Here is a 144,179-nt window from a genome sequence, read left to right on the forward strand (position 1 = left end):
CTTTTATACTGTGACTATGGAGACTTGTCAGTGAGCTCCTTCAAGGCGTTTTTTTTTTTTTTTTTTTGAGAGAAAATGAACTGAGCTCTGCAGAACACATTAGCAAAGTATTGTCTTAACAGGGAGAGAGGAATAGAAACCTCTGGCAGTCTGTTGAATGAGTAGATTTATGGACAGAAAGGTCATTCCCCTGTGGCAGCGGTTAAAATAAGCCTTATGGAGAACATGAGGAGAGAAACAGCCTCTGTTACTCCACAGCTTCACACACAAACACAGTCTTCTCAGACCTGTATATTCATGTGTCTGTATTAAGCATGTAAGCATCAGAACACACTTTTACACCTGTACTAGTGTCCTCACACCGGTTCCTCAGATTTAAACTCTTTCCTACTGGATGAATCTGTGATTGGCATCGAAGCTAGTGAGATGCATCCTTATGAGGATCCTGTTGTAAAATGGGAGTGGACAGAGAAGGAAGTAATGCAGGATAGGTATGTGCAGGGTTTTTGACCATCACAGAACTGACCTGTAGACTGGTGACCTGTGCAGGTTGTACCCACCCCATGCCTAGTGACTGGGGAAGCTGGGATTGAATCCAGATGGACTCCTGTGACCCTTAAGAGGACAAGCAGTTAAGATAATGGCTTGATTGATGTAATAACCTGCTTTTTGTTTTTAATCTGATTTAAGTGACTGTGAGTGGCAGCCTCCTGTACGTAACCAGTGCTCACCTTACTACGATCAAGCATGTTCACATATGAACTCCAGACACTATCAGGAGAATTAGTCCCGGATATTTGTGTTTCACATGCAGCTCCCCAAAGTCAGGTTATAAGAGATACGGTGAATGTTTGGAAGCAGCTATAGAGGGACTGAGGGTCTGGCAGACTCAGCTCTATAACAGTCAGTATGGTTTGTGCTGCAGAGGGGGGTGGGGGAGAATGAGGTAATGGTAGAGGTAGGCTAGCTCAGCTCACAGGAAACAAAAGCAATTAATTTGAGAGTGGCAGCCTCCAGTCGGGCCTCACCTTATCTCACCCTTCTGAAGACATGAGAGCAGCCTGCTACTGTGAGCTCAACACAATAACCTGCTCCAATGGGTTTTCCAAACATTTCTATATACCTTACAGCTGCAGGGGTAAAGTCGGGACATGTTTTACTGTTGTCTGGCTGATACTGCAAAAAAAAACTCTCAATAACCTCAATAAAGGGAAATGATTGTTAAATGTTGATGATGGTTTTATCTGTTTATAAGTCAGATTTGAGACAGTCCTAAAAAGGTGGTGCAGTGACAAGACCAGCAAATCTGACTTGAACATGTTAACAACAATTGTAAAGTGACTTACCCACAAACAACACTGTCTCCTGCTTTGTGTAAAGTGTGGCTAAACTTTAATAAACCTTTTTTTTCTTGCCATCTTGCTCTTTAGTCCCTCACAGTATAGAAGAGGATGCTGTCAGAGAGCCAACCACACATTAAGGCTTCATCATTATCTAGAATCTATATCATGATATACTGGAGGCCTTTTACCACAACAGACATGAGGACTGGCACTTAACATAAACAGTTGCTGCGTTGTATTGAAGGTTCCCAGTAAATCATGACAGCATCGCAACCAACCGTCACACTGGAGCAACTAAAAGCAGCTGGATTTAGCCATCTTCTCATTTTTTTACACTGGAGTGAGACAGTTTACTTTTACAAAGAGTAAATTATTCCACAAATCAATAGGCTCTATTATTAATTGTGTATTAAATACAGAGCTGAAGTGTTGGCTGTAAACACAGCGAGGCTAGGTGATCCTCCTGCCTCAAGTCTTTATGATAAGCTAGGCTAAGCAAATCCTCACTGCCATTCTGTTCTTAACAAATGTGAGACTGGCATGGTGTACCTCAAAATGTGAATGTACATTTAACTGATCGTTCGGTTAAAGGAACAGTAATCAATGATCAGTAAAAGATAAAACATCTTGACTGAATCTCCTGCCGCCTGTGTGTGTGTGCGATGTAGGAGCCACCTTGGAAACCACACTCATGCAAACACACATATAAATAATACCCCTACCTAGGGGCATTTTCCTCTGTTTGACCTCTACCTGGCCCTTAGCCCCACCCTCCAGTGCAACACTTACCCAAAAACACCTGCACTAAACTGTGACACACAAGGCCTTTATGAATCAGCAACACACTTGTGTGTGTGTCACTTGTGCTCTCATGTTACACATTCATGCACATGTTGATACTGATCTTGATCTTTGCTTTCTTTACTCTGGGGGTAGGTGCATTAGGGCAAGAGAGGAAAGAAACAGACAAGAGAGCACAGGAAATGAAGAGAGAGCGTGTGCACCGATCAATAGCAGCCTCACAAACTCCCACTGTCCCGACTGAGAGGACAGATGGGAGAGACACAAACCTCCTTTTACTTAATGAGCTTCATATTATACTTTTTATTTACAAGTCATTATTGCACAGGTATGGAGGTTTGGAGGACATGGACAGTGAATTCAGTGTTTCTAGAGCTTGCACTTCTATATCTTGTCTTGTGTCCCCCTGGAGGATTTTAAAAGCTTACAATGTTCAGCCATAATCAAATCTGACACATACTGTATGTAATTAAGGACAGATTACCAAACGGGCCTATCAGGCCCAGTTCCAGGACCCCTGGAAATATAAAGCTCCAAGGCCAAGGGAGACAGAGAGCTATCCTGTTCTTATGTTCACAGGATAGATATACAAGGGTGGTGGCCTCACCCATCTCTATTAATATCCCATTGCATTATGGTGCATCGACTGCTGCGCATTATACAATGCAACTCCATGTACAGCAGTCGCTGTGTGCAGCAAAAAAGATGTTTCACCCAATGAGCTGAGTTTCAGAACTGTCACGTCTTCTATCCCAGCTTTAAGTGACTAAGTACCTCTTTAACGCTGACTAAAACATCTCCACCATGTTAGCAAGGAACAACGACTTGGTTAAAAATGATGCCGAAAAAAATCAATACTGACAACACAATACATGAGTTTAATGGTAACCAGTACGTTCATGGGGAGGGCCTTCAGGGCCTGCTGCTTCACAGAGTACAAAAAAGCAGGAGGTGAAAGGCATGGGGGTGTGGGCTGCTCTGAATTAAATTTGAGCCACTTGACTAAAGCAAAACTGCCATATTTTACTGGGGGGAAAAAACTCTTTAATTATGCATGACTGTAACTGACTCTGTGATGCAAGACAAACCCATCCTGTCTGTTGCATTAGCAGAGGTCTCACAGGAGGAACTCGTCAGCTATTAGCAGTCAGGGGACACATGGGGCTGGGGCTATCAATTGGCAGTCCCGGCCTGATGACAGGATAAGGCTACTTGCAGCCTTTGTGAGAGTGTGACACATCAACACATTAGATTGTGATGTTGAAGCGCACAGTAGTTATGAAAACCATTTCCCTCCCTGGGTGTGTCAGCACACATCCTGTTAATACAGTCTCAGTCCATAATATGGACTGTGGCACAGTGGTGTCACCTCACAGTAAAGAGGACCCAGGTTCAAATTCATGAGTCGTCCAGGTGCCTCTCTGTGTCTTTGTGGGTTCGCTCCAAGTTCTCCGGCTTTCTCCAAAGACATGCATGCATACTGGACCTTGTTTGAACCTGAAAGGTTCTGCAGGTATCTGGCTGGTGGCAGAATGAAGAAGGTTGGGGGGATGGAAGAGTTCCACATATAGAGTTGTTGAGTAATTAAAGTAACACTGGAGTTAAAACACAGTTTTTTATAAAATTACTTTATTTCTGTCACATCACAATTTCTTCCAACTTCACTCTGATATTTTGTTTGTATTGGAATGATGAGGCCAGCTCCTTTATTTCTTCTGTAGACTGAAAACATTTGAGTTTGACATCAAAGATTAAAGTGAATAATATTAAATCCTTTGCTGACCCACTGACATCACCCAAGCCATGACATTACCTCCACTGTGTTTCACAGATGAGCTTATATATCTGAGTTCATGAGCGGATCTCGTCTTTGTCTAATAATTACTCGATGGCTCTGATTGATTTTCCATCTTCTCTCAGCTTCACAATAGCTTGTTTTTCACCAGTAGACAGCTCTCTGGTTTTCATGTTGATTACACATCTTAACTATAAATGCAGTCTGAACGGGCAAAACCCGAATCTGAAACTGAGAATAGACATTCAGTGCTATTTATTGTTTGACTCATCAGTGTAATAGGACAGCAAAACACATCTATCAGTCACATGTTCCAATACATTTGCTCAAGTGGTTCAATCAAAAGGTGCTGTCTTCTAAGATTTGTATTGGATCCAGATGTAAACACCTCAAAGTAAAAGCTGAAGTGTTGATCTTTTATCTCAAACCTAAATGTTTTCAGTCTACAGAAAAAAAGGAGCTGGCCTCACGGTTCCAATACTTTTGGAGTCTGTAAAGCAATGAAAAATAATGGCTGTATCTGAATTCCAATACATTCATGTCTTTATCATTCACCATTGAATTGGCATTAAACATGCATTTGCCTTTTAATCCTAATAAATAAAGCTGATTAAAACATATAAGTCAGTCTCTCAATCGGTCTCATTTATAAGTCAATAATGTCACTTAAGAATCTCAAATATTGCTGCATTTATTTAAGTCAGAAGTGCCTGTCTGTAAAGAGACAGACAGGCACTTTGTAGCTACAGTACCAGTGATCCTGTGGTAAAGAGAGAAAAAGGGGAATTCATGTGTCTCTGCAGTCCTGGATGGATGGGTGTTGGAGGTATCTGTTGTGCGTTCTTGTCTCTATTTGTTCTTGCTGAGCGTTCTCTGCTTCTCCGCATGCTCTACAATCTTCTCCTCCACGTAGAGGCCTTTGCGGCGGCGGACAGCATTCATGTATTTGAGCGCCTGGTTGGCGGAGTCGGCTTTCTCGCCGAAGTGGAGGTATTCTTCTTCGGTGGTAGGAACCCAGTATGGATCACTGCTAATCACCTGGAACATAGAGATGGGGACATGGACAGAAATGTGATGAAAAGGTATAATAATAATAATAATAATAATAATAATAATAATAATAATAATAATAATAATAATAATAATAATAATAATAATAATAATAACAACATACTTTATTGATCTCCTTAGTGCAATTGTGGTTGGTCAGCATGATTTACCTGAGAATATTGGCCCCTTTAGATGTGCAAAGCTCTTGCACAACTAGCTCCAATTACACATATAATGCAAGGTGACGATAGTGAAAGATAGTTTAGTTTATTTTGATGATGTAATTTAAAGGAAAGTTGTGTCTTCATTTTCACTGTTGTCCCCCATTAATTAATCTTTTTTTATCCGGTGGGTGACTGACCTGGTGCAGGACAACCAAAACAAGACACTCACCAATCACAGAGGAACACAAAATGACCACAAAGATATAAATATCCACAAAGAGATGTCAAGTGTCATCAGAGAGAGTCCAATGATGCAAATCACCCAGAAAAAAGTGATACAAAATTACCACAAGGACACGAAACCATGCAAAACGAGGACAACAGGATACAAGATGTCACCAAGGGGGACATACAATGAGCATACAAACACATGGTTGCGTGGTCTATTTCTTTCAGTGTGCTGGGCATTTACACATCTGTGCCCAGCGGCCCGTTATGTTCTAATCCATCTATGCTGTGCCTGACCGTACAGCCTGACAGAGCTGCTAGTACAGCTACTGTTTGAGCAGTGATTGAACAATTGTTGGACCTTTTCCTCACTGCAGGCAACATGATTCCCAATTCAGCAAGTCACACACTAACATTGCTAGTACTTATTACTGTGGAAAAAGTAGCAAGCAAGATTTATGATGATTTTTTTTTTTTAAAACAAGTGAGGTTTCAGAGGTGGCAAGTAGTTACTTTATGCAGGATTGGATTCTTCGAAGGATCAATACAAATTAATAACATGCTGATGTACCATTTATGGAATAACCTCCTGTGACTACATAAAGTGGTTAAAATCAGCTCGACCTGTTTTTGTTCCATAGTCTGTAGTCTGTAACAACACATCTGTATCAGAATCTGGACTAAACTTAACATTTATGCTATCAAAAATAGTTTCTGGGTGCATTTACAACAATGTAAAACAGAGAGAAGCAGCAGGCTGATATTGGTGCAGCTGATGTTGGCTGTTTTGTCTGATTGGGAACATCAATAATGACTGATTCAAACACAATTAGCAGCTATTTTATTAACAGACTATTAACAGACCATTTATTAACAGACTTCAAGACCAGACTTCATCTGTATCCAAAGTGGATCAACTGAACAAATGGCTGTATGGACACACAGAGTTCAGATATGTCAGTTAGTGTGTGCATGGGGGAAGTCAAACACACACACACACACACACACACACACACACACACACACACACAAACACACTCCTTAACACATGAAGAACAATTACAGCAGTGGCACAGCCAGCAGAGTCCTGCACCTGGCTCTAGTTACACAAAGACAGATGGTACCGTGCGATCTACAACGGCGGGTGGACTGCAGGACAAAACACACACACCACACATGAGCAGCATATGCTGGAGAACAATAGGATTCTGTTGCCGGGGGACGGGGGGGGAGGCACTGTCCCGCAACAGTCAAGTGCTTGACTGTGTGGCTGACTGAATTAATGTTGGTGTGTAAGAGTAAGTAGTGTATGTAACAACAGAGCACACAGTGCATCAAGTCTTGCTGTGTAGCTGCAGACTAGTCAGAGTGACCATGGTGACTTGTGTCCACAACATTGATACCATGAGTACAGTTAAACTACAGAACACTACAGAATTACCCCTGGACTATGGTTTCTGTTACATAATGAGGATATGTTGTTAATGTCACGTGAGAATTACATTAATACTGAATATGTAAAATGTTAACATTTTTATTTTCTCTCAATATCTGATCTTGGAGTAGATCCAGTTTGTCTTAAAATAGTGTTAGAGAAACTTTTTATAGCTGTGTTTAGACTATCACAGGGCTTAGCTAATGTTAAAAAAAGATGTTGGCTAGGTTTATTGCAAAAAGATGAATAAAAAAATCAATTTACACAGAACATGTTCATTTTCCTCTAAACTAAACCATGATCTTTTTTAATGTGGTTTTGTTGCTTAACCTTAACCACTGAACTCAGTTGGTCTGTGGTGTGACATGCTCTGTACACCCACCATGCGCCCCAGCCTCTGTGTGACTCAGGTTCGACTAATAAATATGTTGCTTCTGAGGAACAGCCAACGTCAAAACACCACAACAACAGATCTACATCTGTTTTCTTTTTTATGTGTTAGCAGAACACAATTTTAAGGGTAGTGTCACTTAAGCACGATTTTTGGGAATTCATAGTCATTTACCTTAATGACTCACTGCACTGAGTGCTGTATGAAATTAGGATTAAAAATGTGTCCCACTTCACAGATGTCATATATATCTATATATCTATATCTATATTTATATATAGAGAGAGATTTACAGTTTTTTTTTTGCTAAAATAAAATAAATTCAATTAAACTGTCTCCACAAACTTATAAATGAATTTCCTGCTTTTTCTTGTTACTTTTCAGCTATATACAGATATACGTGTTGTAAGCTAAAATCAAGTGCTACAACACGCAGTAATACACAGTAGTACACACACAGTAGCACAGTAGTGTAGCGTAGTATAAGACAGATGATTTGGCTGATCAATACAAGACTTATTCACACAATCCTCTGGTCTGCTGCTGAACAAAAGCTCCATTCTGATGGAAATCGAATGTAAACGTCCCCACAGGAGCCACTAGCCCAACAGTTACACAACAATACAACGCTCAGGTTCTGTTCACTCCGCCTCTGCCATCATTCATATGGTAATCCAATATCCTGGCCATATCAAATCGCTGTCAAGAGGAATGCTGACATCAGCGCTAAGGAGCATGCGAGTCCTGAAGCTGAAGAGGCATGGGGACTGAGTGGGTGAGTGGGAGCGTGGGGGGCAGCAGGATAAACTTCTCTTTGTGAAGAAGCGACTGCACTTAAACAAAATGTGACAGACAACTTTTAATGAGGAAAAGACAATGGCTAAGAACCTGACAGAGGTGGAGGGTGGGGTTGTCTTGCGGAGTGTGTGCAAAGTTGCTCATACAAAGAGGCCTATAGGTGCTCTGCCGGCAGCTGTTTGTAGTTTTACAGACATAATCGGTTAAGACTAATGTCTGGATCTGATCCTGTTCATTGATTAAACTGTGTATACCGCACAAGAAGGAGGACAGACGAAAGAACTAGTTAACATGTTTAACTGTGGCGATGCGCCTTCTGTTACTGAATGTGTTCATTTAAACTAAAGAGTTCACACATACAGACAATCAATTTACCAGGTTTCATTCAGTAAACAGCAGCCTATCGTTCTCCATGCTTTTGAGTCCGTATGTGTGAACAGCCCTGTAGCCTTGTTGAAATGGACACGTTCAGCAACAGATACAGCATAACCACAGTTGGGTATGTTATTAAGGTAATTAGTCTCAAAATGGTTCTTGGTCCCTTACAAAACTGGACAGTCTGCCAGTGACCCTGAACAGTATCAGATCTAACAGCTGCCTGTAGAGCACCTATAGGACCCAATCTGTACTGAGCAAACAAACTGTACAAGAAAGTCAACTACTGTGTCCTGTAGCCAGTTAGAAAACAGCTAAATGCAGGCAGAGGATGTCGATTGCATGCTAAGCACAGACACACACATTGACCTACAGCTTTATGAGAGGCCAGAGGGAACATTTGACATTTATTTGGTCATAAACCAAAGTGTTTAAACCAATTTTGAAATTGACCTGATAATGCCACTAGAGGAGAGATCAGCACGATTACTAGAATTCCTCCTGATGGGAAATATGTATGCCAAACTTTGGTGTTCCATCAAAACAGCTGTCAAAACCACAAAAGTCAGCCTCTTTGTGGTGCAGGAGAAAAAGTTAGACTGACTGATGAAGCCTCCTCGATTTAGAATAAAAACTTCAGAATGTACCTTTGCATGGAATCGAGTCTGTGTCCCCATCACACCACACTAGAAATGCACTGGTAAGATATCTCTGAATGACACGTGTGGACAGGACCCTAGTCTATTAAGGACTTTGGATGATGTACCATAATGAATGGTATTGCAGCAAACAAGTCTTGATGTACTGAAATAACAGAAAATGAAAGGAACGAGCTGAGGCAAGTTTTTCAAGTGGAAAATGCTCTTTTGATAATGAGATTTACGTGGTGTTCGAATGATAGGTTGCTGTTAAAAATGACTCCAAGGCTGCAGATGTGTGAGGAGGGAGATGTCAATGGTGAAGAGGAACTTGTGTGTGTGTGGTTTTGGGGAGGGATTCGGCACCAGTGATTATCATATCAGACTGGTCACACTTTTAATAGAGGAAGCTGACGTGCTCCATGATTTTATTGCAGTGAGTCAGATTCAGTGACGAAGGATTGCAGAGTTGAGATGTGTCAGAAGCAGGGAACAGTGGATGATGTTACCAAGGGGGAGCATGTAGAGGATGAACAAGGGAGGCCCAAGCACTCAACCCTGGAGGAGACTTGGGACTGAGGAGTGGTCATGGACGTGCAGCTGACGGACTATTGTCCATCAAGCTATAACTTAATCTGGAAGACTTTAGTGAGAGAGGGCAGTGGGAGAATTTACAGAGCAAACAATGATGGTGTTGAACAGTAACAGTGTTTGATACCAGGTAGTACTTATTCATTAATGAGTACTATTGGTCTAGTTAAATCAAAACCTCTGGAAAAAGGCCCTAGTTATAATAAAGCACTGTTTTTATCAATGCATTGTTATACTGGTATATTGTGTAATGCATACAACATACAGTACCCTCTACGATATGTGTTTAGATTATACTACTACTTATTACTACTGTAATGTTGTGTGGCTGCGTATCAGAAGGTGGAGCGGTTATCTAACAGTCGTGGGATCGGTGGTTCGATGCCCAGCTCCTCTTGACACATATAAAGTGTCCTTAATCACGATACTGAACCCCAAGTCGCCCTCAGGGAGTCAGTTTAGCTGCATGTCAGCTCTGCCATTGGTGCAAATGAGATGTAGAAAAGTGCTAGCGAAGTGCAGACCATTTACCATTTGTGGTCACGTTTGAGATATATTAGACTAATGAAAGAACATATTAAATGTATAGAAAATCCTCAAACAAGATGAATGTGGCTTGAAAAAGTCTCATTCAAGCATATAGTTTAGTGACTATGACATTAACTCAGAATGTTAGGATACATGTGCACTAAATATTTAGGGTATTGATGGTATTATGTTTATTTGTTAATTTCCTGTGTGTAAGTGTAAGAGACTCCAAGGTGGCCGTCAGGTTCCATAACCCTGTCCATGACCACCCCAGTTAGCAATTTCTGAAATGATGAGATTAGCTCTCAGGTGTGTCTTTCTTTCCTGTTGCATTGTTGTTGCATCACCAATGGAACTGAGATTTACTGAGATTTAAGTCCCCTTTTGGGCCAGTGTTCACTTTGTGCTATTGTAGAAACATGGTGGTGCAACACAGTGGTCTGTGGTCTCATACACATTACCTGCGTTGAGGATGTATTTTACTGTGAAGTCCTTGATGAAAACACATCAGGATGCAAAGGAAAGTGGTTACACTAAAAAGATAGATCTGATCAAATACATCCAAGACCACCTTTGAGTGATCAGCTCTCAATCCATTTTGGTGGTTATTTACACTTTTATATAGTGCTGTCCACAAAGATGCATTTTAAAACCAACTAGTTCACAGTAGCACAACCAGGATTTAAAATGAACACTGGGGACAACAGTGGGGAGTCATGTGTCTTTCCTAACAGACAACTTGACCCATCACCCCAGCTGACAATGTCCATATGGCCTACAGGACAGTGTGTCTGCACGTGTGTGTACTGCGACTTGAGCCAGCCAAGCAGGAGATATAACGGTCTAATGCACATGTCATCTATTGTAGCTTTGATTTCCAACTCCCTTGAGAAAAGCGTCTCATTACCCAGACAGCCTCATTGACCTACAGCCCCACATAATGAGCTCAGTCACACTGCAACTGTGTGTGTGTGTGTGTGTGTGTGTGTGTGTGTTGGTGTTCACAAGTGTGTACATGTGCAACAACTTCAGAAAGTATTGGTTTTTGCATTGTTAACTGCCTTACAGACTTAAATTAAAATTAAACACACAGTGCCAACAAATGTCAATCTAATGTGACAAAAAAAGAAACCTTTCATGTGAAAGTTAAAAATGATCTGTAGAAAGTAAAACAAATTCATTAAAAATATAACACTCAAAATAAGTGATTTCATAAATATACAATCCCTTTATAGGAACCAACCTTAATAATCACTAGTGTAGCCAGCTGGCTTGAGAAGTTTCAGTCATTGTAGTATAAATACTGGCAAACCAGTATCCCCACGATCAACAAAAACAAAGATTTGTTGCAGAGAAGTGGGAAATAAAGTAGTTACTGTGCTCCTTGGTAACTTCGGTTATGCAGCGGTTATAAAGTGGACTTTAACCATGAAAGATCAGCATGTAGACTGCTATAGACATGGCTGTCTATAGCAGAACTACACCAAAAGAGACAGACAGAAGTGTCTCTAAGGAGACACAGGAGAGTTCGAGGGGAGACATGGAATGAGAGATGTGAGGGAGATTGTGTGTGGGGTAAAACTGAGTCATACCTCAGTCAAATCTTACTACACAAACATGAAATGGATATTGATTACAGTCAGTGTGACTTACACTACACAGATATCATTATCTACTGTCCTGCAGGAATAAACATCACTACATTGGCTTCCAAATTGTAGATAACTACTTATAACTGACAAGGGATGCTTCCAATGCAGTACAGGATTGCTAAAATATAAACATCTACAAACTGAATACAGCTCTCAAATGAGAAAACCAGCACAGCACATGTGGTTAGTTGTGCTCAGTTAACAGTTCCTATTTTATCCTTTTATGATACATCTGTCAGTGTCCTGTTTCAAACATTTCTTGTAAGAAAGTGGGCAAATATATCTACTGTATGTAGGACAACAACAAACCAGACACTGAGAATATGAAGCTCCTGAAGAGGAGGAATGCTGATGCAGCAAGAAGTATTGGAGTTGTTCTAAAAATTCTCCCCAGGAAATTGATTGTTCCATCTGGTAACATGCTGTCTGCATCTGGATATCTTATTTAGTCCTCTATAATTTACTCTAATAAAACAACGTGGAAAGTAAAGTCTGGACGTGGATTCTAAGCAGGTTTGTTTTTACGGACTACGAGTTGAAATGACAAACACTGCCGTACATACCCAGATACAAATCGCATGCCAAATACCATGTGTCTACATGTGTCAGACAGGACCCAGAATTTATGACAGTCGTGTACTATACTTCAGTAATAACACTCACCTCCCAGTGGCTGAAAACCAGCTGTGGACTCGCTAAGCCGCTGGTCCTCTTGCGGATCTCGTCTGCAAATCCAAAACTCTCAGCCACGGGCAGAACGGCCTTTATGATGAACATGTCTGTCCCTTCCTTCATCTCTTCATGGAGGACACGGCCCTCTCGCTTTCCTAGTACGCCATAAACTCGGCCTGATTAAGGATGAGACACGGGGTAAGGACACACCCACTGTGCAGTGTTCAGATTCCCTCTAAGAACATTTTTTCCTCTAAGAACTCCCCATTTTCAATGACATCAATACCTAAACACCACAAGTTTAGTCTGACCAACATGTGAGGGAAACATTTTGCATTTTGTTAGGGCTCCTAAAGGAGCAAGGACCAAGGTGGCTTAAAATATTCCACTGTCCATGTAATGAATCTAGAATATGTATTATTGTAATTATTTAAATTTTCAATTCAATTTTCTTTATATAATACCAAATCACAAATTAATTATTTCAAGGCAGGTGACATATTAAGGCCAAGACCTTTGAGAGGGAAAACTCCCTTTAACTGAAAAACCCTCAGGTCACTAAACCTGGCAACTTGTTCTGACTCAGATGACAAAGCTATTATTTGTGTAAAGTGCTGCTGTGGCTACTAACAGGTGTGGAAAGATTGTTTCCAATCAAAATGACTTTCAGAGGAAAACAGTTTAAGGAGTGTTGTGGAGCATTAATCATTACTGAGCTCTGCAGGTTCTGTTTATTACTGAAATTAAGTTAAATCTTTCTCCTGAAAAGCCATGTGGTGCGTGTGGGACTGTGTGCTGGTGATGATCACAGATCAATGTGCTAATTTTGAGAGAACGAGTGTGTGGCAGATGTTTGTCTTATTGCTTTCTTACCCAGCACCTCTGCAGTGGCCATGATCTCACAGGTATACATGGCCGCCATTAGTCTTTGAGGCTGGGCCTGGAAGGCTTGACGACAGGCCTCCTTCATGGCTGCGATCAGCTGGCCAGAGACTGGCCCGTAGCAGTCTGCAGAGGCAGTCTCTGGCCTGCGTCTGGCCTGACTCGGCTCTGCTGCTGTGCTCTCCACTTGTTCGCATGCCTTGCCACTTCCATCCGCTTTGCTTTCTGATAAGGTATCATGGGATGTAGAGTCCTGCTCCATTGTGTCCTGATTTTGTGACAAGGCTGAGGACTGGATGTCCCAACCCTCCACAGAGAAACAAACACCCATTAAAGGCTCCTCACACATGGGTCCTGACAGAGTGGCGAGCTGAAAGCCACTGACAACGCTGTTGTCAAAATCTCTTAAAACTGCAGCCTGAGCTCCAGCCTGGCCCCCCCTGCCCAGACACTGCCACACAGATGGACGCTGGTAGCCCTCTACGCTGTTCAGCAGAATGTTGGGTCCATACCTGAAAACAACATCAGTAACATGGTGAAAAACACTCTACAGATGTGTTCAGGTGTGTTCATCCACTTGTGGAACGCTAGACTACACCTAAGCTTAGGTTATAAATACTTTCTAAAGCTTTTCTAGTAAACAGTTTCTTATTGAGACTTCAAGCTGACAGAGAGCTTTTGAAGACACGTTTGTGTTCACTTGAAAGTCAAGTTCTGATTTTTTATTTAGCTCTTCAATATAAGTACTAAATGCTCAACAGCGTCTGTCTGCAGTCTGCTGCTGATCCTACAGTGGGTGTCAAGAGCCCTTTCACTGAAATCAGGCACCTGCTGATGCATTACAGTGAATTATTCTGTGGTTCAATGCTACTGTACGTAAAGTACATAACAATTAATCATTACACTAGCACCATGCTACTTATCATTTACTTGTTTAGGGTCAGATGTGATTAATCACAATGCCATTTTTAATAGTTTCTTTGATTTCAAAATTATTATTTTTGTGAGTATGTTATATATTATGTGTATGTTTTCAAAAGTTGGTCATTTCACTTCTGTGTTTCCCATGAGAGTAATTGTTTGGTCCACTGTAAAACCGGGCTAATAACTCATTATACAGTATTTATGTTCAATGCCACCTATTTCTGCTAAGGTTGTTATCGCACCTGCGAGGACCAAAGGCCCAGATACGCTCCACAGCATTCCTCCACTTTCTCCCCTGTAGCAGGCTCTCTAGCTGTGCTTTAAGCTCAGCAATGGCCTCCAGGGTCCTGATGCTGATGTCCAGACCCTTCCCTTCCCTCAGGGACAAGTTTACCTGTTCCAGACTTCGAATTAGCTCTGAACTACTCTCCAACAGAAGAGTCACCTCTGCCAAGAAAAAACAACATTAACTGACATGGCTTCAGAAAAAAAACCTCTAATACTCTAGACACTCTAATATTTTGTTGGGCCACCTTTAGCATTGATTACAGCACACATTCACCATGGCATCATTTAAAAATGGCAATATTTATTCCTGTCCAGAGTTGCATTCATTTATTTGTAAGATATATTGATGATGGGAGAGTTGGACGTCTGAGCAAAGTCTTTTCCAGCAAATCCCAAAGATGCTCAATGGGGATAAGGTCTGGACTCTGTGGAGGCCAATCCATGTTTGAATACTATGTGTCACGCTCCCTGAACCACTCTTTCACAATTTGAGCCCAATGAATCTTGGCATTGTCGTCTTGGAATATGCCAGTGTCATCAGGGCATCAAGGAAAAAAAATTCATTGATGGAATAACCTGGTCATTCAGTATATTCAGATAGTCGGTAGTTTCAGAAATCTCCCTAGATGTTTTCATTGCTTGATGCATGCCAATAATTTGACCCTTCAGCACAGGTTGTGTCTTTCTACATTGTTGTTTAAGAAACAAGAAGCTACTCATTGTATCAGTTAAATAATTTGTTACCAGCTGAAAGAAAATCATCCATGCAATAATTATCCAACACAAAATACAGCCTAGACTGTATAAAGTGTACTCAGTCCTTTTAGAGTCTTACCCTGTGGCAGAGGGATTGCCCGAATGCTAACAGTGGCTAATCTGTTGGGGGTGGTGAGGGTGACCAGTCCACTTGAATCCACATGGAGAGTGTCAGAAGAACGACTTTGAGAAGCCTCTTCTTTCACCTAGCAAAAGATAGATGCACACTGAAATGTCTGAATCCAATAACACAATACTTTCCACTCTAAGATAATTACTTAGTGTTTGTATGTAGGGGTTCTTTAGGACTAGGCTTGGGGACTCCTTAAGAGGAATACAGCTCAGTGGCTAGGAAGTTGACTCACCTGGTGAATAATCGCTACTTTCTGCTGCTTGCCCAGGTCTTCATTCACCATATCCACCTTTGGAGGACGGACCACTGTTTCTCTGAATGGAATGATCGGCTTGGATGCGCTGATCTCAATTTTTGCAAACCTTTAAAAAGACAAGAGGCTCTTCTGAAACTGAACTGAATTGAATTGAATTCTGTTCCTGATAGGAAGCATTTTGCACATTCTGCTTTATGCCAGTTTGAATTTTTTCCTACATTAATTTCATAAAAGGACATATATAAGTAAAGCTCAATGTTAAATCCAGTTAACATTTTACATCACATTTTAATAGATTGAACACAACCTTTATGATTCTTGAATGGAAAATATGATCATGATTGATTATCTCAATTACTGTCATTGTTATGAGTAAAACAGTAATCCAAATGTTTCATCTATATTATGAGCAACACCTACTGTAGCGAGGTCTAGAGACCTTGTAAATATTAATATAACATTAATAGTTTGTAGAAGAGGGTTTTAAATCTGACACAGTCACACACCTTTTCATCAGCTGCTAAGTTACTGTAAAGCAAAAAAATAAAATAAAACATATAAAGGCAAACATTTAATTGACAATAGGATCTCAAATGTAGGAATTTTTTCTATAGTACATTTAGTATTTTAGGGTTGGAACTGTTGCTCTTTCTCCACTCCATAGAAAAATAATTCAAGTCAAATTGGTTCATTTATACAGTGCAAATAATAACAAAAGTAATCTCAATGCACTCTACAGTGTAAGGTTTAAGACCTAACAAAACATGTATGTGGTATGTAGAATTATATAGAAAACCCAACAAAACAACAAGGAAAAACTCCCATTAGCATCACAGTCACAGAGTGGCAGTTTACAAGGCACTTGTACCAAGTACGTTTTAACACATTATAAAATGTAACAATACAACCATAGGGAATCATGTAGTAAATAGCACTAAATGATTGATTGCATTTGCGATAATAAGTTTGATAAAATTAGATTTTACAATTACAACGTGGTCATGTATATGTAAGCGAGAGTAGCACAGTCAGCAGAAGAAGCACCAACTTGGCACACGACACTATATGTTGTCGTGTTGTATAATGGTCTCTGGCTTTACACAACCTGACACCATGGAAGCTTTAGTGTTTAAGAAGAAAGGTGAGTCAGTAGTGTGGACAGTGCATTCAGAAAGTACTGAGAGGCAAACTCATATCACATCACTACTTCTGGTTTCATAGGGTTTGTTGACAAAATATATAAATATAGCACATCACCAGCTTCATCTTCTACATCACGGTGTATTTTTCCAGTAACAACTTTAATATTAACTTCTCCCAAAGAACTACACAACCATCAGTGTGACTTGGTTTCTGGTGTCAAACTAAAGAGCTTTGTTGGCCTTCCAACATGGGATGAACCCTCCATACTCATTATGCCGTCTAACTGCCGGACGTCTGCATTATAGGCTTTTTGCACAGATGCTTCTTGGCTTACCCAGGAGTCACTGGGTCACTTCTAAAATTATGTCTGTGCTTATATTTGTAGTCATGGCTGAGATAGCTTTACTAACACAGACAGGATGACACACACAGATGCACGACCATGTAATCCAGTTAGACACAGCAACAGAAAACAGATAATCCCAGTTGCTCACTGTCCTTCCTACTGATATATCCTCTTCCTCTTAGGCCCCATGGAGATGCACAGAGCATCCCTATGTCCTTCACTATAGGCAAATTAATATACAGACAGGTATCACAACAAATTATATTATGAAAAATCTAAGCAATACAACCAACATTTTCAACAATCTAACCCATATGAAACACCAGACAAACATAACTCCTGTTTTGTGCACTAGGTTAAAAACATACTTATTTGTTATTTACTAATGGGGCAGAAATACCCCTTCACATGGCTGTTTAAGTCCAGAAACAATATATACTGTATTCATTTTCTTTAAATCTGTTTCTGCATGTTAACCATGAGAACTGCAGAAAGCCTAAGCAGTATTCAGTTTATCATGTACATAGTGACAGTGAAAGTTAGGAAGTACTGTAGATCTTCTGTGGGATTAAAATAAATTGCCACAACTCTGAGCCACACCAAATAATGCTTAGTTTTAGCTTATCTCTTGAGTTTTTAGCTCACAAGGTTGTATATTCTTGGATGGAACCATCAATCAATTGCACTACTGAGCACATAACAGACTGTGAATGCTTGGCACCTTTTCCACTTCTGATTAGAGGTAAAGTAAGAGACAGAGACAATTCCCTCAGAGTGCCGAAGCTGTGATCTCACAGACCAGTGCTCGGTTAAGTGGCCAAACGGTGCTGACCTCATTCTTAGTATGACATACTGCAGGTCAGGCTGCTTGCCAGTGATGTCTCAAAGAGCTTAGACTGCCATCAGCCAGCTAAAGCGCCAACTAGGCCCTTACCCAGTCAATGAGCCATCCAACCATCCCAGTCGGTCAGGCAAGCTATTAGCGAGTCAGTCACCTAGTTAATAAAAGTTAATGGGCCATTACCACAAAAAGTCAACAAACTGAACAACAAGTCAATGATCACGTGATCCAACTAGTCATCAAGCCATGCATGCAGCCAATTAGGCAACCGTCACGTGAGCTAAGTAGCCAGTCTGCCTGACCAAGCCTTGTCCTCATTTGTCATCTCTGTCCCAGGCAGTCTGGCCTGGCTCTAAACATAGTAGCACGTCCTCCTTTCTTCAGCTGGAAACCCACAAATACAGTGCAACAGGCAAAACAATGGATTCCCCATCCAGTTTACTAATACTGACATGCCAGGGAGAAGCTTACTCTTAAATCATGCAACAGACAGAAAAAAGAACTGTTTAACTTTAGGAACAGAACTCAGAAGTGCACTGTCTGAATATCCTCTGAAGCCACTGTACAATTTCATAGACTGGCATTTAGTACATGAATGCAAATGTCTTTAGTGTACAGCAAAAACAAACTAATAACCCTTGCTGTTTCAATACCTTCAGAGGGGACTGTATGCAACAAATAATAAAAGTCATACATGAAGACTTTTAGTACCCAGGGAAAAAGATAACCCTGAAAATGGAATTCAATCACTGGAGCTCTTAACATCAGTCATTTTATTTATAGCAGTACTTAAATATCTATTGATATATAATTCACTACACACTTCATGTGACTAAAATACAAAAGGTTTGTCAACATGCACTTGGTGCAGGGCATGGCACACGTGACCGCTTTTACAGCCCTGTGCATTTCTTGGATATTTTCACCAGTTACAGGGCAAAAGTAGGTATTGTATGATTAAAATGATATGCGTGAACCAGTTCTGATTTACTGTAAGATGCCCCATTATCAGTGAGCTGACCAAAAAGGAACAGGAGAACCGGCCAGGAGAATGTGTGTATGGTTCAGCAATCACCCCTGTATGGTAACGTGGCTAGATGGAAGTCACTACTGACTAAAAGTCACCACCAGGAGTTTTTCCACACAGCTCTAAAAACAGTCTGACGGTAGGAGGAAAAGGAGTCTGAAGTGAGAAGACAAAAAAAAAAAGCTCTGTAACATTAATGCTGGGCACTAGGTCTGGTCAAAAGGCAGCACTCATCACTGTAGTAACGATGTCCCACTGAGAAAGCATGCTAACGAAGGACCTGGGAGACAGGCCAGAGTACAGTTAAATAGAAATAGATCCTTTAGAAAACAAGTAATTTGCTTTTACTTTTTTACTTTATTTTATTTTATTATTACGTATAAGATATTATATATGTTTAGTTGTAATAGTGTATATAATTGTAGATTCTTGTAAAATGTTTATTACTTTTGTATTTTTTGCACATTTTGAACACCCTTTCATTCTTTTTGCACATTACTGTTGTTTTTTTGCACTGACCTGCTAACAATCGAATTTCCCCAATGTGGGATCAATAAAGAATATCTTATCTTATCTTACTTTATCTGTCTATGTCTCTGTTCGCTTCAGACCTGTTCAGGTTGAATCGGTCTCCACTGTCCATTTCCTGCATTTACAGTGGATGTTTAGTTCAAATAGCAACCAATATCTGTACATTACAGAACAGTAACAGAACCCAAAATTGTTTCCGGTCAATTTACTTTCCTTTTATTAAATGGCTAATAGTATAGTTATCACATACCACATGCTATACACCATTTTCCACACAAGACAGACTACTGAGGTTGCTGCATTACTGTATACAATTTATGAGATTTGTTCAGTTATTATGGAATGGTTTTGTGTATCAGAGATTTAAAATAACTTTACTAATACTTTTCACTTGGGGACATTCTTGTGGACAGGTGGCTGCATTCAAGGCATCAAGGGTTCAGGGCTTAGCGCAGGGGTGGCCAACCCTGGTCCTCAAGAGCCTCAGTCCTGCTTGTTTTCCAACTATCTCTGCATTTCCTGCTTCTGATTGGCTGAACACACCTGATCCATGTAATCAGCAGAGGGTAGGGCAGAAATAGTTGGAAAACAAGCAGGGCTGAGGCTCTTGAGGACCAGGGTTGGCCACCCCTGGCTTAGCGTCTTGTCCAGGGACATCTTGACACTTGGTCAGCGGGAACCAGGAACTACCAACAACGGGGTTCGTGGATGATTACCCTACCACCTGAACCACAGTCATCACAGTCTGGTACCACATACTAGCCCCGTAAGCTAATCTCAATTGATTGGGTTAGTCTTGTTTATATTTTGTTGCTTCAGCATGCTTTAGATGATAGTAAGCGCAATGTTACCATGGTGTCACCAAGTTACTGTAACTTTACGCAACACTAGATCTACAGTCAGGTAAATTCTGGTAAATCTCTATCAGATCAATTCATCCTGATGTTCTCAGGTGATACTGTAGCAGTTACAATTTTCACAGGTAGTATGTATAAACACATACCGTATACAGAAAACTATCACTGGATACTAAAGAAAAACTGATGACAATAATGACAATGCTTCAGGTTGCTGGATAAACCTTAAAGTTAAAATTAAGTGCAGTATTTGTACTTTTCCAGATGTAAACAGGTACAAGAGGTAATAGCAACAGAAAAATATAACAAAGCATAAAATGTTTTCATGGTTGTTTCTTCATGCCTTATTTTGGCCTGGTGTTACAAATTGTGAGGATCGTGTCTTCAGTCTGAATAAAGAATTTCAACATTGGCAACATGATGTATGTGTTCAATTTGACTGGAGCAGAAGCCCTCACCGCTGCACTGTGCTCTACTACGCAACATCATGTTAAGTCAGACTGATTAGCTGGTCACATACTGTAGCCCATCAAGCTTAATTCCAATCTCCAACCCCAAATACAAAATACAGATTTTAAGTAATGATTTCATTTATGAAGGGCAAAAAAATCACAAAAGAACTGTGATTGACCACATTTTATGAAAAGTTGAAGTGCCCATATTATGCCCTTTATTATACCCCCACATCTATGAAGTCCCCAAAATGTGCCTGTACATTTTCATGCTCAAAAACACTATGAGTTCCAAAGACAGAGCAGTATGACCGCAGAGATTCTGTGGTAGCGAAAGACACAGCTGAGCTGCTGAATGGTGCCGTAACGTAAACTTTCTGCAGCAGCATTAGCTGATCACCTAGGTATTATGCTCTGGTTTGTCTCTACTTTTTGGCTTGTGTGTCTTCTTTGCCTTCGTCTGACCTTTTCTCCTATTCGTCCTTTCCCCAATCACCAGCTTTGTTCTTCACGGTTTGTAAAGTTTGTTGGTTAGCTTCCTACACTGTTCTTAAGTAATTTTTAGCTCCCCTGCTCGTTTATAGCATCCTACCTTAAAAGTGATTTTGTTCTCTCTTTTTTCCTTATGCCTAGTTAGATTTAGAATGATTAGTTTTACCCCTGCTTTGCAGTGATTTTTTGTTCTTCTTAGTTGTTTGGTAGTACCTATCCTCCTAGTGAGACCTTTTGTTTATTGAGATATTGTTGTAGTATTTTTGCCAGCTTGTGTTGTGATTTTGTGTTAAAGCATTCTTCTTTTGACATTATGTTTGTCTCCTCGTGTTTCCACACTTGGGTTGCCCTTGTTTGGAACAACCAAAGCACTGGGACTCCAGCAACTTGGAACAATAGTGAACCTTCCCAGGAGTGGCTAGCCTACCAAAATTACTCCAAGAGCACAACAACTCATTCATGAGGTCATAAAAGAACCCAGAACCCAGTTAAACATGGAAGTGGTTCAGTGATGGACTGGGGCAGTTTTGCAGCTTCAGGACCTGGACGACTTGCAATAAATGATCCAACTATGAATTATTTCAGAAAATACTGAAGAATGTCAGGCCATCAGTTTAAAAGAAATAAGGAAGTGGACAAATACAGTCGCTTTCACATACTTTCTTTTTAATGTTAAGGCCTGAACTATATTTTCCAAAATGGGGGGAAAATCCCACAGTAAATCCTTCACATAGAGCAATTGTGTATATTACACTGCTCACTTCTAACTTAGGGAATTCTCTTTTTTTACTCCTAGTGATCATCACTGCGAGCTAGATCTGTGTCTTACGTCATCTTTTGGTGGCTGTTTTTTTTTTTACTTGTCACCATGCTCCATTATTTACTTGTCCCATGTCAACTCAGCTTTTCACTTGATAACAACTCTACAAAAGTCAAACTGATCCTAATAAAGGCCAAACTCAGAATAAGGCTTCAATTTGGTGACGTTTCCATTACTCAGTGAATATATACATTTTGCTCCACTGCTGTTTGTGCTGCATCTGCGTTCACATCAATCACATACAATTTTTTCTAGCATTAACTGTTCCCTGAACTATATACACTGCTGTTACTTTTGTCTACTGTATTTCTATTGTGGTAATAGAAGTCATCATCATGTTCTTTGCAGAATCTGCCTCATGCTTTCTTTTCACAGCTGCTGTAGGATTGTATGGCTGTATCACGGTCCAAGTGGCAACGTAGAGTTCTGTACATCAGATTATCTGGTAACAGTCACAGCACCCTGGATTGAATTTTAAAAATCGAGCATTTCGCTGTTTTTAAATTAAAGGCAGTTAGCCTGAAACTTTTCTTTGGACTGTTGCATTCTTTTTGTAATGTTACTGTACCTGTCTGGGGACATTGTAACATTGTTACCGCTGACATCGCTCACATTTTTGTTTGCACTAGTCCTTTTGGGATGTTTTTTTATTTTATTTTATGGGTGACCTTGGTGGACGTACATTTACGTTTTAGTCATGGCCCATTTTTGCATGCTTTCACGTATTACTGAAATGCTTACATACTCCACTGCACAACTGGATTCTTGTAGGTGAAACCAACAACAAACATGCAAACAGCATGAACTTTTGAGGTAATTTCATGTATCATGTTTCTCAGTCATGCAACAGTATTAAGCCATTTACACAACCCTTACACACACACAGGCACACACAGCTATCTGATATAATGTATTATTATCACTTCAGCAGCAGTGCCTGCAGAGTGGCTGCTCTGACATTCCTGTGAATTGATTGATTTCTATTCCCCCACTGGGAAACAGATGAATACATGGTTTTCACTATGCCGACACCTACCTACAGTCTGCCCCATGCAATCACACACTGTATGGAATTTACAAAAGATGATGATACAACATACTGGCAATCAGTAAGTGAGAGTCTCGCTCGTTTCATGAAAGAGAAGTACATTAATGAATTACAATGGCAAATGCATTCTCCTTTAATTTATACTCTGGAGTTACAATGATAATGTTTATAGAAGGGGCTGGGAAAAAAGTTAGTTAGTGAGTAGACATTTGTTGTCTCACCATCTGTGATTTTTCGTGTCATAAGGCCTTTTCAAAGCCAAACTAACATCACGCGAGTGTGGATGATCTGCATCTTGTAAATGTAATGAAGACTGAAAAGCTGCTGTATTTTGTATCCTGGTGCTGTTTGTTCTTGCATTTTTAACTTCAATCATACATTTTAAGGCAGCTGCTCTAGCATAACATGAAGTGTACTGATGATTTACGACATGGTTGCACACTGCATGCACTCTCAGTGCACTCCTGCAGTAGTCTATTCTAGTAAGCTACATGACACATAGTTAATGTCGACATACTTGGTAATGTCAACTAATATATCTTCATGTTAAAACTATGAAGATATATTATGGATGATACATACATTTACACTGAACAGGTACACCTATTGGTGGTTTTAATTGTGAAAGAGACAGGAGAGAGCACAGTAAAAATGTTATACAAGTGTCAGAACATCTCAACATACTGTGTAGCTACAGACCTGACAGAGCTGCCAGGCTGAATCCCTGTCCCCCCCGATAATAAAACCCCAAGGGGATGTTGCAGCTGAATGGTGTGTAAGTGATGTGGATTATTAATTGCTACAGAACAGTCATTCTCAGGAATAGATAAGTAGAATTAAAAAAGAAAGAGTGCATATTGCTTAAATTGCAATTCAACAAAAACATGGTTTGTAGTCCAACAAAAGGCTCTCAAAAGTGGTTCCAGTGTTGTTTTGAAAACAGCATAAACCCTAATCTTAGTTTAATTTTTATGGTGATATGATAAAGCAGCAGTCACACCATGACAAAACCCACTCTTCCCCTGTGAAAATTCTCTGCCAATCTGTCTGCTTGTCAGTGCATTTGTGCTGCTCCTCTGAGGGGGCCAGCAGCGTCTAGACACTGAGAGGCAGCAGTCGATATGTAATGATAGCCAGATAACGATGGTGATGAAATTGGAAATAGATCAACTCTCCTTCAAATCTGAGTTACTCGATACATAGCACGTGTCATATTCATCCCGCACTACATAACCAAATACATGGACAAAGTCACTACACAGGAGCTCTAAAAAGAGACACGGCACATCAATCTGACATAGAAAACAGATGACACACCATATATAGAGTAAAATTATTAATACTGATGCACTATAGTGCTTTACTTCTTGTTGTCCACGGTGTAAAAGTAAAAACAGACAGGCAGAGAGATATTTTCAGATATTACATACTCACCGGTCTCGGAGGTCAGCCAGGCAGCGCTGGAGATGAACCTCACCAGCAGTGACCAGAACGTGCTCTCCCGTTTCCTGGATAAGAACCTCAGCACAGGGATCTGCCTGATTCAACAAACGCATCCCTCGCACCAGCTTTGGCATCTCACCTAACACACCAACAAATAAAGTAGAAGTCAGTTTATTGATTTTGCCTGTATTTTCAGTTTACTGGCCCCATAAAATCTACAGGGTACAGGAAAATAGTTCCAATGCACCCACAGTACAGTGGCGGAGAGTGTGGGAAACCATTAAACCTGACTGACCCCAATCACACACATACATAAATATTTATAATTAATTATTTTTTGTATTGAAACCAGAGTGGCAGCAAGTTACGTGATTACATTACTTGATGTGATCATCACCAAAGTCACAAACATACACAAACTACATATGATGTACAAAGGGAACCACGAGAAAACATAAACTGTGAGGTAAGGTGAAAAGAACATCAGGATTTGGGTCTGCTTTGTTGCATCTGGACCTGGACCTTGGCCTGCTCTACCTGTTTGTCCATACATCAAATCAGGTTTATTTTGTATAAGCTAATGCTAAAATAAAATGGAAACGTACCCTTTGTATCTTAAAGACCATCATCCACCATCAAATCATCACTGAACAGTGATTATAATAATAATAAAAATACCTAAAACCTTACCAACCTTTATGGATGTATGAAAATGTGGAAAAGTGCTAAAAATTGTGTGCCCTTGTGAAGACATACTTGGATGTTTGGGTTCTATGGCAACCCGTACAATGGGCGTGGCCTCAAAGTTGAGTGGTATGAAGGGCGGGCAGGCTGGGGAGGTTGACAAGGTGGCTGACTTCAGGACACAGTCCTCCAAACCTCTGACCCCTGGTAAAACATAGGGAAAACATAACAGTGGATGACCAATGCGGGGGAGAAATGAATTAAGACAAACAAACAGGAGAGCAAAACAAACTGAAGAGAACAAGAGTTCAGTGGTGGGATGATTGATTTGGTTATTGATTCCATGGCCTGCACAGCCGCTACACGTTAACTCTCTCAAGCGTCTCCGGATGAGGTGGTCTGTGTTTTTTTAAAACACACGGTCAGCATTATCTTAAAACAAAAGTAAATTCATACTTCTCTGTAGGCAGGTGTTTCTACAAATATTTTAAAATCAATTCAGAAAAATCAATTCATACACACATTAAATGTAGACACAATATAAAATTGTAAGACATAAAATTGAAATAATAAAGAGGTATTCAGTGGCTAAATGATACGTGTACAACAGTATCCAAAATAGACATATGTCAAAAATGACCTTCTTTAACACTAGGAATGCAGAAAGGGTACAACATATCCATTATTACGTGTGACAGTAGAGTTAAGGTTTTTAGCAAAGCTTTTGTGGGAGTTTGGGTAATTTAGAAATTGATTTGTCTGAAATTACACCAGACTACCACAGAGAATTTGTTAGTATGGAGAGCTTCCAAAAGTAGGCACATTTTCAAGAACAAAAAGAAAATGATTCGGCTTCTGTGCAGAGAAGAGAGTACACAGGATTTAAGCACAGACTGTGTTGACACAGTTAATAAATGAGACACACTAAGGTGAACCAAGATGATTTTCAGGCCCCATCTTGTTGTGAGTGTTATGTGGGCAAGGGTTGACACTCACATACAAAGAAAAAACAAACAACAACACAAAAAAAGCTAAGAAAATCTAAAATATAACAGCAAGAACACCCTCTGATGTACATGTACTAGGATGAGAGGAATCAGCAAGAAAGGGAGTGAGGCTTCTGTTCACAGATTCCTCTCCATCCTTTAACGCCATCCTGCTCCACACTAGTGCAGACAAGCTTCTCTCATGACTCATGCTGAAACCGAATGTTGCAGGCTGAGTACTACAAGAAGTTTATTTGGGGATTTCAGAGCATGTTCTGATTTTCTTTTCACAGTTCTGTACAGGAAAATCAATGCAAGTACACTGCTCAAAAAAATTAAAGGAACACTTTGAAAACACATATTTATAAACACATCAGATTTCAATGGGGAACACGAAATATGCTGGATATTTATACTGATATAGTCTGGGTGATGTATGTACAGTGTCAAGAAAAACTTCTGGAATTTTATGGTTTTCTGCATTAATTTGTCATAAAATGTGCTCCGATCTTCATCTAAGTCACAACAATAGAAAAACACAGTCTGCTTAAAATAATAGTACACAAACATATCTATTTGCAGGATTTGGTTGCCTGTAAAGATGACTGCAAGAGCACAGCACAGAATGCTGAATGAGGTAAAGAAGAATCCTAGAGTGTCAGCTAAAGACTTACAGAAATCTCTGGCACATGCTAACATTTTTGTTGACACATCTACAATAAGGAAAACATTAAACAAGAATAGAATAAATGGGAGGACACCACGGAGGAAGCCATTGCTGTCCAAAACAAATATTGCAGAACGTTTGAAGTTTGCTAAAGGGCACCTGGATGTTCCACAGTACTACTGGCAAAATATTCTGTGGACAGATGAAACCAAAATTGAGTTGTTTGGAAAAAACACACAACACTATGTGTGGAGAAAAAAAACAAAGGCACAGCACACCAACATCAAAACCTCATCCCCACTGTAAAACATGGCAGAGGGAGCATCATGGTTTGGGGCTGCTTTGCTGCCTCAGGGCCTGAACGGATTGTTGTCATTGATAGAAAAATGAATTCCAGAGTTTATCAAGACATTTTGCAGGTAAATGTAAGACCATCTGTCCGCCAACTGAAGCTCCACAGAGGATGGGTGATGCAACAGGACAATGACCCAAAGCATACAAGTAATTCAACAAAAGAATAGCTTCAACAAAACAAAATACACTTTCTGGAGTGGCCCAGTCAGAGTCCTGACCTCAACCCCATTGAAATGCTGTGACGTGACCTTAAGAGAGCCATTCATACCAGACATCCCAAGAATATTGCTACACTGAAACAGTTTTGTGAAGAGGAGTGGTCCAAAATTACTCCAGATCGTTGTGCAGGTCTGATCTGCAACTACAGGAAAAAAATGTTGCCTCCACTTATAAAACCATTCCTGTGCTGGGAACAGTGATAAAATCTCACCTTTAGTGAAATGTTAGCTAAGATTTATTAGAGTAGTGGCCGTGTTCCTAATAGTTTGAACTAAAGCTGTTAACTTAATGAGGAATTACACCCCAGGATTCCATCTGTCCATCCTATGTTATCTACACTTTTTTTTAAAAAACACAATTTATGTGGGGCAGCTGCTGAGGGAGAGAGAATGGGGGTGGTGTGGGGGGAGTGTCTGACACAATGACAGGATGGGAGATGTCCGGTAATGGTAAAAGGGTACTGTCTGCAATTCTACAAGATGATCCAGAGACATTAGCCACAAATGGCCTTTTTAGAATCAACTTATTACCAACAATATGCCATTTGATTCCTTGACTATAGCAGTTATCACTGTATGTAATAGTGATCTGGGAGGGGGCCAGATGATTCAGCCAACAAAACTTTTAAATCCTAATTGACTAAAAAGCTAAATTGTCTTAAGGGTGTTGAGAAATAAAACTTGCATTGATTGACATGAGATCAAAATGACTCGCGTTCAATGGCGCTATACAGTATGTCAACACACCAGTGAGTCAGTCTTCTATTTGCATCTAAATGTTCCCACGAATTGCACCATTTATTACAAAACTTATTGCTTCACAATACCAGTGCAGTTTTATACTTAAGTACACCGATACCATCAAAACAGAATCAATATAAGACAAACAAGCTTTTAGTTTGATTTGTTTTCAAGCCATCATCTGGATCCTAGATCTGGTCTCAGTGACAATAACCAAGAGTCTGAACATGGGTATAAAATGAGGCTTCAATGTATTTACATCATTTACAAAAATTATCAAAAGTATTTAAATCATTTAAAAAAACACGAGCCCATGGGACACACAGCATCTGAGTCTAACAGTAATGACATGACAGTAAAACTACAGAATTCAAGTTTTATAAAGTGAGAAGATGTTTATATTAAAAAAAAAAAAAACATCTATTTAGACAGTTGTAACTGTGCATATTAATAATGGTTTGTACAAATGTGTTTTTGGACAAATAAAAACTCCAACCCAACAATAGTAATTGGCAACTCTAAAGTTTGACTGACAGCTGAGTCCCCATCATGAACAGATGTGGCAGATGACGGTTTAGAGGAGAGGAAGTCTCATGTCTCTAATAACACATTTCTCAGTTCCTTTGCCTTGTATCTTTTCCTTGCATCTCTCAGTGCATCTTTAGTGGGAGAAACCAGTATGCAAGGAAAAGATGCAAGTAAGGGAAATGTGGATGCAATCAAGAGAATTGGGATCCACCCACAGAGAGGAGAGTGGGATGGAGATGGATGATCCACTGTGGCAACCCCTAAAGGGAGCAGCCAGAAGAAGATGACAGACAGTGGACTTAGGGATCTGTGTGGGAAATGCAGAATGGACCAAACACACAGGCATTTGCCCTTGAACCATTAGCAGAGCTTTTGTGTTCACCGTTGCTAATTAATATGACCTAAAGCGTGGTTGGATTTTTAAGTCCTAAAACTAGATAGAAGCCATTCTAAAGATTTGTTGGATAGCTTCCCTGGAACAGTTGCATATCCTTTCTCAACATTACTACAGAACTAAAATCAGGCCTTTCAAAAACATGATTACATTATTTGTGTGTTTTGGGTGTTTAGAGTTGTTGTCTTGCTGCACTATTCACTTTCTATTACTACTGTCACTATCGATCCAATCAGATACATTTCATTCATTTAGATCATTATTAGACCTACTTTAAGTTAACGTGTGCTGTGGATTTTTACTATTGTATTAGTAAAGCAGTAGAACACAACAAACATGGTGGAGTAAACTCACCTGTGGATTACTACGAAAAAAACCTTAGGCAACAGTGTGGAAGAGATACGGAAAACTTTTTTTATACAATGTGTTGTGCTGCTGTAAGGTACAACCTCATAACTCACTTGAAGGAGTGACACAGTGTCACCGTGGAGGCATCTGTCAGTGTCCCAGGACCATCCACCTAGGGTTCAGGTTCATCTCCAGCTGCTACCCCCAAGAGGATTGTATGTCTATCATGGTCTGCTGGTTAACAGCTCCACTAGTTTACGTGTTTTTTTTTGTTGCTAGACAGCTACAAAAGATCTCTTTGTGAAAGGTTGATTTATTTTTTATTGTTCATATATAACAATAAAACTGGTTCATACTGGTGAGTTAGCATAACGTTACCTGCTGCTTAAAAACTGTTAATAAGGTTTTTCATATTATACTAATTTGTTTTTATTAGTCATAAGCACCCTTAATTTTGCAGTTGTATTAAAAGTGTCTGTACTATAAATTTGAAACGGAAAACATTTTTTCAGAACGTGAAAAATTCTTATCCTGGAATGTAGCATTTGGTCCAAACATTGACATACATCAACAATAAATACCCAAATAAAAAGATGGAAAGTTAGACTTTTGAGTGTAACTTTAACTTGCTTTCATTTGCACAAGTCTCCCCTTTCTAATATATTTCTTCTTGGTTTTTACTAACCTTTCCTTCCTCTATCCCAGCTCCACTGATAATTCTGTTCCTTTGCGCTTCACTTCTTTCCCTGCTAAATTATTTCTGATGTGTTAAAAAACATAAAGTGAATTGATACACAAGGGCCTGAAGGGCTGATCGTTATTCATCACTCAGCCTCCAAATCTACTGTGTGATAGCCTTCAAAATTTGAGTTGGAAAACTTTATTACTGTCTTAGTTTCACAGACATTACACACATTCTCACGCAAGTGAACAGTCTTGGTTTATTTTACTAAATTTGTGGCTTTGTGCACAGAACATGTACACACACACACACACACACACACACACAGAGAGAGCTGGCTGACTGCTAGAGCAGATGCAGGACATTGTTGGCTGCCTCCTGTGTAACTTGACACCATAATTACTCTAAGGTGACTCGATCCCTAGAGGCCTTCAAATCCAACAAAGAACAATAAAACTGAAAGAGGAAAAAAATGAACTCACAGAACCCCTGCCAGCCCACAACTCACTCTCTCTCTCTCTCTCTCTCTCTCTCTCACACACGCACACATACACACTTGATTTGAAAGGAAGCACATAGCAGAAGAGCTGCAGCTTGGACCACATTCAGCAGGTCTTAACAAAGTATCCTTTGAGTGTGTTTCATTGGAAAACAAACACACACACACTTTAATTTATCTGACACAGAGAAAAGCAAAGACAGACATACAATAACCCAGCACTAAAATAACCTTTCAGTTTTTCGGGGATAATTTCACTATGTGACGATCGGCACCAACACTGTATATGTCATGTCATGTCCCATGTTTGTTCCCATGACTAGTCTTAAATCCTTGGTAAAGTGATTAGATCATGCCAAAAAGTAAAGAATCAATCTGCACTTCAGAAAGAGAAGATTGTGGATGCTCATATTACGCTGGAAACCTATACTGCCTTTTTCAAGTGATTCCACTGTACATTAAATAATTGCAAAGCAGAAGTAGACAAATTCTTAGAAACAAACCTGGGCATTGGCAAAAGTCCAACATTTCAGAAAACAAGAGAAAATGGAGATGTCAATAATAATCCTTATGTCTCTACCATCATGGCAACATGGCTGTTGCTGAAGTTGCCTTTTCTTGACTTGATGTTAACAGGATGTCATGGTCAGCTTTAAGGTCATAGTGCAACAAAAACTCAGCGCTCATACAGTGGCACATCAAAGGCAGACTGAAGTTTGCCCACGAAAATCTGAAAGATAAGGATAAGTTTGGAAGTCTGCCATTTGATCTTTGGGAACGGCTTTCAACCCTTTCCACAGTTAAATACGCAGGTGGAAGCATAATGCTGTGGGGCTGTTAAGCTGCTTCAGACATAAACCTTGTTCACGTGAATGGGACCATGAAGAAAGATTATGCTGGAAAGGATACTGTTAAGCACATTTGGTTCCAGAAAACCCTTATACTATACTGCATGTTATTATACTTCATATAATAGCAGTAACAACTAGGGCTGGCCAATATGGAAAAAATCTCTATCACGATAATGTTTTTCATATCAGTCGATATTAATATACATCTCGATATAAGGTAAATCACTAATTCTGTCAAGCCTAAAGCTTCCCTTTTACTCCCAAGTGATATGTGGAGATACCGTCTTTGTTTTTTTTTTTTAATGTAAGGCATGGCACTGAAAAGTGGACACTATCAGTTCTGTTACACTGGTATCCCATTGGTTGTTTTATAGGATGCACCAGCATTTGCTTGGGTTTGGGGCTGCTTCAGATTGTAAAAAGGTTTTATAGTATCACCTGTCTTAGTAGACTGAGCTGTTTCAAAGCACACTAACGTGTGCACGACCCCCCCTCCCGAGACCAAGTCTAGTTATTTCCGACTGCAGAGCTCAAGGTGACTCAAGCCTTAAGACATGTCCTTCAACCACAAGTACAGTTAGCTGTGACTATTATATAAAGATGATCTACCCTCCACCCCCCACCCCTTCATTCTTTTTATGACCACCACCATCAAAACCTATGAAGGGCCCATGCTTGGGCTTTAGAGTATAGCTAGGCTATGACCAGGACTCTGGAGGAAGTGAGAGGTGAAGGAGTTCACAGAGTGTGGATATATTGACTGTAAGTAAAAAACAAAAAAAAACCCAAAAAACAAAACAATGAAAAACAACATTTCATTTTCATCAGTTTCAACACACAAAATCACCACCCTGACATGAGCAGCAAAAGACAAAAATCTGCAATGTTGTTTTACAGGTTTGTCACATAAACAATTCCCAATACGCCATCTTTCTTTTTTATTTTGTTACACTGTTTAATATGCTTATTGTAATGTGATTAGCATTTTTCCCACTCATAATTCCAGCATGACTCGACACCCCGCTCAACTCAACCAAAAGTTGTGCATAGTACCTGGATCCTTGTGGTACTACATCTCTAAAATGGAGGTCAAATCTGGTCCACTTGCATTGTGAAAGTAAAACACCTACAGCTCCCCTAAACACTTCCATTTACCATACTGGTTTTATATGGCCCCGTAAACCACATCACAGCACATTTCTTCAAAGGCTGCTATATCGTGAACAAGCCCAGAAGTTCACTCTTACCTGAGAATGCTAGACAAACTAATCTTCCTTACATAACATAAAAAATGTAGAGGTTGAAGGTTTAGATGGGTAGCTTTCAAATTTATTGAATAAGACATAGAACCTTGATGATAGCTTGTTTATGAAAATATACGTGGTTGCATGCTGCCACTTTCTAATTACCCCCTTCAGCAACTACGTGGAGCTTTGGTCTGAATAGTTGCCAAATAACAGAAATGTTACAAATAATTTTTTAACAATTAAACCAAAAGATGATATTTGATCGGTACAGAATGTACACTCTCTTCAAAAAGTATTGGAACAGTGAGGTAATTCCCATTTTTTTGCAGTAGACAAAACATTTGGGTGTTTGTAGAACCCACCAATTTTTCATGTGAGCAAAAGTATTGGAACATGTAGACTTAAAATTAAAAAAAAAAAAAAAAAAGTTAATAAGACGTAGTTCCAAATCATTTGCTTGCAATAACTGAATCGAGCCTGTGGCCCACTGACCAAACTTTTGCGTTTTTCTTTTGTGATACTTTTTTCAGGCTTTCTCTGCAGCCCCTGTCTGTTTTCTTTGCATGGTTTGCATCTTTCTTTAAAATGACAAAATATTTACAGATGTTCAAGTTCATTTTTCATCAATGAAGATTATCGCGCCTGTCTCAGAAGAAGCCATGCAGCCCAAGCAGTGGAATCACAAGCTTGGGTGGAATCACAAGCACACTATAGCCTTTCCATCACTTTGGTAAAGATTCATCTTTGTCTAATAAGTCTATAAAAATTTCTGTCCCAGTATTTTGACTTATTTCTTTCCTATTCTTCTTGCTAATGAGTGGTTTGAATTCTATGGCGTAGCCTCTTTACTTTTGTTCATGAACTTTTCAGTGAACAGTAGATTGTGACACCTTCACTCTTGCCCTCTGGAGGTTGTTGCTGATGTCACTAACAGTTGTTTTAGGGTCTTTCTTTACAGCTCCCACTGTCTGTCATCAACTGCTGATGTTTTCCTTAGTCTATTTATTCAGTGTTACTTATGTTACATGTTACTTCTTCTAGTTGTACTGGCTATGGCCAATATTTGTGCTTTGGCTCTGATTGATTTTCCATCTTCTCTCAGCTTCACAATTACTTATTTTTCGCCCATAGATAGCTCTCTAGTTTTCATGTTAGTTACACCTCTTAACTATAAATCTAAACAGGCAGAACCCAAATCTGAAACTGAGAGTAGACATTCAGTGCTATTTATTGTTTGAATAATTAAAATAATAGGACACACATGGGCAACAAAACACACCTATCAGTCACATTTTCCAATACTTACGCTCCTATGAAAAACGGGTGGGTTCAAACAAAAGGTGCTGTCTCCTGAGTTGTGTATTGGATCCAGAGGTAAACACCTGGAAATGAAAGCTGAAATGTTGATCTTTTGTCTCATTTTCAGTTTGATGTTGAATCCAAATGTTTTCAGTCTATAGCAAAAATAAATGAACTGGCCTCACTTTTTCTATACTTTTGGAGGGGAGTGTACAACATTTCTTAATTTACATACTTCATAAGGGTTATTTTGTAGCTGCCTAACAAATGTTGCCAATGTGAATTAATATCGGATGAATGTTCATACTCTGAGTATGCATGTTCAATTATACTAGCAATAACACTGTAGGAAATGAATAGTGTTAATACCAAAGCCCTCCATATGAAAGTTAGTAATGGTTCTATTTTTATTATAATTGTATATAATTGTAGACTATAATTGTTCGATAAATAGAAATTGTTCTATTTATCAAAATGTTCTTCATGGACTTTGTGCCTTATACTAATATAAGAACAGAGAGTCATTCCCAGGAACATCACGGAGCCAGATAAATGGCATGAATGAAAATGAAAACAAAAACAAAAAAAAGTCCCACAAAAAAAAGTTGCACTGGAAAGTCCCACTTAAGCTTCAGAGAGCCAAGTGTGAGTGGGATTGTGCAAGCACATGTACATGAAGCATAGTGTGAATGTTTTGGCAGTACTGAGGCCAAATAACACATAGATTGATAAAGAGCAATCCCGCTGGTAAATGAAATGGAAATTATCAAAGAAATGTGTACACCTAACGTGTCTTTTTAATTTATCATAAATTGAATTGCTGTTATTTCTTCTAACACAATAAACAATAATAATTAAACAATAACAATTGCATTGTATTGCAGAGAAAAAGTAATATGTAAAAACTAGAATTCCTGTATTGTGGTTGTTTGCCTCCTCCAAAAAGTGATGCTGTAGTTTATACACATCTGTCCAGACTCATATTCTAATACATTTATGCATGAGTCCAAGCGGATGTTTGTTCCAGATGTAAATAAACTATTTGCAGGAGTTTGGGATATAGCTTTGAAGAGAATAGGACAAACATGAGGCCACAGTGGCCTTAAAAATCTTATTAGTTCATACTTGAACCCAACTGACAATTTGTGCCAAATTTGAGGAAATTCTTTCGAATGAGGTATTCCAGAGATATTACATTCACAACAAGAATTGGGTGAACATGAGGTGACTATGATCTGTAGCTAAATAGCTTATTATTGAGTCCAAGTTTGTGGCAAGTTTGAAGGAATTCCCTCCAATTGTTCCTGCAGAAGTATTGGGTAGCTGTATGAATGGACAGATGGACTGAGGGACAACTTTAAAACACAAACAGAAACATTATTTGATCAGAACACTGCACTGAATTGCACAGTTTTCTATTAGAATTAGAAACATGGCAATCCAAAAATCTAATTCAATAAAAAACTGAAATTCTCTTCAAACAATCTTTGCTATTTTAATGTGAAGACGATCAAAAAATGAAACAAGCTTAGACAATAATGTCTGTCATAGACCAGCACTTCACATTACTGTGTTTTCCTGTTTAGTGAGTGTGTGACTTTTGAATCGTGTGACCACAAGTGTTGCAGCTTAGGAAGAGACAGATTGAAGGCAAATCAAAGAAAGCAGCATAGCAGGTGTGAATCATAAACATAATATAATAATAACAACAAAAAGTTATATTTTGATACCTCCCTTTGAGGAAGTTCTTGTGGACAGGCATCAGCATTTGGTACAGTGTCAGCTTCACGAAACAGAGAGAGAGGACTTTTACATAGATCTGATCCACCAGACACTTTTTTAACTTCAGAGGTTAAATTTAGCTGCAAAATAACACAGAAATATCTGTAGTTCATCTTGCACCAAGCTTAAAAATGCTAATGTAGAATAACTCTTTTCAGGTTACAACTTTTCCTGTCACAGAAAGCAGGTTTAAGTAAAGTGCATCAAAAAAGGATAACAACAAAAAGATAAAGGATTTGATTTTACATTTACATTTAGTATTTCTGCAGGCACTTTTATCCAAAGCGACATACAAGTGAGATACAAGGTACAACGCAAAGGCAGGGTAAGTGTAAGGAGGTCCTTGGGCAAGGTAGGCCAGAGCTAGGAGTTGAACCCCGGTCTCCTGCAGAGAGAGCATTGATCTTACTTATGGCTAGATGTTCCAGAACTGGTGTGTAACAGCAAACATTTAAAATGTAGGACTTGGTCAATTTATACACTGCCCGTCCCAAAAAAAAGTCAGACACTAAATATTTCATTGGACCGCCTCTAGCTGTGATTATGGCATGCATTCACTGTGACATTGTTTCGATAAACTTCTGCAATGTCACAACATTTATTCACATCCAGAGTTGCATTAGTTTTTCGAATGCAATGAGAGTCGGACCGCTTCTCCTGGACATCCAAAAGATTCTCAATGGGGTTAAGGTCTGGACTCTTTGGTGGCCAGCCCATGATGTGAAAATGATGCGTCATGCTTCCGAATTACTCTTTCACAATTTGAGCCTAATGAATTCTGGCATTATCATCTTTGAATATGCCCATGCAATCAGAGAAGAAAAATTCCACTAATGAAATAACCTGGTCATTCAGTATATACAGGTAGTCAGCTGGTCTCATTCTTTTGCACATAAGGTTGCTGAACCTGGACCTGACCAACTGCAAGGCCAACAACCTGTCTCTGAACGTTGGGAAAACTAAAGAGATGGTTGTTGACTTTAGAAGAGCAAAGACTGAACACTCTCCACTGAACATCGATGGAGCGTCAGTGGAGATCGTCAAGAGCACCAAATTTCTTGGTGTCCATCTGGAGGAGAACCTCACCTGGTCACTCAACACCCGCTCCATCAGCAAAAAGGCCCAGCAGCGTCTCTACTTCCTGAGGAAGCTGAGGAAAGCCCATCTGCCGCCCCCCATCTTGACTACATTTTACAGGGGAACCATTGAGAGCATCCTGAGCGGCTGCATCACTGCCTGGATTGGGAACTGCACCATTTCGGATCGCAAGGCCCTACAGCGGAGTCTCTCCCCTCCATCACGGACATTTACACCACACGCTGCATCCCCAAGGCTACCTGCATTGTGGACGACCCCACCCACCCCTCACACCCAATCTTCACACTTCTGCCATCAGGGAAGAGGTTCCGGAGCATTCGGGCCCTCACAACCAGACTTTTGAACAGTTTCTTCCCCCAAGCCATCAGGCTCCTCAACACACACACACACACACACTCTCTAGATTTGTCATGTTTCCATCTTTCAGATGTAAATTGTATTCATTTCCGCTATTGGTCGCTGCTGTTTTGTGTCTTGTGTTCTGTTTTTGCACTGTCTTCAGACGTCTGTCTGCACTTTTTCTTTGTGTTCTTGCACTGTTTGCACTAGGTTGCACATGATGCACTTTATGTGTTTTGCTAAGACAACTGAGCAGTCCTCAGCTCCATGTTTGTCTTGTTGCGGTTTTATGTAGCACCATGGTTCTGAAGAAACGTTGTCTCATTTCACTATGTACTGCTTCAGCTATATGTGGTTGGAATGACAATAAAGCTTCTTGACTTGACTTGCAGCAACCCCAGATTATAGCACTACCCCCACAGGCCTGTACATTGTACAGCATGATGGGTGCATCACTTCATCTGCCTCTCTTCTTACCCTGATGCACCCATCACTCTGACACAGGGTAAATCTGGACTCATCAGACCACATGACCTTCTTCCATTGGACAGTTCTTAACCCAGTTTTAGTAGTTCCTCAATCTCCTCAGATGTTTTCTTGCTTGATGCACACCAATAATTTGACATTTTGAGATAACATATTTTCCACAACATGGTTGCTTAAGATATGAGAAGCTAATCACTGCATCAGTTTGGGTTAAATAACTTGTTGCTAGCTGAAAAATTATCTTCTGTTCTTCTGGGCACAATATAATCCTCTCAGATATTTAGCCTCAAAATAGTCTACACTTCACTATATTTTTCTCATCCCATCAGTTCTACTTAACCAGTTCATTGAAATTTCACTACCATTCTTCTCCTCTCATCTTTAATGCCATTTGATCAGGGGCCTACTCTTAAATGTGAGGCGCTTACCCTCTTTAAACTTGACACTGGCCATAAAAATTACATTGCATACCTTAATCCTTAGCCAGGATTAGTTTACGTAGTCACTACAAAGGGTATAGCTGCATATGAGCTCTGATCAGGGTCAGCAGCAATCTACACCTGGATCTGAATGGTACAATGGTAAAAGTAGTTCACCGTGTTAAAGTGTGTCATAAAGCCTGTTCATTCTATTGTTACAAAGCTATGGCAGTTTAATTCCAATGGATCCACTTTCACATTACCACAGTACCTAGGATCCCATAAAGAAACACCACAGTGGTTCAGCAACTCATACACTGTTGGTGAAAAACAAAAGTCTGTAAGAACGAGGTCAACTACAACTAGGTCAAGGATACATTGTGCTTTATACTGCTAAATGCTTTTTTTTTTTAAAGTGAAATGATATCATCATGACATCTACCATTGTTTCTGTTTTTTAAACCATTGTTTGGTGTCTGTAATGATTGACTGGGTTTGGATTAAATGGGTTTTGTGTGTCACCTTAAGCTTCATGGTTTTGTACACCTCAAGGGCTAGGCAATGGGCTCAAAAATCAAAACCTTTTCCAGCTTCTCCCCTCCGGCAGGCACTACAGAGCACTGTTTGCCAGAACTGCCAACCAAGAATGGTTTCTTTCCACAGGCCATTACACTCATAAAGAACTGAACTTGTACTTTTGCTACCCCTGCTACATTTTACTGTGCTGTACATGTTGGATATACTGTACATACACACTTCAGCTTAGACATTGTGTTGAGATGAAAACGATGAAATAAACGTTACATACCTTCAACGCATGAAACAAATGTGTGATTTACTTTCCTGGCACATGTGCAGCCCTGGCACTGCAGATGGCCAGATCAGACATAGATTTTTGACCTACATGTGGTCGTCTGTCCCAACCCTCACAGCCTGGGGTGGTGATAAAATGTATGTTATGGATACCACAGTGAACATGCGGATGTAGACAATTAAGCAGGATGTAAACAAACTATTTATTTAAATGAAACCACTATAAACACAAAAGAAAATTTGTTTAGAATGCCTAACTGAAAAACGAGTACGTGCACAACTAGAGACAGGACACATCTTCCACAGTGGGTTTTTTTTTTCTCACAAAAACCTGAATATTAATGTCATTTGTAGGAATTTGACAGCAACAGATTACTGAAGGTAATTTGCAAATTATTATTCAAACATTAATGAATGTGGTGAGCTGTCACCTATCTGACAAATATGTGCTGCCAATGAGTCCATTTACATAACAGGTTTAGAATTTTCCCAGTCTGTCTTAAAACAATAGGCAGGTGCCCAAGTGCACATCAAAACAAGCACTGCTTGCTATAATCACTCCTCTTGTTCATACTGGCCTTGAAAGACCCCTTTCCAATTCACTTACAAGATGAGTGACAGAGAACAAAAACCACATTGCTCATTTTCGTGCAATAATGTATTATAAAGTTTATCTGATTTTCAGTTTGAAGCTTCATCTGACTCCTTAAATGGATATCTTTCAAAGCTACACAGATTTCCACCTGTGTTTCCTTTAACAATATTTCTGTGTAGATCATTTATTCTTAAATTATCCCAAAATTGATTACATTCATTATTTTCTTCACAATTCTACACAAAATACCCCATTATGTCAAAACGAAAGAAATCTTTTTGATTTTTTTATTTGTAATAAACAGGCAAATATTTTATACAAATTTCCTTCACTTTGACATTATGGGATTTTTTTAAAGGAGATAATGCATTTAATCTATTTTGGAATAAGGCTGTGACATAAAATTTGGAAAAAGCACTGTGAATATCTTTTGGATGCACAAATGCTCAAAATAAAAAAACAAGTGCAAACAAAGTAGAGTTGAGTGCAAAACACATCTGTAAAACACTGCTCTCTGCTCAGCGTAACTTGTAACAGCGTAACAGTGTCTCTGTTACAGCCAGTCTCAGCCTTTGTTCCCCTGATCTCTTTGTCTCAAGTGTTACAACCATTCTACTTTCACTACTCACTCGCCCCATCTATTGGCCGGCTGTTTATGCTGCCAGCATGCCCATACAGCATGGCTCAAACAAAGAATGAGGGCAGGCAGCCAGCAGTACTCACACTAAACAATACACAAGACAGACTGAGAGGGAGCCATGAAGATGCTTATTATGGCTGATCGCTCTGACACGTCTGGGATTCCGTGGGATGGGGTCATTCGCATCTTGGATCAAAGCCTGAGACCAGGTCGCTGCTGCACGGATGTAAAACAATAGAGATGAACAGGAAAAAGGTTAGCAGCCAAATCCTACAGGGCTGTGCTGCCATGCTCTACAGCACCAGCCTGGAGTCAGCTGCCAGAGGAATACACCCTCCCCTCTGCCCTTTCTTACACACACACACACACACACACACACACACACACACACACTGCTGGATGTCTATATAGGCCAGTGACTTTCTAACTTTACACTGCTCAGAGCCGACCCACCTACAGCCTGCTTCTGGAGTTTTCTTCTACTGATGAGCTCTAGTACAATCAGACCAGCTTGTAGAGTTGCAGCAGGATAGATGTAAGATCAAGTGTAACCTGAATGCAAGTAATGACATTAACCTCACTGTTTACAAGTGAACACTATATTATTTAATACATTGACCTTATAAGAATGTTGATTGCAGATTCTTGTTTATTGAACTTCAATAATTATTGTTTACAGTGGCAAGAAAACAAATGAGTGATCACAGAAAAAGTTACAAACAGCTGAAAATCCCATTTCTGGTCAAGTCCCAAATGTGACTGAACAGGCCAGCACTCTACCAACAACAGACTGATTTTCATGAATAACACATCTCTTTATCTTTATCTTCTCAGATGCAAGTTTCGCATCTGTTTTTAATGACATGTGCTACCATAAAGAACCCTGCTCCTAACCTGTTGCTAATTTTGTATGAGGTTTAAAGCTCTGCAAGTGAAGAAAATAATGTGCCTCAACTGTAAAGCGTTTAAATGAAGGTGAATCCCTTTCCTTATTCTTTCCATCTCTTTCTTCCAGCTGCATATTTTGTCAAAAGACAACTTCAAAGACCTAGGACTAAATTTCAGGAGCGAAAGCACACTTCACAAGAAAAAACCTACATTAGCCATAATGAGACATAGGCTGTGGGACCTAGACATACAGACACAGTGATGACAAGAGTGTTGGAAAAAAGAAAAAAAAAAAAAAAGAGAAGGGGATGGTCAATGAATTTCCGCAGGGAGAGAGAAGGACTGATGAGGTGGAGAATGGTTCATGGCTGCGGGATTCCAGCAGTGCTCAACAGGGACTGGAAACTGTGTCAAGGACAACTGAGAAAGAGTTGAATGAATCAGGTCCATCACAAAAGTCGTAGAGCTGTAAACACACAGGGTGGCTCCATTTTGTAGCAATTACAGTTTAATTAAAATTTTGTTTATGTCATTCCAAATTTTTGAAAATATTAACAATAGATGTAACCATGACCTACCTAGGTGAGCTGTATTATATCATACGCGATCTCACCTGTATACACTTTTATGTAATAAAACGCTCATTTCATAATATGACATGGGACACATTTATGTTCCCCAGAGTGCACCAAGACACACCACCATGTCTGAGAGGGAGAACAGCGAGTCAGCCGCTGATGACGACTAGTGCCTGAAAAGGGAGCTACTTCAGCAGTGTCGAGTGGAGCAGTCTCCCCCTGCCACCAGTATCTAAGCTACATTAGGCTAAAACACAAACTCTCTGCTCTACATAAACAATGACAGAATTCATACTGATCTTCAAGTCTGATTGTGGGTTTGTCAAAACTGCTATAGTCCAATGGTTTCTAGCATAAGTGGAAAAGTAAACACATGCATGACAGCACTGTGAGGACACAGATATCAATCATCTGACCATAAGTCAGACAGCAAAGCAACCTCAAAATGCTGCATTATTATTTTAAGAAGAGAACCCTAGGAAGCCAATGCAGGCTAAAAATGATTTGAAAATAAAAACAAAATTTATCTTGAGATGTTTCCCAGACAGAAGTTTGCAAAATGCAAAAGTATACTTTGCAATGATGGAGTACAAGGGAGTGCTTTGCAGACAGTTCAACTGTCTGAACTGGAAGACTAAAAGAGACTCTCGTTATGCATGATCTGATCCGCACTGCTCTGAGAAGAACCCAGCTGGCCTCTGCCGTCACCCTGGTGTGGTTGACATCAGTAAAATCATTCAGTCGGTGTGCTCTGCTAAAGATCTGGGTCACTAGTCACTGCTGGCACACTGTGAGGGAGGACTAATGCAAAACAAATGTTTTCATAAAGTCGTCCAGTGTTGAATCAGCATCATTCATTTCACTCAGACTTCTTTTTTCAGCCCTTTTTCCTTAGATGACTTGGGTTGCGGCTGCATCTTTTGAGGCAGCTGCTTCACATTAGACCCTGACGATGAGAGTTTGATGTTGCCCACGTCTCAACCCCTGTGACAAACTGTTGCCCTTACTAAGCTCACCATCAAACATCACCGAACTGGCTGTGTACTCTCCCTCAGCTGTAATCACAGATAAATCCACCACTGGCTGGGCATATGGCACTAATCAAAAACACTGTCGAGAATTACACAAAGGGCCTTTTGTTAAGGTACTCGTCTTTCCATGGTTTGGAGTGTGTGAGCTCTAATACATTCTGCCTTCAATGGGGAAATAATAGACCAAACCTTTCAAACAAGATGGTTTTTTAAATGATAATTTAAAAAAAAATTTTTTGAGAACCCACACAAGCAAAACTTTAATCCAAACATTTTCAGTTATCTTGCCTACATCAAGATGGCATCTTGAGCTTTTAAACGTGATATGCGTCAATGTCTGTTTAGGGATGCAGTTGCATTTGCAGATGCATAAAATAATGTTTTTCCACAGCAAATACAGTACCCCCCCAACCTCTGCCCTGATAGAAAAACAACAAAGGCAAGTGAAGTTAAGTCGAGTCAATACTATGCTGTGTAAAAAACCTATTACATACTGTAGGAACGATCTTTTAGATCAAGATTAGTGAGTAACTCAAATAACTGTTTAAGTTACTAAAAATCATTGCAAATTTTTGTTGTCACAAAGCTTCATTAATTCATATATTCATACACCCTACAGTTTGTGTGGATGATTGTTACGGCTGTGCAACACACTACACTGTGCTGTGCATTATAAGACATGGTCAAAGAGATAAAACTACATACATACATACATACATACAGGTGCCCAAAGTCTGGGATCATATGAAGCTGGAAAGATTCTGAAAACTACTATTACTGTACAGGGTTTCTGTTGTAAAACCAAACCAGCGCATACCACAATAGGACAAGGTCAAAGCTTTAGCATCTCAGCAGAAAATGTTCAGTTCACAAAGTGGAACCTGCACAAAGTAATAATCTCTAAGTAAGAAAGGAGCATTCACATTAGTAATTTTCACTGATGGTTTGCTTTGTAAAAGAAAAAAAAAATCACATGTATTAATTATAACAATGATAATAGAGAACTTTGCTGACTGACAGCAACATCGTGTTTTCATATGTGGACAGATTATTAGCACATGAACCGTTTTGCTATGCAAGTATGTTGCACATCTGAGACAGTTTCTGTAGACCGTTCATTCTGCAAGTCCTGCTTAGAAATAGCCTGCAACCTCGATCAGTGACTAATACGTCTTCAACTAACATCAGCGTGCAGGTCAGGTCACAGGCTTTATATTAATGTGTAACTGGTCTAGCCAGAGCTTGCGTGTTTAGGTTTAAGTATTGGACCCTTGAACGACTCTGGTCTTTGTTGACTATTATTCCAACCTCCTTTTTGCATGTTTTTGCCTCCTATGTATGTCACAAAGTCTCCTAGTTGACAGTAAAGGCTGATGTTATGTTTGTAGTATGTCTGTTGTTAGGCTGACATGAGGTTGTAAATTTAAAAGTAAAGTTGCACAGCTTTGCATAAATAATATAGTTGACTTATTTATGTCTTATCATTACTATTATTGTTATTAGCACTTCAAAACCCAGAATGTAATATTGTTTTTTTTTTGTTTTTGTTTTGACAGTATATTGACAATACTTATTGTCTGCCAGTGAATCAATAAAACATAATTTTTTTTAAAAAGAGAGTCAATGAGTTGTTCATTTTAGGAGACTTATCTAATTTTTTCTTCTGCATATTTACTGCTGCTCTTTAGCAAAATCATTTCTCATCATTACTCAATCAATGGAATAATGAATAGAATATTCTATTACTGATGGATACGGACAATAAAGGCTGTTTCAGTCTTCATGTGGACTTCAGGGTGTTGTTTTAAAATGTATTTTGCAGTTATTACCACTTGCCTCTATACAGATGCAGCAGACACAGAACAACATCAGCATTTATTAGGAACTATGTTTCTGGCCTAATACCTGGGATGAAAAACGTCCATTTTGGTTTCCACTGCCTCCTTACTGCTAAATGTTCCACTACAGTATGTACACCAGTTAGCCTCATATTTTATCTGTTGTCTGCTGATTGATTCTGTACACTCCAGTTTATCTTTTGTTTTTTCACTTACTCTATCTGAATTCAGTGAAGGACTGAGGCTGAAATCTAAACAATAGAAGTGGTTACAATGCTGAGGAGAAATGTTGGGTAACAATTCTCTATACCTTTGACTCCTTTTATATCACTTCAAGTCTTTTGATCCATTAATCCCTAAAAAATGTATCAGTGCAGTTTTAAACATGCTGTGTGTAGTACTTTGGTGCCATCCGGTGGTAATTTCATCAACACTGTATCATCTGGTGGTAATTTAACACTAATATCAACACTGTGCTAGACAGCAATGTATGTCCTTATCACCAAGACTGAAATGTGCAGCATAATTTTTCATTTACAAGATATTTTGAAGGTACTGAAAAGTTTGCAGAGTCTGTTACGTACAAGAATATGAATTTAATGCAGCTTAAAAAGATCCCCACTAGATTAAAGAATCAATGAGCATCTCACGACAGGTCAAACCTAACCAACATTTGGCAGGAAACAGAGAGAGACTGTAGAGTGCAGCAGCCGACTTTCCTTTGTCTGACTGCATGTTTTCTGTTATTCATTTGAAGCGGCTACAGTAGAGGAGGTCTCTTTCCCAGATGCACTCTCATGACTCACTCACTTGCAGACAGACGCACATGCACGCGTACACACACACATACACACACACAAACACAAAAAGACAAACACTGAGCCCATGCAGTGTACTGTCAACTACAAAATGATATTTCCCACATCAAGTGCCGCTTTGTGTGTATATTTAAGAATGTTGTGTGTGTGGCTTTACTTTTTTTCCTCCAACTCTTTCTCCAATTACTTGCTCCAGCCGTCAGTTAATAAAGAGGCTCTGATCAAGGCCAAGCCTGGTGGGGTTTACACTTTGGTGCTCTGCTGGCAACTTTCTCCCTGCAAGCAGTCCACTAACAGGACAAGAATAATGGCTCCCATATGGCCCAGACACACAGAGAAAAGCAGAGTGTGATTTTGTGTATCTGAGCGGGGAAGAAATTGTTTCCACGATGCCTGCCACTAGTGCAACTTTCTGCTTTGTCATCAAGCTTCTTAGCAGGACGCGCTGAGGTCCCTAGGGAAAAAAGCTGACTGTGTCGTACTTCAGCATTTCTAACCATAACAGCTGAACAGAAACCCCACCCTCAGACAGTTTTATATGGTATCTTTCTGCAGCGAACACTCACCAGCCCTCACTCTGCTGCACTAGTATCTCATTACTATCTCAAATGTCAAGAGACAAGTACTGATACACGGGTACTTTCTATTTTCAACCACAATATAATACAGGGACTATTATACCCCTACTGTTACCTAGCAAATGAATGGAGCACAAAATTTGCAAATACTCTAAGCCATAGATTAAGTCCATCACCGTGCAAACAGTCAAAGTTAGAATTGTAGTTTAACAACATCTGCACTGTGCAAGCCATGCTCAAATCCTCTTAAAGTGCATCTATGATCTGACAGTCCAAACTAAATAAGGAGCAGAGGGATCTGTAATGCTCACTCAAGTGCAGATCATCTTATTGATATCCATTTGCATTATTCTATTCAAAGGTCCCAGCAACATTAATATGAGCTCACATCAAAACTGCACAAAGTACCAATCATCTGCCACATTATACTGATACTGAGAGCAGAACAATACTGTACAGTACCACTAAAGGTAGACCAGAAAAATATGTTTCTTTTGTTTTTGTTGAGTGTGTGTGTGTGTGTGTGTGTGTGTGTGTGTGTGTGTGTGTGTGTGTGTGTGTGTGTGTGTAATTATTGTAAACAGACACTCAACACTCAAACAAACGCCACTGACAAACAATAGCAGCAGTCAAAGAGATCCTTTAATCCACTCAGTTGCTGTGACAAAGTAATGACAGTTATATGTCAGCCGTCAAATTAAGGGTTAGCAAAATGTAAATATTTCTGCAGAATGTAAACTCAGCACCCCAACCTTCATTAACAACGTCTGTCCTTTGGGCTCTTTGGACAAAGGGTTATTCAAAAAAATAATTTAAGACCAGTATCTCTACCTCTATTTCTGGCATCTCACCCCCTCACACAAATTCTCCCATTACTGCTATACGGAACTACCTGTCTCTTCCTGTCCTAACCACACTTGTACTTTAAACCTCCCTTGTAAACACCTTTGGATAAAAGTGCCTGTCAAATGACTGAATGTAACATAAATGTAAAGATGGTGTGCGAACATTAAAATCTCTACACAGCTGCAAGCTACTGGGTCTGGACCTTGTGGGGAATATAAATACTGCACAATTAGCTGTAATGTGTATCTAAATGTTAAGACAAGTAAAGGCCATTCATAGCGATTGTTTTAAAGAAAAAAGAAGAGCACTGAAAATTAAAGTAAGCTTACAGAGCCACCTACAGCAACCACCACTAAGTCATAACTGGAATCAATAAGACAGGAAGAGAGATACAAGAATAGTAAGAATCTGGGGATGAGGCAACATTTTGGTTAAAAACTTAAAGGAAAGTAGAGAAACACATGTTGAACTGTGGTCCTCTGAATCAGTACTGACATCAGCAGCATATAACTAGGTCAAAATATCAGAAATGTATTTATCCACAAATAAATCCTGACTACAAAGACACAGAGGTCTAGACTTATAGTATACATCCTGGCTTATGCAGCTAGTATGAGTCAAGCTTCAACAATATTGGAGCCTATGCTTTTCCTGTCTGTTTCACAGGGTTTCACACATTTAGTCAAACATCTATTAAAAATGGTTGACACAAGTCACAGACATAGAAAACAGCATCCCTAATGTACCAGAAAGACAAACTTGCTCTGAACAGTCATTTTCAATGCAATGTGCCACATGGCTGCATGTATGCCATCCAAAACAAAACCATCATACATGAAGAAAAATGTAAAATTCAACTACATTAAATGAGTTTTAATGGTCTATTATGTCACTTCCAAGCAGCAACAATGAAAAAATGCCTACACAGCTATAAATGAACGAGTGATTCTTAACAGAACGTGTTGTCTGCTGGTGCCTTTAACTCTAATAAAAGCTGCTCTGGCAGAGCACAGTGCCATTACACTCAGCCCTCTGCTGTGTTTACCTTCACTAAAATGTACTACTCCCTTCTGAATTAATATTAAGTATTAGTATTAAGATCTCTGTTTTAACGATTTTCTCCATTAACCAACATTTCATGTTACATTCTTGTAATAAATGATAGTGGAAACTGCTGCATCACTCTCTGACAAACATTTGCACCATTTGAAATATGGGAAAGATTAGAAATTCTAAAAAATCATGGACTGTAACAATATGAACAACCTCACAGGAAATTTAGTTTGTTTTTCTGGTAAGAAGATCCTGGAGTTCTCATAAGGAATGTGTAACTTCCACTCTGCTCACCCTGGTCAGTTTATGTTAGATCACGACTTTGTACTGAACAAAGCTGGGCATTTGGACCAAGCCTATGTTACAAGTGATAAAAAAAAAGTGATAACTAGAAGTATTTTAAAATCTATTCAGTCATCAGCCCTTTTATCTATACATATATATATATGTGCATTTTGTTTTAATAGTGTGTGTAACATGACAGATCTTGTTTTTATGTACCGTGGTTCAACAGCTATTTTCATGTGTTGGTTTTAAAACCTATGATTAATTGTTGTGTGTGCACTAATTGTGGAGTACATTTTGTTCCAGCATTCAGTTCACCAGCATCTCTCATTTCTTCTGTGCATATACAGGTCTCTCTCATCTAGGGGTCCTAAACCAATTCAACATGTTGAATTCACTGAAAAGCTGTCATGGGGCTGACTGGTGCCAATGATGCAGGACAGACTACCCGATAGACGACCGGACACAGGCTGACGGCCAACCGTGGCCCTTATTGCACAAACGCTACTATCATTCAGCAAGAAACAGAAATCTGAAAACACAAATACCTCAAGACCTCAACTCTGCACTGCTGAAGATTTCATAATCACAAAGTCCTGACAAGATAAACATTAAATAAACAAAAGTCAAAGACCACTTCTGTAGTATCTGACTGCAGAAGACAAGTTCTAAGTGTTTGTCCTGGAGTCATCACGAGTTTATAGATCTCAGTTGTGAGAATAAAGGTTTAAAAGGTAACCTTCCAAACAGCAGCAGTTAACACAAGACAAAGCAGCTGCTGACTGGATGTTTCTTAACAAAAATCTCTTTGAAAGTCCTAACTTACTTCTCTTCTTTTAATTTATGTATATAGTCTGGTTTATTCTCAAACAACCAACACAGTCCACAAGAAAGGTCTGTTTTGACTTCAAAAACTTGAAGTAGGTTTGGTAACAAATCACCCGGACTCTGTAAAAACATAGCACGGCACAGTCACAGTAATGGACAGACCAGGAAGAAGAAAGTGACATTTACCTAGGACATTTCCTGCAGGCACTTCCTCCAGCTCTTCTAGCTCTCTGCCCATGAGCAGGTAGAGGCTTTCCATTGAACAACAGGACAAATGAGGTACCTCAGGCACAGAGTCTGAAGCGCTGCAACCATCTGGGAGCTGGCAGAGATGAGAGAGGAGGAATGAATATAAGAATAAAAAAGTTCACAAATGTTCACAAACATTTAAAGACTTTTATATTTTATGTTTGTGTGTGGTGATCACAATGCATGATTTCCAGATTTGATATTTTGTCTAATGTCACTATAGTAGCTCTGTATTAGAGTACACCACTGGGTCCTTTTACACTTTTACTTGATCTGGCACAATAATATTAATAAAAAGAGTGTGAGGGCATGTAGTTATGAATATCAACAGGTCTCTCCCAGGATCAGGATGTCCCAACGAATGTCCATGACTTTTCCATGGTTTCCAACATGTTTCGTGAACACCACTGGAACTCGACTGGAATTTTGGGCCTCTCTTCTCTTGCCCAAAGGTGTTTTATGGGATTCAGATCTCGACTCATTGCTGGCCACTTCAGAACTCTCCGGCGCTTTATTTGCAGCAAAGCAACCCAAAACATCTTTGAGACTCCATCGCGTTTGACTGTAGGGACTGTTCTTTTCTTTGAAGGCCCCATTTCTTTTTCTGTAAACAGTGCCATGATGTCCTTTACCAAAAAGCTATATTTTTGTCACATCTGTCCACAGTACGTTCTCCCAAAAGAAGAAGGATTGTGGTTTTGTTTGTGGTTCATCATCCCTTTTCGTTCAAATGACAAGCTGCGCTGTTGTACCCTGTGTCTGCAGATCAGTTTGAATTTGTTTAGAAGTTAATCAGAGTTCTTTATCCACCAGGTTAGCTAGAGTGCCATGGGCTGTAAACCTCTTGATGATATTGTGCACAGTAGACACAGGAACAATAAGATCTCTGGAGATGGACATGTAAGCATGTGAATACCAAAACATTTGTAACTGGAACAATTTTCTGAGATACAGTAAGTGTACCGCTGCTGAAATTCACCCACATTTAGCAGGTTGGCTAAATGTCAAGCCCTGATTGTAACCATGATACCGTATTATGGATACAGTCGTAATAGGCTTCATTGACAGGGATGTGTTGTTCCATATGTGGGGGAGAGAATGACAAATGGACCAGGTAGTAGGTATGGTTTTATGTCCAGCAGTAACTGTTACATCAGTAGTCATGAAAATGATCATGACATTTATGTCACAAAGTGATCTACCAGAAAGATGTGCTGACATGTATGTGATTAGGGAGCACAGTGTCTTGCTGGACGATGTCATGTTGCACTGAAAAACAGTTGCACTGAAAAAGTTCAACCATATCCAACAATTTTTCTACATCGGTGGTGGAGCTCTGAGTGATGCCAGTCCCTGGTGTGTAATACCTTTCTGTCATTCAAGTTAATGAGTAGGGCTGTGTTTTGTTCACATGGAGTGAAGCTCACAACCACATAGTGATTTGTGAACTGTTTGTGACACCAGTGAAGATAAATTGAAATAAATATGTATATGTTACTGTCAGTCACCAGAATTGGATCCCCCTACTGGGTTTAGGTAACATGGTCAGTTCAAGTACATGCAAGTGTAAGTGTACACTTGCAATAAGTAATTGTGAGCACAAAACAGAACCAAAAGACAACAATGGATGCTTTCCTAGGTCTGCACCAAAGGAGCCCAACTTTGAAACAGACCAAAATATTCTACATGTATTTTAACAGTCCTTAAAAATAAATTCCTAATATTTATTAATATTAGTAATATTTCTGTAGAAGAAAGATGCAAAATGAAAACAGATCAGTGCATTACATATACCGTGACAGATAGTGTGGAGGAGGTACTGTAAACTGATAACTTGGACCTTACCATGGACAGGCCCTGGGTGGGGTCATACTTTGGTCCCAGCACAAATACTTTCTGTCCTCTTCTGACCATGCCACTGTAGATCCGGGCAAATGCTATGAAGGTCTCGCTCTGCTCCTGTTCCTCATCTGGCTTTGAGTCTTTGATTGTCAGACTCTCCATTTTAGCTGTTAGAGAGCAAATATACACACCATCTATATTTTTCTATTATTAAGCAAACATTTTCTTTATTTTCACTTTTATTAGCTCTCGTTTCTGAAAATCTTCTTGCTTATGAACATTTTAAGAAAGCCCTGGCTCTGTGGTGTTCCAATTGTTTGGGTTAATTTTAGGGAGTTTCATGGACTAAATGATTATCCTTCCTTCACTCACAGTTCCCGGTCAAATTCAATATCATCAACTCAGTCCAAATATCAGCGCTATAGCTATTTATCAGGAAATTAAGACGGAGGTGGGTGACAGACGGTGTCAGCAAATGGAGATGAGCTTACCTGTGCTTAGTCCTTCATGTTGGTCTTCCTGCGGCATGCCCCCTAAGTGGGTGAGATCTTTGCTACTCTCTGCTGCTGCCAGATCAGCAGCTAACCTGTCAGCATGTCTCTGTCTAGCCAGCTCCCTGCGCTGGGCAATCTCCTCCTGGGTCAACGGCCTACACACATAAATACACACACGCAGGTTAGCTGTTTCATAGACATTAGAGACACGGTGTGAGAGTGAAGTTGTCAGCATGTTTTCCAACTCTTCAGAGGAAAAGTTGTAAAACCTGAATAGCAGGACAACAGCAGAAACAATTCCTGAACCATGGGCTCAGTAAACATTCTTAAAGTGGCAAACTTGTAACTTCCCAGACAGGTAACTCGGGGGCGAGCTGTAAAAACAGAACACAATTATATTATATGTGTAGGCAGTTTGGTCAGAGTGTGTGTTTGTGCATACCCTCTTCAAAAAGACCACAGTGACTATAGCAACACAGCTGCTCACAATAGGCCTGAGTGACAGCATCCAACACGGAGTTCAGATCTCTGATGACAAACCACTTAAAACAGCCCATAATTGCCCCTGACAACAGCAGCAGCAGCAGCCCTGCAGACTAACTGGGACTGATTGCACCTCTCTTCTGCATAAATAGAATATAAATGGGGCCACAGCCTGAATTCAGGATTCTAACAGGAAACCACAAAAGAGCAAACCCTACTGGATGATGGCCAAACCTTAAGAACAAATATCTAACTTACAGCTACAAACTGCACGTGTCATCATACTCAGTAAAGTTCACTTCTCTCACATTATTTATTAAACAAAAAGCAGATGTTTAAATGAAGGTTATCGGTTGAATTATCTGAGGCAAGAGCTGTTTAAACGTCTAAATAAACTATAGTGCGGCACAAAGAGGCTTTATGATTCTCATTAGACCACAGTCCCTGCTGTTGTCCTCAAGAGGTCAAATCAGTCACTCATTGGTAATAATGGGAAAGTCAGAACTTGGATTCTGGCCTAGCCCACTGTAACTACGAAGTAATGCCTTCTAAACACTGGAGGTGGATGATCAGAACCACAAAGAGATGTCTTTACATTGTGAAGGGGGGGAAGGCTGGAAAAATGAACAATACCTTGATATAAAAGCGGTTTGAAAAATGCACTTTATTGCTTTTTACTAAGAGCTGACTGACTGAAGACCATTCTCATTCTTAAGTGTATAATATTGTAAATCAACAGTGACTGAGATAATATTGTTTCTGACATTTGCAAGAAAGCCCCATGGTGAAATACAGTAAGTTGAAGGTTAAAGGTATAAAGCTATACTCAGCTGCCATGTTGGAAGGCACTACAGAGGAAGAAGAGAAAACAGAGAAACCATTAAACTGTACTGCCATGCAGGTCCATAAGAGTATGATGAACTAAACATCCTGTAGTGATCTGAAAGTGCTTCATATCTGTACAACATCCAGGAATGCTCTGTGTTCAAATTTAAAAGAACATTTGAATGTTTCTTTACTTTTACACACTGCTGATATTTATTATTGAGATTCCATTTTTCCTTCGATGCTTGTACGGCAGACAAATTCATATTCTGTTCAGCTGCTGTTTCCTTGAGGGATTTTGTTGTTCCTCAGCTATAAAATACTACAGGTGTTCCACAGTATTCAAATGAGGGAGCATATTTGGACAGGTCAAAGTTATTATTTTTATCTTGTTCAAAACTTGTGTATCATTTTTGCTATGTGTCTAGCATCACTGTCATTTTGGAAAAATTTCTCTCCTGCCAGGGTTCTCAACAGTGGGAATCATGTTTTCACACAGTACTTGGGATTATCAACTTGAATTCATAGTGTCATCCATAAACATCATCCACCTCTTTATGCCAGATCAGAAGCACTGGCCATCTGTTCATTGCAAAAATGTGTTAATAGCAAGTTGTGGATGAGGATCTTGTTCAAGGGCATCCATTGCACCTTCTGTTATTTGTAGTGTGGATGTTTGACACCCTGTAACCACTCCTGCACGTGTTTGAAACGTGGTATCATTTTCATAATGGCTCTGTAAAAATCTCGCTCTAGATATGAAATGAAACATTCAAGATGGGCTTAAAGTGTAGACTATCTGCTTTAATTTAATTGTGCGGTCAAATATGTAGTATAAATTGTGGAATTTTCATTATTATTCAAAGCCTCACAATTTTTGAGTCCCTAAAGTTACACACAAGGTTATCACAAGTGAGCATATGAAAGGTTCAAGCATGTAATTAGAATTAGGAATCCGTTGTTTTAACGGTCAACGGTCATTAACTGTCAATATGACATGCAAAGAGCTGTTACTCCAAATTAATAAGCCATCATCTAGCTGATAATGAGTAAAACCATTCCATGTGCTCAGTTCAACTGTCTGGTACATTTTGTACATTCTTAAAAAGAAAACAACCTTACTAGTGAGCTTAGGAACATCACATCATTGCCCAGAAAACCACAGAAAACAACTGTGACGGATGACAGGACGTTTCTTTCCCTGATGTAGGAAACCCTTGCAACTGTTAACAGCAAGAACAGCCTCCAGGAGGTGGATTTATCTGTGGCAAAGTCAACAATCAAGAGAAAAATTCAGCAAATAAATACAGAGGGTTTACCACAAGATATAAACCACTGGTAAAGAAAAATTACAATCATTCTTTCCCCATATTGCCCAGCCCTACTTTCACTTAATAAAAAAAAAAAAGCCAGGATGAAGGCATCCTTCCCATTTCTTTCCCTGTGCCTCATCCACCTGTCCAAATCCACCTCTCCCTCCTTAGTGTCCAACCTAGCATAGAAGTCCTCATATGCCCTTTGTTTTCCCGTCGCCACCTCTACCTTCACCTTACGCTGCATCCCCCTGTACTCCTGTCTACCCTCTTCAGTCCTCTCAGTGTTCCGCTTTTTCTTAGCTGACCTCTTTCTCTTTGTACACATCTGGACTTTCTCATTCCACCACCAAGTGTCCTTGTACACCTTCCACTTCCCTGATGAGACACCAATTACTCTCCTACCTGTCTCCCTGATCACCTCCTGACCACGCAGAGCCTGTCTAACCTCCTCCCTGAAAACTACACACCATTCTTCCTTTTTAAACTTCCACCGCTTCATCTTCTGCTCTGCCTTAGTTCTCTTCATCTTCCTCACAACCATCCTGTGTTGTCTTGCTACACTCTCCCCTACCATTACTTTGCAGTCCCTGATCTCTTTTAGATTACACCACTCTTACATGTCGCCCTATGTCCCTGCCTCTTTTGGAAGAAAGTATTCACTACAGCCATTTCTATCCTTTTGGCAAAGTCTACAGAAGGACAGGTGATCCTTCTGCATTCCTGTCCTGAACACCAAACCTGCCCATCACCATCTCATCACCTCTGTTTCCTTCACCAAAAATTAAATTGAAATCTGCACCAATCACCACTCTCTAACCTCTGGGGATGCTCTGCATGACAGTATCTAACTCACTCCAGAATTTGTCTTTTTCCTCTAACTCACATCCTAACAACATTGAACATCACACCTTCAATTTCCAGCTTCAGAGTCTTCCCACTATCTGATACTTTTTTCACCTCCAGAACATTTCTGACAAAGTCCTCATTCATAACGCCTACTTAATTTCTTTCCCATCCATGCCACGGTAAAACAACTTGAACTCTGATTATAGGTTTCTTGCCTTGCTACCTTTCCACCTGGCCTCCTGGACACACAGTATGCCCACCTTCCTTCTCTACATCATGTCAACCAACGTCCTACACAGTCCATCTACTGTACTTTAAACTAAAGCTTTTATGGTTTGTACAAAACAAACATTGTGAAGGTTCCACACTAAAGGTACTGTGTCACACACGGTGAACAAAGTGGCTTTGATTGGGTTATTACACAAGGAGCACTCTTGCCTGTCCTCAACAGAGGGGTGAAGAAAGAAGAGTGTAACACTAGTGTTCTGAAATTCACATTTCTGAACAGGCAAGAAACAGAGATGACCAAAAAAAGACCAGTTCCATCATTGCCAACCACAGCCTACACAGTGAACAACAAAAGTGGAGAACATACACTGAAAAAAAAAGTTGGAAGGCAAGACGAGAGACCTTTCTACAGACATTCAGCTACCGTACTAGTTTGCAAATGTAGTAAAAGCAACTGGTATAGCCACAGAATAGTGGAGTTTTGAGCTGCAGGGTCTCTAAATGTTACCATTAGCTCTCTAGGAGCAGCAGCAGGTGTATTTTATCATTATGAGTTTATCTGTTTTACAATTACAATATTACAATATACAGTACAATAGTAGTACAACCACAGAAGCCATTGCTGGCAGTAGATTGCAGTAACTGAAATAGAGGATCTAAGTATTTGCTCTATCACTGCTTTGAAAACCTTGTCTGCTAATTGTTTCTTTCACAATGTCTCTGTTGAGGTGGACTTTCAATCGTTCCAATGAGGAGATTATTTACGAACAGGTTGTAATAATGTGCTTGTCTTTAAGTTGTGATCTGAAACACCAACTGCTGCTGCTTTGGCCACGGGGCCTTGCTATTGTTGGAAAGTGGGGTGCTTGCACGGGGGATGGAGCATGAGAACTCTAATTGATTATCCAGCTGAGAACCAGCTGGGTCGGAGTTAGCAGTGATTTGCAAAGTAAAAATTATACATCAAAGATTAGGGTTTTTCATTAGTTGTCAGTTCTAATCATCAAAATAAAAAAATAAAAAAACACTTGAAGTATATGAGTCTGTGTGTAATGCATGAATATATTATACAAGTTTCACTTTTTGAACAGAATTAGTGAAATAAATCAACTTTTTGATGATATTCTAATTATATGACCAGCACCTGTATACAAACTTAATGCTGTACAAAGACAGGGATGGCAGCCATAGCAGAAAAACCCGAAGTGATAAAAAAACAAGAGATGAGAATGATCTGTCCAGCATGATTTGCCTGAACTCATTACCTGTAGAACATGCTTCATAGTACAACACTGTTGAGTGCTGAGTTTTGTTGAACAAAATTTACACAATAATTAGTACAGTAACATTTTCAATAACCCCTCTACCCTTCTCTGTCAATTTTGGACAGAAGGCATATAGAGGATAAACAATAAAAATTCAGTGTCATCGTCCAAACCTTTAGCCATTTGGGATTATGTTTTCATTACTTACACTGCAATACACGCACTGCATGCTGCATACATATTATGATTTCTCACCTCAGCATTAATGAGACCCGTCTACAACAGGCGCAAGCTCCATTAGAGCAGTCAGACTGTTTTATATCTATTATAGAGGATTAGACCACTGGCAGTTTTTTTTACTGATGGCAAGCCAAAAATCACCTGTAATTTGTAACCCAAGCAAATGACAATTCATTTTTAAAATGTATTTCTATAAGGTGAGTTTGGCCACACAGTATTTAAATTAGAGCTGATTATAAACATTTATATGCTTTTCTGAATGGTTTGTCTGGTTTATAAATAGCAATAATATCCTCTCTGTGTCCTAAACCCTGCTACCCAAAACTGATCTGCCAGCTATTAGTGATTAGATCAAACTGCTGGACTCAATGTGTCATCACAGTTAAACCAAGTGTTGACTCGAAACTGTCAGGCCATGGTGGCATACAGTAAGTTTTTAAACCACTCCTCTGTAGGCAGCTGTAGTCCTGAGCTGCCATCGAAATGTCAGCAGTGTGAAAGTGTGTCTCCTGCAGGTAGTGGTCAAAAGAGAATGGAAGCACTTGCATGCTCATTAGCCTGGTTTTGGACAGGCTTTTCCCGTTCTGGCTCACAGTATGAGATAACCTTTCCTTCCTCTTCCTACTCTGCCTTTCTTCTGTTTCAAGCATCTATATCTCCTTTTGACAGTCTGTCTATATCTCCTCTCCTCTGTTTGCCACTCTGTTTTCCTGGGACTGCACCAGCAGAGTCTGCAATTACGATCCAACACTGTGACAGGAGGAGGAGGGCGAGCAGAAACGATGCCAGACAGAGGCCTAAAGTAGGATCTCTTTCCCTCTCCAGCATATATAATGCAAGTAAAGGCATAACGAGAGAATGCATACAGTATATGATATGTGATCACTATACATTTCTATATTTGATTGGATCAAGAACACAAGTATCAGTTTTAATTCTGACTTGCAGTGTTCTCAATGAGGTTAGATGCTCAGAGTTTGTTTTGTTTCATGAAGAAATGTGGGAAAAACAGTCCCTGATTTGACAAATAAAACAACAATGCAATACCTAAACTCAGGATTTTCAGGTTGGGTCGCCCGGACCATAACGGATACACTGTTAACATTCTAGACACTCTACAAGTCTCACATTTTTAACTTCAACTATCACTGATGTTAAAAACAGATCTTGCATGTGAGTCCTTAGCCTCCATTGTAGTCTAAAACCATTTAAAACACACTGGGTGACATGTTCCTTCATTAAGTGTCCATTACTGCTGCAGACCTCTTTCAGTTTATTAATGCATTGGATAGTTCTTTATAAACTTTTAGTAGTTTCAGCAATCTCCTTAGATGCTTTCTTTACTAAATGCATGCCAATTATTTGACCCTTCTGAAACAGACATCTTTTCCACAATCAAAGGATGTGTCTTCCATCCTGGTTGTTTAAGAAATGACAAGCTACTCACTGCATCAGTTAGGGTTAAATGACTTGTTGCCAGTTCATGCAGTAACTATAAAATGGGAGGCTCTTGCCTATTTGCTTATTTAAATCCAGGTGGTGACTTTTTTTTGGCATGGGCAGTGTAGTGGTTTTCACTCATGCACTCATATCCTGAACTTCTAGACTTTATCTGGGTGAGTTGCATCTAAAGTTGCATCACATCATGACTTCTACACAGGGACCACCACTAACAGAAACCAACGTTTAAAGTTTTGGATGTGAGAATGTAAAGGGGAGCACAAAAAACCAATCACAAGGCCTTCACACACTTCCACTGACTGGGATAATCAGACATTTCTGAGTCAGGATATAAAATGTAAAGTTGATGAAGCTCAGATCAACTGATGATGATTGCCAAATGATTCAGAAAACTTTGCCAAGCCACTATGTATACAGGAAGACACACAGCTAGGAGAGACTAACGAGGATAGAGACAAAATGCATGTTTCTCAGTCATTTAGAAATTCATAGTAGTAATTTGACACTTAACAGCATAAAGAATTTTAGCACAAGAATGAGTAGTGGTGCTGCGAGTGGTTTTAGTGAGCTTGTTCTCTAAATGATCTGGGTAACTTAAGGCTAAGTGTGAACTGACTCTTCTTGTTGCCTGCTCCCAGTCCCAGAGCAGGCAGATTAAGCATGTCCACAGCCATGAGGCAGAGGGAAGAACAGGTCTGCAGCACCATCTACTGACTACTAGACTCCCACATACAACACACAAACACAAACCATTACCTCTGTCTGTTCTGAGGCAAGGCCTTGGTGTCCACTGCAAACATTTTGGACACAAAGACAATGACCGGAGTATCTTCCCCACTCGAACACTGGAGGAATGCTGAAAAAGGCCCAAAAAGACCACTTATAGGCAAACCACATTGGAAATCACAAAACAATAGCTAGATAAAACCCCAACAATGGGCAATAAAGCAAACACAATATTCACTGGTTGGTCATCAACACACATCTGACACATTTAAAGTGGATACCAGTATAATAAAGTGGACACTTTAGTATACTACAACCTCCTAAACTTCTCTTTCAAAATCTCCAAAACACTAAACAATGAATAGGAAACTTTTTCTAATGTAGGTCTTCACTTGTAAGTATTTTTTCATTAGTGAGACTAATTAACTCTTTAAACATTAACATTTTTGGAATATTTTTTCATCTTGGAAAAAAAAAACAGAGTTGTCATTTAGAGCTAGTAATTATTTGAACAATCAATCTCACACCTGGTTAACAATGTAAGTGTTTAGCCGTCACTAAAATAATATAGCTGTGTACCTGATTTAACCACATAAAAGCTGTGCAACTGTGTGTTTGTGTGTATGTGTGTATGTGGATATACCTTTTTTCAGTTCCTGTGTCTGTTCGGGTAATGAGTCAAATCGTCTTGTTCCAACACTCAGCAGTTTCTCCACCCGCTCTGCAGCAATATCTAATGGACTGGGAAGCTTCTCACACACCATCGCTATAATCTCTGTTAAAGAAAACTACAAACCCAATGCACAAACATGCCTAAACCAAAACTAAACAACGCCTAAACTAAATAAGTGAAAGGAGATACTCCAGTGTCTGTTCCAGAGGCCTTTAGCTGTTAACAGGTAACGATACAGGTGAAAGGATACCGAGGACAGCTTGGGACAAAGGTAACCACTGGCTGGAGATGGCAGAGAGGAGGACTTTAGGATCAGAATGACGAGAATCCCTGGCCATCACTTTTACACCAAGGGATGCCACAACCTTCTCCACCTTTTCCTTGTCTCTGGTTACAGAAACACAAAAGACCATTTTACAGCAAGACAACAGGTCGTGGATAGCAACAGGTGGTTGCAACAAGCTGTTTCTTTGGAAATATTATGATTGGCAGTATGATCACAGCATACGTGCCGGAAAATGTTACATGCATGTATTACATCTGTATGCAGTCTTTCTCTCAACATCCTTAAATGTTGTCAAAGTGAAGGGGTGTGAATACTTTCTGAAGTGACTTTATGTTCTTTTTCATCTTTGTAAGGTGGTTACGTGATTATCGTTGTGTTTTTTTGTCTTCTTTCTAACCACTACTGCAACTGTGTTTCAGCTTACATTCAGTACAATAAAGCATCTTTATCATGTCTCACAACACATTTTTCCATTGCATACCAGATGAAGACATCTTGCATTAGACACAACCAAGCCAAAAGCTGAAAAAGCTGTGGGGTTCACAGATTGTAATAAAACCTTGTTCATGTAATTAGCCTTGACTGGAAATCAAAGCTGCAGTCACTTCTGTTGCAGTGGACACAGGTAACAGCTCAGCTAACGCCTGCCTCCTTTCTTTTGAACACTCTCATTGTTAGCACTTTGAGATTGATGCTACTGGCAAACATGTTTGTCACAGTTCCTAAAAGCTGAACTTGACACATAATGTTTGTAAGGATTTATTGTACTTTTATCTTGCAAGCAAATCTGCAAATTATGGCACTGCAGTGAATTCAGATCCCAAAAAAGTTACACTTGTCTTAGTGCAAAGATATAGTGTAAACACCAGGTTTTATTATCACAGAACGATATTTGTTATAGCTTAATGTTCCTGGTTTCTCTTTCCTCTCTTTCCACCTTCCCTATGGGTTTTTGCGTCTTTCTGCTGACATCTGCAATTACCTGTCTTGGACTGATTTCATTGCTTTATGTTGCATTCAATTACCACTCCTAAGGTGTTTTAAATAAATGTTAGAAGGCGCGTTTCAGGGGAGTATTTCACCCACCTTTTATTGACAACTGCATCATATAAACTCCAAATGTTATCCAGCACAAACTGAACAAACAGTGGTTTCTTTCCTTTGGCCTGAAGCAAAGAGACAAAAAGAACACCTTAATGAATGTAAGAGATAAATAATAAAAAAAAAAAGTTACACATGCCACTCCAATGCAACACTTTTTATCCTAATAAGAATGAAAAGTCATTTATAATCAAAGTGTTTCGATGTGCAGTGCTCTGTCTCGACTGGACAATAGGATGTTTTCTATTTTGGTGCTCTATAGTCATTTGGATGCTGCTTAGTAAAATGCATGAATAATGAACAAGCATTAAAAATAAGGCAGTAGTGAGCTCCAATACAGAAACCATCTGAACACTGGCTGATCTGTCAGTCAGTGTTCTTTTATCATCCGAACACACAAAACACAATGACCGGATATACACAGGTGTACAGTAATGGTTTACACAGTTGTAACACTTATTTAGTGATTTAAATTTCCATTAAGTTTAAGTTCAAGGCCCAAAGTAATGTAAAAAATAGCTGAACAAAACAAGATCATGATTGATCATGATGACTGGTTATGGTTATTAGGTATTTTCATTCTAGAGGATCTCTTTGTGTCAGTTTCAGACAATGATGTCTTCCAGTTAGTAGTTTTATATTAATTTATATTTTTGAGGCAGAACATATTATTCTGCGTTTTGTATTAACTGGAGCTGGTCATCTACTCCTCTGAACAGTGTGGTAAGATTTGCTGGATATATTGCTGATGTTACTTTGACAATGTACTTTAAAATACAACAACAAAATAGGTACATTACCTGAGCTCCTTTCATGATCTTCTTTGCTTTTGAATTGAGGTAGAAATCTCCCCACAGGGTTTTGAGCAGCACCTGTTCTTTAATGCCCATTCTCTGGCTATAGATGTGAGCAAACTGCTGGATACTACAAAACAAGAAATCAAGCTCTCAGTCTTTCATTCATATTATTATGCAGGTCCTTTCATTAACATCGTTACTACACAGTAAACTATCCTACCGTGTGTAGCTTTTTTTTTTAAGTAAGGCTTTGTCTGCATCCCAGCTACCTCCTTTGCTACAGATGGTAAACATAAGTCTGGGCTCAGAGTCAAAGGCTCCTCTGTCCCCAATGGGGCTTCATTTGTTTATTTATAGCAGAGAGCAATCACAAGGACACAGCTACCCTAAAGTAGGTCCGTGTGTCCTCATCATTCATCAGTGAAGCATAGAGACTTTATGTCACTGTGTTAGAATGCAGAACATATGCTGCAAGTCTGATCTGTGATCTGTGAGTTACGTGCGAGAAAATGTTAGGGAGAAACATTTTACTGTGAAACTCCATCACTGGACAAAGGCACCAAACCTGTTAAAGTCTCAATCTAGTTGGGGTTTGCACTGGTCTGCAAATATCCTGAGGGTCATAGAGTGTAACAGATATTAAATGTAAGCTGATAACACCATCTGGTGGACATTCTGAGAACTGGCGTAGGGTAGTGATTCATTTACTATGTTGTGTCCCAATTCCAGGGCACTGTAATCTGTTAGGCACCTGGGGCAAAAATAAACACTGGGCTGCTGTTGACACCTCCAACAAGTAAACCTATTCTAGAAGAATCCTCCAACTCAGGTTCAAAAGGCATAGAGAACAGGTAAAAAAAGCGTGAACCACATCATTTCAATCTAACACTCATCAGTACTTCTGATTATCAAATAAATTAGAATTTGAACAAATTAACTGAGATCAAATAATAATAATAATAATAATAAATGTATTTATAGAGCACTTTTCTAAACATATGTTACAAAGTGCTTCACAAGACAGACAAGAAACACATGTAGCCCAACAAGATCAACTTGAGCAAGCACTAGGCAAACAGTGGAGAGGAAAAACTCCCCCTGGGGGAAGAAACCTCCAGCAGAACCAGGCTCAAGTTAAACGGCCATCTGCCTCGACCGGTTGGGGAGCAGGAAACAGCTATACAAACAAAACAATAATACAAACAACTACCACATCGGTCCTTGGGGAGACCAGTTCCAACGTAAAGACATTGTAATCTAATGGAGAGTCTTCCCAAGGACAGATTTGTTTTAGCTTACAGAAGATCGCAAAAGGCTCGCCGGTAGAGGTATGTTTTAAGGAGAGTTTTAAAAGATGTTACTGAGTCAGCTGATCTTATATCCTCGGGTAAGCTGTTCCAGAGTTTAGGGGCTCTAACTGAAAAGGCTCTGTCACCTCTAGTAGTCATTCTGACATTGGGGACATACAGAAGATTTCTACCAGAGGATCTCAGGCTACGTGCAGGCTCATAAGGCTTTAAAAGCTGGGATAAATAGCTGGGGGAAAGGCCATGCAGAGCTTTAAAAGTTATTAATAAAATCTTAAAATCAATCCTAAAAAATACTGGCAGCCAGTGTAAGGAAGCTAATACAGGAGTGATGTGATCATATTTTCTTTTTCTAGTTAAGAGTCTTGCAGCTGAATTCTGAACAATCTGGAGCCGATTAATAGATTTCTGGCTGAGACAGGTGAACAGACTGTTGCAATAGTCAAGGCGTGAGGAAATAAATGCGTGTAAGATTACTTCAGTGTCATGAAAAGAAAGAATTGAACGTATTTTGGAGATATTTCTAAGATGATAAAAACATGCCTGGACAAGCTTTTTGACATGATGCTCGAAGTTAAGTTTACTATCAAACCAAACACCAAGACTTTTTGCAGTGGGCTTAGAATTAGCTAAGAGAGAATCTGTGCAAGGCAGAATGTGTCTGGCTACACGCTGTGGACTGATGACAACTATTTCTGTTTTGTCAGAATTCAGCTGCAGGAAATTTTGAGCCATCCAGTTTTTTATCTCATTTATACACTCATGTAAGGAACTCAGTCCCCCGTGGTCTGATATCTTAAAGGGACAGTACAGCTGAGTGTCATCAGCATAGCAATGAAAAGAAACACCATGTTTGCGAATAATATGTCCCAAAGGGAGCATATACAAAGAGAACAAGATTGGCCCCAGCACTGAACCTTGTGGGACTCCGTACTTTACAGGAGAAAAAGATGACTTGTAGTTATTAACTGTAACACAAAACGATCTGTTGGACAGGTATGAGGAGAACCAGTCCAGTGCAGTGCCTTCTATTCCAGCCCAGTGCTTTAGCCGGTCTAACAAAATTTGGTGGTCTACTGTATCAAAAGCAGCACTAAGATCGAGGAGGACAAGAATAGAGCACAAACCAGCATCAGAAGCCAACAGAATGTCATTGGTTACCTTCAGTAGGGCGGTCTCTGTGCTGTGGTGTTTGCGAAAACCAGATTGCAATTCGTCAAAGATGTTATAGTTGTCTGCAGCTAGAAATAAGTGTTTAGACACGTACTTTTCTAAAATCTTTGATATGAAGGGTAGTTTGGAGATTGGTCTGTAGTTTTCGGGGGATGAGGGATCTAGACCAGGTTTTTTCAAAAGAGGTTGCACAGATGCAATTTTAAAATAATCTGGCACAATCCCAGTGGACAGAGAAGTATTGAAAATATTCAGGAGAGAGGGAGCAAGCGAATCAATGATCGAGATTAAGAACTTAGTTGGGATGACATCAACTGGGCTGGAAGATGGTTTCATTTTAGAGACAGTTTGTAGTAGCTCAAATACGGACATGGGAGGAAACTGGCTTAAAGTGCATTCTCTAAAAGGGTGTGCAACTATGACTGGTGAGGAGTTGGGGATGACAGAAGCTCTGATTGATTCTATTTTATCATTAAAATAGGTTAAGAACTTCTCACAATCTGCATCACTTTCAGCTGGGATGCTAGGAGGGGTTGGGTTTACTAACTTGTCAACAGTCTGAAATAAAAATTTAGGATTATGGCAGTGAGCAGTGATCAGGTCTGAGAAGTATTTAGATCTGGCATTCTTTACCATCGTATTGTAGTGGAGTAATGCTTCTTTCATAGCTTCATAATGCACTTGAAGTCCGGTTTTCTTCCATCTCCACTCAGCTTTCCTACACTCAGCTTTACAACTACGAATGCTGACATCTATCCAAGGCTGTTTGTTGGTGTCTTTACGAGACACATTTGAAGTTTTTAAGGGAGCAGCAGCCTCTAGCGCAGAGGCACAATTATTGTTGAAAAGGCGGACGATATCATCAACATGTGATGTGCAAGAAATACCCTGCTTCAACACAGAGAAGGTGCTAGTGAATTTAGCTGCTGACTGGCTGTTAAATAGATGGCGTTTAACAGTAGATTTCTGGGGTACAGTGATTGGATGAAGACAAGTATCAAATAGGACACATTTATGATCAGAGATGGAGTCCTTTAACTCAATAGAATTTAGAGTCAAACCTAAAGTGAATATCAAGTCAAGGGTGTGGCCCTGGTTATGGGTCGGACCTTTGACATGTTGGACCAGGTTGAAAGATTCAGTAAGATTGATAAAATCATTTGCTAGAGTATTAGTATTATTGTCAATATGAAGGTTAAAGTCTCCAGCGATAATGACCTTATCATACCTCACAACAATGTCAGCAACAAACTGGGAAAACTCTGACAAAAAGTTACCATTAGCTTTTGGTGGGCGGTAGATGACAGTACAACATACAGGAACAGAGCAGTGGATAAGAAACGACAGAGCTTCAAAGCTGTGAACCTGGTTAATTGATAGCATTGAGCATTTGAATTGATTTTTAAAGACCACAGCAACACCACCACCCCGACCACTTAATCTAGGGGAGGTGAAATAAATGAAATTAGGGGGACAGAGCTCCTGCAACTGGATAGATTCACCTATCCTCAGCCAGGTTTCATTTAAGAAAAAGAAGTCTAGATTCTGAGAGAGGATAAAGTCGTTTAAGAGAGATGTTTTGTTAGAGAGGGATCTAACATTTAGAAGACCAAGTCTTGTAGTAGGAGAACTAATATTAGTACTGGGGTTGGTCAGAGGCCTAACAAGATTAGAATAGTTTCTTTGTGCTGCTCTGTGACCTGTTTGCTGTCTGCCATTGATGATAACTGGAATAATATTGACACTGATTGGACCTTTGAGGGAGCTGGTGAAATGCCTCACTGATGAGGAGTAACACCTGCTCCCCCCTTGATGATAACCTGTGACAGGTGTGTTGTCCAGAGGTGGTACAGAGTGGACAATACAGCTAGAGGAGAGAGAACTTAGGTTAGTGGGGATCACAGAACAGAGAGGGGAAGTGAGGGGAGCAAATCCCTGAGGTGAAGGTAGGAGATGAGGATCTCCAGGTGGTAAAAGGAGGGACCGTCAGTCATGAGGAGTACACTGAATGGCGTGCTGTATATTAGCAGCGAGCATGCGGTTGCCATGACGGCTAGGATGCAAACCATCATTCCTGAAAAATGAGGGTCTATCCCAGAAGAGGTTAAAGTTGTCAATAAATCCAATATGCTGAGACATGCAGGCAGACTGGAGCCAGGTATGAAGACTAAGGATTCTGCTGAAACGTCCTATACCTCTGCCTAGAGTGGGAATGGGGCCAGAAATAAAGACAGACTTGCCACAGGACTTTAAGAAGCTAAAAAGGGCATTAAAGTCCTTCTTAGTCAGTTCAGAGTGCTGGCGAGTGGTGTCACATGATCCAACATGAACGATGACCCGGACAATGGAAGACGGAAGAGAGTCTAACAGACTCGGGAGTTTATCCAGAATTACCGGGACTGTGGCACCAGGGAAGCAGTGAGTAGCTGCATTGAAGAACCGGATGTGTCTGGTTATGGAGTCTCCAACAATTAAAGTGGTCGGAGAGAAGAGGGGCTGAGGAGAGCGTTCCGAGCTGGAGTCGTTGAAGTTGTGTCCATGTTCAGAGCGCACGCCGTGCACCTGAGACGAGCGCCGAAATGAACTAAGATTAGCCACCAGTGTGGAACCTCCGGAGCAGTTGCTTACTATGCCTGGTTGATAACTCAGATTTGCACAATTCCATCTTCTACTACAGAAATGTGTCTCTAATGTCTCCTTAAACCTGTTCATAGCCTGACCTGACAGATGTAGGGCAACAGGACCAAAACAATAACAGATTGTTGTAGCTCATAATCAACAAATTATCATGTTTTTTTTTACTTTTGTCCTCAAAAGGCCACCACAACAAAAATAACTAGGATTACCACATTGTGGTTGTATATCTTCTCTAACCAGTAACATGGTAGCTTACACACATCTGTTTAGATCATATTCTGATAAAATATGGATGACTCTAAACCAATGTTTGTGATGTAATGATGATGTAATTCCTTCGATGCATTTCTGATATATAACATTGACGAGAATGGGACACACATGAGGTCACAGTGACCTTGACCTTTGACCACCAAAAGCTAATCAGTTCACTCTTTGACCCTTTGTGCCAAATTTAAAGAAAGTCCCTCAAGGTATTCCTGAGACATCAAATTCTCAACAAGAACTGGTTGACCATGAGGTAACATTGGGTGAAGCTGAGATTACTATGATTTTGACCTTTTGCCACCAATAACTAATCAGTTAATCACTGACTCCAACTAGTAATTAGCATTAATGTCCTCTTAAGAATGGAGAATGCTTGCATAGATAAGCAAGCAGACATACAGACACATGCTGTATCAGGTTGATCTTGGCACCTTACAGTGTGTCGTATCTCTAAGCCAAGGCACAGAAGTAATTTCTTACTCTATAATCACCTCATTTTAAACAGTCACCACCTTATGATCAAACCTATAGCATTGCCGTTTACTGGACACCGTTACAAATGTACAACTTTAAGTGCTTACAATCACCTTGCTGATTCCTTCCTTGTTTTGTCTCTTTTAATTGGCAGAGTTTCAGTGAGATTGCAGATTCAGTGTTTATCTGCCAAACGAACAAGCTGTCCTACCTGCTAGACACATTTTTTTAATATTTATATTTAGACATTTTCACTTAATTAAAATTGTATTTACTTTGAATGGTTTGGAATATATTTTGTCTGTCCCCAGCATCCTCTAAATCATTAGAAAACTGATTAATCATAGTTCATGGATAAACTAGCTTCATTTAGCATTTAGCATTCTGTTTAGATCCATGGAAAGAACCCATATCGCAACTAAAATGAAACTATTCATTAAATTAGTATTTTCCAGAACCACCATCATTGAAGCTGACTTCCATAGTTTTGAATTGTTCCTTCAACTTAGACCCTCCACACTATGGATCATCCAGAAGTTTCTGAAACCGTTTAAGAAGGATGTAGCCCCACCTGAAGCCCCATCCATCTATGGCGCTGGCAAATACCACATTCCCTTGGTCAGGAGAAAAGTAGAGGTTAGAGTCATCAGCCTCGTCCAGCCCAGCGCTCCAGTTATACACCTGCTCTCCACTGGACGTCTCGCTATCTTTCTCCTCCTCCTTCTGTTTCTCTGCTCGTTCTTCCAGGACTTTTGAACTGAACAAAGTCCCAGTGACTGCATTCACCTACAGAGAAGAAAACACACACTAGTCTTTACTGAAACAGACTTTCTATGCATCTGCTATAAAATACATGTCAATTTAAGCATTCAGGTCATTTAATCAGAAAAAGTGTGACCGAGCTGTGGTATTAAAATATACTGGTGTGGACCCGCTTCAGATGAGAATTAGGGCTTTCACCTGTTCCAAGATCTTCTGCAGGTGGGTGTAAGCTTCTTGAGAGGTGAGCTTTAGCTCCATGATGAGCCTGTCGATTTTATTGATGACCAGAACCGGTCTGATGTTCTCCAGCCATGCCTGACGCAGCACAACCTGAGTCTACACACAACACACACGCAGAAAGAGAATAAAAGTGTATTCACTTCATTTAATATTTCAATATATTGCCACACAAATGTAAAACAAATGATAATAGATACATTATTATCTATGATTAAAGATACACACACACACACACACACACACACTCACAAAATTACTTACAGACTAACTATCTTTACAGGAAACAATGTGGCTCTACAGTGTGAAAAATAGCTTTCAAAATAAGACAGTAAGTCAACAGAGATATTTACCTGTGGACACACTCCCTCCACAGCATCAACAACTATAATGGCCCCATCACACAATCTGACAGCAGTGGAAACCTCTGACGAGAAGTCGACGTGACCAGGAGAGTCGATCAGATTTAGTAAGTACTCCTGTTCTTCTGAGGAGACAATGAGGCACAGCAACACTATTTAGAGGTCTCACCTTAAACATGCAGAATAGAATAGAATAGATTCTGTTTCAAAGCTGTAAAAATGAAAAATATTCCGTATTTAGCTACGTTAATTCATTAGAAACAATAGTATTAAAGCTATACGAGACAAAGCTTGTAGCTAAAGACCATAATGTGAATGAAGTTGTCATCCCTTACAATAGAGCACAACCCAATTAGTCCTGGAGTGTACTGAACATAACCAATTCATCACAACTAACATAGAGATATATTACAGTGAGCATTTTACTTCAAACAGGTGGCCTCACCTTGTCTGTAGTGCAGAGAGATGGCACTAGATTTCATGGTGATCCCTCTGATTTGTTCATCCTCCCTGCTGTCCAGATACCTCAGCTAGTACATTAACACATCACATCACATACAAACATAACTTAAATGCTGTATAACATGTTGTCAAGCTAAGGTTACAGAGTTGATGATCAAAAAGTGTCTTTACCAAGTGACGTCACCTACCTTCCCAGCCAGTCGACTTGATATGATGCCATTACTTGCCACTAAGCAGTCAGCCAGAGTAGTTTTGCCTTTAAAAAGATGCACATGGTTCCAAATAGTTTCACTAATACACAGCTCACAGCATGGACTTTTACCAAAATATGTTGACAGACACAGAAACAACTTTATTTTGCAACATGAAATAATCTGTGATTAATCTTTAAAGGAGAAGATCTGTTGCTTTATTTTTTTTTTGTAAAAAAAATATCTATTATATAAAAAGTTATATCTCGTCCACTGGTGCATCAGATACTAAGGGTCAGTTACTTTCCTCAAAATAAAATTCAGCTCCCAACCACCCAACCAATCAAGTGCATCTTACTTAATCCAATGCAAAAATCTATGTTAAAGCTAGCATCTGTACGATAAGGGTAAAATAAGACTCGGTACGTAAAAAACGTTGATCGACTCACCATGGTCAACATGTGCCAGAATGCACAGGTTTCTGATGTTGGCAGCGTTTCTCTGTAGTGCGATGATCTTTTCCAGGCTGGTCTGTCCCATGGTGATCACCTAAAGCAAATGACAACAATAAACCTAGCCTGCTTTAAACTGCTAAAGTATTAATACTAATCTAATCTACTGTACTGTGGATAGTACAGTATATTAGTGTAGAGCACAGTGCAGAACATAAAGTAACGTTGCTATCTATAAATTACTAGCTGTGACCGTTACCGGTCAGCTAGCGGCGGTCGTACTGTGCTTGTACAACAACTGGGATCATTGAGTGGTTTCAGAACATGGACTTGTTAGTTGACAAAGGCACAATGAACACGGTGGCTGAAATTAGACTGGACAAGAGGTGCTGACACCGAAATGTGTGTCAACTGTGTGCTAACACTGTGGCTAGCTTAACCTAACCTAAACTTCTCCCAGAGAGAAGAACAAGAGCCAACCTCGCTATTCAAGTCACCGCACAGCACCATTATAAGGTGCTACGTTAATATGTTAAGTAAAATACAACGGTATTGTGAGAAGAACACATATTATAAAGACACATGAACATTCCTAACTCACGTTGTTTTCCCGGAAATTGCTGAGGCACGTTCACGACGCCTATTTGCTGACATTGGTGCTGCATTCAAGAACATGCCCAAAAAATAGATTCGTGAGACAATTTTAAACATGTAGCTTGCTAGAGGCTAGAAAAGTGCATATTAATTCCAGCGGCGTATAATTCATGTTTTGTCTTTTAGATACTGCCGAAATAAAACGATAATTTTATTCAGCACACTACACTTTCTACCATTAACGACATGTGTATTTAAAATCCACTGACAACCAATCCTTTCCACAATGTTATTGAATGCAGCATCGAGTTACAACGACATCTCTGGTTGCTCGGTTACAAGATGATGCACGTACATGTGATTTAAACATGTCATCTACAGAATTTTTAAAGTAGTCATAAATTAATATAGATTATTATGAAATGATCATTAGTCTGATGGTGAACATCTAAAACAAATGACAACACTAAACGTAGAGCTGGTAGGTGTCCTAGCCTGCTTTAAACTGCTAAAGTATTACTCCTAATCTAAGCGTATAGTACTGTGAATTAGAATAAGACTTCCTTTTCGCTCATTAATGTTGCTTTTCTGTGTGTGCTGTGTTTGGATCCAGTGTAATTTAAAGTGAATGTTTTAAGAATTGAGATCTGGCTGTGAATTTGACAGTAAACAATCGTCATCAGTCACTGTCAGTGAGGTGTTTGTCCAAGTGTCCCTCAGAATGTCCTGTAGTTTGTCTCAAAGTGCCTCAGAGGATGGATGTTGATGCTGGATCAGTCTGTAGATTCACTGAGTGGTGACAGTGAGTTGTAGTTGTGTAGAAACTGGGCGTGATCTTCTAGCTCCCCATATTTCCTCTTCAGTTCAGTTTAGTGATTTTCTTCTCCAGAAGCTTCTCCTTAAGCTCTTTGACTTGACTCACCTCAGTTTCCAGCTGGGATCTTGCCTGCTGCCTCACATCAGAGCTTCTTTTCTCCATGAGACAGATCAGCTCAGTAAAGATGTTCACACTGTCCACTGCTTTATCAGCAGAGCGATGGATGAGTCCTTCTCCCAGTAAAGCACTTTCACTTCTTTTTCTCTGTCCTGGTTTCTCTGAGTTTTTGGTGTTTCACCTCGAACCCTCTCTGTATGGGAGTCCTTTCTACTGCAGCCGAGACTGTGTCATGACCTTTATGTTTATCCACTAAACAGACATAACAGATACACTCTCGATCCTCACCTCATCATGCTGAGAGCAGATGTTCTCCTGCAGCTTCTTGGAGGGCTCCACCATCTTGCATTTGTCAAATGCTGAGGACTCAAAGTGAGGCTGGAGGTGTTTCTCAACATGTTTTTTTGTTCCAGGACAGGTCTTAGCATGATAAATGATAGTATGGATATAAATGGTCAATGGTCTGCACTTATATAGCACTTTTCTACCTAGCTGGTACTCAAAGCACTTTACACACACACACCGGTGGCAGAGCTGCTATGCAGCTGAATGAACTCACCAGGGGCAACTTGGGGTTCAGTATCTTGCCCAAGGGCACTTTGGCATGTGGCACGGCAGCCGGGAATTGAACCACCTATCCTGTGATTGACAGTCAACAGCTCTACCTATTGAGTCACAGCCACCCCAGATATATAGATGATGGTGTGATATTCTTCTCACTCACTCACTCTCACTCTCCCAGTGGGTTTTAATACAGTTCATGCAGTAGCTGTGTCCAAAGGGAATTGTCACTGGACCTTGAAGTAGATGTAGACAGATGGGACAGGAGAAGGCTTCCTGGTCCAGCTGAACCGCTTTTTGCACCATTTCACATGTCGTTGGTATCAGTTTTACTTTCTTAGAACTAAAACTAGTTTGAACTCTGACCTCAGCAACAACTTTCTGCAGTGAAGAGATCTTGTCAGCTCTTACACTTCTGAAGGGGAGGGAACAAGTAAATACATGAACAGAGCCATGTCCCGCTCGTCACCTTGGTGGGAGTCACTCTGGGGCATGTTCGCACGCTCACACACACGCATCACAAGCATGAATCACCATTCTGGTGGCTGCTGTCATGTCGCTGCACGTGATAGTGGGATGTGGTTTATTTGGTAGTGCTTGAACTGGTTGGTATACGTTGTATGTTTGCACTGTGCTTTGCTTACTGTCATTATTTCTGGTATTGTTGTTGTTTATACGGTTAATATCATTACTGTCACTACTAACCTTATTACTGGTTGTTTTTGTTATGATTGTGTATTGAATTATTACTTCTTGTTGTTATTGCTGGTCATACTTTTTTTTAGCTAGGTGTCTCTTTGTCCCCCTCTATCTCTGCCTTCTCTCTCTCTGCCCCCTCTTTCACCTGTCCAATACTGAAGCTGGTCATATATTTTCAATAGAAATATTTGTATAGTGCTTTTTACAATTGTCAGTGTCACAAAGCAGCTTTACACAACCAAAGAAACTATGGAAGTTTACATGTACATAATAATCAGATTGTCCCTGATGAGCAAGCCGAGGGTGACAGCGGCAAGAAAAAACTCCCTGAGAAGGCAACAGGAAGAAACCGACTAACTATGACAGTCTAACTTAAAGGGTGAGCCAGAAGGAAACACAGACATGAGGGCTCCCTGGGATGTAGAGCAACCAATCACTTCACCGTCAACAAACCTGAGTGATCAGTGAGAGTGGGGAAGACAGCATCTAAACATATACGCATTCTAGACCATATTAGAATAAATGCAGGTCACCAATCAAGAGGAGTAAACTGCACCTTAATTACACTTAAATAAAAACACATATTCCATTTGAAAAAATAAAACTGTCCATCACAGAAAGGCATCCAGTACTCCATGTTGCATCCTATGATATTTATCTCCTATAGATTTCTTTCATTATCTCCCTTCTCTTTGGTTAATTAGATAGATTACCTTCCCCTGTGACTCTGGGTATATATTCCTCTGGTTCCCCTGTGTTCTTTACCAGGTTGTCTGGCCTTATTTTGTAGACAATGTTCCAGTATGCTTACCTGTTTAGCCTAAACCTAATCCTCTGGTTGCTGATCCTGCCTGTCTTACCTGTGTTCTGGCCTAAGTGCCCTGATTGAATATCTAAAAAAGTTTAACTCTGTGACTATAGTAAAGATGACTTGGACTGAATTTGACATGTTCTTCTGTTTGCCTTCTAGCTAACCGCTCCATTCAGAGACCATACAGTAAATGCAAATGCTGGACACCACCATCTCGTCTACCAGGTTGGCTCTGCTGTTTTGAATACCACTATCATGTGTCTGCTTGCCTGAGCATTGGCTTACTACCAACTCTGCTTACTACCTGCCAAGAGTTTTCCAAAGGGTGGCACTTACCTGTGAAGAAGCATCCATTCAAGTGCTACGTAGTGAGCAGGGGTATTATTTAAATGTTTGTATGTGCCATTCTACATGATAAATACACATTGGAGATCCCAGTTAGGAGGTGGATCCCAATTCCCTTAATTGCATTTACGTTTCCTTCACTTGCATCATTACATTAGACTTTAATATTTAGATGTGTCATCAACTCTTTTTGGTTATTATTTGCATTACAGTTTTGGTTATTTGTTTTTTTATGACTCATTAATCCAGATATTTATTAGCTCATATAATTTAAACAAATACAAAGAAATATTCATGGCTCTGTCACTAAGAACTAGAGATCCACAACCCAAATGGTGGATCTGAAAACAAAATAAAAAACTTTCTTATATGACATCTGTTTTAGTTAGTAGTTATAATTACTAACAGGTGTCCAGTAACTAGGCGTGATGGTTTGGCAAAGGATGATTGTGGTCTATCCTCGCTTATCTCTTCTAAATGATCATTCCTCACTCCTCAGTCATCAGAATGAAATAAGAGGCTTTGGGCTGCCCTTTAAGATTGGAGGAGAAGAAAAACTTGTGGGGTTGAGTGACGATCAAGCAGTGATCAATTAAAGGAAATGGGGTGTACCCATAGACTGTCATCCGGTTTTCTCTTAAAGAAAAAAAAAAACATATTTGTATTTAATAACCCTAAATTTAAATAAATGTTTACATATAGTTTAAAGCTAATTCTATGTAACATTTCTAGTTTGTATTTCCAGAACTTATGAACATTAGTTGTTCTGAGTTGAAGTGTTTTCAGTTGAATATGTTTCTACTTTTTAAATTAAGTTAATAAAATACAAAACAAACCAGCATATAAGTAGACTTCCCAACATGCACTGTTTCAGTTATTTCTCTCAAATTATAGTACTTTTAAGTACTTTCTATAAGTACTTTTTGATAATTCCAAGGAAGTAGTGGTGGAAATGCATGTTGTTCTGGTTGTTTATTTTCACACTAGTAAATACTATGTAAACCATGATAAATGTTGGTGTTGAATTCATGTTTTTTTGCAAGGAAATGGCTTTTTTTGCAAGGAAATAAAACTAATAAAGAAGGTTCGGTCCATAGGTTATTTCTCACATCAGTTCATTCTTAACTGTCATTTTTTTCCTATAACAGCAGTAAGTTATCACCAACCTACTCTGATGCAGACGCACCACAAATCAAATTGGTTTCATTCATTTTTGTATATCCATACAAGCCTGGGGGAGGAATGGTTGAAGCATTTAAGCAATGTTGTGTGATTTTCTGTACGTGGGCTGGGGATGGGTTCTCTGCAGAGTCAGTTTTCAGTCTGAATACTGTTGATTCAATTTCCATTGTCGCACTATTCTGCCTCCGGGTGAAAATAGATCCACTGCTATAACTTTTTTTTCCTTGTTATTTTCACAACATGTGCTATAATGTAGTGCTGTTTATTGTTTTATTTTTAGAGAAGATTAGATCAACTAAGCTGTTTACACCTCCCAAGCAGTTTGCTTACTTCACATTAATAAGCTCTGCTAGCGATTGGTTACATATTGAGTAGTGACTGTCCTAATACCACTTGCTTTGACAGCTATAAGTGAAATGATGGAACTGTAAATACAAAAATTGTGTGTCTGGGGTTGGATGTTTATGAAATAAAAAACAGACAATTAAATGTATTATTTCCTTTTTTTATTTTATTTTTTATTCAGTTGTAATTGTTTTGATGATTATTATGATTATTATGCCAATTATAAGTATGTAGTGTGTAGTATGTAGTATGTAACTGACCACCGGTTTTGAATTAAATGTGTCTTAATTAATGATGTCATACCTCGAGTGGGCAAGAAAAAACTCCCTGAATAAACTGGAAGAAATCTTGGGAAGGACCACACAAGAGGAATCCCCCTTCCTGGGTGACATCCACCAGATTCAGGCAAATTTTTATTATTAAGCCAATTTTATCTGAAAGTTGAGTTATGGCAACTGGACTTCCTTTAGTTAGTTGAAACGTTTCGCTACTCATCCAAGTAACTTCTTCAGTCTGAAGATGGTTGGAGGCCACAAATTTATGCTCCAAGACTGGTTTCACTCCACCCCTTGCCCTGAATAGGCTCGTTAGGTGAAACAAAAGATGGGGGAGATGTGAAGGATGTAATGGTCACACCTCTGCCCACCCCCTCTTAACACCTAAATGGGTCGTTAAGTGTGTCCAACCTGGTGCAGATGTGAACTGGTTCTGGCCATTTTCAGGATAGATGAAGGGGCAGCATGATAAATAGAAGACAGGTTGTGTCTCAGTCCTCCACCTTTGTTAAGAGAGGGAGTGTTGATTTGCACATGCAAGGCTTCCCTCACCCCTCTCTCAAACCACTTGTCCTCTTTATCCAATATTTGAAGGTCACAGTCCTTAAATGAGTGTCCTTTGTCCTTAAGATGAAGGATACACAGCTGATTCAGGATCTGAGGTGTTACTCCTCCTGTGTAGTGGCTGTTTAGTTTCTCCAATGTACAGTTCAGAACATTCTTCACTGCACCGGACTCCAAAACACAAGATGAACAATATAGTGTATGCGGTCCAATGCAGTGAGAAATGTTCTGAATTGTACATTGAAGAAACCAAACAGCCGCTACGCAGGAGGATGGCACAGCACAGGAGGAGTAACACTTCAGGACCTGAATCAGCTGTGTATCCTTAATCTTAAGGACAAAGGACACTCATTTAAGGACTGTGACCTTCAAATATTGGATAAAGAGGACAAGTGGTTTGAGAGAGGGGTGAGGGAAGCCTTGCATGTGCAAATCAACACTCCCTCTCTTAACAAAGGTGGAGGACTGAGACACAACCTGTCTTCTATTTATCATGCTGCCCCTTCATCTATCCTGAAAATGGCCAGAACCAGTTCACATCTGCACCAGGTTGGACACACTTAATGACCCATTTAGGTGTTAAGAGTGGGTGGGCAGAGGTGTGACCATTACATCCTTCACATCTTCCCCATCTTTTGTTTCACCTAATGAGCCTATTCAGGGCAAGGGGTGGAGTGAAACCAGTCTTGGAGCATAAATTTGTGGCCTCCAACCATCTTCAGACTAAAGAAGCTACTTGGATGAGTAGCGAAACGTTTCAACTAACTAAAGAAAGTCCAGTTGCCATGACTCAACTTTCAGATAACTTTACCTGGATGACAGTGAATCTTAACCGACATAAGCAAATTGTAGTTTCTAATTGCCAATTGTCTTATCAAAGAAAATTGGAAAATTAAATCTTGCCTGATTTTTTTGGTGTGGTCTTAGTCTTGGTGGAGATGTTTGGGAAAATAATGTCACCTGTCTTACCTTTTGACTTACTGTGGATGTTTTTGATTGTAGTGGTTTGATCTGATTTCTCCTCTGACAAATACACGATCTTTTTGGGCCGGGTGGGAACTGATTCAGCTTCTGGCTTATACTGTTTCCTTTTATTTGCCTGGGTTTGATTCGATTTCTCTGCTGACAAAAACGCAAGCTTTTTGGACCAGGTGGGAACAGTTTTAGCCTCAGACTGCAGTTGGAAAGTATTGCAAATGGGTGGGAGACGGACGGTGTTTGTTATTTTGGTCGGATCCTGTTTTTTTAACGGTGTATCATCGCAGGACAGAGGGACATCTGTTTTGTCCTCTCTGGGCTGCTTGAGTCCACTCTTTTTCCGGCCCTTCCTTAAATCCTCGCTCTTAATTTCCTCATTTAGGTACAACTTTTTAATGGATTGTGCCTTGTAACCCAGGTTCTCATTCTCGGTCTTGTACTCTTTAGCTTTGGTTTGGTACATGTTCATTGCACCAGACAACGCCCGGATCTTTTTACGCTGATCTCTGATTGTCCACTTGCACTCGAAGATGTCCTTGACTTTCTCTGGAGGCGGCAGATGTGACGTGCTTTGCTTCAGCTCCTCATACTCCTTCTCCTTTTCTTCTATTATATGATCTTTCTTCTCCAAATCCTGTTTCCCTTTGACCAGCTGTTGCTTTGAGGTGGTCAAGTCATTACTCAGATGCATGTTCCTTTTAATCGCCTTGTCTGCTTGACCTTTACTCACCTTGCGCACTTTGATGACAACCTTTGGCAGCTGGCTGGATTCTTTCTCTTCAGACATCTGTTCTATTTGTTTTTCAAGGTCACAGAATCTCTTTTTCTCGTTAAGGAGTTCTTTATCTTTTTGGGCAAGCTCCTCCCTGTGGTATCTTGAAGTTAGTGCATTATTTTTAAGCACGCTCGTCTCCTTCTGAAGTTTCTCCACCTCCATTTCAAGGACATGGATTTTCTCCTGCAGGTCCTTCTCCGTCCTCTTGAGGGTCAGTTCCAGGTCCTTGCTTTTTTTTCTCAGCACCAAACATTCTTGTTTGTAGTGCAGCAGCTCCTTACACACAATCTCCATTTCTTTAGCCACCTGCTGCTCTTCCCTCTTAAGTTCAAAGTAATCGTCCTGCTGCTGCTTCCAGGTCTCACAAAGTGCTGTTTTTACTTTAAGCTCCTTCTTCAGTTCAGTCAGTTCCTTCTTTAAGTATCTGTTTTCTTCCTCATCGGAGGAATAGGTTTTTTCCTGCAGACCATTAAATGCCTGCATAATGCCTTACCTAAATTTCAGTTCTTTTTTAAGATGTTAAGTCAAGTGTTGCACTTTCCTACAAGCCTACAAATTTAGCTGTGTAAAACAAACTAACTTGTCAGGAGTGTTGTCCTGATTAAATCAAGGCACATTAAACAAGAGAATGTTAGTTTGCTTTAGAGGGCTAACATTCAGTGATGATGTCACTTCCTGTTGCCTTTGTTGCATCATCAGTTGTGCTTTGATATTTTAGTTGCTGAGTCATGTGACAGGAAACTGTCAGATTTGACTCTGCCCACATAAAAAAAAAAAGGCGCTACATGTTGCATGAAATGGTAGAGAGGGGACAGATGACCTTTTATGACTGAACATTAATTTATGTTATAATACTCCAGTAGTTTCTATATATTTATTGGGAAATAATAATACTAATACTACTACTACTACTATTACTACTACTACTACTACTACTAATAATAATAATAATAATAATAATGTGGCACTGGATACTGTGTGCTTCTAATAGACAAGTGTTTAAGTCCTTGTTCTCTACAAAGTAAAATATTCCAAATGTATTTGAACGTATGTGAGGCAAAGATCATCACGCCAGTTTCCTCTTTGTTTACTCAGCTGTTTTTCTTTTGAGCTGAAATGAAAGCTTAGTAGCAAAGAGATAGAATTTCATACTAAAACAGTTTGGATTTGATAAACTCAGACCGGTGACGTCTCATTGTAACTTTGGAACATTCTGCATGATGAGAACGGTGCATTTTATGAACCACTTCCACTGGAACTTGTGGTTGCTACCAGCAACAAAACGCACTTGTGTTAAATTACTCATTAACAGTCATGCTGCCACACAGGACATGGTTAAGAAAAAGGAAAAAGAAAAAAAAGGAAAAGCGCAGTTGCTTTTGCCAGTGCTGCACCTGGTCACAAGGTAGATCTGCAGGTTTTGGTTCACAGTAATTACAGTGAATTGTGTTATGTCTCCTCAGTGCCCATTTTTGGCCTGCTTGTTTTTTCAACTATCCCTGCTCTATCCACTGAAGCGTACCAGCAGAGGGGGGCATGAACTACAGGATCAGTGGCCCCTTACGAGAAGATGTTCATGTTATTTTTCTGGCTAAATCTGCAAGAATTACAACCGGAATGACTGGAAAATGCTGTCTGAAAAGCTGTCTGTTAGCTCAGAGGAGTATGGTCAGAGCTGTGGATTTGTACATTGATACTGCAGGAATAAATGTTAATTTAAAGCTCACAGTGTCACAGTGTTACACACTGTATGTTTAAGGCTGTTTAATGAATACATTACTGCTACGTTCTGTGTTTGACAGGTGTGTGACGTTAGAGTTTTGTTTTGGGAAACAGCGGAAGGGAGCAGAGGGTTAGAGAGAAAATCTATATCAGTATAAGTTTATAATATTCCAAAAAGAAAAGAAATGGTGTATTATATATTTTTGGGATCCTGTATCAGATCAATGATAATGATTGAGTTTATCAGGAGTGAAGCTAAAGACAGCAAACAGTGCAGTAAACTGTTTAATTAAACAAATTAAACTAGATTAATGCTAACATTACACGTGTGAGGAGGATTTCCATGCTTTTAAGCCTAACTACTGCATTTAGTTATGATTTTGGACACTACATGGCATTGGTTTATCTCTGTCTACACGTGGTGCTTACTTATTTCTACACTTAGTTGTTTCACAAGGATTAACTCAGGTCAGCTGCCAGAGATGTATCTCAACACTGCGTTTCCCAACACTAACTGTACAGTTGTTAACTTTGTGTGGTAAAAACACTACTAGCACTAAATAGATTGGTTTGCGCAAACTTAATGGAAACGATCGTTATTCTGAGAGTTTTGTGTTTTCAATGTAGAAAAATCACTTGCTGCCCTCTGTTCTCATCATAGCAAATCAATGGCATGAGGTCATGTGCAAATCACCTATTTAGAGTGACCAATCAACCCTCTAACCCAGCTGCACGTCTTTGGATTGTGGGAGGAAGCCAGAGCATCTGGAGAACCCCCCCCCCCACACACACACACACAAGGAGAACATTCAGACTCCACACAGAAGTGCATCCATGTCCCAGCTGAACTATGGAATCCAACCCGGGTGCTTGGTGACCAGAATAATAAATATAAATAAATAAACATCCAAATTACAGTACATACTGTATACTGCATGAACTCGCTTCAGACTAGCTTAGGATGCATTTAGAAGACATGAAAAAGAGAGAAAATGCTACTGAAACAAAACTGAAGCCATAAGTCATGAAGAACTGCAAACGCTTGTGTGATCTGTCCATGGCTGCAGTTGTCAGAACAGCGGCCAAAGGTTTGGTCTTTTTCGAATTTTAGTTAGCGTTTTCTAAGCAAAATAAATGGCTTTGTTCAATTGTAATTTTCCGTTCTTTCCTTTTGTTAAATGTTTCTATATGGTTGAATTAGGAAATACATTATAAGGACTTTTTCTAATTAACTCTTAACCATCATTTTAGATCAGGGGTCTCAAATGGCCCGCGGGCCGCGAGTTTGAGACGATAATTTGTGGCCCCCGCCTTAATATGAAAGTTTAATGTTAGTGCGGCCCCTGAGTTGCTATGTATTACAGTGTTGGTGCGGAGCTGAACGAACCAACCAATCACGGTGGAGTATATGGGTCTCGGGGGCTGGGCATCGGCCGGGCTTTTATCCAATCAGAGAAACATTTCTCAATGAGTGACAGCAGCGTTGCCATGGAGAGTTTTCAGCCTGGCTAGCGGCCTCGTTTCTATGAAGCTCACGCGGACATTCGTCCCAGCGCTGCGTTCACAACACTTCAAAAAAGCGTTTTTTTAAGTTGCTGCCCAGCTGGACATTATAAGTCAAAGTGATGCGTTCGCGGCAGGTTAAGAGAAAAGTAAAGAACTCAATGCAGCCTACTGTAGTCTGCAGACACAGAGCGATGTTCAGAAGAAGGTTAAAGGTTAAAGAACTGTTAATACAGACATTTGAATCCGAATACAGCAGATATAGAAACCACATTTAGTCGCTGACTAGAGGAATCTAATTATTATTATTTTCATTATTATTATTATTTTATTTATTTATTTACCGATTTATTTTCTTATTATTTTTTTATGTTTTTATTTATTTTGTATTAAAAAATAAAAATAAAGAGATTTAAGAAGGTAGGAATTTTTTTTCCAACAAAGCTTTTCTTGATGCAGCCTAGCCTTACCCAGACTCTGCTTCCCGCGGCCCCCAGGTAAATTGAGTTTGAGACCCCTGTTTTAGATGGTTACCATGACGAAAAGTAAGGGATGGGTTTCTAGGGTTCTAACTTGATGCTGAACAGATACAATAAACTGTAATTAATCTTCAGCTGTTTCCGTTACTGAACAACCTTACCATGGAGCTTTAGAACTGGAGCAATCTTTTCATATTTTCTAAAAGTAAAAAAAAAAGCCACATTTCTGAAGTAATCAAACGGTCTTTATTCATTTTCATTATCTAAAGGACTGTGATTAATTCCCTCAGTCAAACTGCAAGAAATGTAATGTCACCCAACAGATACTGTGTAGCCATCGATAGCCAGGGAGAAACACTCAAGAATGCTTGTTATCGTGTGGCATTTCACAATGGTGCGGTAAAACATCAGAGACTGAGCACATGCAAATAAAACCAAGTGAGCAGTAGCAAAGATACCATCCAACCGACATGTACAAGTTCTTTACATTGCAAGACCTTAAAGAGGAGTTAAAAAGACACCATAACCATGAATAAGTAAGAAAATAATGTCTCACACAATCTACATACTCTCAATGTATGATATTGCACTTAGAATAAAGTATATACAAGACATTTTACAATGCAGTACAGCAATCAGTGTGATAACCAACAGGAAGTCTACATGAATACGCCCATCAGTCGAAAGTCAGCGCTGTGCTGGTGCCTCTCCATCCAGACCCAGCTTTGCTTCGACGCGTCGATGTAAAGTTTCCGTACTTTCATGCTTGAAAATCATAGAGTGGTCCTGATGAACACGTGGGTATGAATTCATGCTCTCATTGCTGGCGTTCCACTAACACATCAGTACAGTCACAATCTAGTACTTTCACAACATTAAATGGTCGCCATGGATTTTGATCTAAACTCTGTTTTATATACATGCAACTTGACATCGCCACTGTAAATTCAACACAGGACTTCCACTGCTTGATTTGATGTACACTATGTTTGTGCCCCAGAGTTAGAGTCAACTCAAGATGCATTCTGTTCTTCAATCTTGTAAAGTACTAGAGGGCGGTGGAGATTGGGTTGGTAGATTAACTTGTGGCTGAAGTTAGTGATCCTAACCCCTAAACCTAACCAACAGGATGCTTTCTTGCCATGGCTGATCCCAAACTCCAACACAGTTGAGTCAGTCCCAGTGGTCCTGAAATACCTTTGCACCCTTTGACCTTCAGCTCCTGCTCTGACTCCATCTCAATTTGGATGGTAAATACCAACCCCGTTTGACTTGTATATGCCCACTCCTCGACTCTCATCTCTGCTCCTATGACACTTTGGGGTTGAGGGCTCCTCCTGAAGTTGCAGTTTGGACTCTTGACCAACATTTACCAGCGTTCCTTTAGCTCCTTATTCTAAACTGCGTACTCAGAAGTGTTTGAGACTCGTAGAGAGGCCCATTGAGAATTAGCCTAACCCTGACACAATATGACTGTGGCTTTTGTCGAACCTTTACAGAATTATTAACTAGCCGGTAACCTAACCACAGCCACTGCGTGGCCACACAGATTCAGTGGAAAATGGTGGCACTGAATAAAACTCTGGGTTTTGCAGAATCGTTCAACATCAACATTCCAACACGATACAGTATTTCAGAGTTAGTCACAATAGTGGGTTTTGTAGTGATGTTTTTGTCAATGTCTTTATTAACACAAAATATTTTCATGCCAAAGAAGAACAAGAATTCAGTGTGTCTACCAAACTGGAACCCACACTAAAGAAATTCTCTTAGAGTTACAGTAGCAGCCAAAGTGCAAAGTCAAAGATCATACCTATTTAATGGTATGGAAAGTTAAGGACAGAGTAAATAATGGTTTCAGGTTATTACAATGTGGTGTTTATTTTTGCCGTCTGGACCAATATTGTCAATCTTAGTCATTTTGGACATTATGGTTAACTGTCCAATTGTCTGAAGTTCCCTGTCAGACGTTGTTGTAGCAATATTATATTCCTATTTTTCAGTAACTGTTTCAGGGGGTAGAAATGATGGTAGAAATGTGCAATGAGCAATTTCTTCCTTTAATCATTTATTTATCATTTAAAAAAAGTAAAAGTGAGTAAAAAAAGCACAAATAAATAAAGAATGTTTCAATGTCACTGCTGATTTAACCTTCACATATCAGCAGGGAATGAGCAACTGACTGATACTGTGTCTCATAGCTAATAAAGGGGAATATTAGCAAACCAATACATCAGGCTAGGTCTGAGAGCAGTGGTACATGTTCTACAATAAACACCATTGTTAAATTCCATTTTGGCTAAACCGCCTTTATTGGATTTCACTCGTAATGAAATGTTCTGTATTAGCAGGAAAGTCGGAGGAGGTTGGATCCAAATCAGAAAATAAAGCCCTCTCATCTTTCCTGCTTTTTGAGGCTCCATTCAGTTTCCTATCAGGAAGTGAACGTGTCGGGCTGAAGCTTGTCCAGGAAATACATGTGCAGTTCTTGAAGCATCCATTCAAAGACGATGTCTTCTAGTCTTTGTTCAGTTGTTCATCTCAATGTAGTCCATCTGTCTCACGATGTATGGTGTGGTGTGTAACCGCTTACTGTTACTAGGTGTCTGTGTTCTGTGAACACGAGCCACAGCATCTCTGTTTGTACATATCCATGTGGCACAGCTTCAGCCTCTTTACCACGCTGCAGTACTGGGTGCTGTCCTTGCAGTCACCTGCATGGGAATAAAACAGCCCCATGTAGTCACTACAGAATAAGTAATACATACAGTACATGTTCCTTTGTTTCTCACTTAGTTAAGTGAGGGAAAAAGGTTGGTAATGAGGGGGATTTTATGGTTCTTCCTTTACTTAATTGATATCAAAGAGGTTACTAACTGCCCTGGAGTTAGTAACTTGACTAACTCATTTACTAAGTTAGATAGTGAATAAGTAAGTCATTTACTTTGGTTTTCCCTCTGCTCTTCTGACATGAACTGCTAATTGGAACAGCCATTGGTTATACAATACAGTGTAGTCCTGTACTTATAGGACTACACTGTATTGTATATGGACTTACATGGACTTACTTACTTGTAGATAATTGTAGAATTCAATATACCAAAATTAAATTTTGTATTTAAACCTTTTATAGATAAAGATTAAAAATACAAAACATAATGATAATTATTAGGAAACAATACAACCTTTAAGTATATAACACATTTACAGTTAGTATCACCTTAACCAGCTTACGGCATTAAAGAGGCACTGTACACATAATTACATTAAATGTTGTTAGTATATGATTCCTTCATCAGGTGATTTCTTCAACAAAACTAATTTTGGGTATAAAAAGACATTTTTTGGTCAAGTTTATCAACCTTTGTCAGTTGGATTTTAAAAAATGATGACATAATACAGTTGATTTTGAGGACAGATGGGGTGACCACAATAACAATTAATTTTAAATCCTCCAGATATACACAAACTACGCAGAGCTGCTGTTATCTTTGCATACACATTGGCAAACAGCTAGTATACCTCTGACGTCATTCAACCTATATCAGTTTTTGTTCTAGGCACATCTGTTGAAATTTGTTAGGATTAGACACAGCAGCATCTGTTTTTGTGTAGGTTTAGGCACGAAATAAGCTACTTCAGCTCAAATGACTGTTTCCCAACTTCACATGACTTTTGTCACATACAGTAACTGGTTACAATAACAGCAACAGACAGCTGTTTTTTCTACTGGACTCAAACATTTCTTGTTGTCCATACATCCACCCCAACACAGGGCATTGAGAAACCATTATCTAAGGACTGAGCTGATGCTACACAAAAACACTGGTAAACCAATATATATATATATATATATATATATATAAAATCACTTCCTTCAGGTGTTTTGCATCTATCCATACATTATCTCCACCACATAAACAAAGATATTAAATATGTGCTTTTATATTGTAAATTACAAACTATATACACTACCATAAAATCAAAACAAAGTTTCCATCAATAAATTATTATGTATTTGGGTTTGAAAAGATTTGTTTTAAAGACACCATTTTATTTTATTTTTAGATGTACCTTCACTGTTGTCATGATAAGTATGCATATTAAGGTAAAAGTTTTAAAATGTAAACTAAACGTATGAAGAAAAAATCACACAAAAACAAAATCCCATCTCTGTCCACTCTCATACAGTATATTTTACTAAACTTTGCAGACTTTTTCTGGACCTTGCCAGAAGCATTTCCAACAGTCATATGATCACTGTCACTCCATAAACAGACCACACCAACCAGCTCAGGTTAGTAGTGAAGATGGATATGTTGGATATTATAGATAAGTGCTGCCACCTGCTGGTATAGCGTTATTATCTAGTAAAGATTTTCAGGGCACAGGAAGACAACGCAAGATGATTACCTCGAGTTCACCCTGGTAGCAAAGAATCTGAACACAGTTCCAAAGAACCCCACCGCTAACTGGTCTCAGAGTGGTACAGACACAGCAGCGCAACATAATTCATTCTCACAATGGCCTAGGCTCTGTCTAGATTCAACACAGATGCATAAGTCACGTTTTACTTCAGTGTTTTCATTTGTTCATAGCAATTGACAGACAAAGTGAAGTTTTCACAACCTGCCCAGTACTGTAAGTCTTCTCTCAAAAATGTTTTATGTGGAAATCCATTTGTAAATACATGATTTGTTTATCATCATATCATTAAAGTAATGGTAGAAGAACAGAGGGGTGCTCAGTCACTGTGTACATTGGCCATAGCCCTGCCCACCAGCCCCCAGGGGGGCAGGAACTAAAACCAACAGTTTCAGAAAGAGTACCAGAAGAAGTTCTTCATAAAAGCTGATTATAAGAAATATAATCTTTTTGGAACTGTAAATCACCTGAAACTATGTCAGTAGAAGTCCTCTGGCAGACAAATACTTCTTAGAAACAGTTCTTTAAAACAGCTATTTGGCTACTATAAATTATCTTCACAAGACAAAAAGCTTCTTGCTTATGAAAAGCCAGCGTTCAGAACCTCAACAAAATGGAAAACAGGTACAGGTACAAGGAAAAAGGGCACAAGTACACACACACACACACACACACACACACACACACACACACACACACACACACACACACACACTTACTCCCACAGGTGGTGGAGTTGCAGTGCTGCCAGGTTGAGGGCCGCTGGAGCCAGGCACAGTGTTGGTCAGCCAGCGTCCTGCCACTCCTGCGGTGAACACAGTCTACTCTACGGGACTGAAAACCGCTCCCACAGACTACTGTGCACGTCCTCCATGCAGCAGGACGCCAGTGGACGTCACACAGGTCCGAGGAACAGTTGCGTACTGACACAGGCCTGACAGAGAGATACATACATCCAAGAGCTGTATTCTATAACATAGTAAATCAGATACATACTTTCTGTACTCTTAGCATAATGTTGCTCTGTTTACTACTATTTCTCTTGATTCTCGTGATCTATTCCTGTTACAGCATGTTTCTTTTTTAGTTCTTAATATTATCTATGATATATATGAACTCACAGACTGGATGGTACACTTAGAGTAAGAACCAAGAGCAATCTGTGACAAAGTACACCTTATGCTTTTTACATATTTTCATTGGGTTAGAGTGCGTGCAAACCTGTTTCTGAGGTCACAGTCTGAGTACAAGGAGCCATTGGCATGTTGGCAAATGACAGATCTCTTCTGAACCGTAGTAGTGGGGTCTAAACACCTTCCTGAACACTGAAAGCGGGATACAGAGTTTAGACAGTTCATTTTCAACATTTTCTAGTGTGCAACATGCACACATGGCTGATATTGTGCTTGCGTGTACCTTTCCCCATGGACTGGTTACCCAGGTGGGACAGTTATTGGCAGTGCACTGCTCTGTGTCTGTGGGCCGGTTCATCCTCTCACAGGCAAATGCTGTCAGAGTTTTGATTTCACCTCTGGCATCCAGCTGCCGACAGGAGACCCATCTCTGTTTCCAGCCACTGCCGCATGAGGCCGAGCACTTTGACCACTCTGACACCATCCAACTGAATAGATGACATGAAGAAAGAAACATGGACAGGTGTGTGTCAAAATAGAAGATGGCTCTGCAAATGAATTGCTTCATAAGGAATAAGCATCCATCCAGGTTTGAGACTATCATGCCTCGATCAAGTTAAATGATCATGTTGTATTCCACCATAACTGGCTACACTGACACTTTCTGGTTCAACCTCTATGTGATGGGTAATTATTTAAAAAAACCATTTCAGGTTTATATACTTTCACTTGAAGTTTAGAGAATCAGACAGTACTGGTCATCTGATCAGCATCACCTTTAAAGTATATAGTAATTGAGTAACAGTAAAACACTGTACAGTATATATTGTATATGTGAAACAGTGTTTTAATATCTGGTTGAACCATTTTTGGCAGAAATAACCTTAAGCAAGACTTTTGGCCCTCTTCTTTACAGATTTGCATCAGCTCAGTCATGTTCTTATGATGTCTGGTGTGAACGATCGTTCCACAGCATCTCTGTTGGGTTGAGTTCTGGGCTCTGAGCGGTCCACTCCAAAAGGCAGGTTTTTTGTCTCTGAAGTCATTCTCTAGTATACTTACTTTGATGTTTAGGGTCATTATCCTGCTGCTGCTTCAACCAACTTCTTCTGAGCTCCAGCTTGCAGACAGACACCCTGACATTATCCATTGTTATGGAGTGAAGGGCTGACTGCTGGGCTGTATGATGAGTGAGGGTAGGCTGGCAGAGCTGGAAACAGCAGGAGGCTCATGGTCAGCAGAGTCTGCTGAGAGATACCCTCCTGTTGTGATATGGCTACTTCTCATGAATTCATTAGCAGCCTACCAGCCTTTCTGTCATTCTCCCTCAGCCAGCGTGTGAAATAGTCTACCCTTGGTATGTAGGCTTACAGGAGAAAGGTAAATATCAATCACCATATTTCACTCATTATCTCATAACTAATGTCAAGACTCCTATATATCCTTATGTCTTTAGGTAAGTGTACTGTACCTGGGAGGGCAGTCCTGTCTGTTGCAGGGAACTGGGGAGACGATAGGCTTTGAAATGTGCTGACACATGGTGGGCTGAACATCCTTTCCATCCAGAGTGACACAGCGAACCCTTCGCAGCCAAGTCCCTCTGTTTCCACAAGAAGCACTGCATGTGGTCCATTCTCCGAAACGCCAGCCGAACTCTGTGGACAGAAAGACGTAAAACAATAAATAAAAAAGAAAGATTTTCGATTAGGTAGGAAGCAAGCAGCTTTGAGCATCATCCAAGGATTTCCTAAACTAAATGTATATGAGAGTTCGGAACACATTCTCAGTTTTCAATTTCAGATTTTGAAATGGAGAATGTAGAGGTGAGAAAGTACCAGAGGCGAAATGGAGACAGCTGACGGAAGAACTGTATAATTCATAAAAGCAAGCCTGAATACAAACAGGAGCAGTTCTGTGAAGGATCTCACACAAAATACATATGAAAACCCTCTATCCATCCATTCTTCTAGCAATTCTGGAACATCCACCAACAAAATTGTTTTATTAGTGTCTGGGAAGGATGTGTGTGCGTGTGTGTGTGTGGGTGTGTGTGTATGTGTGTGTGTGTGTGTGTGTGTGTGTGTGTGTGTGCAGTGCAGCCTCTCTAATATAAACTGTTCATAACACAGTTTAAAATAATGCACCAATAAAGAAAGAATAAAGTGATGTTGCACATCTAATCAAAAAGCAGAACCTGCCATGTTAACTTCCTCTTCAATAGTAACACATACAGTGGCAAGAAGATGTGAACCTTTTGGAATTTTGTGTTTTATTGCATTCATTTGTCATAAAATGTGATTTGATCCTTACGTAAGTCAAGAGTATTAATAAATATGATGTGCCAAAAAATTATAACACAGAGAATTCTAATCTTTCACTTCTTTATTGAAGTGATGGTCTTTTTTTTTTTTTTTTTTTTTTTATAAATAATTAAGTTTTAGAGTTAAGTGTAGGAGTTGGCACACTGGTTTGAGTGGCCATAATGATCCCTGTCCAGCCCAGCATTAAAACCAGCAGGCAGTTTAAATGTTTTGGTCAGTACTCAGATATCAGATTTTTTAATAAATGAATGTGGTACATATAAAAATATCTGCATGGTATCCCCAGAGGTTTATGAAGTGCACAGTATAGAGTAGGTGCAGATAAAGGTAAAGCTCACCTTCAGTGTGAACGTTTATCCAGGCAGACAGTATTTGTCTGGTAGTGTTGATGAGAGTTTGGCATCGATACTGGCCAGAGAACTTCACATGGAGTGTGTTGACCTCAAGGACATGACCCCCTACCAGCATCCTGTAATGGGATCCACCTGAAGCTTCCTCCAGAGTGTGGTTGTTGTAGTCCCAGTAGACTGGCATTTTGTGGGCAGAAACTACTGGACAACCTATATAAAGACACAAGCAGAGGGATGTACAGGTGGAAATTATTATAGGGCCTGATTTTAGCTTATTTATCTGTACTGGTTCTGTTAAATGGAGCTTTACTGGGAAGTTACTGGGTTTTCTTGTATGTTTTCCAAATCATTCTGACTGAAGTGTAAAGTTCCTTCAGACAATTTTTGTGAAATAAGAGCTGCTTCCACAGTGCTCTTGTTTCTGGAATATTCCAGTTTTTCTACTAAATGCCTCAGTAAAGTGTTTTCACATTGAAGAGACAATGCACCTAAAGCCTCAAACCATATTTCCTCTGCCCTCTAGGGGTATCTCTTTTTGTGAATAGGTCTGTTTTCTGTGTCCAGAGTTGTGAGATACAGTAAGTGTTGACTCCACAGCAGAGAGCAGCGAAGATGAATGGGGTTTAGTTGTTTGCTTCTTGATAAATGTGAGGAGCTACAGACTGGGGACGTTTTTATGTTTGCAGGTACCTATACGCAGAATGTCTCCAGGTTTGATATAGACACTCGTTCCATGGCGTGACGCCATGAGGACCCGTCTTCTGTTCAGCTCTTGTGACACTGGAACAGCCCGGCTTCCTCCAGCTGAGTATGGAGTTGTACACACACACACACACACACACACACACACACACACACACACACACACACACACACACACACACACACACACACACACACACACACAACACACACACACACACATATTCAAACAAAACAAATGCACACTTGTAAATGTCATTTCTGGTTTTCTTTTCTATTTATGTCTGTGTCTAATTTAAAAGAGGTTATATGAATAAAAGCTACTGTATGTGTAATTAGTGTGTGAACCCACCGTAGACCTGCAGGACAGTAGAAGCAGTAGACTTTCCTATGGTGTTAGTAGCAGTGCAGGAGTAGGTGCCTTGGTTGTGTAAGGAAACATTTCTGATCCAAAGTGAGCCAGAAGGAAGCAAAACAACGCTCGCTGCTAGTTGTCCATTTTTCTTGTGCCACTTCACAGTGGGCTGAGGAAAACCTGAAAGACAGAGAACAAAGGGAATAATGAAGGCAAGCAGGTAGGGAGAAAGAGCTTTGACTTACAAACAGGAACATACAAAGTACAAAGTAATAATTACAGTCTATTATTACTTTGTAAGAAACAAATATATTACAATGAAATTATTGTTGATATTATGGCTTATTAAAAGTTGCCTCATACATTAAAAAAAACATACCCAGGGTTCACATACTTTTTACACTATCACCATGATATTTTTAATGGCTTAAATTAATATCAGATCACATTTTATGACAAATTAATTTGTCTGGTACATGTATGTTGTACAGAGCTGGCCCGTGGCAAAAGCAAACTAGGCAGTTCCTTAAGTGGGCCTAAGAGATAGGCCACCTAATGGTTTTGTGTGACTGGTGGATGGTGCAAGATATCCAGTGTTAGGAAATAAAAAAGAAAAAACAATTCAACAGCTAACTGTTAGATGCAGTCAGCACACTGTATTTCCAAGTTTCAAACAAATCTATCAGGGGATGAGAAAAGCAAAGCAAACACTGAATGAATGTATGTATTTACTTAACATACAGCCTTCTATTTGTTACAGACAGGTAACAATTGACTGCACAGCTAATCTCGCTGCTCAGGAATTCCATAAAAACAGACATTTACAGTTAGCCCTTACGTTTGTTGGTAGGAGTTGCAGCCTATATAAATTGGGCCAAAGCCCAGCTTATTGTGCAGCTTTGTTTCACATCCACAAGAAATAGTTCCTATGAGAACTGCCAGTCTGATCTGTGTACAAACCACCTCACCCATGTCCAACCCCCAGCCTGACTGGATGATATGATAATGAAATATTTATTCACAATACAGATACCATCCCTCAACCTTTGGGCATGAGACCTGCCTATGGCCTTAGAAAGGATAGCCCTGCTTGGTAATCAAAAATAATATTTTAATTAATAAAATGAATTTCTAAGTCCCCTAAACACAATTTCGCTAACACTTTATTCTCTTAATATCCTGGTTTGCACATGTTTAATAATAATATGTATTATATCAGTAAAAATCACATATTCTTTATTATCCTAACCTCTTGTACTCTTAAGGGTTGCAGGAGAGCCCCAAAAAATCGTTGAAGATTATATATTATATTACTTATTAGAATACGTTAATACTTAGAAATAGCAGTTAATAAATATAGAGAAATTATGCTAGAGATACAAAGAAAACACAAGGCAGATAATAGCACTATAGGATAAATATTAGAAGAAGAAAATCAATGATTGATGCACAGGAGGTGTGTCACATAGAGGAAGAAAAATCGACTGCTGTAAACAAGCACTCCAACCGCAGTGGTGAGTAAATGTCAGTGGATGCACAGTTGATTATTGACATGAGTCTGTGGAGTCTGGGTGTACCTTTCCAACCTGTTACTCAACATGTTCTTCACAATGCACGTGAACAGCTAAGACACACATACTGTCAAAATATGAACTAATACAAGATGAACCACAGATGATTGATAACAGCACAGATCGAGAAGCTGGTAGGGTGAACTGTTTTTGGCCACACTAACTCTATTCAGATCAGGTCACACACAGCTCTCACTGCCGGGGTGATTACCTTTAAACACCACAGCAATCCACAGCTGAAGTATTGAACACAACGAGTAACCCAACAACTTCCTGTGTTCTTTATGCATAGGTTATAATAATTTTATGTCTGTGAAGTCACAGCTTAGTTAGGCCAGAAACACTGAATTGACAATTAAAGGAAACTTCCAATAAAATGCTTGAAAACAGACACTCAAAGCAGATACTATACAACGCTAGCCGGGTTTGGTGCTATCTTTGCCTCGGCAGTGACCAAGACCTGTGCTCTCTGACATTAAACATATTAATTTTAAGAACTTTCAAAGTAAAATCCACACATGTATTAGAAGAAGTCAATGGTGGATTCCATCATGACCTGCTCATTTGAAGTTTGTCTGTCCTACTGCACCTGACTGGAGCAGTGCTACTCAACTAATAGACCTTTTATACTGGGAAAAATCTGAATGCTAGGCTCCAGGAAAATCTTATAAATATAAAACTGTCATTATTAATACCTTAGTAATACAAAGAGTAATAAAACATTTTAGGCATCACTTTTATAATAGTGGACTATGTGAGAAATGCTGTCTTGGCTACAGGTTTTATTAAGGTATTACGGCTGAGTGGCAAAATGGCTTCCAGGTTTTTTAATACATTTGAGAAGCTTTCTCTACTTTGTTGCTCCTGCAGAATGTGGTTGAAAGTTAGTAACTAGACATGATTACAGTGAGTATAGTGAGTAATGCCTTCTGCTATGACCTGTGTGTCCCCCAACACACTGAACTGTATAGTGTTACCTACCACTGACAGGGCAGTCCAGAGTGAGGTTGGAACCTGGCCGAACACTGACTCGGCCCCCAACTGTGGCCATCAAGCTATGGCCTAACACTGACCCATGGTCTGAAACATTCCTCCATGACACTGCGATGGCTGGTGGCTCTGAAGGTTTACAGAACATGACATAGTTAACACTGCAAACATATAGTACCTGTTCTAAACTTTGTACTTTATGTGTTGGTTTGGGTGTAAGTATTACTCTCTTCTGGCAGTATATTGTTCATAGTGTTGTCTGCACACTGGCTTCCCCTTTTAGGATTCTTTCAATTATTAAATGTATCTTAGTCTTGTCATAATGGAGGCCATCATCCTGTAAAATATGACTATTGCATATGGGCCATTTGTACCAGCAACAAGGTAAATGTCTTTAATCATTTAAACTTTAAAATGCTTGAAATTGTAATAGAAGATGTGCATAAGAATGAGAACTGTAACACTAAACCTGTGCATATAAAACAAAGCACACACCTGCCAATAACAGCTGGGATATCTCTGAGTCTGAGCCATGCCAGTTAGCAGCTGTGCACTTGTACTGGCCTCCGTCAGATGCTCTAGGTTGAAAGATGCGGAGTCCTCCTGAGGCATCCCATGATATCCTGCAGACACACGTGGAAAACACATGTTAAGAGCTATTCCCAACAAGTAAATTAACAGCTAAACAACTGTTAGCTGTTAGGATTAACCACTAAGACCCCAGTTCTCAGCCAGACTTTATAAACATGCTTGTGTTGGCAGCAGGTTCTGAACGGTGGTTCGCATTCCCAGGCCAGATGAGGTATAGACTCTCCCCAGTGTTCTGGATATACTCAGAATGCACAACTACAGTGTCACAACCCCAGCGTAGTGACTGTAGATTTAGATAGGCTTTGAACAAACATGGACTACTAATACAATTACGAGGTACATAAACCACGTTACTATCCCAAAGGGAACTTGAGTTGCAGAACGTGTGAGCACACACGGTCTAAAGACACTCTCCTTCTGGTTAGTGTAGTGGTAAGCTCACCAAATTCCATGTGGGAGACTGGGGTTCCCAAATCCCAGCTGTGGCCTACCTCCAGTAGGGGTCCTTAGGCAAGACCTCCACACACTTACCCTGCCTACCCTTGTAAGTTGCTTTGGATAATAGCGTCTGCCAAATGACTAAATGTAAATGTTCTAATTCTCCATCACATTGTAGCATGCAATTCATAGCAACACATTGAATCTGTCCTGGAATAATATGTGCTTTATTTACTATTGTTAGACAGAAGAAAAAAGATTTTTGTACTGCAGTACTGATGTTAAATAAAAAGATCAGACCTCAGTAAATCTGATAAGAAGAAACACTTTTAAAAGGTCAACCTGAGCACAGCATGTTGCAGAGAGCCAACTTCAGCTGTTATCATGTTCACTTCATTCTGCAGCTGCATTACTGTGACAAAATGGAGTCAAGGGCAAATGTTCTGTAGAACACTTACTTTTACTACACAGCCCACAGGTCTTGTAAATGTCAATCAAGTGTCTGTCTCACTTTGGCTGAGAATTTGTGTCTGTCTATGCTTCCTCTGAGATTTTCTTTCTCGTGGTCAGACTAAAAGAGCCACCTGACTTTTCGGGAAATGTAATTTTTTTAAAATCTTACCCAGCATCAAATCAGAAGATGAATCTTAATTTTATCTTAGTACATTTTCCACTTCCATAAATGTTTCACATGTACATATGGGGAAATTGGTTTTATTAGTTAACATAACAACACAAGTAATCTTTCTACATTCATTTGTGCCTCATTGGTCCAGCCTCTCCCTTTTCTTTTTCCAATCACTCAACACGTTCAGACATTTATTTTTGGCCATTGGTCATTCATAAAATCTTTTTCTTGTTGTCCTCCTCACTTGTCTTGTAGGTGCCCACTGTCACCCCAACCCCGCCTGCCACCAGAGGTCTCAGAACTCACTGGGACAGGCTCAGATGCATTCATGCAGGGTCTGCTATAGCCTCAGGCACACTGACATCAGAGTCTGAGTCTGTGTGAAAACCTTCTTAACAAATCATTAACTTAACATATTCTTTTGATGAAGTCTCTTCTAGTTGAACTGCTTTTATAATGAAGAAGTCATATTTGATGGCTGTCCAAATTTTGAACAAAACCCAGGGGACTCTTGATCTTGATGTTGTTGGCTGTGCAGTATGTAAATATTACAGTTGAATTGAATAGAACTATTCTGGCAGTTCTCCTCTGCCTCCAGATGATATGCGTAGCTAAGCTAAATATGCCTAGTTCTACACACACTGTCACATGTCATGTGTGCTTGGGCAATATACTTAACCCCTTCATGGCAGCTCTACCATGAATTAAGTGTGTAAATGGGTGAATGAGATGCAGTTTAAAAGAGCTTTGAGTACCAATTAGGTAGAAAAGTGAAGGGAATTTACCAATTACGTCTGAATGCAAAGGAATAGTGATCTTTTGAATCTGACATTGATTCATATGGCAACTTAAAACCTTTCACAAAATTAGTCAATATTTCTTAGGATGATGAAAAGACAAGTGAAATGAAAAAACTAGGGAAAACTTTCAACCCATTGTTGTTTCGCCTCACATTATCTTTGTTTGGGGCCAAGAAACAAAAAGAAGAAGAGGAGGACCTAGGACTGAAGATGAACAAGCCATAAACAAAGTAGCACTTGGAAGTGTTACCTGACTTTTTTTTTCACACCAGTCTCAAGAATATGTCTGGTAAAAAATTGCAGAAAGTTGTAGGTTCTCTTCTCGCTAAACCAAACAGTCAATGGCTTGTTAGTTCTACAGTGCTGAATCAGCTGAAAAGTTGCCCGAGGTGGTCCAAGCAATGCCAACAGTATGGGACACATTGCAAAAACTAGCCAGACAGATGCTCACCGATGGCCTGATATTGGCCAATGGCCAACTTTTGGCCTGATGTGTCACAGCCCTTAGTAATTCCAAACTTTCATGATCACTGCACATCATTTAGTTTTTGCTCATTTGAATAACTACTGCGAAATTTTTGGTTGTAGGGAAAATACAACATTAATCTAGTCAGGTCCTGATTTATTATCTAAGAATGCAGACATGTGTGCTTCAATATGTAGTTTAAATACTGTGCCTTTATTATTTCTATTTTTTATTTTGGCCCAACAATATTTCTAGAATTCATTAAAGCAAAACAAACAAACAAACAAAAAAATGCATTTCACATTTCACTAAGCTGTTTACTACTGTGCCTCATGGAAGGAACAGTGAAAGTCTAATCAAAATGGATATTTTTGTCAATTGCCCCTTGTTCATATTTTAGATTAAAGATTAAGTTATATGACTCAACTGAAACATTTATCTGTTCAAAACATTACTTTTAAAACTTACTGAAGACTTGTGTGTGTCATTGACTGTTCTATCTTGTTTTGGTCTTTCTAAGTCTGCTAAGAACTTCCAAATGCTGCTAAACACATTCACATTTCTTAGGATGGCACGCTTCAGAGTAAATTCTCCACTGGTCCAAGTTGCATTGCAACATTCTGACAAATGAGCCCAGATTTGAACTTGTAACCCGATGACAGCACAGAGAGTCAGAGCCTGCTCAGAGGGATTATTGTAGAAATGAAAAACAGGATATGTTGTGTAAAGTATCAGAGCAGAAAAGCACTCTCTCCGCCACGGTCAGTCACCCTGTGATTGACAGGGCCTTGAGCAATGGATGGTGATGGTGATGGATTCCATGTGTAAACCACACACAAGAGAATGTACCAGTCAGTGCCAGCTCTGCTCTACTTTAATCTGCATTTCAAATCATACAGTCAAGCTAGTAAGATCTTTTTAAAGTGTGAGCTATGAATTTTAGTTTACAAAGGAGATTATAGTGCAAGTTTGCAAAAGAACAGTATGTGGTCTTTAATTTTTCTTTTCTCAAAAAAGATCATTTATATTCATAGGAATAGAGCTACTCAATGAGACAGAAACTCAATGACAAGTTCATTTGAATACCATGGGAATTTTCTCACACTGAACTGTATCCACAGGCTGTTAAAAATGCACATAGAAGCTTAGAAAGATGATGCGTCAGCGCATCTGAAGAACTTTAGACAAAATAAAGTGAAACTGATGACTGATGAACCGGGAGACTGTATATAACATCTGCTGACTCACCCTCTGGTTTAAAATACGAACATGTTACATAGTGGAATACCACAGGTAAAATATAACTGTGTATATTTGATGCAGTATTACAATATAATCATTTCTTGTTTTGTTGTACAATATCATTGCCTCAAGGAAGAGGGACCAGCAGTCAAACTCAGGCTGAAAACATGCCTATGTGTCAAACTAAAATATCTACTTCAGGCCAATACGCTTATACTTACTACTATTTAAGTCACTGTTGACTATTGATTATATTCTGAGAGTTTAAACTGCTTTCGACCTTGCAGTTAAGATCATTTGGTTTAGTCTGAATTGGTTTTTACACTAGCTTGCTGTAATATAAATGAACCAAGATGTGTGAATACTAAGTCACTGACAAGTAACTGTTTGAATGACACCTGACAGTGACAAGTGAGTTACCTGTCAGTGTGGTGCAGCAGAACTCCATCTTTGCTCCAGCTAATTTTAGGAGGTGGGAAGCCCTCTGCAGGACAGAGTATGGTGACGGACCGGGTGGCATTGGTGAGGAGGGCACTGTGTCCGATGCTGATGTTGATGTTCTTCTGAAAAGTCAATGGAGGTGTCTTCTGCCGTCTGGTGATCACTGGTTTGCTCACAAATAATTCCCCCGAAGAGCGTTCTGACCAGTTGGACAGTTCATCTGTAGGACAAACAAGATACAAAGACAATACAAGGAACAAGAGGTTAAAGATTGAAACAAGTAGTGTGGTAATAATTGCTGTGGTTATCCTATTATGGGGAGGAAAGGTGGGTTTAACCCAGCTCATGTGGATGGTATATTATTCAGTCAGTGTTAGCTTGATGCATAGCTGGTTATAAATACTGCAACCAAAGCAGAGTCCATTATCCTGAAAACAAACAAACAAACAACTACAAAACTAAATAACACTATGGAGCTGGAGTCACTACTTTCCAACAAATGACAACATTTTTCAATGTAACAGATACTATATAAATCACTTTACATTCATTTTTAGGGCATCGTCATGAGGTATTAAAGTGCTTTCAGTGGCGCAAATTGAAGCTACGGTGACAGAGGCAGCGTAGGGGGCGACATGTTGTTGATGTTGTTGTCACACCAGACATCCCAAGAATATTGCTACACTAAAACAGTTTTGTGAAGAGGAGTGGTCCAAAATTACTCCAGATTGTTGTGCAGGTCTGATCTGCAACTACAGGAAACGTTTGGTTAAGGTTATTGCTGCCAAAATGGGTCAACCAGTTATTAAGTCTAAAGGTTCACATACTTTTTCCACCCTGCACTGTGAATGTTTACATGTTATGTTTAATAAAAACATGAAAACATATAATGTTTGTGTACTATTATTTTCAGCAGACTGTGTTTTTCTATTGTTGTGAGTTAGATGAAGATCAGAGCACATTTTATGACAAATTAATGCAGAAAACCATGAAATTCCAAAAGTTCACGAAGTTTTTCTTGCCACTGTACTAAGCTCCAGATAATATCTTTCTAACAGAAAATATCTAAATGATTGCATATTGATTTCTGAGATGATGCAGATATCAGTCATGAAGTGAATGAAGTGCCCTCATAATTGTTCAAATCCAGCTTATTTTTAGTTTAGTTTAGTTTATCATAGTAAAAGCGGGGTAATAATTACCTTTAGCTTGTACTCTCTCTGCAGTCCTGGTCCACAGTTGTGCAGCAGGCATGTGGGTCAGCAATGAGGAGATGAGTTCTGAAGCTTGCTCCTGCTGGATCTCTTTTCTGTCTGCTTGCAGGGTGATATTAATCAGTCTTTCTGCCACTTGTGGCTGCAGTGAGGCCTCCTGGACACCATGGGGCACCAGAGACAAAATGACTCCAGGCCATACCAGATGCAGGTTTGAGTAGTGTTTGTGGCAACTAGGCATTATGTCCTCCCAGCTGGGATTAGGACTGGGAGTAGACAGTCGTGTACCACTTGGTCTGCTGTCACTACCTATTAGCTGGAGAGTGAAGATATCAGAGGCGGGTCCAGCGACACATTTGTACACCCCAGTGTCCTCCTCCCTTAGAAAGCGGATCTTGAGGGAGCCAGATTTGGTGATGTCTTGGTGTTTGGAGCTGGGCAGGCTGTGTCTGTCTTTAAACCAGCGTATGTTGTCTTTGGGGAAACTTCTGACAGGGCATTTGATGACAAGGGAGGTGTTGGGTAGGAGATAAGCGTGGCCACCAATAGTCAGGTAGAGACGCTTTTGCTTGCGGGTCTGGATGTAGATGTGGTGCTCACCCATGAGCAGCGGACACCTTTTAACGTCCTCTTTATAGCCTCTTACTTTTGTTGGACGTCTTACTGTCTGCTTGACTTGGTTCACCACAAGAGCCTTTTGGGTGTCTTTAGGTCTCATCTGTTTCTGGTGTTCTGTTGTCGTATGTAAATCATAGTGAGAATGTGTTATTTTGACAGTAGATTCAGAAAAGTATAATAGCAGTACAACATAAACCATACAGGCCTTAACAAAAGACAGAAACATTCAGGTTCAGGTCTGTAAGTATTTATTACAATATAGGCTGTAGTATATATATATATATATACATACATACATACATACATACATACATACATACATACATACACACACACACACACACATATATATATATATATATATATATATATATATATATACATACATACATACATACATATATATATATATATAGAGAGAGAGAGAGAGAGAGAGAGAGAGAGAGAGAGAGAGAGAGAGAGAGAGAGAGAGAGAGAGAGAGAGAGAGAGAGAGAGAGAGAGTAGATAAATCTACGTTAGCCTGAACGAGAGCCTGAACACTGATGTGGGCCAAGCAGAGAGAAACTATGTCAGCTGAAGGCAGAACACTGAATAATTCCTGACAAATGGGAGCAGTTTGGTTCAGTGTGAGTGATGATAATTGTAAACCATATTGATTAATTCATTGATTTATTAATTTAGTCTTTCTAGCCTGCAAGAAAATGCAAAATAAACTTCCCTTCTTATTTTGGAACTACTGTATGGCAATGCAATCCAACATCCAAACTGGGCATCTCTTGTATGATTTCTGGTAAATAAAACTTCATACTGGTTTTAAGCATTGTTGAAATGCATACTTTATTACAACTGTCTTCCACTCTGTCTTCAAATCCCTGCCCTCAGTCTTTAACACAATGCATTCAGTACACTTGACTTTGGCTTTGGCAAATGTGACCTGTGTTCCACTTAGTCTGGCCTTTTGGTGAAAACTGGCCTCACTTAATCTAATATTGGTTAACTATACCTGTTATTACATTGTCAGTTGCTGAGATTTTTGTTTTTCTAAACAGTCTGTAGGATTGTTTTTAGTAACAATCTTTTGATTAGTTCTTGAAACTTTTCAACCATCTGACAAGCAGTCTGTCGCTGCAAGCACTCTTCCAATGATCCAAACTTAACCCTAATTCTAATCAACCAATAGTCATCTACAGCAGCCTCTGCAGAGAATATTAGGACTCTCAGGAGTCACTGTGGCAGTTGTGAGGCTTTCCATCATATATTTTACAGTCGGTGTCCCACCTTAGGTGAGTTACAATGCGTCAGCCTTAAGTAATTACAAAGTTAGATCCACTGTTGTTTGACAGTTGGAAAAATGCTGTCTGATGCACACAGTGAAAAATAATGTGGAGAGAGCTCACATCCCCTAGACCAGGGGTCGGCAGCCTTTAACACCCAAAGAGCCATTTGGACCCGGTTTCCACAGAAAAAAACCCACTGGGAGCTGCAAATACTTTTCGATATTGTTTTTGTAATCTTTGCACTTTGTATAAACAACTATAGTGTGTTTCTTATGACATTTATGAATTGCTACAGAGAAAATAAAATTTGACTTATGTAATGAACACATTATGAACTTAAAAAAAACACGCCGACTTGAAGGTCTCTTTCAAATGAATTAAAAAGCTCAACTTAAATGATCCATGTAGTAAACCAAAAATGCCCTGGCTTTCGGAGCGTGTAGCAGAGGCTTGACCTGAATTTAAAAAGTAAATTGGAGAAAAAGCACTATGTCACCAAACAATGAAAATTAAATATTTGCAAAACATCTCCACACACATGTGTTTTACCTGAACCTCTGGGCACCGCGTCTGCAAATTGGAGCTGTACAAAGTCACTTTCATCTTTACGTAGGCTGTCGTCTGTTTGTTTCTAACGTAGTTCATGATGGAGAATAGCTGCTCACATACGTATGTGGATTTGAAGATCCACAGGACTCCAAATGCATATTTCTATATGTTTATGTAGGTGTCAGGGGTGGAGTCCATGTTTAAAACACAAGCTTGTCCGGTCCTGGAAGGTTCTCAGTATCACTCTATTTGTGGTTTTGTATTCAATTAAATACTTATAATACATTTATCCAAGCCACGCGGAGCCGCAGTAAAAGGATGAAAGAGCCGCAGGTTGCCGACCCCTGGTCTAGACCATAGTCTTTATGTGAAATCATCAATACTGACCTTCCACTGAACTCAGTGTTTAGAATGATTTCAGATTTGCTTTCCACACGTAGGGTGGGTGAACACACTTTCTAGCTGCCTGTGTACATATTGTACAAAACAGTATGTTGGAAACATATGGAAATACAATGTCTGCCCAGAAACAGTCACCACCTGGATTTAACTAAGCAAATAGGATAGAGCCTTCCATTGGATAATTACTGCATGGATGATTATGTTACAGCTGGCAACAAGTCATTTAACCCTGCAGTGAGTAGCTTCTCATTTGTTAAACAACCATGTCTAAAGACACATCCTGTAGTTGTGAAAAGATGTTTCTGTTTCAGAAGGGTCAAATTATGGACATGAATCAAGACAATTGATGAAACTACTAACAGCCAATTAAGGACTGTCCAATACATTATTAAAAACTGAAGAATAGTGGGGAAACATCATCTTCGAGGAAGAAATGTGGTCGGAAAAAAATCTTGAATTGTCAGGTTAAGCAATCACTTAGATTTGGTGAAATCGAATCATAAAAAAACAACAGCAGAATTCACAGCTATGTAAGTAAGAGTGTGTCCACACTCACAATGCAAAGGGAACTCAAGGGTTTGGGAGTAAACAGCTGTGTAGCCTTAAGAAAACCACTTGTCAGTGAGGTGAATTGGAAGAAAAGGCACATCAGGGTAAGACGATTCAGTGATCCCACAATGGTGGAATGAGCTGCCAAACTCTGCTACTGTACCTCACTTGCAATATTTAAAAAACTGCTGAAAACAGAACTCTTCCGCATCTTCCTTTGCACAAAAAAAAAAACAAAAAAAAACTTTTTCTGCTCTTTTGTACTCACATCTCTTGAAACAGAAACACTTTTTTGATAGCACTTTGCTTTGGTGTTTTATCTGCTTGACTTTGTTTGCTTGCCTTGTTCCTTACTTTTAAGTCGCTTTGGAAAAAAGTGTCTGATAAATGACTAAATGTAAATGTAAATGTAAATGTAAGAAGAGAGGCAGGTGAAGTAATGCACGCATCATGCCTTGTGTTTACTGTACAAGCCTGTGATCTGAGTGCAGTGCTATGATCTGAGGTTGCTGCAGTTGGTCAGGTCTAGGTTCAGCAACATTAGAATGAGGCCAGCTGACTACTGAATATACCGAGTGAACAGGTTATTCCATCAATGGAGTTTTTCTTCCCTGATGGCATGGGCATATTCCAAGATGACAATGCCAGGATTTATCTGGTTCAAATTGTAAAGCGTTGTTCAGGGAGTATGACACAACATTTTCACCATGGATTGGCCACCACAGATTCCAGACCTTAACCCCATTAACGATCTTTTAGTTGTGCTGGAGAAGACTTTGCGCAGCGGTTCGACTCCCCGTCATCAATACAAGATCTCAGCGAAAAATGAATGCAACTCTGGATGCGGAATAAATATTGTGATATTGCAGAAGCTTATCAATAATCAATGATCCATAATCAAAGCTAAAGGTGGTCCAACAAAATATGTGTGCGTTGTTTTTTGGATGGGCAGTGTATATGTGTAACTTATTTTCATTGGGAATATTTTCCCTACAAATATTCATGCTCAGTGACAGAACTGCATCAGCTTATAGTTTGATAAAGACTCTGCAGAGGGCTGGGTAGTCACTCTCTATAGATATGCTACCTTTAATACCAACTTTTACCAAGGTTAGTTTAATCTACTGCTAGTTAATTACAATAATATATTTTTGGTATGCCTAAAAATCAGACATTTGATATCACATATTCACTAACGTCAGTGTCAAGCAAAGGTGCCCACCAAATCTCTGAATAATGACTGGTCTAAAATTACATCTGTATTTTTCTTTTTGATTCAGTAATTCTGAATACATGGTTTGATTGCAATTTATGGTCATGTGTGTATTCATGCCTCCAACATTCCCTCGTTTCACACCAAAATTACATGTTCTCATTAATAGCAGATCTTAATTAAATGGATTATGCACTCCTCTGTAGACAACAACACATTATTAAAATACAAATGTTCCACTTCCTATGCTATTTCTACCCTTACATTTACATGTGGCTATATGTGATGGCAGGTGCTGATAGTTTTTTTTAGAAATGTTTTTTTTTACAGTGCAAACATATAATATATAAAAGTACTACAGAGTATGATATAAAAAAAAATTTTGTGCACATGTTCTTACTGGGACAGGCCATCATGCGGCAGGTTCGCACAAGTGGTGGCGAGGGTAGTCCTGAGCACAGCTCCCTAGCCAAAGTCATCTGTTGGCCTGTGGCCGTCAGTTGGCGGCACAGAGCATCCCTTCTCTGGATCCCCAAACCACAGGACACAGAACACTAAATGTGAAGGAGAAAGGCGTATAATACGGATTTCGATGTCACATGTAATTCCACATCTCTGTTGTCAGACGGAACATTAATACTGAGCAATTTTGTGAAACCGCAGATTGGGTTATGTTTAGTGACAACTGTAAAAATAAATTCCTGGATATGTAATGTGCCCCTGAATAGTCAATGCATTTGAATTTGGTTAAATTCTTTACAACACTGGAGCAGTGTGCATCGTTCCTGCTTGGAGCCTACAGCTCTCCTCCATCACCACTTTCATTACTCCACATGCAGGTGCTCACCTTTCCCCATTCTCCTCCCACCATATAGGGCAAACAATCTGTGGTACTACAAGCTCTGCTAGTAATAGGTTTGATCCCCCAGCAGGCCTCGTCTCCCAGCCTCCGATAGGCACCTGTGGACAAGAGCTGCTTACAGTAGACCTTTCGTACCTGGACACCCCCACCACAGGATTGGGAGCACTAGAGCAAGGAATCAAAAGAAAATAGAGATAGAGTCAGGTTTTACTAAAAACATATTGTAGTGTAAACACACATAAACAAAGTCCATACCTGCTGCCATGGTTCGGTCTCCCAGACTGGAGGACAGTCAACCTGGTTGCAGGGTTGCAGAATGGCAGGTTTGAATTCCCTGCACTCGTCCTCTGAAACAGTCAAAATATCCTGCTGATCCATGGACAAAAAACGCATGCAAAATACACTCCTGGTCTGTATGCCGACACCACAGGAAGAAGAGCATCGGGTCCACGCTGTCACCTCCCACCTGCAGACAGAGATAATGGAGCAGGTCAGACTCAACATTATGCCAAATATTAGGATGCAAGTTCGAGAAGATGGGCTGTGCATTTGGTGATTCTTTTCCATATTATTTGCAGAATTACCACTTGTTGTACTGTATAATTATTACATTAATTATAAGCAGCCTAGTATTTAAAACAAATACATATATTTTCCAAAACTTTGCAAGATTTACTGTCTTCACACCATTACTGTGTGTGATACTGTATATGAAAGAAACAGAACTGAGTATGGAGGAATTAAGACAACATATCTGAAAATCCAACACCTTGCTCAATCCTATGCCATCTTCAAGTAGAATTAATCACTCTTAAGAAACATGTGTCACTGGGCCTATAGCGGAATATTCTTTTATTTCAGTTCACATCATCCAAGCTAGCATCTCATGCCCCGTGTTCAGCCAATGATGGCTGAATCATCACCTCCATTTTCATATGCAGAGCTACTGTCATAAAAATGCTGCACCAACACCTGACACATAGCTGCTGCACCTCTGTAACAGTAAGCCATCAAAACAGGTTTCTTCATATTAGTGTCTGTATTTATGTACAGTAACAGTAGGAAATCTCAATCTCGTCATGTAGCTAAGCGGGAAAATGCAACAATATCTACTGTCTTGTGCAGCCAGTATACAATGAAGAAAAGTAATGTAAGTTACACTACTTACACACCTAGAGATCTTTTTAAGAGGAACAATAGTTTCATGTTTGTTGCATGCATTTATTTAACATTTGAGAACAAGACATTGTTAAAGGTACACCAGGGATTGCTGAATGATTTAGACAGGTTGTAATAGTCTTAAGATCAATATAATAGGGGCTCAGTCATTGCACCCATGCCATGCAGAATCCACTGGGTTTGCCCATCTGGTATTGTTAAAAGTCATTTTTAGGCCAGAGTATAAATTATTATTTTTTATTTACAAATCAGTTTAACAACTTAATGCTGGAGAAGCTTTGAACATGAATTCAAACTGTGACATAGCATGGAGAGGGAGGAGAGCAACATGAAATTATTTCACATCTCTTGCTATTGCTAGCCTGAGCATATCACTTATTTCATTCGCAGTGTACCAGTGTTAAAAAATGATTTCACAAATAGGTAGACAATCAACCATGATTAATGTTTGTTTTTATACAGACTCAGCAGTGGACAGTACCATGTGCTTGTGAGCACATGCTAGGTACCCAAAGATAGACAAGACAGTTGTGTGGCAGCTTAAGTTACATACAAAGAGTAAAAGCCTGACAACATTTTACCAACAAAGGCAAATCAAGTTAAATGAATGTTTCCAGCTGGGTTCATTCTTCTGACTGTGAGGTGACCCAGTCAGAGCAGAAATTACATCTGAAATGTTGCGAACTTACAAGTAAATGGTAAATGGTCTGCACTTATATAGCGCTTTTCTACCTAGCTGGTACTCAAAGCGCTTTACACTGTTTCTCATTCACCCATTCACACACCGATGGCAGAGCTGCTATGCAGCTGACCTGACTCACCGGGGGCAACTAGGGGTTCAGTATCTTGCCCAAGGACACTTTGGCATGTGACGTGGCAGCCGGGCATTGAACCACCAATCCTGCGATTGGTAGTCAACTGCTCTACCTATTGAGCCACAGCCACCCCAAGGACACAAGGACAGTTTCTCAGGTGTCTAACCAAATGTGAGTGGAAAGAAACTTTGTCAAAATGTATTTATTGAGGATACCAAATGCTGCATGTCTGTCTTGAGGACTGACGACACTGGACCTCATACAGCATGAGGACCTCATACACAGCCTGAGCTTCTTTATTGCTTCCATAAAATTTATAATGTTAGACAAAACTGAAAGAAAGAGATGAATCCCTACTGAGAAGAGAGATCTATAGCAGCCACTTGCAGAGAGAAAGATGGAGGAAGAGACGATGAATGGGAAAGAGGGGGTAGGGGAGTATATAAACATCACTGTATTCTCACTGTCGGCTTCCAAAACTCTCATACAGCAGACTGCACACATAGTGTGCGTGTGCATGTCAGTGTGTGTGTGTGTGTGTGTGTGTGTGTGAGTGTGTCCATAGGACAGAGAGGTCTCATGCATGTGTGCAAAGCTCTGTACTCTGCAGCTGTTTCCTGTAAATGTCCATTAGAGGAGGAGAGAGTGGTAAATCACTGTGTGTGAATCAGACATGACTGCAGTTTCTAGGACTACTAGATGGGCAAATATCCATCTGCTGCTAGGAAATACAGTGACTTATAGCAGGCAGACACAGACACATACACACAGGAATATGCTGATGGTTAAGTGTGGAAAATACAGTATTATGACCATCTTGTGACTGCTGAGCTATGGCCACTGCTGTCCTACTGCGATCGCTTTCTCTGAGAATGTTGTGTCAGTGTTGCGTCATTGTGTTAAGTACAGAGCTGGAGTTGGAATGAGGTTAACCTGGCTTACCATGAAGACTAGAAGTGAGGGAGAAACAGTTAGCGTGGCACTGTACAATATCTGGGGTTTATAAACAGCAAGTACATTCACTCCTAGAGTTACAGTGTAACACAGATTCAACTTTCATATATACAGTAGAAGTCATAAATGAAACATTTCCCATTGGATAGTGAGCATACAGTCCTGTGGTTGCTCTGAGTGAAAGTTCATGAGCACCACTTAAACATTTCCTGTATACTGATTCATTCACCATTATCACATACAGTGCATTTTTCTTAAAAGCATTTTGGAATGATGACTGAAATCCCACTAATTCTCATGCTACTGCAACCAGAGACCTACGTGTACATTATAGTTAGATGGGAGTCCAACAGAACTAATCAAGCAGATGTTAGAGCTCTCTGCATCTGTCATAACATTTATTTCAGGGACAGGTCTGTTTTATGGCTTACTGCACAGGTCAGGGCTGCGCCTTCAACACGCCTGTAAATCTTCATTGGGCACCCACTGAAAAATTCTGAAGATTTGTTCCATGGCTAAACATCATTCATATATATATATAGTATTAATCAGGCAAAACTCATCTTAAACCTTAGCATGGTTCATGACAAGAGTATATTCGGGGCAATACCATATGTGTGAGTCTTTCCTCTGGATTTCCACTTTGCCTGCAGTCTTTTAGCTCAATAAGCCTGTTGTTTAAATTCTGCTGAAGGTTTATTGCATTAAACAGGGTTTTTCCTCTCCACTGGTTTTCCATATAATTCTGTATACAGTTATATTTTGTAATACACTTACATGGTAACGTGCCTTGAGATGACTTCTGATTTGTTGGTATATAAACACAATTTAATTGAATTTAATTAATGGGTCGGTAGAGGACTTCTGATGAGAAAATCGAAAGAACAACAAATACTATAGAACTTCGAGCAGTACATTATGCTTTCACGTTAGGGGTGGCTGTGGCTCAATAGGTAGAGCAAAAAGCATATATTTTAGTAGCCTGCTATATTCTATTTCTGCTAATTGATCCCTCTTAATGGGGCTACTGTAATTCAGGAAGTAGTCTCAGTTGTCCTTGAAGACAGGATGTCATGTTTAACTCTATGTATGTTTTCCTGCTGTTTCACGTCATACGCTCTTTTCTAAATTGTTGTAACCTTGTATTTGATTGACTTTTCGTGTCTGTGGTTTTCTATGTCATCTCATGTTCACTGAGGTCCATCACATCCTTGCCTATTTTCTGCTCATGCTTGTCTTTGAGCAGAAAGCATGTTTCTTTAATCCCCTAACCTGATTACAGTAACCAGTACACAACATGAATACATTTTAAACTACTGTGAGCACAGAAAAAAACTGATCACTTGGTCTCAGCTTCCTGATTATTTCTACATTTTGCAACAGCAGTTAGTGGGACAGAGAAATGATTTTTAGCCACATCAACCAACTCGGTTGACGTGTAACGGGTTCTGGCCTCGACGGACGTCGGAAGCTGTTTATCTGAGGTCTCAACTCAACGCTCGATAGTCCAGGACTAGAACAAGTCTACCAGAGCCTCCAATAACTAACTGGACTCCACATTAACTTAAATACATTAACTGTTATACTAGACTGCCTGCTACCTACACAGCATGTAATCACCCATATGAGGATGGGTTCCCTGTTGAATCTGGTTCCTCTCAAAGTTTCTTCCTGTTGCCTTCTCAGGGAGTTTTTCTTGCCACCGTCGCCCTCGGCTTGCTCATCAGGGACAATCTATTGTTATGATTTATATACATTCACTTTTCATGTAAACATCCATGGTTTCTTGCTTGTGTAAAGCTGCTTTGTGACAATGTCAATTTTAAAAAGCGCTATACAAATAAATTGAATTGAATTGAATTGAATTGAACAGGTGAATGAACAAAAACTACATTGTTAGAACAGGGTAAAGCTGTAGTTGTCTTTAAGTTAGTAGGTAAGTAGTAAGTAGTAGTAAGTAGTGGTGGTCTTGTTATAGTCACACACTTTGTTGATTAATTTACTGCAGCCTCCTACCTAACACTTCTGGCAGACAAGATTTATTATTCACTCAGTCAAAAGACGATGCTTGTGCGCTGAATTCTAGTCACACTGAGCAATATAAACATAGAAGTGACCTACTTAAGTTTCGGAGGGCACTTAGATCAACTTAGATTAAATAGATCCATCCAATACAACCTAACATATTTTTTACTTTATATTATAAAATCACATGATCCCCCTATTTTTATACATACAATGGCTTATATCCTATGTACTAGACCTGTGTAACTGAGATAGTTCCACTAATAATTAATTCTGTCTAATCATAATCAACAGTAACTACTCCTACCTACTTGATTGGTTTCATGTGCTCCTGTAATGCTACATTTACTTTTTGGGATTGTGAAAGTTTTATTAAACCTTATTTAACTTAATATTTTATTTTAAGTTAAATAAGGTTTAATAAAACTTGTTGTGTTTGCAAAGGGAAGCAGCGACTGTCAGTCATTTTGTAGACTACACTCTTCAACTTCTTACCACTGAGCTGAAGCTGTAACTGCCTCTCATAAGGTTTTGAAAATGTCAGCTGTTTAAAAATGCGTGGTTGTAATTACAACATTAGCTGTATCTGTAATTGCTCAAATTTAAAGCTAAAAACTCTTATGTATGAGAGCCATTAGTTAAATAGCAGGTTATGTGAGTCTACGTTAGTAAGTATGTACCATACCGTATGGTAGACTCTGGTAGCCCACTATAAAATTTGTATTTTTAACTCATGTTCAAGACAATCTAAAAGTGTGTAAAATTAAACCTTCCCCAACAGTCCCTACAATAACATTTAATTAAAGTTTTTTCTGGCACATACACACCTAAAAAATCAAGATTCCCCAATTTCTTAACAGTGTGTACTGAATGTTTTTTCTTCCTGTTTTGTCACAAACATCATTCAATCCAAAAATGTTATTTTGTTTATCCTATGCTATACCATCTTCCTACAGGCTATTTTTCAAGAACTTGTAGGGACAGTCTATTTGACAGAAATTGACATGACTCCTGAGTGTACTATGCAACTACAACTGCAACACACAGTGTAAAGGAGTCCTTAGAGTAATCTTGCAAATCTTGATGGCATTTTGTCTGTTAGGTGGTGTTACACTAACAGACAAAATGCTGTTGTGTTAGTTATTCTAACACTTTGTGTTAAAATAACCAACACAGATATTACACATATCTGTGCTTTCTTAAACAAAGCACCAATATTGACACATGGCTTAAGCATAGAAATACCTTAGGACTCCACCTGAAGATGAGACCCTGACTGTAGAGTTGGTCTGGCTCTGCAAACTTTCTGTTTGGCTTCAGTGACCTTGTGATCGCTCACCTTGGGGGGCACGGCTCAGGATTACATATGCGGATCATTACTGGTGGCCTGCTGGATGAATCACACAGAGAGTCCTCCACTTCTTCACCTTGCTTCCTGTCAATACATCTCACAATTGCTGTCTGCTTCCCTGGGCAGAAGACATATATAAGAACAAGTTGGACATCAGCAGGGTTAGAAAGACAGCAGGTATGGACAAAAGAGTCCAGAGCATTTGAACTGCCAAAATCCATTTAAAAAAGCTCACCAGCAGCACATGTTGCAGAGCAGGCAGTGAAGCCTCTGTAGTCCCAGTTGTACTCTTTCTCTGTATCAGTACTAGTGGGCCCATAGTCCTGGAGGCCTGAAGAGATGCCTGGAACCTTTGCACATGGCCCCTGGTTGCAGTGTCTCACCAGTTGAGGTCTGTCCTTGCCACACTCCTCCTCAGGAAGATCCACCTCTGTCTTGGTAAATGAAAGCAGTACCCGACACTTCACCTCCCGTGTTTGCCTACCAGGCCCACAAGTGGTGCTGCAGGGTGACCATGGCCCAGGTATGAATCTGCATACAGAAAGAGACTTCGAATTAAAAACCAGCACATTCTTGTTCAGCATTTGTTTTGCACCAGTAGCCACGTGCAATCAGTAGCCAGCTTAACAATGTAAAACTCCAGACCTTTATGTTACAGTTCCTCCCTTTGCCCCTGCCTGTGGGTTTTGTGTTGTTTTGTATTGTGTCTCACCCTCCTGCCTCACCCATATTACCCGTTAGTCCCTTTGTTTTATAAGCACCTCTAAGTCCTCTGGTTTTTGCTGGTTTGTCATCCATGCTGTCATACTACTCATGTTCATGTCTTGTTTGCGCCATATCCTCCACAAATCTGGTCAGTCTGTTTGTTTGTTCGTATGTTTGTTTGTCCGTGAGGCACCTCTCTGTTTTTGTTTGTATGTTTGAATTGTTTGGTCTCGTTTTCCTGCCTTCGGCAGTGATTTGTTACTTTGTATTTCTATTAGTGAGTTATAGTTTGTATTTTTGTCTAGTGATTTCTTAGTTGGTACTTTGTATGTTTTGTTGGTATTTTAGTTCGTATTTTGCCTGCGTCTCCAGACTTAAGTCTCCAGACTAAACCCTATAGAGGATGAATTTTAACTGCTAAAGAGGAGACTGAAGGGAGTAACCACCCAATAACAAACAACAACTGAGAGAGGCTGCAGTGAAAGCCTAGAAAAGCATCACAAAAGAAAAATGCAAACATTTGGTGATGTCAATGGGTCACATTCACTTTAATGTATTTTAAGTCTACATCTTCCAAATTTTGCTCACATGAAAATTTGGTGGGCTCAAACGATGAAACGGCCTCACTGTTCCAATACTTTTGTAGGAGAGTTTATAGCAGCCAGAGTCGACCACAGGGCTTTACAGATTCAATACAAAAAGATCAGTGGAGCAGGGGGCAGCTACATACAGTGCCCGGGGAGCGTCTTACTCAACGACACACCTGGTGTCTGTGACGGGGTTTTGAAGCCGGAACCTTCTATATCTAAGGCCAATGATCTACCCACTGAGCCACCAGGCCACACATGTAATGCATATAATGAAGTCCAACAGTTGCTGACTTGCATATTTAGGCAATGTACAGTAGGGAGCTTGTTATAACAATTTCACAGAAGTGAGCAAAGACAGCATTTCTGGAGGTTGGATTTGGTGTGGGGCTCTATCCTGAGAACAAATGGCATTTCTGAGCAGACAGTCTTGTCACCGGAAGGCTCAGGCTTAGGCTCAGACAGTAACATTGACAAAGGAAGCACCTGTATAAATACATAGAGAATTAAATTAAAAGATAATGATTGTTAAGTCTGATGCTATGAGCTTCGCAGTCACCAGACTCACTCATCAAATTAAGACCTATATGGGACATGTCCTAAAAGCAACCTAAAAAATTAGTCTGACCAAGGAGCTACAAAGCCTCGCTGTTGTAGTATGTGCGGACTGAGGCATGGCATTGTCCTGCTGAAATGTCCATTGACTTTCTGGGAGAAGACGTTGCCTTGATCTCAGCATCTGTCTTTCTAAAATGACAATATGCGCCTCAGTCTCTGGTACCTTCACACATATGCAAATCACACATGCTGTAGGACCTGATGATCCCCAGTGCCAGCACAGATGTTAGCTTTGCACTTTTCACTGGTAACTGTCTTTTTTATGTAATATAATCAACTTGATACAATTTCCCAAAGCAACCTTCAAGGTCAGAAGGTGTGTGGTGTGCTTAATAAATATGGATTATTCCTTCAATACAATATTCAGCAGGCAGTGTAACTACCAGAGCTGAGCTCTACATGTTCATCACAACAAGTGTTGCTTGGCTGGACGTAAGGAAGGTTTGTTCCTGTTAAACTGTAGGTGTGTTTTGTGCTTGAAGGGTGTGTTTGCAAAGAGTTTACTGAACATGTGTGTCTGCCAAGTATTAGAGGTGTGTGTGAGCTCTGAGAGCTTGAGGATCCCAGGGAGGCTATCAGAGATGACCAGGCACACAGCAGCAGGTAATAATCACATGCTTATCATCAGCAGTGGAAAAAGAGGAAACAGAAGTGAACAGATTAACACAGCTTTGGATAAGCTGCTTGTGTGAGCATGTGGGTGGAGCTGTACGAATACTTGAAAAATGCTCATTCAACATTAACACAGTGTAAATACACTGTATATAATGAAAGGAGATACAGAACGTGCTTTCAGACATGGACCCTTTTACTTTAATCCAAGTCCTGTCTGTCCTGGTGAGTCAGGTCAGTTGCATGGCAGCTCTGCCATGGGTGTGTGAGTGTGTATGTGCTTGTGTGTGCAAATGGTTGAATGAGAAGCAGTATGAAAGCGTTTTGAGTACCAGGTAGGTAGAAAAGCACTGTATAAGTGCAGACCATTTACCATTTAATAAACAGCAGACTGCTCTGGTGACTACTTTTGTAACAAATTTCATGACACAAAAGTTAGCAAATTTGGTTAATGAGGAAAGTTTGTCTGATCTGATACTTTTATTTAATATATTTTAATTAAATCTGTATCAGATGCACTAAACAACACTATTGTAATTACTCTGACACACCTCATTTTTCAGGAGTTCCTTGATCCCAATACTGAAGGTCTTGGTATACAAATGCTAGGTTTATAAGCTTAAATCGCTGATACAGAATGATATGAATATATACAATAGCTGGGAGAAAGTGAATGTGCTATAGAATGGAGCATCTTCCATTAAAAACACTCTTTGGCTGAATAACGACAGCAGTTAGAGCACTCACCACAGTTCCTGCACTATTTTTTAACATAAAGAAATCAAAAAAGGGATGAACTATGTTTGTCTGTGTTATGCCATCTCTTATGTATCATAAAGTGGGTGACTGTCCTATACACTCAGGATGGTTAAATAAGATGAAAAAAAAACTCTGTATCTATATCAGACAGCTAAAGCCAGCAATGTAAAAATATTCCATGTCAGAAAAGAGTTGACATAAACTCTACAACCTTATGAATACCTGCTGTCAAGTATTGTGTGATCTTGTGGAATGACTAAACAGCCAGATAGAGACAATAAACAGGGGTTTATTCTTTAAAATACACTGAAGATTAAAGGAACACTTTAAAAACACATCAGATTTCAATAGGGATAAAAACCAGGCTGGATATTTATTCTGATATGGACTGGGTGATGTGTTAGGAATGAAAGGATGTCACATAGTTAAATGGAAATAAAATTATCAACCTACAGAAGGCTGAATTTAAAGACACTATGGAAATCAAAGTGGAAAGACATAGCACAGAAACAGCATTGGTAAAGGTCATTAATGATCTTCTATTAGCATTAGACAATGGACTACTCTCTAAACTGGTCTTGTTAGTTCTTAGTGCTGCATTCAACACTATAGATCACAACATTTTATTACACAGACTGGAACATGTCATTGGGATCAAAGGAACAGCACTAGAGTGGTTTAAATCGTATCTATCAGATAGATTCCAGTTTGTACATGTTAATGATGGATCTTCCATGCACAGCAAAGTTAGCTATGGAGTGCCACAGGGATCTGTGTTTGGACTGATTTTTTTCACTTTATATATTGTCCCCCTTAGGCAATATTATTAGCAAACACTCGTAACATTTTTATGCAGATGATACTCAGCAACTTATCTATGAAACCAGGAGAAACTAATCAATTAGTCAAACTTCAAGCATGCTTAAAAGACATAAAGACCTGGATGTCCTCCAATTTCCTTCTCCTAAATCCAGACAAGACAGAGGTTATACTGTTTGGGCCTAAAAATCTCAGAGACACTATGTCTAATCACGTTCTTACCATTGATGACTTAGTACTGGCCTCAAGTAATACTGTGAGAAATCTCGGAGTTATCTTTGATCAGGATATCTCTAGAACTGCCTTTTTGCACCTGAGAAACATTGTTAAAATTAGGAGCATCCTGTCCCAAAGTGATGCTGAAAAACTAGTCCATGCATTTGTTACTTCCAGACTGGACTATTGTAATTCATTATTAATCGTTTGTCCCAATACCTCCTTAAAAAGCCTCCAGTTAATCCAAAATGCTGCAGCCAGAGTTCTGACTGGAATTAGTAAGAGAGATCATATTTCTCCTACGTTAGCTTCTCTCCATTGGCTCCCTGTAAAATCCAGAATTGAATTTAAAATTCTTCTCCTCACTTATAAATCCCTTTATAGTCAGGCTCCATCTTATCTTAAAGACCTCATAGTTCCGTATCTTTCAAGCAGAACTCTACGTTCTCAGGCAGCAGGTTTACTTGTGGTTCCTAGAGTTTCCAAATGTAGAATGGGAGGCAGAGCCTTTAGCTACCAAGCCCCTCTTCTGTGGAACCAGCTCCCAGTTCAGGTTTGGGAGGCAGACACTCTCTTCACATTTAAGTCTAGACTTAAAACTTTCCTTTTTTATAAAGCTTATAGTAAGAGATGGATCAGGTGACTATGAACCATATCTTAGTTATGCTGATATAGCTTAGTCTGCTGGGGGACCTCTACTGATAAACTGAGCTCCTCTCCTCTCTCCTTTCTCCTGTATCAATGCAAATGCCACCATTTCATGTCATTAACTTTGTGTCTTCTCTCTCCTGTAGTTGTGTTTCCTCCTCTCTGCCTCCTTCTCTCTTTACTTTTCTGCAGGTATCCTCGGCCTGGAGCTGTAAATCTCCAAAATCCAGTTGACCTGCCCAACGTTCTTGCTGCTTGTTGTTGTCTTATTGCCTGCTGTTCTTTTCTCTCTTTCCACTCACCCCAACCGGTCGAGGCAGATGGCCGCCCGACTATGAGCCTGGTTCTGCTGGAGGTTTCTTCCTCTAAAGGGAGTTTTTCCTCTCCACTGTTGCCTAAAGCTTGCTCAAATGGGATTGTTGGGTTTTCTCTATAATTTTTGTATAAATATTTTCTGTAAGGTCTTAAACCTTACACTGTAAAGTGTCTTGAGATAACTTTGGTTGTAAATTGGCGCTATACAAATAAAACTGAATTGAATTAAATGGTTTCGTGCCGCAGTATCCGAGTGAACTGCTAGTGCCTTATGATCCGCTACCCCTACTTCGGTCAAAGGATGCAGGCTGCTTGTCAGTACCTCGTATTATGAAAACTACAGCTGGGGGCAGAGCTTTTTCTTACAAAGCCCCAAAGCTATGGAATAGTCTTCCAAATTGCATTCGGGACTCGGACGCAGTCTCAGTATTTAAGTCTAGAGTAAAAACCTATTTATTTAGTCAAGCATTTTTGTAAGTAGATTTGCCTTAGGGAAAGACTCATGGACATAGAGTATCATGGTGAACTGGTATGTTTAGATGCTGTCTTCCCCACTCTCACTGACTCAAACTCAGGTTTGTTGATGGTGAAGTGATTGGTTGCTCTACATCCCAGTGAGCCCTCATGTCTGTGTTTGCTTCTGGCTCACCCTTTTAGTTAGGCTGTCATAGTTAGTCCTGCCGCAGTCCCTGCTGCACTCTATACTAAATATACATTCACCTCAAACTTTATCTGACTGTAATCATAACTAACTGTTATCTCTCCTCTTCCTGTCTCTCTGTTGAGTACACGTCGTTCCACCCTCTGCCCTCTGGACCTATCTGACTCGTCCTGGTGCCCTACTTCTGGTCCGAGATCTCGTCGCTTGGATCCCCCCAATGGCCCCTATAGGATGTGTGTGGTGACTGGAGTTGGTTACAAGCTACCATGAAGTCGGCCCTGGCCTCGGCGGACGTCGGAAGCTGTTTCTCGGAGGTCTCGACTCAACGCTCGATAGTCCAGGACTGGAACAAGTCTGCCTGCAATAACTAACTGGACTCCACATTAACTTAAAGACATTATATTATACTGGACTGCCTGCTGCCTACACAGCATGTAATCACCCATATGAGGATGGGTTCCCTGTTGAGTCTGGTTCCTCTCAAGGTTTCTTCCTGTTGCCTTCTCAGGGAGTTTTTCCTTGCCACTGTCGCCCTCAGCTTGCTCATCAGGGACAATCTGATTTCATGATTCATACACATTCACTGTTCATGTACTGTTCTTTGGTTGTGTAAAGCTGCTTTGTGACAATGTCAATTGTAAGCGCTCTACAAATAAAATTGAATTGAATTGAAGGCCCCTGGTCCCTCTATATTTTTACTTAGTCAGTGGGTCATTAAAAGAATACTCAGATGTGCCAAGAGTTTATGATTTCCAATGAAAAACATCTTTGTTTATTGTTTATATTACATTTATTGGGTTTCTCTTTCTAAATTAATTAATCATTAATACAGATTATGATTATATCAGTTTGTACAAATGACTTATTAGCTCAAATTCTGTAAACAAATAGGCAATATTTAGTCTTGTGTTAAAACTCCCCTGTTTCAATGATAATGTTATTCATAGTAGGAAGTTAGCGATGTTAAAGAGTAACAAGGTCTGTTTCTAGTGTATAAAGAAAGTTGTTCAAGGCTCTTTGTCACTGAGAACTACAGATCTATGATCCAGGTGAAAAACTTATCCCTGTGCTTCAGTGTACTCTTAACCGTGCTGGCGTTGTGATGTGTTTTGTTTGTTTTTTTGTTTTTTTTTTTTTTTTTTTCAGATTAGTGTATCCAGTAGCAGTCAATCACCAACAGGTTTTTCTTTTCTAAAGAAATTAAGCAAAGCCTTTGATCCCTTCACGTAAGAACGAACCTGGGAAGCTCTTAACCAGAATCAGCCAAGGCAATGGGTCAGTGACAGAGTACGTTATCTAATTTCACATTATCTACCACTAATGACTAGAAGGACTCTGCCTTATCATCCAGTATTTTACATTGGCTTTGCTGATAGTATCAAAAATGAGATAACAGCGTGTAACTGCTCGAAAAGGGTTTGGTTAAAATGGCAGCAAAGATCAATGTTAGGATAAAACAGTTAGAGATCAAAACTCTTTTCAAAAGACTCTGGATTCTAACTGTCCTATTTTCTATTCCAGGGCCCCCTGTGTTAAACCTCCCTTTTGTTCTTTGCTCAGTTCTCTACCTCTCCGGAGAGTGTGTTCCTGGCCAGTCAAAGCTAATTGCTAGAGTCCTTTCTGGATTTGTCTTAGGTTCTGAGCTGCTATCTGAATTTGAAAGAAGTCTTCAATAAGGTAAAAGCAACCTATTTACTACCCCACATATATAATTATGACATTGACCTTTCACCTGAAACTACTCCTCATGGTCATGTATATTCTTTGTAGGCCCCAGAGAGAGGCCATGCAAAAATACCTGAATGAGGCTGTAGGGCTCATTCAACCATCTGCTCTTTTAAGTTTAAATGAGTATAAAACATAAAAATATTAATTACTTTTCCAAGAAATGTCAAGACTCAACAAGCAACACAACATTTATATTGATATGAAATAACATTAATCAACTAGTTGGATCCCTCTTCTTAAATTATTAATGGAAATTATTTTATTAGGGAAACATTACATTATTATTCATGTGGTTTTAATAATTTCTTTGCTTCTCTCTAATAAAATAAATAACCTTTCAGTTAGGAGTATTTAGGTAAGCAGTGTCAAATATTTGAGAGTGTGAGTGAATAGACTTAGTTTTGGTTTTATGTTAGAGTTCTGCTAGGGTTAGATACTTAGTTGTGTTGGGTAAGTTCATGATAATAGTGGAAATGCATTATGTCCTCACAACCATAGAAAGACACAAATGTGTGTGCATGTGTGTATTTGACAGAAACTGCTTGGTCATTGTGGATTTTCCTACTGGCTATTATTAGAGAGGGAGCAGTTTTGTAGATGAGTGATCGCAGAATGTAATAACGTTTCCATCACAGCTGTCTGACTGTTGCTAATGTACTGTAAGAACAAAACTCTGTGCTGGTGAATGAGGAATGACTTAGAGTGACAAGACTGCTACTCCCTATAATTAGACTCAATCAGTGCTTTTAGAGACATTTTGTATTTTGTAGGTCTCAGAATGTGTGTGTGGGTTTGTATCTCTACCTTTGTGAGGGCAGGTTTTTTTATGCCATTAGAGTGACATTTCTGCTTTGTGAGGACATTTTGATCCAGTCCTAACAGCTTTAGGCTTTAGACCTTACCTAGTAAAGACAACTAAACTGACGTGAACAAAACCTTAAGGTAAGTCTGTTGTTTTTACTGGGAAGTCTCTCAGGCATTGGCATTGGTCTGTTCAGGAGTCTCAGCTCATTCCTGTCTCCCTTTCTCTGCCTCTTGTTTCTTGTTTTCCTGTCTCTCTTCCCTTTAGTGTGTCTGTTGCTTCCGGATCATTGACTGGGACACATCTGGCCCAACTTGGACATCTCAATTCCTAAATCATATTCATGACTGCTATTCCTGCTGCTATTGTGCTTTGGTTTTCATTGCTCCAAACAATTGCCTATTTGCAGAGCAACTGGTGTCTTTGTTGCCTCTCACAGAGTAGCACACTTTTTTATCTACTGTATCTCACCTCCCTGATTGCAAAGTGTTATAATATCCTTATTCAGCCATTAAAAGACTTTGTCTAAAGAAAAAAAGTAATGCTGGCAGTGATTGACAGGTGTCCATACAGAGCATCAAATTGTCACTACCAGGCAGTGAAATTAATTCCTTTCGAAGTAGTACTGCATATTGTGTATATGTGTGCAGGTGCACTTGTGTGGTTGTGTGGTCATACGTGGGTTCCTCTGTAGCAGTATGGTGTTCCTCCAGTTCGTGGGCTTGTTTTAACCAGGGCACCTTGGCTTCCACGGGCAGGGATTCTGATAGAGTGAAAAGTGTTACACCCAAGTCATTAGTGATCATGGCCTGAATTCATCAAACTTCCTAACCTGTGAACATTTTCCTGTCCCCTGCAGAGAGTTTCTGTGGAAGGAGTTCTCAGCAGGAACAGACAGTAACACTAGTAACATAATAGTTAATTATTATATTATATTATTATAGTATTTTGTATTACAATCATTCATAATAAACACATATACATCATGATCTCCCTGGCAAGAAAAAGTCTGTGAACCTTTGTGGTTTTCTGCATTAATTTGTCATAAAATGTAATCTGTTTTTCATCTAAGTCAAAAGTATTAACAATGTGCTGTGCCTGAAAACACAATCACAAAAAAAACTTCTGATCTTTCATGTCTTTATTGAGAACAACCATAAAAACCTCATAGGAAAAAGTATGTGAACCCTTGGAAGTAGTAGAAGTAGTTTCATCAGCCCACAAATGCTGAAAAATAGGTTTTGCATAATATGGGCTCCTTAAAGAATTCTGTGACTTTGTCTTAGCCCAAAGTAAGTTCTGCATCTGAGAGAGAGAGCATACACCTGGATCACAGCCAACTGAGTTTGGCTTGACTTTGATACGGTGAGTCCTGATATTAAAGAACAATGCACTGAACTGAACTGGCATTTAGAGACATAAAGTACACATGTACGAAACAACAAGCTTGTTTGCAAGGCAATGGATAGCTTTTAAAGAATCCAGCAGTTTAATGAGGAGGGATTCTTGTTTATGGTGGTATCGGAGGATCATAAATTAAAGCCACCTGACAGGAGCCTGTTGTTTTAATAGTGAAGTTGGTGACTGTGTGCATTAAGGACAGCACACATCAACCTCAGCTAATGCACTGAGCTCGAGTGGCACAAAGCCCTGAGTCATAACTGCAGTACTGTTCACTATATATCATAAAGTTGAATGGTACCTGTATGTGCACACAGCAGAACCCATAAAAATAAAGATGTGCTTTATATAATATTTATACTGTATTTAACATGTATGTATGTGGCTTCTGTTTTGAAATAACTTTAGAATTGATATGCTGCAAAGTAGTAGTGTTTGTGTGTAAAGTGTAAAGCAGCTTACTTGTACATATTATACCCCAATATACAGGACACGTGTTTATGCAATGTTAGCATATATTTCCAAGAATTTAGATGATATTAGATGCCAAGTTGATTGATTGTATTGGTGTACTGGAAAATAGCCATATGCTACACACAGCATTCACACACAATAATGGAACTAGGTGTATGATTTTTTTTTTCTTTTAAGTGTACTAATTGAGTGAAAGAAAAGAAGTTCACTTCAATTGGAATCAAGGTGTATTTATATGTGGTGCACATATATTTGGCTTCTGCTCTTATTGAGGTAATTCCTTCCTTCAATAAGAGAATATATAGACGAAAAAATAAACGTATTAAACACCATGAGTTTTAGGCACATGCTCACTGAGCAGTTAGCTTCCTAAGAACACACACACACACACACACACACACACACACACACACACACACACATTAGTGTCCTACCCCTGGGCTTGTGGCAGGCGATAGGGACGAGACACTCTTCTTTAACATGAGGTTTGACTGATGCTTCACAGCCCCCAATGTGTTGCCCACGATGGTCGATGCACAGGACCACACGGTAACGAAGGCCACGGCCACATGTCACTGTACACTGTGAATGGATGCCAACACACACATTAGCTCACATATTATGTACTTTCCAAGTAGCATTATACAGTTTAAGCGATTGGGGCTTCAGCAGTTTCCAACGTTTTGGGAACCTTTAAAAAACACATGACTCTATATTATATATTATATTTATATATTTTCTGTTTTCCTCTCTTAACAATCATCCTAGTCACCAAGACTATACAATAGAAAAAATCCTTATCGTAGTTCCCGAGTCCAGAGATAAATGTTCAGATTACTTATGTTGTAACAAAAATAGTTTCCTTTAATTCACATATTATTTAATAATAATAATAATAATAATAATAATAATAATAATAATAATAATAATAATAATAATTCAGAATTACAAATAATCAAAAATTATTGTAGCAACTGTACTTTTTCTGACAAAAAGTACAAAGGAAATATTTTGGGTGAACAACGTAATTGTGTTTGTGTTTGTCATGTACAGTGCTTAATCGTGTCCCTCAGTTGGCATTGCATGAGACACCATCATGCTGCTCTTTGTAATATGGTCACATGTATTCTAGAGAACTTTGGGAAACCATTGCCACTTAACACAGTCCACCACTATATCTACAACCTCAACATCTATTATGCATGGCGAAGGCCATATATGAGTTCTGTGCAGGAACACTGCTGAGCTCTCTGGGCTTGAGCTCATTTCATATGCACTAAAAGACAGTGGGAATGTGTTCTGTGGCCAGATGAGTCCACATTCCTTATATACCAACACTTTGTGGTCTCTGTGCCAAGGATGGCAAAAGACAATCAAGACCTAAATCTGTGAAAGGAGCAAAAGCCAGCATCTGTAATCGGAGTGTATCAATGCCAACAGCATAGATTTGAAGGTACCAGTGGCTGAGTTCTGAATTGGTATTCTATAGAGCATATGCTGCCATCAATGCAACATGTTTACCGAGGCAGTCAAGTGATGTTTGAGCAGGACAATGCCAGACCTCATTATGCAAGTGCTTTAACAGTGTGGCTTCCTTAGACACAGAGGCCCAAATTAACTAAAGGATTGATTGTTGTAAACTTTGTGCAAACTTGAAAAACAGCCACAAAAAAGTAAAAGCAAGCACAAGCTGATCTTCTAATGGTGCACAACGAGGACTGCATCTCTGAAATGTGTGAAATGCTGTGTTGCGTGTGCAGAAGAATTGGTACACTGCAGAAATCAATTGTGTTTTGTTCACAGCACATCAGTAGTCACGTGATTAGAAATGATGCATTGCATCTATAGAGCATGTATGTATGGAACTAAGGTTTCCTGAAGGAAAGAAGTGCCACACAACAACTAAAAGCATGGTAAATGTCTATACTTTCTGGCTGAAAGGAAATGCCCCCTCACTCACTGTGAATTCTCTCGACTATTACCCACTGCGTTCTCAACTTGGCTTACTTGGACATTTCACAGAGTTTGTACTGGGGGCTTGCAGGATAAAGTCTGGGTTCCAGTGCATGTGTGAAGGCAGCTTAATTCTCCTCAACTACTAGCTGTTATAAAAATATCAACTGACCTGAGACCACTCCATGGCCACCCACTGGGGGCAGGTAAAGGTGTTGCAGATTTGTCGGGTGACAGGTCGAGGGGAGTGGGTGCACTTCCACTCCTCCACCTGAGAGAACTGTCCGTGGGAGTCCTCCTCCACACACAGCACGCTGCGATCCTGCCAGCCACCACTTTCACCACAGGACACTGAGCACTGGGTCCAGGGGCCCTGCTCCCAGCTGCATGCATACAGAACAGGACTCAGATTTTCTCTGGTAATTCTGGTAGTTCCCGAACTCTTTTTTAAATAGTAAAACACCACAAATGATTATTTCAGTTGGGAGAAACATAAGCCAATTATTTAATTATATTTACATCATGTGCATGATAGAAATGGGAATGTTAAGCCAGGAAAACAACAGGAATATGTACCTAATAGAGTCTGTACTATACGATGGTGGTGAGTAATACTGTGAGGAATCTCCGTTATTTTTGACAAGGATATCTCATTTACGCCATGAGATGGCGTCTGCTTTGATTTTGCACTAAAGAAAACTGAATTGAATTAAATTAAGGGAATGGATGACACACAATAACAAACTGAACTGTTTTTTGACTTTTTCAGCTTGAAGAGTGAGTCAAATTAAATAAAACTATGTTTAGGTTTAGGTTTTGGTTTATTAAATAATTATTCAATTGCTGCTACTCTGTCCTTGGATCCTCTCTGAGATGTCAGAATTTAGGTCATCTCATAAACTTGGCCATATTTCTAGAAATATGGTTGAATGACTGAAAAAACAGTTCTCTCATAATTTCTCTCTATCAATAGGCCAAATTATACACAGTCATGGAATTAATTTCCACTGTTATGCAGATGATACACTGCTTTATGTTCCTGGGAAGGCTGATGAACCTGAGTCCTGCTTGTCTCTTTTAAAACGCTGGATGTCAAATCATTTTTTACTCCTAAATTCAGATAAAACTGAAATGCTAGTCATGGGTCTGCAACGACACCCTGGTAAATTTGATCAATTGAACTCTTGACAATTGAATTATTTCTTGAGGCTTGACAGCCAAAAATCAGAGTCACATTTAATACTTGCCTCTAAAGATGTCACCAAGATTGCCTTCTTTTACCTATGTAACGTGGATAAAATTTGGCCTTCTCTGTCTGTGGGAGACACAGAGGAATGAATTCATTCCTTCGTGTCATCCAGACTCAATTACTGTGATGTTCCATTTTCAGGCTTGCCCCAGTCCAATACTAAAGCTCTTCAAATTAGATCTTAAGGTGCTTCTGATGAGATAAAGTCTAAACTCCTTAACTCTTATACTCCACCTCGTGCCCTTTGCTTTCTAACTGCAGGGCTGCAGGGTCAGTAAATGAAGCATTTTCGCTTGTTCCTGAAGTTTTTTAAATTTATCCATGGCAACTTTAACCATAAAATAAAAACACCAGTTGTCACTTTAGGTGCAGTAGAAAAACAGTGGATAATAAAGGAAGAAGTATAAGTAAAGTATATTCAAAGTAAAAGGTTTGTGTTTCATTGCACCCATGTTTAAAATACTTTTCCTACAAAAGTATTTGCTAAGTAGTTTCTAAAAGAACATTATTTTAAGAAGTCAAGCAACATGCAATAATGACTACGTACTTTCACTTTGTATGTATTCAAGGACTAGATCTCCTTAGTATTTTGAGCCTTGTTTGTAAATAGGTTGCAGTACAATTAAATGTGATTACTTTAATATAAATAATAATGGATTCATCATCACAGCATACAGCACACGAGCTTAATCAATTCATAATGCACAGTGGTTCATCCAAACAATAAATCCTTTCATTCAGCTTCTGTCATGCCAGTGATTTTGGTTCAAGTCTTGTTATTCTCCCAAACACAAAGTAAGGGCCAGGGATTTAGTTTTCCTGAGGATAAAAACAAAGTATGTGTTTTCTTATAAAGCTGCAGTATTTACAGTAATATTATTAGATGATGGACATACAATAAAAATGTTTTCAGTGATATATGCTACATATAGGCAGTGATAATATATATATATTTGAAATGTCTGTGGAGATTAAAGTCCAGGTGGCCCTGGACTCAGCATAGAACATGTCCAGGTGCACAACAGTGTGCCATAGTGTTACACACAGAAACATGTCTAAAGATATCCACGACTTATTGTTGTTCTCTCTTGTGACAGAGTGTAAGGCAGTCACTGCTGATCACACCCTGATGAGACCACGGTGCCAGGAACTGAGCTCACAGACTTGAGCACACACATCTATGAAGCACACAGTCACATATGTAAAACTGGAGTACTCTCCCTCCCCAGTGGATATGTAGATGAAGTAAGACTGAGGAGGAGAGGGGAGATTCACAGCAGCATTAACACGGAAACAGAAAATGAGGATAAGGAACCACATCTGTACTGTGGCACCATCGCCCACGCCTAACAATGGCCCTAGATCTTTTTTATCAAAAAGGAAATATTTACCATATTCTAGTTTCTGCTTAAGGATGTTAGTGAATGTTATAAAATGTGTTATTGCATGCAGATACTGATGTTTTAATGTGGGGTACACCATGTTAAAATAGCCTTGGTGAACTGCCATGTCATGTAGATAAATCCGTCCAAACATCTTGTGTGATGGCTTTACAGCATCTCTCCCTGAGAGAGAGAGAAGTTTTTTATGTTGCGACAACTCTCCATAACTCTTATTTACATCCCCCTTCCTGTTACTTGCACTTGTTTATTGAGGGTGCATCAACTCTCTGCCCAGGAACATCCTGTCCAACAACTGGAATTGGAAATATGTCCAATGATAGAAACAGACAGCGGAAAAGAGAAAGTACTGTTAAAGTAAAGGATGTTACTCACCGAGGCAGAGGCTGGAAGTGATCATACGGCATCACCTCTTTGAATCCATCACTGCAGAGACAGAGCAGACATAGTGGGACTAAACCATCATTCTTAAGTATTTGCTGCACCATACAATCAGACTCATTGGACTGTTTACGCACAGTATATTAAATATTATTATTTTTGACTATATTGTTTATACATTGATGTGTACTGGGAGGTTAAACCTGCAGTAACTAGTAATGCAAATATGACTATTTTCAAGATTTTTACTGGTATAGTAACAGTAAGTCATGTCTATGATCTGTTATTTCTAAGTTCATATCATATCAGTGAATACCTTAAGTGTTAGATTTAGGGGATTCAAGAGCATTTATAGAAAATACACAACATATAGACTCTGGCACAGTTCTAGTGAGGTGCATTTATGATCAAATTGTCCCTTTCAAGTAACCATAATGAAAGAAAACATGTTAGCCATTTCAGGCACTGGGAAACCTTGGGATCAAGTCAAGTACTGTAGATTTCTTACATTGTGTTTTGTGTGTAGCACCAGAATGTGGCCATACAAATTATTAGAGGATAAACTAATTATTGTATAAATGAAACAGATCACAAAATCATACTCCCACAAGCTAGTCAAATAATTTTCTAAATTAGAAAAGAGGTATTGATATCAAATGAATCCTCAAATGTTGTGTTTTGTGACATCACTGATACGCAATACAACATCCTTACCTCTCTGGGCAGGGGTCCATGTTGCACTCCTTGAGCTTTGGTGTGGGTTTGGTGTTCTCGGGATAGCTGTTACAGTGGTGCTCAGGCAGGGTCTGGTTGGTTCTGATGTCTATACACTCTGCAGAGTTCAGCTGATAACCTAGAGGATGAAATTGGTCACAGGTCATTTAACTGCACATTACAGTTATCAGCATATGAAACTGGATATACAGCAGCAAAAATGCTCAATCTAAAACAATGTGAAATCATTATCCAAACAAGCAGATTATAATTACTACTGCATCACTGCTAGTCGCCTCACCTCCTCCACAGGTCACAGAGCAGGGGAAAAAGCCAGTCTCTCTCCACTGGTACCCGATCGGCTGGTAGAATAGAAACTGGACAACTGTGCTCTTGGAGCCTCCGTATTTCATCTGGAAAACACGTAGGATGACAGAGTAGTACAGAAGAACAGCAATATGTTAAGTGTAAGGTAGAAAGGGTGTGAAGACAGAGTCGGAGAGGCAAGCAGAAGGAAGTAGAACCAGATTTGAGGTCAGTAAAGAGCTTAATAAAAAGGAATCAAGAAAAAACATGTTGAAGAAACATTCCACTGGTTCTGGAGTCATGCAGAATACCATTTTTTATCTGTGTGGATGAGTTAGCAAAGGTAATGGTCCAGTTTATGATGACTGACTTGCATTATGCACGTGCCCTGTCTTCTACAGGGTCACACACAGGTCACTCAAAAGATGATCACAAGTCTCCAGTTGGTACAAAACAGCACTGACCTACACATGCACAATGAGAATCAAAGTCATGGTCATGGTCAAACTTCACCCTGAAAATTCAGGCTGATGACTTGGAGGAATCAGTCTTTCAAGTTTTTCTGTAGAGTAAGTAAAGGAATAACACCTTTGTCCTTCAAAGGGCAATGAACTGCCTTTGATCGTAAAATGTGCTCTTTCCAACAGCCCCCATTTTTCTTTGGATAATGAAACTGACATGTACAGTCAGTCATTCATGACAAACTTTCAGCTTTAGATGGCATTTGGTCTTTGGGCTAAACTACTGAATTTTCCTTCTTTACACCGAAACAGAGTGCACAGTGTCTCTTACTTATCACCAAATTAATTGTAAGTAAATACTTACTTACTTAATTAACTTTAGACTGAGTCAAATTCAAAAGTAAATATCCAGTGTGACAACACAACACCAAGTCTTTAATCTGCAAACTTCTATCCTGCTGCGCAAACTGCACACAGCAAGCAGACACTGCTGTTACATCTCCTCACATGAGTAAGTCCCAAACCATGGGAGCTGTGACTTTTTTAACTATTCAGCATCTGCACAGACGAGCTGTGTTTGAATTGTGTGCAGAAGGAAAGTCTCAATGAACCATTTTTCTTGTACCCACTTGAGATTTGTGATTGCCACTAGAGACGTGTGAAGCTGTCACAGACCTGGCAGATTTCAGGAGTCAATACTCTGGTTAATGAACTGAAGAGTTTAAGATGCACTGGGCAAATCTTTTTTTCAAATCAGATTGTACACACTCAGTATCTATTAAATAAAATGACCAGTATCAGTACTAATAAAACTTCCTGACAGCAGTAGTAGCATACTGAAGATACCCCTTATTGGTTTGCAAATGAAATATTTGTATGACTCTATCAAAGTATGTTCAAAGTACATGTCCTCCTTGTTTTTAGATTTTCTGGTTTTGGTAGTCAGTCCCTGAGTGGTCCATTCAAAGGGACCAAAACCCTGCTCAGGCGCAGTCCAAACACCGCCATGACAACCTTGACCAAACACTTGCAGTCTGACATTGTTTTTCGTTGCTAAAGCAAAACAGTAGCAGCAGGGCACTGCTCACATATTGGATATATGAATAAATGCAGAAGTCTCGATGACCTCAACACCAGTGGTTTTTGAGAGGGCCTGTTTGTGCACATCATACATGCTGCCTACTAATGAAAAAAGAAGCTGTAATGTTGAAGTTGTCATCATGGCAACAACATAAATGCTTGGTTATATTCTTGGTTTGGTTGACTTTAGGCATAAAGACAGCCAGGTTAGTGTTATGCACAAAAAGCAAGGGTTAGGTTAAGTTAGGTAAAAGATAAAAAACAATACAAGATAAAATAAGTAAAATAAGATAAAACAAGTATTTCCTTCAAATGATGAACATATAAATAAAACACAACATTTCACACTGGATCCATACTTCTGTCTTAGTGGGAAAGTCCTGCATGTTGCTGACCCATTCAACCACCCCACTCCGTCCCCCTCCCTGTGAGGACTTAAGGTTAATATACAGTACTACATTGCTCTAAGCATCACCTATTGACACAAATGGATTAATATTGCAACTGACATTGCTGTGTGTCTGATATAAATGCAAAAAACATCACTGTCAGATTACAATGGCCTGACAAAGTGTTACTATTTTACACCTTGGGAATGAGAACAGTCTGGACAAACAGTTACTGCACACAATGTTTTGTTCACCAAGAAAGAGTTCAGAAAGAAAATGATTACACCCAGCAGGATTGAAGGATTGTATGACTGAGTCAAAATAAATGAAAGTGTGTGTGCTCATGTCCTCCCAGTACAACAGTGTGGCTCATTGATGTGCTTCTAATCATTTTTTGGACAACAATTGTGCTCTGTGGCACAGAGGAATAAGATACCAGGCTTTTAATCCACACACACACACACACACACACACACAAACACACACACACACACACACACACACACACACACACACACACACACACACACACACACACACACACACACACACAAACACACAGACAAGAAGAAGGTACAGAATATTGCCAGACTTAGTGTGGTGACATGTTAAGTGGTATTGGTGATGTTGAAATCATTACAAAATACTTTTAAGTTGACAGTGTGTTCACCCTGTTAAGACTAAGTGAGAAACAGCGCACAAGACATTTTGTATATACAGTATATTTAGGAGACTTCTCTAACAGTGCTACTAAACCACTGGCAACAACCTCAGAATTTCATTACAAATCCCTCACATTTTTGAGTAGTATATAACATATTGGAACATTATTTATGTTTTATCTCTTGTATAGATCACAAAATATGAACAGAAGAAGGCTGCTCTTAGGGCAACTTTGCAACAATTGTAAGCCTGCTCTTTTTCCTTTGTTTCACCTTAATGATGTAATCAGCATTGAGTGGGCCATGTGTCCTAAGAGTCTGTCTGTCTGTCCCTCTTTGAAAGTCCAGGGAGGTGTTTCCAATCACGTAGGCGGCTGTAGACACCAGACTGGTCTCTTCTTTCCTTCCCTCAAGAGAGACAGCTTCAATGGCTGAGAGAGAGACAGAGCAAAAGGGACATCTGTCAGCATTAAATTACTTTTGGTTGAGTATATTAATACTTTGTTATGCTATGGTATATGAAACACTTATATATAGTGAGGGAAAAACTAGTTTGATCCCTTCACAAAACATGACTTAGTACTTGGGGGCAAACCCCTTGTTGGCAATCACAGAGGTCAGATTAAATATTGATTTCACTTATTATAATGCAAATCAATGTATAACTTTTTTGAATGTGCTTTTCTGGATTTCTTTGTTGTTATTCTGTGTCTCACTGTTAAAATAAACCTACCATCAAAATTATAGACTGATCATGTCAATGAAAAAATATGCAATTAACCTGCAAACACGATTCAGTGTAGCTTATTGCTTATTATCTGGTTTGAATGAATGAAGTCTATTTATTAAGGGAAGATAATGTTCAGGTGGCTGAAGTAGATGGGGGCGTGTGAAGACACAGCCTTGAGTTTGAGTCTTGTGTGACATTGTTTTTAGCCAAAGAAAAAGCACTGTGTTAAGAATTAGAGAAAGATTGATTGATTACATTTAAATAAAGCCAGACCTGAACAGATTAGGCTGCTAATAATTCATTTATGTGCTTCCTATGAAAGTATATACACCTATTTAGATGAAGTCACAATTTTAATAAATTTATGTTGGTATTGGCCCAAGTTAATTTAGGTCCTTGAAATCAAGATGCTGTAAGTGGCTGAACCCAACCAATAATTTATAAAACTGAATGTTGTCCTGCAAGATTAAGACAAACCTTCATTATCTGTCAGCTAAAATAGCTAAAATAAGTAGAATTAGTAGATGATGGGTAATAGCGGAGATTTTAATTAGTATTTCAGCCATAGTTTCTTTTTTTTACCTACTTATATATGTATATTAGCAATGGATTATTGTCCTCCAAAATACCTGATCTACAACATTCCATGATAACCTGACACTACTACCTTACCTTACCTTATTTATTTAATGTGGACAAATTCTGTGTAACAAAATGTGTGGACCTGTACCTCCAGTAACCGATGTGAAGCTATTTTGCAGCAACAGCAAAATAAAGAAGATTTTATCCCATTCCTACAGAACAGCTTTAACTTGTCAACAGTGTTGGTCAACTTGATTAAAATAACTTGTTGTTTTCTTGTACTTTCCATTGAGCTCTGTTCAGATGTTACTTTCTGTTGTGAACTTATTCTTTTGATAAGGACCCAAAGGACACAATCATTGGTGAGGATTACAATATTGTGAGCTGTTACCTTCAAGCTCAGCTCCCTTTAGATGATTCCAAATGTTTTACACAGCATCAAACTGACAAATAAGCCCTGACAAAACCCTAAACTCCCTGTGAACACTATGTTTTCTTCATGAACAGATGAACAAACTACAATAGTAAAGACGGCAATCTTTCTGTACATTCGTATATTACATTTAACAGATTTATCCAAAATTACTACAGGCAGTGAGCAACTTAAGGTTCAGTGTCCTATACATAAGGACACTTCAACATCCACAACCCCCTAGTTGACTGAGGCTGCATCATCAATCAGCATGAAGAAAAACTTCCAGTGCTTATTGCATCAGTAACCCCAACAACTTGCAGGGTGTGACTTTATTAGATACTGTAAATACTTGGAAGGCATTATTTAAAATGAAGATCTAAGTATGGACCTAATTTTTCTTTTAACACCTACAGGATGTTAAGACTCAGCTAAATTACACATGCAAGTCTATTTTTTAATCTTCTAGCATAGTTTGCCTTAATACTACAGTGCATAGAACAAGACAGTAAAACAGTGTGAACAGTACAAGCAGGGAGGCAGACTGGTATTCTCTGTCTGTCTGTCACTGAATAGTGGCTGTGTGTTTGCATGTACGTAGTTTTAAACACTTCCAACTAATACAACCTCTAGGGTCCCTGTAACTAAAAGAATGTGTCAATTTCATAGTTCTTTGCATTGTGGAAAAATCACCAGATGTATCTTTAGCTTTGGGTTACAGATCTACAGAATAGTTGCACTGCAGAAAGAAAAAGGTTAGTAGGTTACTTGCCTTGCAGCAAGACACAGTAACCACATGATGTCTTTGTTCATTATTGCTGGACAAACATAGAAAGTGCCTTGCTTCCTATGGGGATAATATTTTTTAGATGGCGGAAGACAAACCATCAACCATAGGTCATGCTTACATCTAACTTGCAGTTGAACTTATTTACTTAAGAATAATTCAACATATCCTCTCATTTCCCCAAAAAGATTTACAGTAATTAAAATCCCATAGCCTAAAAATAGTATAATGAAAATAAGCTTTTCAAGAGTTAAAGTAAAGAGAGATATGTGTTATCAACAGTAATAATGTGATTAGATGTCCGATAAAAAATAGTTTATAAGTTCATGAACTTGGGGGATGGGTTAGCAGAACTGAATGTGTGTTTGATTTCCTCTCTTTTACAGTTTTCTCTCTCCCACTGACGTCTCTCTCTACATCCAGCACACCGATCTCCCGGTGGTTGATGAATAATCTGCTAAAGTAATTCTTAGGTCAGTTCTGAGTTCTGAAACATCTGACAAAGCAAACTTCCAGTAAATCCTGTGGCTCTTCAGGGTATTACTCTGTCAGAACTCGAGTATATTAGCAGGGTAAGTCTTGTGAATATTTACTGGGTTTATCTGTGTTTATTGTGGGATATTGCACTCCCTTCAACAGACAATAGAATAGGCCAGAACAATGCAAATGAGACAAACAAAATGCTCGGGGGATATAGATCACAGGGAGTTTTTAGAAAGATTTTCATTTCTTCATATCCCAGTTTATATTCTAGAGAAATACATACTTTATCTAAATACTATTCAGTAAAATCACACGTGTAGTTTGGTTGATTTGGTGCAAACAGTGTGATCTGATCTTCACCCTTGGGCTGAATTAGTAAAATTCATAATGTTATGTACTGTAAGCCCTAAAAGTGTGGCACAACATGGTGAGACATGACCCAAACCTAATTGAAAATCTTTTCTTTGTATTTTTGTCAGTTATTTAAAGGTTCAAGGGTATCAACATATCACATATTTATTAGTACTGAATTTTAGAAAAGGATGGTTCTGGAAATGGGGTTTGTAGATTTGCTACATTAGAATGAACAATTTATATGTTTTTGGAATTCTCTTTTTCGATTACTATTAACTTAGGTAATAAAGAAAGCACATGCGGTCTTGCAAAGAGTGGTTAAAGCGTTCCAGGACACTGGCCTTTAGGTCACTACCTGCATAATGCAAGCTACTGTGTTTTTTCATCACTTTATCAAAATAGGAATTTAAATTTTTTTCTTATCCTACTGTAGCCATATAAATATAAATATAATATATATGAGTGTGTAAGGAGTCGAAAAGGAGAATCAGACAGTCAAAATGACTCAACTTGTATGCGGGGAGTTACTGTGCATTCAAAGGTAAGTTCATCCAACGTACAGCAGAATAGGACTGTACTTAGCATGGATTGAACTGTACCCACTCACATATCACATCTGGTCCTTTAGCGTTGAGTCTGAGAAAGCGGCTACCCACTGGCACCTCCAGAACGGTCTTCAAAGCTGCAGGTGAAAACAAGGATGGAATGATTTAATTTCAATACATGATACAGTACAAAATACAGGGGGGTTGCAATGAAGGAAACTCTCTTCTGTGTCTCTCCAGACACACATACTGTCAAAAGCAATAGCTTTTGCAAACTGACAGTGTCTGACATTTTCCAGAACTATGACTGCATGAATGCTGGTGAATGTGTACATAGAAAACTCATTGTTCCTTTTACAGCCATTTAGATTTCTCTTAATTTAATTTTGAATACCACTTTCTTTTCACTTAAACATATATTCCCTGATGTTTCTATAGCACCCAATGACCGACCCTGAAATACCCAAATATACTCCCATCTCATCAAACCAATCAAAATATTAAAAACAGCTTACACTTTATCTATTATTGTCAAATTGGCAGCTGAAAAGAAGTCGCTGATTCAAATCACATGATAGATTAATTTACTTGCTGTATTTGTTGCTGCTGTAACAAATTATGGTTCATTTGTTCAATCTCCTATTTGTAGTGCATTAAACTAAAACCCTGACAAGCTTAGCAAAACCTTCACATCTGCACATCAACAAATGGCCCTCAAAATAATTACGTGTCTGATCAAAGTCTGGAATCACACAGATGCATTTGCATTTCATTTGTTCCTATTCATGGCTTGTAGCTGGCAGATGGCGTCCCGTGCAGTGCTATCATTTGCTTTTATCGCAACTGACAATTTAACAAATGCAGTTCTGCCAGTAGATTTTGACCTTGAATCTTGCCAGTGCAATGAATTGTGCAAAATTAGGCGAGAAAAGAAAAAATGTAAAATGTGTTTCTTTAAGGGGAGATAAAGGACTGAAGATATCCAGGGAGCAGAAGCTCTCAAAGCCCTCAAAAAAGAGGTCCAAAACTCCAATGAGATTTTTACATGCTTAAATAAAGACATATTTAAAATAAAGTCAGAAATTCATAAATAGAAGAATGTTAATAATATTATGAGGGATAAATTAAAGTCCTGGCTGGACCTAGTCCTGCTACTAATACATTTATAACATACCTACCCCCCAAAGCGAACAGAAGAAGCTCACACTGATTCACTTAAATTCGTATAAGAAGCGCTGAATGACAGTGCAAACACACCTACACACTTAACACACAACAAAGCATTAACACCACATTTCTTCTAGTTTGTGTTCTGATTGTTAAACAGCACTTTGATTTGCTTGTACTGGGAGATCCTGTCACATGTGTGGTTTATAAGCATTGTGGCCGACTCAAGTAAAATATACCCTCTCTTCTCCATTCAGTCCAACCCTCCCATTCAAGCTCTGCACAGGGAACAGAGTCCTGGAAACCACTGGATCTAGTTCCCAGAAAACAGGGAATGCAAACAAATTATGTTGCAGTCAAATACAAAACCACAGTATCTTGTGGGTTTATGCCCTGGGTGCTTTGACAATTCTCAAAGCAGATAAAACTGAGGAACTGGTGAACATTACTGTGTTCTACATAGCTATGTTGTAATCCCTTAATACAAAAATGTAAGACAGGGAAGCTACTTTGAAACCAAAGCCTTTCAAGCTGGACTCCCAAACAACAATTAAACTTCATCAGATGATTTTGAAAGAATGATTTAAATTTTTGCATAGAAGCCTATTACTAGCAATTGTAAGTCCACTGCATCAATCTCCTGCTATGGCTGCTAATTCGAGTTAATCATTTTAGAAGACTAATTGATTATGAGAAAACCCTTTTGCAATTGTGTTGCACAGCTGAGAACCGTTGTAATAATGGAGCAAACAAAGGAGCATGGCATTCTTTAGGTTAGTTTAGTACCTGAACATCAGCAGTTGTTTATTTGTTTGCAGGTTTCAAATAGCCAGAAAGAAAGACCTTTCATTAGAAATCTGTCAGTCTATTGTTTTCCTTAGAAAGGAAAGGAAGGCTAGTCATGGCATGGACAGACTGTAAAAGACTGTAAAAAGGTGTTGTGTGAATCCAAGTTTGAGGTCAAACAGAAGAACATTTGTGAGACACAGAACAAATAAAAAGACGATAGAACACTGCTTAATACCTTCAGTCAAGCATGGTGGAGGCAGTGTGATGGTCTGTGTGTGCTTTGGAGGTGGTAAAATAGAATATTTTTACAGAGTAGAAGGGACCATGAGCAAGGAAAGCTATCACAAGATATTGCAACACCATGCCATACCCTGTGGACATCACTCGACTGGGGGCAATTTCATCCTACAGCAGAATAATGACCCAACAGGATAATATTGTCAGCAATATTTGAAGAATAAGCAGTATTCTGACTGTTAGGGAGTGGCCAGCATGGTCTAGGGATCAGATCCCTATTGAGATGTTGTGGAGGAGACTCCACTAAGCCAATCCATCTTGTGGGAGATGCTCCAGGAAGCATGGAATGAAATCTCACCAGATTATCTTGAAAAACTGACAGCTAGAATATGGCTGTAATTGCTGCAAAATGTGTTTTACTTATTGTGGGAAAGTTTCAACATCATTTCCATCAAAATCCAGTCCTGTCAGCAAGTCATATGGCAACAAAGACTGAAACAAGCGCCCACTTGTTCACATACTGTAAATAAACCACAAAAATGAAATACCATACTAATTATGAAAAAGTGCAAGAATGTCAGTTTTGGTTAATTAAAAAGCAATTATCAATACAATAATCAATAAATGCAGTTTTTGCAGCTTTAATCTGAAAAGGTAAGTGTTAAGTTAAACCTTTCAGGTGTTATTACAGGTATTGGTATCTCATATTTTGTCTTTTGCTGCTTAATAGAGTGAGAGATGGCAACTTTTGCACGTGCATTGCATATTCAAGAGCCTTTCTAACCCCTCACTGTACTCACTTCTTGTAGTAAAAGCCTCTTCACTTTAAAATGCAGGAAACTTAAGGAGGGAAAGAAGCTACAGTCACTGACATCCCTAAATCTGCCTTTTTTTACAACTGCACAGCAGCACTGATCAACTTTGTATGTCTAAATAACATCCACATGTGTTCTGTTAAATGTTGGTGAGCTTTGCTAACTAGTCAATCATGAGACTTTCTTAAGCTCATGCTCACAGTGTGCACAGATAGCACATGCTCAGCTACTGGAAGTATTTACTACTGTAGAAGGATTTCTGTTTTTTAGCTTGCAAAAACATTTCCTGACTTTTCACATTGTTTTACCCTCAAAATAAAATGATGATTTATTCTCAGGAGACAAAATAAAGGCAACTAGGTGCAGCACAGAGGTCAACACATCCTGTCTAGTGATCAATTTAATACTTGCACACTTGCAAAACGTTGAGTTGTATAGAAAGAGCTTTTAAAATGTTAATGTTTAGTTTAGAAGATTTTGATTCACATATCCATTTACCTATTAGACCTATTTCAGATAGCATCATGTAGAACGTGTTGTATTTGTTGCTGTAAATTATTAAAATATAGGTGGCAGCCAGAATATGAATGCAATTCCTCGTGATAGTAGGTTAGCTCTGCTGGTCTATGCATAGATAGGCTCTTAGGGTCAACTGCACAAGTTTGCACAGGGGCACAGAGGATCCAGCACACAACCTGCATATATCGTATCGGCATCAGCCTTTTCACACATAAATACAGCCACATAGGTGAGAAGCTGTCCCAAGTCTCTTTACTCCTTTGTCTATTTACACTGCGGTTTAACTGACCGCCTTCTTTTGCTGCCAACGTTGTTAGTCTCCCTAGCTCTGCAGCACAGTATTATGTCTGACGAATTAAACATGAATGTAACTATAATCAGAAACATACAAATACAATAAACCCCTTCATTTTTTACAGCACAGCCAGGCAGCATGTTAGTGCAGTAAAGCCGCCTTGAAGAGGCAATGTAAAACAGGCTATCAGTTCAGTGGATGATCCCTCCGTCACCTTCACCTGTATGGTGACTGGACCATGTCGATTTCTAGCTACGTGTATTTGAAATCTTGCCAAGTACCTTTATCGTTACTTGCATTATTTACCCATCCTTCCTCAATTTCTTCTTGATCCTTGCAGGTTAACTTTAAGCCTTCACCCCATGAGCCTCTATACAGCAGAGCTGCAGTGCAGTAAGCTTGTCAAGAGCCCATTCAGAAGAGCTGGTAATACCATATGTCATCACACCCTCAGTTACTTCTTAAAGAACTCCTCATTTCTTTTTACTGAAGCCAGAGTAACTGGCCTGGATTGAATTCCTCATAGTAGATCTATATGCACAGCACTGTAAAAACTCCAGCATCTGCTCACTGCAACTAAATTTCCTATAATTCTTCATTGCCTCACTCCTGAGGACGGTGTTCAGACTTTGGAGCAGGCAAAGAGGATTCTTGAATGAGAAAAGATGACTTAAGTGCAACTGGCAGTGGTGGACAAACTTGATGCTGTGGACCAAAACTCCACAACCACACAGAGACTCTTTCCACTACTGAGTGCTACAAAGGCAGCTTTGTACTGGCCATTAGGAGGCCTTGGCTACAGTGCTGGGTGCTATTAGGGGTCACATGCTTAACACAATAGTAGATCTTTGGTTGTGCTGGGTAATAACCCTCAATACCTTTTTGGCACAGGTGAAAATGAGTTAACAACACTGAGAAGTAAAAACTGCAATTAAAAGTATTTAAAATACCAACTTAATTTGATTGATTTGATGTTGTGTATTTTTTTGTTCTTATGACTGGACTGTAATTGTGAGCAGCAAACATATATACTTTTCACTTATAGTAAAGCCATAGCAAAATTTGGTAAAAAATATTTGCATTCGTATGCCTTTGGCTAAGGTGATATTTGATATATGCTGATCACCTTCAGCCAGAGGTGTTCAATTTAATCTTCTGAGCCTGAGATTCTGGTGTATTTTTATCTGATTGCTCTATCATAAGCAGTTCCTGTTATTTTTTCCTCTAACCTTTGTCAACTCTATCAACAATATGTAGATCGAGGCAACAGAAGCAGAGTAGAGATTTGGGGGGGAAAGAAGAGAAACAGCCTTCAATAGAGTCAGGATTTCTTTCATCAAAGCCACAAGCCAAAACACAATAACACCACAAGTTGTTACCACTTTAGCTCAAGACAATTAAGCAAAATTCTCACACTTTAAGGTGAAAGCATTTTCCTACATATCCAGACTTACAAATCTGCTGATCCTGATAGGTAAAGACACTGTGTCTAATAATTTCAATTGTATTTGTATTAATGAGTAATTAATTGTATTATTCATTGAAATGCATAACATATGCCTCTATGTATTTACTTTTTACTTGTAAAGTTTTGAGTAAATATTAAGTATTTATCTATTAATTACTTTGTTATTCAACAGTACTGCAGAAAACTAAAGCATGTAGTGGATATTGACCTTATCAGCTCCTATTCATCTAATCAATCGTAACAGAGTGACAAGTGGTCATTGCTGAGCTTTGTTGTTTGTAAAACTAAGACAAACCCTGATTAAAATCAAACACTAATTTTCTACTTGGCTTGTCCTGTTATTAACATTTTATTTAGTTAACCAAGTTAAAGTTTTCCAAGTTATGAATTTAATCTGTGGGTGTAACATTTGATGAAAACCTGTGAAAAAAAATAATTGGTACTTGGATGGTTTAGTTTCTTCTGCTAGTGGGTGGGTTGCTGTAGCCAGATGGCATTTTAATAGTCCAGCCTCAATAAAGGCTGGAGGCAGAAGTGCTGAGATGGCTCCTGAAGACCTGTAGCCAACTCTGCAAAGACTGACATCCAGCCAAGACTGGTGAGAGCCCCGAGTTCCAGCAGACATTTATAGTATGTATCTCCCATAGAGTCTGACCGGGAGGAAGGCTGTAAGTCCATGTTTCTTCTACAGTTATGAAACCAGCATAGAGATATTAGGCCTGTGACAAGTAAATCTGATATTTTGGAAAGGCCAGAAGGTGAAAGACATATTGAGTGGAAAAAAGATCTTAGTAGTAGCATGAATTTAAAGTACTAAGTGTTAAGGATATCCAGGAATAAAGACATGATAAACATGACGAGCACGAAGTTTAAAAAGACGTGTGCTACACAGTATATGTGAGTTGATGGCGTTCAAATAACTGCAAGATTATTGGTCAGATACCTACGCTGTTCCGGTGTCAGGTGAGGCAGAGCCTGTCCTCGTACCAGTCGGCATGTTGAGCCATCACCACCACAGACGCCACAGTTATCCTCCCTGGCACCACTGGCCAGCTGTCGATCACAGCCCACCTCCTGCACACAAAATCACAAATACACACTCAGAAACTTTCCCCATCTGGCATCTTACATCTTACAAAACTGAGCCATTTCCTCTCATGGCATTTTGCTTAGAGTGTGTGGGAGCTATTTTGCTTGCTTTGGATAAAAGCTGCGCTGAATGACAAAATGTAAAAATCTACAAGCAATGTGGTGATCAGCTGATCCACTGTTTAAGAACAGAGAGACGAGAAGTATGACAGAAATAATACGGTCTCACAGCAGCAGCATTCATTTAGTTGGTAATTCAAAAAATATGTTTCAAAAATAATAAACTCTTACAGAACATATAGTTTAAGAGCTCTTAAATTACATCTCATGTCACTTTTTTACTCAAAACATTCTTAAATTTGACTCCTTTTAAGTTGAAAGTGCCCACCAGGAGACTCCTGTTTCTTAACTACCCTGTCTCAGTTTTCTCCTGCTTTTCTATAGTAGTTTTACATGTACATCACTGCACATCCATCCATCTATCCATCATCCTCTTAAGGTGCTGGAATCTATCCCAGCTGTCATTGGGCAGGAGGCAGGGTAGACCCTGGACTGGTACCCGGTCTATCACAGGGCTGATATATAGAGACAGCAAAGAGCAATTTAGAATCTGTACATCACCATAAATAATTGTACTTTTTAGCACTCTGAACCACTGCAGAAATGTGACTAATTGGCATAGTGCCTGTCAAATTTCTGATTAAATGAAATAAAAACGCACATTGGACATATATAGTGCAAACGACAAGTGATCTATCTAGCAGCTGCCCTGCTCCTGTAATCATCCTACCTACTGCTCTGTGTTAAAATTGAACTAGAATAACATGAATAATGAAATACAAATAAAACAAATGTGAACAACAAAATAAAACAAGCATGTAAACTGTATGCAGTTTCATTCCAGTGTTCAGGTTGCTGTTTTCTTTTAAGCAGTCTCAAGCAAAGCAAATGCATGACAAATTAAGTGTGATCCCAGAATTACTGTGCAGGCACTGTTTCCAAAATCCCATTGAGATGCAATTGATACAAACGTGGTAGTGCATTGAAATGAGCCTTTGGGCTTAAAAAACAGGTGCATAGCTTTAACCATTGCTGAATTAACTGATTGATGGAAACATTTTGAATTGATTCAAGGCAGTCTGTGGATGTTTCTCTTGTACTGCAGCCTGCAAAAAACTATATGGTATGATAATGTTATTTCAAAGGTAATATAGACAGAAGTGGTCATTTTTTAGCACACTAACTCACAGTTCAGAGGTTAAATTTCAGAAAGCTATTTTCTCTGGTGGTTAATTTTGTTCAAACTGGACAAAAGTCTGCGATGCTAGTTAGTGCAGTTACTAACAGTAAGATCACTAATATGGGACAAATTGTTTTTAGCTGCACTTTTGTGCTACTTTACCTACTAACACTCTAGCACTGTAGAGCATATTTCTTAATCTCTACTGATTTTACTATCCCTGCTATGACAAACAGCCACATACTGAAAAAAAAAAAACTCCTTTGTTCCTGTTTCACAGGAGTTCATGGCAGCTCCATAAAGCAGCTACAATCATAGGGGTACTATCTGAGCTTGTTCACAACTTTACACAATTATGTTTCCTACTTGGTGTCTCAATACTGATGTTAGAATTGGTATTGAAGTACTCAGTTTATCTTTTAACTTAAACCAACCCCCACATTTATTTGCATAACCTTAACCCATTTGTCTTTGTGCATAGAGTCAATTAAAGTGTGATTTTTCCGCCGTGTCACAAATTGGATTGTTTTGATAAGACGTCCAACAGGCACACATGATGCATCAAGCAGTGATGCCAAAGGGTACTTTTAGCATCAGTATTCAGATACCTTACTATGTGATGTTGTGGTATAAGAATGTGTTGACTATTTGCAGTGCAAAAGGAAATAGGCTCAACTTTTACCAAAAGCCAAACCAAATGTTTTGAGTACTTAATTAGAAATGGGGTGGCAGTCAAAACAGAGAAAAAGTGGGGACAGCAAAGTTTCAAAAGTGAATGAGTTGCAGGCAGTGACACAGGGGCATCACCAGGGTAGCAAAGTGTCAGAGTTAGTGGAGGGTGCACAGGAACCACGAGGGGACACTGCTAAACAGAAAGGGCATAAAGCACTAGCAGTCAGCAGTTCGAGGGACACAGAACTATATGAAGCTGTGCAGTTGCTGATGGAGGAGGAGGCAAAAATAAGGAGGAGCATGAGTACCCAGAAACAGATCCTCCTTAGGTACAGTTGAGCCCCCCGGAGAGGATGTAAAGCCTGTGAAGACACTAGGCAGTCAATGTGGACATTGTTTTAAATATGGGCTGTCAGGACACTTTTCAAAGGGGATGCAGTGGACAAAGAAGACCACTCAGCAACCCAGATTCACTAAATGTTGAAATCCATACAGTGATTTCCCAATCATCACAACAACAAATCTGCTAAAACTGCAGCTGAGAAATTGGTGATTTTGTCCTCAAGTTTGGCTTTCCTTCAAAGCTTCACCAAGACCAGGGCAGAGAGTTTGAAAAAATATAGGTAGAGCTTGCTTTTTGGTCCAAAGCTGCTGATTGACTTTAAGTTTGGCTTGCCACTTGGAGTAGAAAGCCAGTCACACAGTGAATAGGAGACTTATTAGTTGGCTTATGCGAATGTGCAGAAAGGACGGGCAGGGTATAAAAAGGTATTATGACATAAAAAGCTATGTGGCAGAGTTACAGACAGGATGCAGGGTATTGGTACGTAATGTTGCAGAGAGGGGAGGCCCAACTAAACTCCAGTCATACTGGAAGAAAAGGGTCTACGTCATAACTGAATAGAAACAGGATAACCCAGTGTATGTGATGTCCATAGAAATTTGTTACTGCCCTGCGACTTGCTGCCACTTGAGCAGGATGTGACACCCCCAAACACTGAATGGAGAAAAGAAAAGACACGACAGAAGAACCAAACCAGAGATGCAACAATCAGTTACTCCGATAGCGACACCTCACAGCGAATAGAACTCCATTATTGCAGTGCCACCTGTGTCTCACTCCAAGACCAAGACACCCCTAAGAAACTGTGCAAAAGAGCTTTACCTACAGTCCGCCCCTAGACACAGAGACCAACACTGTGGGCAGTGGTCTGGTCAAGAACAACAATCTCCAGGGCGCAGGAGCATCACACGATGGAGCAGACAGATGCAGGAACGTCGCCTAATGAAGCAGCATAAATAACATCTTAAGTACAAGATGGTTCAAATGTTACCTTCACAGTATCTAGCATTTGTATGTTTGACTGACAGTAGACACCAGTAGAAACACATATTTTAGGTTCTAATGATTGAATTTAAAGTATAAAGTAGGGTCAACATGTAAGAATGTAGATTATGGGTTATAAAACAGGAACAGGATAATTATCCCTGAGTTAAGATACAAAGACTGCAAAGCAGAGCATTCATTTTGATGTCACTTGGCCAACAATGTCTGCT

At 39.4% G+C, this 144,179-nt stretch overlaps 2 protein-coding genes across 2 annotated transcripts in view; both read right to left on the reverse strand.

Annotated features, from left to right (window-relative positions):
* Window positions 1-3,783: 3,783 nt before the first annotated feature.
* efl1 (elongation factor like GTPase 1) lies at window positions 3,784-70,917 on the reverse strand. The gene is made up of 23 exons (XM_026378592.1): window positions 70,871-70,917; window positions 70,267-70,366; window positions 69,815-69,882; window positions 69,610-69,694; window positions 69,156-69,289; window positions 68,764-68,901; window positions 68,375-68,589; window positions 61,949-62,072; window positions 61,134-61,213; window positions 60,012-60,148; window positions 59,732-59,854; window positions 59,119-59,218; window positions 51,696-51,853; window positions 51,208-51,371; window positions 49,300-49,435; window positions 25,457-25,588; window positions 24,692-24,839; window positions 15,677-15,806; window positions 15,391-15,517; window positions 14,510-14,714; window positions 13,335-13,855; window positions 12,453-12,637; window positions 3,784-4,977 (listed from the first exon to the last, which is right to left on the reverse strand). The coding sequence occupies exons 2-23, from the start codon at window positions 70,355-70,357 to the stop codon at window positions 4,789-4,791; spliced, it is 3,390 nt and encodes a 1,129-aa protein (XP_026234377.1). The 5' UTR covers window positions 70,358-70,366; window positions 70,871-70,917; the 3' UTR covers window positions 3,784-4,788.
* Window positions 70,918-82,263: 11,346 nt separating this feature from the next.
* The window catches only part of adamtsl3 (ADAMTS-like 3), a 175,798-nt gene continuing 113,882 nt past the window's right edge, over window positions 82,264-144,179 (reverse strand). Inside the window, exons 7-32 of the mRNA XM_026378845.2 lie at window positions 140,569-140,695; window positions 134,394-134,468; window positions 130,712-130,869; window positions 127,842-127,953; window positions 127,541-127,679; window positions 126,821-126,871; window positions 123,969-124,179; window positions 122,278-122,425; window positions 120,647-120,731; window positions 111,734-112,029; window positions 111,487-111,616; window positions 105,430-105,640; window positions 105,160-105,339; window positions 104,713-104,866; window positions 99,692-100,435; window positions 98,469-98,709; window positions 94,379-94,506; window positions 93,875-94,012; window positions 91,320-91,502; window positions 90,956-91,069; window positions 90,254-90,475; window positions 89,066-89,249; window positions 87,878-88,082; window positions 87,683-87,786; window positions 87,181-87,395; window positions 82,264-84,750 (exon numbers count right to left, since the gene is read on the reverse strand). Coding sequence (XP_026234630.1) covers window positions 84,635-84,750; window positions 87,181-87,395; window positions 87,683-87,786; window positions 87,878-88,082; window positions 89,066-89,249; window positions 90,254-90,475; window positions 90,956-91,069; window positions 91,320-91,502; window positions 93,875-94,012; window positions 94,379-94,506; window positions 98,469-98,709; window positions 99,692-100,435; window positions 104,713-104,866; window positions 105,160-105,339; window positions 105,430-105,640; window positions 111,487-111,616; window positions 111,734-112,029; window positions 120,647-120,731; window positions 122,278-122,425; window positions 123,969-124,179; window positions 126,821-126,871; window positions 127,541-127,679; window positions 127,842-127,953; window positions 130,712-130,869; window positions 134,394-134,468; window positions 140,569-140,695 — 4,671 coding nt within the window. The 3' untranslated portion in view covers window positions 82,264-84,634. The remainder of the gene's footprint in view (window positions 84,751-87,180; window positions 87,396-87,682; window positions 87,787-87,877; window positions 88,083-89,065; window positions 89,250-90,253; window positions 90,476-90,955; window positions 91,070-91,319; window positions 91,503-93,874; window positions 94,013-94,378; window positions 94,507-98,468; window positions 98,710-99,691; window positions 100,436-104,712; window positions 104,867-105,159; window positions 105,340-105,429; window positions 105,641-111,486; window positions 111,617-111,733; window positions 112,030-120,646; window positions 120,732-122,277; window positions 122,426-123,968; window positions 124,180-126,820; window positions 126,872-127,540; window positions 127,680-127,841; window positions 127,954-130,711; window positions 130,870-134,393; window positions 134,469-140,568; window positions 140,696-144,179) is intronic.

Source organism: Anabas testudineus, chromosome 3, assembly GCF_900324465.2.
Source record: "Anabas testudineus chromosome 3, fAnaTes1.2, whole genome shotgun sequence".
In the NCBI taxonomy this organism is placed as follows: Eukaryota; Metazoa; Chordata; class Actinopteri; order Anabantiformes; family Anabantidae; genus Anabas; species Anabas testudineus.

Coding starts and splice junctions, on each gene's coding strand:
- efl1 (XM_026378592.1), bottom strand. CDS start 70,357: ATGGGACAGACCAGCCTGGAAAAGATCATCGCACTACAGAGAAACGCT. Junction 68,590..68,763: donor TGCAGAAGATCTTGGAACAG/GTGAAAGCCCTA, acceptor TCTTCTCTGTAG/GTGAATGCAGTCACTGGGAC. Junction 25,589..49,299: donor GCCTGCAGGAAATGTCCTAG/GTAAATGTCACT, acceptor ATGTTTTACCAG/GGGTCAGAGGTTTGGAGGAC.